The 127,500-nt window shown below is 43.4% G+C and overlaps 4 protein-coding genes and 1 pseudogene across 9 annotated transcripts in view; 2 read left to right on the plus strand and 3 right to left on the minus strand.

The window, feature by feature from the left end:
- Window positions 1–22,710, minus strand: part of LOC106573951 (roquin-1) — an 81,928-nt gene extending 59,218 nt beyond the window's left edge. Inside the window, exons 1-3 of one of the 3 annotated variants that reach the window (XM_045697315.2) lie at window positions 22,279–22,710; window positions 14,163–14,624; window positions 5,919–6,039 (exon numbers count right to left, since the gene is read on the minus strand). In XM_045697315.2, coding sequence (XP_045553271.1) covers window positions 5,919–6,039; window positions 14,163–14,393 — 352 coding nt within the window. In that variant the 5' untranslated portion in view covers window positions 14,394–14,624; window positions 22,279–22,710. The remainder of the gene's footprint in view (window positions 1–5,918; window positions 6,040–14,162; window positions 14,625–22,278) is intronic. The other 2 variants (XM_014149430.3, XM_014149432.3) reach the window with 2 other exon arrangements.
- Window positions 22,711–31,210: 8,500 nt separating this feature from the next.
- LOC106574078 (SCL-interrupting locus protein homolog) lies at window positions 31,211–42,432 on the minus strand (annotated as a pseudogene). Its single transcript, XR_014380804.1, has 17 exons — window positions 42,035–42,432; window positions 41,693–41,777; window positions 41,437–41,543; window positions 41,048–41,163; window positions 40,635–40,822; window positions 39,813–40,066; window positions 39,603–39,686; window positions 39,302–39,388; window positions 38,767–38,929; window positions 38,448–38,557; window positions 38,038–38,158; window positions 36,300–37,271; window positions 36,162–36,179; window positions 36,049–36,118; window positions 35,445–35,688; window positions 32,830–32,872; window positions 31,211–32,648 (listed from the first exon to the last, which is right to left on the minus strand). The product of XR_014380804.1 is annotated as an SCL-interrupting locus protein homolog (transcript).
- A 4,144-nt stretch (window positions 42,433–46,576) lies between these two features.
- On the plus strand, window positions 46,577–95,135 carry LOC106574073 (uncharacterized protein KIAA1614). The gene is made up of 10 exons (XM_045697316.2): window positions 46,577–46,985; window positions 53,964–54,860; window positions 57,914–57,983; window positions 59,226–59,366; window positions 64,170–65,491; window positions 71,999–72,149; window positions 77,033–77,285; window positions 77,600–77,721; window positions 84,439–84,614; window positions 92,249–95,135. Exons 2-10 carry the CDS (start codon window positions 53,996–53,998, stop codon window positions 92,455–92,457), a joined length of 3,309 nt encoding a protein of 1,102 aa, XP_045553272.2. The 5' UTR covers window positions 46,577–46,985; window positions 53,964–53,995; the 3' UTR covers window positions 92,458–95,135.
- A 2,120-nt stretch (window positions 95,136–97,255) lies between these two features.
- LOC106574072 (syntaxin-6) lies at window positions 97,256–106,540 on the minus strand. 3 transcript variants are annotated; one of them, XM_014149612.3, is made up of 8 exons: window positions 106,178–106,540; window positions 105,447–105,616; window positions 105,169–105,263; window positions 104,843–104,905; window positions 104,417–104,545; window positions 101,331–101,437; window positions 100,727–100,821; window positions 97,256–99,920 (listed from the first exon to the last, which is right to left on the minus strand). In XM_014149612.3, the coding sequence occupies exons 1-8, from the start codon at window positions 106,210–106,212 to the stop codon at window positions 99,844–99,846; spliced, it is 771 nt and encodes a 256-aa protein (XP_014005087.1). In that variant the 5' UTR covers window positions 106,213–106,540; the 3' UTR covers window positions 97,256–99,843. The 3 variants fall into 3 exon arrangements, with proteins under 3 accessions (XP_014005087.1, XP_014005088.1, XP_014005089.1); XM_014149613.3 differs by having other exon boundaries at window positions 97,256–100,500; XM_014149614.3 differs by having other exon boundaries at window positions 97,256–100,549; window positions 106,178–106,539.
- A 2,983-nt stretch (window positions 106,541–109,523) lies between these two features.
- LOC106574071 (immediate early response gene 5 protein) lies at window positions 109,524–111,295 on the plus strand. Its single transcript, XM_014149611.3, has one exon. It carries the CDS (start codon window positions 109,831–109,833, stop codon window positions 110,740–110,742), a length of 912 nt encoding a protein of 303 aa, XP_014005086.2. The 5' UTR covers window positions 109,524–109,830; the 3' UTR covers window positions 110,743–111,295.
- Window positions 111,296–127,500: the final 16,205 nt, after the last annotated feature.

Consider the following 127,500-nt stretch of genomic DNA (forward strand, 5'->3'; position numbering starts at 1 on the left):
AGAGAGAGAGAGAACCATTCAAGATATGAGAGAGAGAGAGAGAGAGAGAACCATTCAAGATATGAGAGAGAGAGAGAGAGAGAGAGAGAACCATTCAAGATATGAGAGAGAGAGAGAGAGAGAGAGAGATAACCATTCAAGATATGAGAGAGAGAGAGAGAGAGAACCATTCAAGATATGAGAGAGAGAGAGAGAGAACCATTCAAGATATGAGAGAGAGAGAGAGAGAGAGAACCATTCAAGATATGAGAGAGAGAGAGAGAGAGAACCATTCAAGATATGAGAGAGAACCATTCAAGATATGAGAGAGAGAGAGAGAGAGAGAACCATTCAAGATATGAGAGAGAGAGAGAGAGAGAACCATTCAAGATATGAGAGAGAGAGAGAGAGAGAACCATTCAAGATATGAGAGAGAGAGAGGAGAACCATTCAAGATATGAGAGAGAGAGAGAGAACCATTCAAGATATGAGAGAGAGAGAGAGAACCATTCAAGATATGAGAGAGAGAGAGAACCATTCAAGATATGAGAGAGAGAGAGAACCATTCAAGATATGAGAGAGAGAGAGAGAGAGAGAGAGAAGAACCATTCAAGATATGAGAGAGAGAGAGAGAGAACCATTCAAGATATGAGAGAGAGAGAGAGAGAGCCATTCAAGATATGAGAGAGAGAGAGAGAGAGAGAGAGAGAGAGAGCGCATTCAAGATATGAGAGAGAGAGAGAGAGCCATTCAAGATATGAGAGAGAGAGAGAGAGCCATTCAAGATATGAGAGAGAGAGAGCCGCTCTACTAGACCTGGCCCATCACAACACAGCTCTGATCACGACTTCAGTGTCGGACAGAACACTGTCCTTCAGAGAAGTACACCACATGATGCAGTCCACACCATGTATCATTCAGATCATCAGCCTACATATGCTGAGGTAACCTCTGGCAAAAGACACCTAGAACAATCAGAGATAGGAGAAGTGCGCCAACTACTGCAACTAATATGCAGACTACTGAGCTAGACAGACTTTAATTCTCACACACACACACACACACACCACACACACACACACACACAGGGTTGCAGATTGCATTGTACTTATTTTTCATGCAATCTTATTCCATTCTTATTCATTTGTTTACAACTATTCTTAATTGTATTGGCACCGGTATTATAGTAATGTATGTATGTATGTATGTATGTATGTATGTATGTATGTATGTATGTATGTATGTATGCATGTATATTATTATTATTTATTTTTTTCAATGTACTTTACTCAAACCAGTGAATATCACTTATTATAAATGAGATCATTAACTATCAGCTCTTGGAATATCCAGGGACTATACTCTTCACATTTTGGTTATAAAACAACAAATCCAGAATTGATTAAAAACATCAAGGGACAGGACATCATAATCCTACTGGAAACATGGTGTCGTGGAGACATAGATACTCAGTGTCCCTCAGGCTTTAGAGAAAGTTTACTACCATCAATCAAACATAAAAATGTTAAACGGGGCCGAGACTCAGGTGGAATCATCATTTGGCATAAGCAGGACTTAGCACTGAATGAAATGAAAAAAGGTACCAGTCACATTTGGCTAAAACTTAACAAAGGTACAATCTACTGTGACAATGATGTATACATATGTGCAGCTTATGCTCCTCCTTCAGATTCACCATATTATGATGATCAGTTTTTCCACAATCTCCACACAGAAATCATTACATTTCAGGCAGAGGGTAAAGTGCTTCTTTGTGGAGATTTCAATGCAAGAACAGGTTCTGAGCCTGACTACACTGATGAGGGAGGTAACCACCACATATGTGGACACCCCTCCTTGTACAGTAACCCTATTATACATAATATAAACAGTCCTGACCAAATACTGAACAAAAATGGGAAGGAGTTAGTGAATCTCTGTCGAGCCTTAGGCCTGTGCATGTTTAATGGTAGAATCAGATGGGACTCTTTAGGTCGGTTTACTTACTGCTCAGCTCTTTGGACACATGTAGTCAATTATGCCATCACTGACATTGACCCCTCCTCCATTAGTGCATTCACTGTCAGACCACAGACACCATTGTCAGATCACAGTCAGATCAACGTGTTTTTGAAGAAATTAACCAGCAATACTCATAAAAAATATTAACTCTACATGAACCAATCGTACAGATTTGCTCCAAACAGTGCAGAGAAGTTCATTGAAACATTGAAAATTAAATTATGAACTCTATACAGGTCTTTAATAACTCACAATACCAAAACAATAAAGAAGGTGTCAATTTGGCTACTCAAAACATCAACTGCATATTCCAAAAAGCAGCATCGAAAGCAAATTTGAGAAAACCAAAGAAATGCAACCTCAGAAACAAAAAACAAAATGTTTCTGATAAATGGTTTGATAATGAATGTAAAACAATTAGAAAACACCTAAGACAAATGTCAAATGAAAAACATAAGCAGCAAAACAACCCAGAGCTACGATATGAATATTTTGAAACTCTGAAACAGTATAAACAAACACTGAAACGCAAGAAATTGAATTATACCAACAAGACACTTGATGAAATTGAAAACGCAATTGACCAAAATCAGTTCTGGGACATGTGGGACAATTTAAGCACAACAAAGCCACAGGAATTAGCCATACAAGATGTAGGAATTTGGAAAACTTATTTTGATAATCTATACAAAAACATCCCACAAAAAGACTTACAACAGAACCAATTAGAAATTAAAGAAAAATTGAACATCCTTGAATCAGTCATTAAAAACAACCAAAATCCATTAGATTACCCAATAACCCAACAAGAACTAAATGAAAAGCTCAAATCGATTAAATCAAAGAAGGCTTGTGGTCTAGACAACATCAGAAATGAAATGCTGAAAAACAGCACACCTGAGTTGCAAAATGCTATGCTTAAATTGTTCAACATGGTTTTAACTTCTGGTTGCTTCCCTGATGTCTGGAACCAGGGGCTCATCTCCCCTATCCACAAAAGTGGAGACAAATCAGACCCCAATAATTACAGGGGAATTTGCGTAAACAGTAACTTGGGAAAGGTTTTCTGTAGCATTTTGAATTCAAGAATTCAAACCTTTCTTCAAGAAAAAAATGTAATAAGTAAATGTCAAATTGGCTTTCTCCCTAACCATCGCACTACTGACCATATATACACCTTACACACACTAATTAATAAACACGTCCACCAAAAAAGAGGGCAAAATCTTTGCTTGCTTTATTGACTTTAAAAAAGCATTTGATTCTATTTGGCATGAAGGGCTATTCTACAAAATTCTCCAAAGTGGGCTTGGTGGTAAGGTGTATGACTTAATAAAATGTATGTACACAGAAAATAAATGTGCAATAAAAATCAAAAACCAAAGAACAGAATTATTTTCACAATGTCGAGGTGTGAGACAAGGCTGCAGTTTGAGTCCAAACCTTTTCAACATTTAAATCAATGAATTAGCAGACATGTTGGACCATTCTCCAGCCCCAGGACTCACACTATTTGACACAGAGGTGAAATACCTGCTATATGCTGATGACTTGGTACTTCTATCACCAACCAAAGAAGGTCTTCAACAAAACATTAATATTCTAGAGCAATATTGCCATAATTGGGCCCTGGCAGTAAATTTCCAAAAAACGAAAATCATGATTTTCCAAAAGAAAACCAGATGTCAGAAACACAAATATAAATTCACCCTGAACAACACCATCATTGAAAACACTAAAAATTACACCTACCTTGGTCTGACCATATCTGCATCGGGAAACTTTAATATGGCAGTGAATGCACTCAAAGAAAAAGCCCGCAGAACATTGTATGCAATAAAAATGAAATTATTCAAAATCAACATCCCAATTAGAATTTGGACCAAAATATTTGACAGTGTAATCCTACCAATAGCTCTTTACGGAAGTGAGGTTTGGGGGCCACTCAATAAACTGGACTTTAAAATGTGGGACAAACATCCAATTGAAGCCCTACATGCAGAATTCTGTCGGAAAATCCTACAAGTCCAGAGAAATACACCAACTAATGCATGTAGGGCAGAATTGGGCCGCTTTCCAGTAATAATGAAAATACAGAAAAGATCATTAAAATTTTGGCTACATCTAAATTCAAGTCCAAATTCAAGTCTGCAATTTAAAGCACTCCAAACCCAAGATCTGAGCCCAGAAACGAGCCCTCTCAGTCAGCTGGTGTTGGACCTCACCAACCAAGCTGACACCAGCACTGCTTCAAAAGAAAGAATTCAAATAAACAAAATCATGAACCAATCAAAGGACTCATATTTACAACATTGGAAAAACGAAACAAAATCCCAAAGCCAACTAAATTGCTATCTGACCCTAAACAGAGAATATGAATTGGCTGATTATCTCTACTCTGTCAGAGATACGAAGCAGAGACAGATCCTTACCAAGTACAGGCTGAGTGACCACCGATTGGCAATAGAAACCGGCAGACATAAAAAGACATGGCTACCCAAAGAGGAGCGTGTATGTGGTCACTGCACGACAGGGGAGGTAGAGACAGAGATGCACTTTCTCCTTTACTGTGATAAATATTCCTCACAAAGAGATTCCTTATTCACAGAAATGACTACATTTATTCCAAATTTGAATTTATTAAACCCAGAGGAAAAACTGAAAATACTCATGGGCGAAGGAGCAATGGCTCCTCTTGCAGCCAAATATGCATTTGCCTGACATAGCCTGAGGGACACTGAATAATAACATCTGCATAGTAAACAGTAACTTACTTATTATTACTATTATTGTTATTACTGTTATTTCTATTATTATTGTTGTTTATCATTCCAAATAGTAGTTGTAGTACTGATGTAATGGTGAAGATGACCGTTATTTAGTTATAGATTCATTTTCCATATTTAGACTTTTATACTTATTGCATTCTACTATTTTATTGTTATTATTTTTAATTTTGTATTATTATTAACTGCCATTTTATATTATTATATACATTGTTGCTTTGGCAATATTAACACAATGTTTTTCATGCCAATAAAGCAGCGAGAGAGCGAGAGCGAGAGAGCGAGAGAGCGAGAGAGAGAGAACCATTCAAGATGAGAGAGAGAAAGCACCATTCAAGATGAGAGAGAGAAAGCACCATTCAAGATGAGAGAGAGAAAGCACCATTCAAGATGAGAGAGAGAGAGAGAGAAAGCACCATTCAAGATGAGGGAGAGAGAGAGAGAGAGAGAGAAAGCACCATTCAAGATGAGGGAGAGAGAGAGAAAGCACCATTCAAGATGAGGGAGAGAGAGAGAGAGAGAGAGAGAAAGCACCATTCAAGATGAGGGAGAGAGAGAGAGAGAGAGAGAGAGAAAGCACCATTCAAGATGAGGGAGAGAGAGAGAGAGAGAGAGAGAAAGCACCATTCAAGATGAGGGAGAGAGAGAGAGAGAGAGAGAGAGAGAGAGAAAGCACCATTCAAGATGAGGGAGAGAGAGAGAGAAAGCACCATTCAAGATGAGGGAGAGAGAGAGAGAAAGCACCATTCAAGATGAGGGAGAGAGAGAGAGAGAGAAAGCACCATTCAAGATGAGGGAGAGAGAGAGAGCGAGAAAGCACCATTCAAGATGAGGGAGAGAGCGAGAAAGCACCATTCAAGATGAGGGAGAGAGCGAGAGAGACAAAGCACCATTCAAGATGAGGGAGAGAGCGAGAAAGCACCATTCAAGATGATGCCTGTTAAAGCAAGATAAAGCAAGAAGAGAATGAGTGCACTAGACTAGAATGAGGATTGTGAATGGATAAAAAAGGGAGAGTGGTTGAAACTGTTGCTATTAAATATGATATGTTGAGAAATTAATAGAGGCTTGTCCCACAATTCATGAGCAATGGTTGTGACTGTCAGCAGGATGAGGTGGTGTCTGACTGACCTCTGCTGTTGCTCAGGGGTTTCAGGTACTGAGCCAGCTCCTCCACACACTCACTGGCTTCCTCATAGTGGGCTATGTCCTCTGCCCCCGTCACCAAGGTGGTAGGCTGCCGTTTGGGCACCTGGGGAGAGAAAAGAGACACCAAGGTCACAACACACGTTGAAATCCAGCTTACGTTTACAGTGTGTGTGTGTGTGTGCAAAAATAGAGAGACAAATACTTAAATCTATAGCTAGAGGACTCCTGATATCTCCAGGAGTGATATGTATAATTTTAGTCTTAATCTGTTGCTGTCTACTAGTCTTTTTGCTATCTAGGGCCATCTACTTTAAGTGCTGTATGTCTCCCCAGTTGCCTACTTGGTGTATGAACTGCTGACTGCTCATAATTTGCAGATGATTGTTGACATCAACCAGGATTAAGGGGCAGGGAAATTTGTGACTGTTGAGGTTTTGGTGATCAGTGTCAGCGGCGGTCTCGTTGTCAAAACGAAGACCGTTGCCGAAACAAAGAATGTTCTGCAGATTTATTGGAGGAAGGAAAGAGAGGAGGGCTCCACTCCACTCTCACTTGAGTATCTTACGTAGTTATTTTCAGATTCTCATTTTGTAGCTTTGGCAACTGTGAGCATGTGTGTTTTCTATCCCAGTTCGCTCCTCTCCCTGTAGGCATTAGACACTCCCCACCCCTTGGCTGCAACCCTTCTAATTTAATGTACCCTGCGAGCACAACCCATGTGGAATCCTGCACTCCGGCCGAGTCTCTCAGCCTATGCTGCCCTTCAGTCCATTGACTTTTTGGCCCTGACGGAGACATGGATCACCCCAGAGAATACTGCTTCCACAGCTGCGTGCTACACCACTGCTTATAAGTTAGGTATAATTATAAGAAATCTAAGATGTGTCAAATAAATGATATCCAGCTCAGAGCTCCAGCTATGCATTTGGTTTGCTAACTTGCTAGCTAAGTGGCTAGGCGTCAAAAATCTAGCCTCTTGGTTACAGCATTCAATCCTCTCCTGGATCAAGATCCTTGTTGCCTAAATAGTTTTGTGCTTCAATTATTATATTTTTTAAATTATGTGCACATCCGTTAATACTGTATATCCCGGTATGGAACAGAAACAGTACGAAAATGTGGATATCGCCCAACCCTATCGCCCACCAGGGACCCTTTTGAGAGTTCCTCAATGTGCTTGACACATTGATAATCTAACTTTCTAACGATGGCTCACTGCTCTTCATACTTGGCAACTTCCAACCTCCTGACATCTGCCTTTGATTAATTTCTCTCCAACTCTTTCTTTTCCCCTGGATCTCACCCTTTCCCAGTCCCCTCCCACTCACAAGGCAGGCAATACGCTTGACCTCATCTTTACTAGAGGCTGTTCGCTTACTAATCTCACGGCAACCCCCTCCCTCTCCTTCAACTCTAGCCCTCAACCCCTACCCAGATGGTCATGCACCATCTCCACTCTCTCTCCCACTACTCTCCTCTTCTATCCCATCATCTCTCCCATCTGCTACAGTGAGGGAAAAAAGTATTTGATCCCCTGCTGATTTTGTACGTTTGCCCACTGACAAAGAAATGATCCGTCTATAATTTTAATGGTAGGTTTATTTGAACAGTGAGAGACAGAATAACAACAAAGAAATCCAGAAAAACGCATCTCAAAAATGTTATAAATTGATTTGCATTTTAATGAGGGAAATAAGTATTTGACCCCCTCTCAATCAGAAAGATTTCTGGCTCCCAGGTGTCTTTCATACAGGTAACGAGCTGAGATTAGGAGCACACTCTTAAAGAGAGTGCTCCTAATCTCAGCTTGTTACCTGTATAAAAGACACCTGTCCACAGAAGCAATCAGATTCCAAACTCTCCATCATGGCCAAGACCAAAGAGCTCTCCAAGGATGTCAGGGACAAGATTATAGACCTACACAAGACCATCGCCAAGCAGCTTGGTGAGAAGGTGACAACAGTTGGTGCGATTATTCGCAAATGGAAGAAACACAAAAGAACTGCCAATATCCCTCGGCCTGGGGCTCCATGCAAGATCTCACCTCGTGGAGTTGCAATGATCATGAGAATGGTGAGGAATCAGCCCAGAACTACACGGGAGGATCTTGTCAATGATCTCAAGGCAGCTGGGACCATAGTCACCAAGAAAACAATTGGTAACACACTACGCCGAAATCCTGCAGTGCCCGCAAGGTCCCCCTGCTCAAGAAAGCACATATACATGCCCATCTGAAGTTTGCCAATGAACATCTGAATGATTCAGAGGACAATTGGGTGAAAGTGTTGTGGTCAGATGAGACCAAAATTGAGCTCTTTGGCATCAACTCAACTCGCCGTGTTTGGAGGAGGAGGAACGCTGCCTATGACCCCAAGAACACCATCTCCACCGTCAAACATGGAGGTGGAAACATTATGCTTTGGGGGTGTTTTTCTGCTAAGGGGACAGGACAACTTCACCTCATCAAAGGGACGATGGACGGGGCCATGTACTGTCAAATCTTGGGTGAGAACCTCCTTCCCTCAGCCAGGGCATTGAAAATGGGTCGTGGATGGGTATTCCAGCATGACAATGACCCAAAACACACGGCCAAGGCAACAAAGGAGTGGCTCAAGAAGAAGCACATTAAGGTCCTGGAGTGGCCTAGCCAGTCTCCAGACCGTAATCCCATAGAAAATCTGTGGAGGGAGCTGAAGGTTCGAGTTGCCAAACGTCAGCTTCGAAACCTTAATGACTCGGAGATGATCTGCAAAGAGGAGTGGGACAAAATCCCTCCTGAGATGTGTGCAAACCTGGTGGCCAACTACAAGAAACGTCTGACCTCTGTGATTGCCAACAAGGGTTTTGCCACCAAGTACTAAGTCATGTTTTGCAGAGGGGTCAAATACTTATTTCCCTCATTAAAATGCAAATCAATTGATAACATTTTTGACATGCGTTTTTCTGGATTTTTTTGTTATTCTGTCTCTCACTGTTCAAATAAACCTACCATTACAATTATAGACTGATCATTTTTGTCAGTGGGCAAACGTACAAAATCAGCAGGGGATCAAATACTTTTTCCCCCCCTCACTGTAAATCCTTCTCCCGCATGTCTCCTGATTCTGCCTCGTCAACCCTACCATCTTCCCTTTCCGCATCCTATGACTCGCAATCTCCCCTTTCCTCCTGGCCAGCTCGGCCCTCCCCTACTGCTCCATGGTGACTCACTGCAAGCTTACAGAACAGAGCTGCGGGTAGCTGAGCGAAAATGGAGGAAAATTAAACTTCCGGAGGACCCATCCTTTCACTCCCTCCTCCATACCTTATATTCCTCTGTATCCGCTACTGAAGACACTATCACAAAATGTCAAGCTTCTGCCTCTAACCCTAGGAAACCATTTTCCACCTTCTCCCCCAATCATCCACCCCCCTCCCGCTCCCTACGAACAACTGTCAACCGCTTTGAAAAATCCTGCGACTAGTGAGGTCTGGCCGCCCGACAACCTGCCCGCTCGACCCCATCAGCTCCTTCAGACCATCTCTGGAGACCTCCCATTCTTCACTTCCCTCATCACTGTCTGCATTCCTTCTCAAGAAACCAACACTCGACCCCTGACGTCAAAAACAGGCCGGTATCACTTCTTGCTTTTCTTTCCAGAACACTTGTGCGCACCGTCTGACCAGCTCTCTCGCCATCTCTCTCAGAACGATATTCTTGACCCTAACCAGTCAGGCTTCAAGACGGGTCACTCAACCGAGATCGCTCTTCAGTCACAGAGGCTCTCCACAGTGCCAAAACTGACTCTCTCTGTTCTCATCCTCCTAGATCTGCTGCCTTTGACACCGTGAACCATCAGAACCTCCTCTTTACCTCTCAGGGCTGGGCGTATCAAGCTCTACACACTCTTGGATTGCATCCTACCTGGCAGGCAGTTCCTACCAGGTGACGTAGAGAGGATCTGTGTCTGCACCACATACTCTCACTACTGGTGTCCCTCAGGGCTCGGTTCTAGACACTCTCCTTTTCACGCTATTACACACAGTCACTCGGTTGCATCATATCCTCACATGGTCTCTCCTATCATTGCTATGTGGATTGCCCTCAACTACTTTTATCCTTCCCTCTCCTTCTGACACCCAGGTGGCGACATGCATCCACTTGCCTGGCAGATATCTCAGCTTGGATGTCGGTTCACCACCTCAAGCTCAACGTCGACACGACGGAACTGCTCTTCCTTCCGGGGAAGGCCTGCCCGCTCCAAGACCTCTCAATCACAGTTGACACCTCCACGGTGTCCCCCTCCCAGAGTGCAAAGAACCTTGGTGAGACTCTGGACAACACCCTATCGTTCTCTGCAAACATCAAAGCAATGACTCGCTCCTGCAGGTTCATGCTCTACAACATCCGTAGAGTACAACCCTACCGCATACAGGAAGCGCCGCAGGTCCTAATCCAGGCACTTGTCCTCTCCCGTCTGGATTACTGCAACTCGCTGTTGGCTGGGCTCCCCGCTTGTGCCATCAAACCTCTGAAAATTATCCCAAACCGCTGCAGCCCGCCTGGTGTTCAATCTTCCCAAATTCCCTCCTCCGTAGACTCCACTGGCTTCCAGTCAAAGCTCGGATCCACTACAAGGCCATGGTACATGCCTACAGAGCAGCAAGAAGAACTGCCCCTCCCTACCTTAAGGTTCTGCTCTAACCCTACACTTCAACCCAAGTAGTCTGTTCAGCAACCTCTGGTCTCTTGGCCCCCACCCCTACGGGAGGTCAGCTCCCACTCAGCCCAAGCTCTTCTCTGTCCTGGCACCTCAATGGTGAAACCAGCTTCCCCCTGAAGCTAGGGCAGCACAGTCCCTGTCCATCTTCTGAACACATCTGAAATATCCCAAATGGGGAATATAGTGGGATGGTTCAGAACGCTCCTTAAACAATCCATAAAAAGAAGCACAATCCTGAAAATGGCCTCCACAAACATCTGACACATGATCGAATGAACCATCTATTGCAACCTGACAAACAAGTGTAAATGACCCCCCTCACAGATATGTGTGGGGATGGGATAGTATCTAGTAAAACTAGTGCATGCTCTTCAACCGATTGCTGCACTCACCCTCTTGCCCGACTAGCATCGCTACTCTGGACGGTTCTGACCTAGAATATGTGGACAACTACCTAGGTGTTTAAACTCTCCTTCCACGCTCACATTAAGCATCTCCAATCCAAAATTAAATCTAGAATCGGCTTCCTATTTAGCAACAAAGCCTCCTTCACTCATGCTGCCAAACATACCCTCGTAAAACTGACTATCCTACCGATCCTTGACTTCGGCGATGTCATTTACAAAATAGCCCCCAACCCTCTACTCAGCAAACTGGATGCAGTCTATCACAGTGCCATCCGTTTTGTCACCAAAGCCCCATATACTACCCATCACTGCAACTTGTATGCTCTCGTTGGCTGGCCCTCACTACATATTAGTCGCCAAACCCACTGGCTCCATGTCATCTATAAGTCTTTGCTAGGTAAAGCCCCACCTTATCTCAGCTCACTGGTCACCATAGCAACACCCACCCGTAGCACACGCTCCAGCAGGTATATTTCACTGGTCATCCCCAAAGCCAACACTTCCTTTGGATGCCTTTCCTTCCAGTTCGCTGCTGTCAATGACTGGAACGAATTGCAAAAATCACTGAAGCCTTATATCGCCCCCTCTAACTTTAAGCATAGGATGTCAGAGCAGCTTGCCGATCACTGTACCTGTACACAGCCAATCTGTAAATAGCACACCCAACTACCTCATCCCCATATTATTACTTACCCTCTTGCTCTTTTGCACCCCAGTATCTCTACCAGCACATCTATCACTCCAGTGTTAATGCTAAATTGTAATTATTTCACCACTATGGCCTATTTATTGCCTACCTCCCTACATTTGAACACACTATACATAGATTTCTTTTTTTTCCTTATAATTGTGTTATTGACTGTTTGTTTATGTGTAACTCCGTGTTGTTTTTGTTGCACTGCTTTGCTTTATCTTGGCCAGGTCACAGTTGTAAATGAGAACTTGTTCTCAACTGATCTACCTGGTTAAATAAAGGTGAAATAAAATAAATAACCAAAAAATAAGACTTTCTAAGACTTTGGTATCAACAGAAGATTTGTGCGCCAAAGGATTTAGATATTGCCCCAAGAGTCTATCCAGATTGGATATGAATGCCAGGCAATGGGGGTGCATTGTAGCCTGGTTCCAGATATGTGTGGGCGTGACCATAAGAGTTGGTCAGACAGCACAAACAGATCTAGGACTCAGTGTACTGTGCCATCATTTCCCAAAAGCCAGAGTAGAAAACAAGCCATACAAACCAGGAAGTAATTTAGATCCAGTATCTTTTGAACCACTTGATAGGGACAGATCTAGTTTCCCTTTTCCTCATATCAGAGAACTAAATGGCACTCTTGTATGTGTCGTGAGAACACACAAACGTGAAACGTGTGCGTACACACACTAAAAACAAATACACAGGCAGTCTCACACGGTCAGTGGTAAACTAGAACAAGTTGTAGTCTTCCCCTTTCATGTGCTTGTGGATGAAACTGCAATAGTTTGCAGAGAAATCAAATGCAGACCTTTGTGAGCTCCTTTTCAAAGGCTGTTTGTTTGGGATTATGGAGGCAAAAATAACACCAGCCAAATGCTGGTAGATTTTGGCATTGGCTGGGAAATGTCTAAGCTTACCAGCCATATTGGCAGATGGTCACACAGAGCATTTGGGACCTTTAAAAAAATAAAATAAAAAATTCCAAGCCCACATGCAAAAAAAAACATTTGTGTGTGTGTGGGTCAGCCCTGGAAGTGGTGAAAGCAGGGTGGGGTTCAGCATAGGTTCAATATTTGATTCAAACAATAGAGATGAAGACCACTGACACAGGTCTAGAACACACTGAAATCCACTTAGCCCAAAGGCCGCCAGATGGCAATATTGAGTCGTTTCCATCTTACCGACAAACGCATTGTATGCAGCTGGCAATACACTAGTATCCCCTGTGGACCGGATCGTACCTAAAACATTCTCCATTCAGGCTGCAAAGCCATTGACTTCCCCCTTAACTAGATTTAAAAAAATGGCAAGAAAGCACGGGGGGAATATACATACCTTCTTTATGAAATACAATTTTCCACAACCATGCTAAAGTGTATCAGGAAGTTGCATTACCCACTATCATGGCGGTGGAAAATGGTGCTTTTCACTGAGGAGTGACTTCCGTCTGGCCACTCCCCCATAAAGGCCTGACTGGTGGAGTGCTGCAGAGATGGGAGAACCTTCCAGAAGGACAACCATCTCCACAGAGGAACTCTGGAGCTGTCAGAGTAACCATCGGGTTTTTGGTCACCACCCTGACCAAGGCCATTCTCCCCCGATTGCTCAGTTTAGACAGGCGGCCAGCTCTAGGAAGAGTCTTGGTGGTTTCAAACTTCCATTGAAGAATGATGGAGGCCACTGTGTTCTTGGAGACCTTCAATGCTGCAGAAGTGTTTTGGTACCCTTCCCCAGATCTGTGCCTCGACACAATCCTGTCTCTGAGCTCTACGGACAACTCCTTCGACCTCATGGCTTGGTTTCTGCTCTGACATGCACTGTCAACTGTGGGACCTTATATAGACAGGTGTGTGCCTTTCCAAATCATGTCCAATCAATTGAATTTACAACAGGTGGACTCCAATCTAGTTGTAGAAACATCTCAAGGATGAGAAATGGAAACAGGATGCACCCGAGATGAATTTCAAGTCTCATAGCAAAGGGTCTGAATAATTATGTAAATAAAGTAGTTTTTTTATGTTTAATACATTTCCTAAAAGTTCTAAAAAACAGTTTTCACTTTGTCATTATGGGGTATTGTGTGTAGATTGAAGGAAAACATTCTAATAAATTTTAGAATAAGGCTGTAACGTAACAAAATGTGATGAAAGTCAAGGGGTCTGAATATTTTCCAAATGCACTGTATTATCTCAACTACCTCGTAACCCTGCACATTGACTCGGTACCCCTTGTGTATATAGCCTTGTTATTGTTATTTGTGTTACTATTTTTATTAGCAAATTTTCTTACTTTTTTTAAACTGCATTGTTGGGAAAGTGCTTGTAAGTATTTCACAGTAAAAGTATACACCCGTTGTATAGCCTTGCCTAGCGTCTCACCTGAGTAGTACCAACCTAGCTTAACCTAGCGTCTGTCTCACCTGTCCTCCCACCAGCTGCAGCAGGGCTGTGTTGACTGGCAGCAGCTCAATGTCGGTGGCGATAGCCGTCTGGTCGAAGGGGCAGGCCTTGCGATGCAGCTTGTTCAGGCACATCTTACAGACAGTGTGGCCACAGCCCAGGCTGATGGGCTTGCGGAGGCTCTCCTCGAACAGCTGGGTGCAGATGGGACACAGCAGGAATTCCGTCCATTGCGGCGCTTGCACAGGCATCGTCACCCACGGAGGTCTCTGGGGGAAGCACTGTAGCTTTGACGGACGCTTTCTTTTTCAAAGAAAGGTAGATCCTTCAGTGTGTTGTCGCGTGGGGTTTGTTTTCTTTTCGAAAAAAACTGAGTGATGCAAAAGATCTGACAGATTCCAATGTAATAAAATAAAACTATTCCGAACATCAACTTTCGTCTAAATGTTCAGACATTATGAACACTCAGTATGTGGTATGACCTGAAAGACAAAGTGAAACAGAACAATAAGCATTTCAACTGCATACACCAAACGGGAAACAGATTAAACATGTGGGAAGAAAAAACATCAACATTTGCTTAACTACCCAACTATGTTCTGAACTTGATTCACCTGGCTGCCCTTCCAGTAAAAGGACAAAACCAGCAGGATGTCAATAAACGGCCCGATTTGTCTTCACACTGGGGTCAGGGAGTGTTGGGGTGTTCCCTGCCCCAGTAGCAGTGTTCATTAAATGCCAGAAGGCTGATTATTTACTTGAACTGGCTATTTTAGGACCCTCCCTAGTCCAATAACAAGCACTCATCTGAAAACAGGAAGTTTGGGGTTTCAATGGGGAGTAACAGCATCTTGTTGCTGCATAAGAACAGGTTACTATAACTGAATGTCCACATTTCAGCTCCAGCAAGTGAACATCTAGGCTAGATGTTCAACCTGGCCTCAGGGCAATTCGGAAGATTTGGTACGTAAATCTGTTCGCCTTCATTTAGTATGACACATTACGAATGGAATAGCAGGTGTACAATATCATACGTCTTACCTGGTCGTACAAAAGCATACGGATTGGATGACATAACTTATCATACATCTTGGAGGATGTGTAGTATTATACACCGAGTGTACAATACATTACGAACACATCTTTCCATGAGACTGACCAGGTGAAACCAAGAGAAAGCGATGATCCCTTATTGATGTCACTTGTTACATCCACTTCAAAAATCAGTGTAGATGAAGGGGAGAAGACAGGTTTAAGAAGGATTTTTAAGCCTCGAGACAAATGAGACATGGATTGTTTATGTGCAAGACAAAATATTTAAGTGTCTTTGAACAGGGTATGGTAGTAGGTGCCAGGCGCACCGGTTTGAGTGTGTCAAGATCTGCAACTCTGCTGGGTTTTTCCACTGTAAACAGTTTCCCCATGTGTATCAAGAATGATCCAACACCCAAAGGACATCCAGCTAACGTGACACAACTGCGGGATTCATGGAGCCAACATGGGCCAGCATTCCTGTGGAATGCTTGACACCTTGTAGCAGGCCCTGATTAATTGAGGCTGTTCTGAGGGCAAAAGCAGGTGCAAATCAACATTAGGAAGGTGTTCCTAATGTTTTGTACACTCGGTACATCTTTCTCTGAAATCTGGTTGCGTTGTAACAAAGGAGAATAACAGGGAGAATTTACGTTGGTGGTTAGGAGAACTAAAACGACAAAGGTTAGGAGAATTTAGGTAAAAGGTTAGGAGAATTACGTTAAAGGACAATTCTGCAACTTTTCAACCTCCTATTCATTATGCTCTTGCATTCGTCTAAATATGTAAAAACAGTACGTTTCTACATTGCCTTCATAAAGTATTCACACACCTTGACTTTCTCCACATTGTGGTGTTAAACAGTAGGATTAAAATTGATTTAATTGTCAACTATCTACACAAAATACTCTAATGAAAGTGGCATAAAAATTAACATTTGTTAAAAAATTTAAATTAAATACTAATATATCTTGATTAGATGAGTATTCAACCCCCTGAGTCAATACATGTTAAAAATCACCTTTGGCTGTGATTACAGCTGTGAGTCTTTCTGGGTAAGCCTCCAAGAGCTTTCCACACCTGGATTGTGCAACATTTGCCCATTACTCTTTTCAAAATTCTTCAAGTTTTGTCAAACTGGTTGTTGATCATTGCTAGACAACCATTTTCAATGCTCGACTGAGGGACGTTACAGATAATTGGGTGGGGTACAGAAATGTCGTCATTAAAAGAAATCATGTTAAACACTATTAAACACTGCAATTTACACTTCTGGTCAAAAGTTGTAGAACACATACTCAGTCAAGTTTTTATTTTTTTAACTATTTTCTACATTGTAGAATAATAGTGAAGACAATGAAACTACGAAATAACACATGGAATCATGTAATAACACAAAACGTTAAACAAATCAAAATATATTTTATATTTGAGATTCCTCAAATAGCCACCCATTGCCTTGATGACAGCTTTGCACACTCTTGGCATTCTCTCAACTAGCTTCACCTGGAATGCTTTTCCAACAGTCTTGAAGGAGTTCCCACATATGCTGAGCACTTGTCTGCTTTTCCTTCACTCTGTGGTCCAACTCATCCCAACCATCTCAATTTGGTTGAGGTCGGTGGATTGTCGAGGCCAGGTCATCTGATGCAGCACTCCATCACTCTCCTTCTTGGTCAAATAGCCCTTACACAGCCTGTAGGTGTGTTGGGTCATTGTCCTGTTGAAAAACAAATGATCGTGGGACTAAGCGCAAACCAGATGGGATGGCGTATCGTTGCAGAATGCTGTGGAAGCCATGCTAGTAAAGTGTGCCTTGAATTCTAAATAAATCCCGACACTGTCACCAGCAAAGCACCCCCACACCATCACACCGTCTCCTCCATGCTTTATGGTAGGAAATACACATGTGGAGATCTTCCGTTCACCCACACCACATCTCACAAAGACACAGCGGTTGGAAAAACAAATCTCCAATTTGGACTACAGACCAAAGGACAAATTTCCACCGGTCTAATGTCCATTGCTCGGGTTTCTTGGCCCAAGCAAGTCTCTTCTTGTTATTGGTGTCCTTTAGTAGTGGTTTCTTTGCTGCAAATCGACCATGAAGGCCTGATTCACACAGCCTCCTCTGAACAGTTGATGTTGAGATGTGTCTGTTACTTGAACTCTGAAGCATTTATTTGGGCTGCAATTTCTGAGGCTGGTAACTCTAATGAACTTATCCTCTGCAGCAGAGGTAACTCTGGGTCTTCCATTCCTGTGGCGGTCCTCATGAGAGCCAGTTTCATCATAGCGCTTGGTTTTTGCGACTGCACTTGAAGAAACGTCTAAATTTCTTGAAAGTTTCCGTATTGACTGACCTTCATGTCTTAAAGTAATGATGGACTGTCATTTTCTTTGCTTATTTGAGCTGTTTTAGCCATAATATGGACTTGGTCTTTTACCAAATAGGGCTTCTTCTGTATACCAACCCTACCTTGTCACAACACAACTGATTGGCTCAAACACATTAACAAGGAAAGAAATTGCACAAATTAACTTTTAAGAAGGCACACCTGTTAATTGAAATGCATTCCAGGTGACTACCTCATGAAGCTGGTTGAGAGAATGCCAAGCATGTGCAAAGCTGTCATCAAGACAAAAAGGTGGCTATTTGAAGACTCTCAAATATAAAATATATTTTCATTTGTTGAACACCTTTTTTGGTTACTACATGATTCCATATGTGTTATTTCATAGTTTTGATGTCTTCACTATTATTCTACAATGTAGAAAATAGTAAAAAGAAATGAAAAACACTTGAATGAGTAGGTGTTCTAAAACTTTTGACCAGTAGTGTATGTAACTAGTTAAGCACATTTTTTTATCCTGAACTTATTTAGGCTTCACATAAGGGGTTGAATACTTAACTCAAGAACTTCCAGCTTTTCATTTTTTTATTAAACTTGTAAAATGTCTAAAAACATGATTCCACTTTGACATTATGGGGTACTGTGTGTAGGCCAGTGCCTTTGAAAGTTGACATTTCAACTTTCAAATGGTACCACAAAGATAGGAGATCCACACATCAGATAATCTTGAGTTGAATTGGAATATTTGTTGTTTTAAATTATACTGACAATCCTCCATAGGAAACCTATTGAAGTCATAGAAATATAGAATAGACATTACCAATTTGTCATTTGACAGTGGGTGGACCGATGATCGTCATTGTGGTAATAATAAGAAATAAAAATGTCAATTCTATTTAAAATTTCAATGGTGTACCAGCAAAATTACAAATGGTCGGAAGGGATAAAAAAGAAAAATCTGAGTTTATGCGTTTTTAGATAATTGACGTTAAAAGGTTAAACATTTCAGAACCTTGATTTAAAAACTTTTCACAAGAAATGATCAAATAGTTTGACAACCCTGTTTGTAAGCTTTTAAATAATATCAAACTCAACCATTTATCTTTTCCAGTGGCATTCAGGTCCAAAAAGTCACTTTCTGACCACCACTTCTGTGGCCAAACATGTATGGAAAGTTCTGTTTACATCAAAAAGGGATACTTTCAAAAGTGAATGCAAATCTATTTAAATTCAAGCACTACATATCAAAGCATGGCGTTTCACATGACTAATATACACAAACCTAATATAGTGTGACTATCATGAAATAACCAAACGAGTCCTCCAATAAATCATTGTGTAATCACACGCCAACTATGAAGCATGTCTGAGCCTGTAGTAGACAAAAACAAACATATGCTGCTACATGCTGTCACCTACTAGTCCATGTCAACTCCCTTTTCCTCTAGAAATTAATAGCAAGAACATCTAAGGATGCCAATACAAAAGTCTGTTGTGTAGGCCTACCTTACAAAAGTAGTGCTCTCAATCGTGACAAAGCAGTCGGTAATGAACCTTGTTCATGACAATGAACAACACTCACAGCAAAAACAAATGAACAATATGAAGGAAATGCATCTGGTACGGCATGCGTAAACAGACAGATCACACTAGTACGGTGCTGGTACTGGTTAGCTAGTATGCAGAGCCAGAAACATTATGCTTCCAGTATTGCTACTTTCTCTCCTGCCATGCCACTGGCTTTTTTTTGCCTGCACTTATCCTTGTATCTGGTTCAAGATGGACATGTGTAATATTCAAATGACATCTTTGTTTGTGCGCCACCACTACCTCTGCCTTCCCTGTCACCGCTGCATAATTTGCTTGTGGCCAGCATAAAAAAAGCCACACCTGATGTCAACAGCAGGTGTCGACGACCTGGGTGGGGATTCCACAGGCTGAAAATAGCCCGGGAGGGGTGGACTAACTGAGTTACCAATCTGAGTAGGGAAGTAGAATAGCTAACAAGCTAACTGTTTACTTATGAGAGGAGAAGGAAACACCCCCACATTGGTGCTGAGATGAGTGGGCCAGGCAGCGGGAGTGTGTTTCCCATAAAGCATGGGAGAGCCTAAGTGCTAGGAATTGGCTGTAATACATGTGATGGAGCAACAGGGGCCTTTCCTCAGTCAGTGATTGAGTCTGACAGACTATAATAATCTACACAGAGATGACGATAAATATCCCTGTGTGTTTCTGGGAAGGTTGACAGATAATGAGGTCATTGTGCCTGGAACTGCTCTGGTACATGGAAATAATAATTCATTCTTATTTCTATGGTAGCCAAAGACTGTAATTTCCTCCAATGCTTCTGGACCAAACAAAAAATGTACCATGTCCACTGCATGTGATCTAACAAAGGGCTTAATAGATGAGTGAATGTACTGCAGCCTTGTCTATAAAATTACAATATTTTAACTTAAAATAGGGCAAATAAGGCCAACTTCCATACAAACATTCCAGTGACGTTAATGTAAGATCAGGTACAAAAGTTTGAATTGTGTGGACCTTTGAGGACTTTATTTTCATCTGATAAGTGTCTGCTAAATTACAAAAATGTAAATGAATGTAATAAGACCGAGGCCCCGTCTCTTAACCAGAGTGACTAACAGTTAGTGCATTCATCTTAAAATAGCTTGGTAGGACAACTACACCAAAGTCATAGTAAGTACATTTTTCCTCAATAAAGTAGCTATCAGCAAAGTCACAGCAAGTAAGAAAAAAATTAAAAATAAATAAAAGTGTTAGTTCAGGAAAGGCATTCTTAATAAAAAAAATATTGAATACATTAACACCTGACTTCCCCTGACAGTCTGGCTGTGATTGACTTGCCTCGTTATTTTATTGTTACTTTTTACTTTAGTCTATTTAGTAAATCTTTTCTTAACTCTATTTCTTGAACTGCATTGTTGGTTAAGGGCTTGTAAGTAAGCATTTCACGGGTAAGGTCTAAACCTGTTATATTCCGCACATGTGACAAATATCATTTGATTTGATAGCCTGGCCTACATACTGTGTGGTTACATTTTACACCCTCTCCCCATATTCAAAATGCCATGCAAATAATGCTGCTGTGACACTGACAGAGTAATGTTGACTAGCTGTCCATATACTTGTCCTTATATAGCCATTTCACCAAGACAGAAGACTAACTGTTGAACTTTGTGATTTGCTATCCGATTGACTGTTTAATATCCAATGACTCCATGACCGTATCAGTCTCAAATAAAGTTTAGTAAGGCCTAAATCCTAAAGAGAACTGTAGCCACAGCAGACATACACTCATGATAAGGATGCAGATGAAAACACTCACAGCTAACATGAGTAAACAATTGTGGTCACCCCACTTGTTTTGGTAAAAAGCTGAGGGATAGGCCTGAAGAAATGTAACCACTCTCAAATTCATAAAACAGATCCCTGACCATCCAAGATATCAACATTATGTTTTAAACATGTTGAGGCTATACAGTGTTTGTGTACATTTACAATGTTTACAAACATTGGAGTAAAACACACTTATATTCTGGGCTCTGATGAAGTTTGACAGTTGAACTAAGCTCATGAGGCATTTATAAAAAGTTTTCTTCAAGAATCAAGGGGTATAAATCATTAAAGTATAAGTCAAAAATGGATGTAACAACTGCAGATTTCCTCTTTAATGATGACTCATAACACTAGAAGGAACTGTACCATCCTTACACAACCACTAGTCACAGGCCTAATGATTTCCCTACACTAATCAATCAATTCAATGTAGAATATATGTGATGTATTTTACCATTGTATCATCAAAACCACTTACTAGGTTTGCATAACATGTAATGAGCAGTAAAGCATTAGCTATAAGTAACATATGCAGTTGCGTTTTTGTTTAGTTTCAATGTTCCCTTGTCATGCTGTTGGGTACATGAATCCAACGTCAACCTGCAAACCAAGTTTGATTGAATATCATGGGGCGCATCCACAAGCTATGTTTTCCACTTTCACAGCAGAATTATTAAATATTGTAGTTGTTATTAGGCCTCTGAAACTTATAAGCATCCATAAACATAAGAAAAAAACGTATCACTACGAAGTGCAACGTAAGCAATGCTAGAGAGCTAGATGCAAAATGTAGTTAGTAGTAGCTAACCTGCTAGCTGCTAGGCTAATACTTCAAAGTAGGCTTGCCAGCTAACATGAGTTTGCTTCGTCCGTCTCGTTGCGGGACGAAGCAAACGTTACCCAAACTAAAATCCAAAAGCATCATTTGTCAAATGCCCTGAACCTAGCTAGCTAGTTATACCGGTTTGTCTAACTAACGTTAGCTACTGGTAATGTGTTCTTTAGCATAACTATTAGTTACAGTGCTAATTTAGCTAGTCAATACAAATTAAGTGGACATTGTTAACATTAGCTAGAATAGCTAGCCAACGTAAGCAAGCTATCATAAATTGACACAGCTAACGAAATATAGACCAGTTAGGTAGCTAACGTTAGCTAGTTATCAGAAACAAAAACAATTAGTTAGCTAGCTACATTATTTTTATTTTATAAAGCTAGCTAGCCAGCTACACTTGACGGCTAGCATGGTTAGCTACCTAACATAACAGCTAGCTAGAAAACGTTAGCTGTACATTTGTCGCAAAAATAAAACCTGTCGAACACAATCCGACCTTATCTAGATAGCTAGCCGTTTATAACTTTTGTAGAACCACCAGCATATACTTACAATTTCCAAATAAATGCCATCAACCTTGAGCTGTTTTTATGATAGCTAATATTGTTGTATTTCGTCGGTCGCCATGTCGACCACGTAGCTGGAGCCTGGCAGTGGCAGTAATGAGCTAACTAGGTGGCTAGCTTTTAGCTAGGCTGTGTATGTCACAGCAGCACACTATGCAAAGCTGCAAGCAAGACATACAAAAATAGCAACACATCGGCAGGTAACTATAATACAATTTCTCAGAAGAAAAGGCTTGGTGGTTTACTTTACTTTACATAATTTTTTTAATAGCACATGCATATCACTTTTATTGTACATAATATGCGGTACGCTGATTGGTTTTTAGCAGAGCCATGTATAGTCAGTCCATCCTACTCCCAGTCTCCAGAGACATAACACCATTGAAATAATTTGAATCATGTTGCTTTTGTTGTTTTTGCCATGTCCTCCCCACTTTTTTCCACGAATTGGTATTTTGACCAATCACATTAGATCTTTTCACATCTGCTCTTTTTTAGAGCTGAACTGATTGGTCAAACAAAATATCAGAATTTGGCTGCCTGTCTAAACGCAGCAGCAGTTACTTATTATACACATCAGCATACATTATTAGAATACCACCGAGTTACATAATCGTGGGGTTTTTATATGGCTATATGGTTACTATTTGTAGCCATTAAAAAGGTCTCAGCAGTTGGAGGTGGGAGACACTTTGAAATGTGCATCAAGTAGTCAGTGGAGCTTGATGGTATTTCTTTGCTTGGTACCAATATGTGTAAACATCTGACACTACTATTGATCATGGTCAGCATTAGTCACTCTGGCATATCTGATGAAGTATACTTCTATTGAACTTGTTTGCTACTGTTGTCACACTTAGTTTTATATATACTGAGTGTACAAAACACTTTCCTAATGTTGAGTTGCAAAGATCCGTTACTGTACTCTCCTGTCATTGAAACACACACACACACCACACACACACACACACACACACACACACACACACACACACACACACACACACACACACACACACAAAACTAGAGGCCTACTGTTTGAAAAGTTATTTTTGTTTTGAGGGTTAGTGTATTGAACACAGAGAGACCCATACCTTTACCATTTTCATTCTGATACCACACAGTTTTACACTATTAATTTTGGTTGGTGCTGTCATCGTCTTACAGCTTGTTTCTGGGTAGTGGTTGTGACTAGCTTGTGTTTCAAGTTTCAAGTTTTAATGTCACATAAACAAGTACAATGAAATGCCTTTCTTGCAAACTCAAAACCCAACAATGCAATAATCATTAACAATGTATTACTACAAAAATAGTCAATAAAGTAAGTAAGGTAAAGTAAGCATACTATATACAGGAAATATTTCTAAAGTCAGATCCAATACTATATTAACATGTGCAGGGATCCTGGGGTGATGGGGTAGATATGTATAGGGGGAAGGGGACTAGGATATAAAAACAGAGTAGCAGCAGCTTGTATGTGAGTGGGTGTGCAGGAGTGTTGAGTCAGTCTAAATGTATGTGCATATTATGTGTGAGTGAGCAAATGATGGAGTGAGTGTTTATGTGTGTGTTGGAGTGACAGTGTGTGTGAGTGTATAGGGCCCTGTGAGCGTGCATAGAGACAGTGCAAAAGGCTGGTCATGGCTCACATCAACACAATTATCCCAGAAACCCTAGACCCACTCCAATTTGCATACCGCCCCAAAAGATCCACAGATGATGCAATCTCTATTAAACTCAACACTCCAGAATACTATTAATTGACTACAGCTCAGCATTCAACACCATAGTGCCCTCAAAGCTCATCAATAAGCTAAGGACCCTGGGACTAAACACCTCCCTCTGCAACTGTATCCTGGACTTCCTGACGGGCCGCCCTCAGGTGGTAAGGGTAGGTAACAACACATCCGCCACGCTGATCCTCAACACAGGGGCCCCTCAGGGCTGCGTGCTCAGTCCCCTCCTGTACTCCCTGTTCACTCATGACTGCATGGCCAGGCACGACTTCAACATCATCATTAAGTTTCCAGATGACACAACAGTGGTAGGCCTGATCACCGACAACGACAAGAAACCTATAGGGAGGAGGTCAGAGACCTGGCCGTGTGGTGCCAGGACAACAACCCCTCCCTCAATGTGATCGAGACAAAGGAGATGATTGTGGACTATAGGAAAAAGAGGACCGAGCGCGCTCCCATTCTCATCGACGGGGCTGCAGTGGAGTAGGTTGAGAGCTTCAAGTTCCTTGGTGTTCACATCACCAACAAACTATCATGGTCCAAGCACACCAAGACATTCGTGAAGAGGGCACGACAACACCTATTCCCCCTCAGGAGACTGAAAAGATTTGGCATGGGTCCTCAGATCCTCAAAAGGTTCTACAGCTGCACCATCGAGAGCATCCTGACTGGTTGCACCACTGCCTGGTATGGTAACTGCTCGACCTCCGACCGCAAAGCACTACAGAGGGTAGTGCAAGCGGCCCAGTACATCACTGGGGCCAAGCTTCCTGCCATCCAGGATCTCTATACCAGGCGGTGTCAGAGGAAGGCCCTAAAAATTGTCAAAGACTCCAGCCACCCAAGTCATAGACTGTTCTCTCTGCTACCGCACAGCAAGCAGTACCGGAGCGCCAAGTCTAGGTCCAAAAGACTTCTAAACAGCTTCTATCCAACCCATAAGACTCCTGAACACCTAATCAAATGGCTACCCAGACTATTTGCATTGCCCCCTCCCCTCCCCCTCTTTTACACCGCTGCTACTCTCTGTTGTTATCATCTATGCATAATCACTTTAATAACTATACCTACATGTACATATTACCTCAACTAACCGGTGCCCCCGCACATTGACTCTGTACAGGTACCCCCCTGTATATAGTCTCGCTATTGTTATTTTACTGATGCTCTTTAATTACTTGTTACTTTTATTTATTTTTCTTATCTGTATTTCTTTAAACTGCATTGTTGGTTAGGGGCTCGTAAGTAAGCATTTCACTGTAAGGTCTACACTTGTTGTATTTGGCACGTGACTAATACAATTTGATTTGATACTCTCAAGAGCAGTGTGCGGGTTCCTTCTTTTTTCTCATCTTACTCAACTGTTACCATGCACCTGCAAAAAAGATAGCTCAGATGTGCGAGTGCCTTTTGAATTTTGAAATTAAGTATGTACTAAGGGCTCATGCATGTTTTTAAATTTGTTTTTATTTAACCTTTATTTACAGTTTTTCTCCATTGGTTTGGCTCATTTCTTGAAACAGAAATTACATTCTCAAAAATACATGGACAAACCTCCAAACCACTGGGCAATTGTTCACAACAGAATTGAATTTCTCATTCATTTCATCAAATTGCAAATGTCTAAGTACATGTCTCAATGTCTCAGTACATCTTTGCAAATGATTAAGTACATGTAGCCTACATTTAGCACAATTTCCAAGTGAATAGATCTTATCGATCTAAACTGATTGTTGATTCTCTGTCTAATGGTTGTTCGCTCCAAAACGTGTCAGCGTCATTTCATTGTATGTCATCACATGCACAATAGTCTGTTCAATTGTCAAAATTAGTCAAGAACATAATACCATGAATACCATATATGAATCCCTTGGAACATTTGATAAATGTATTACAGCAATTGACAGTCAGGTGAAACTAGAACTTGACTAACGAAGGAGGAGTTTCACACATCTCAGATGACCAATCAAACAGTATGTTTAGTTACCTGACAGGTGCTGTCCATGACTGTGAATGCTGCCAAACATGTATGTAAAGAGCTTGATAATGCAGGACCCAGTCAATTTCTGAACATGGAGGCACCTGGCCAAGTAAATGAACAAGGGCAACTGCCTGCTCGAGGAAGAGGAAGAAGAAGAAGAAGAGGAGGAGGAGGAGGAGTAAGGGTGCGTGGTGGTGGAATAGGGGGAAGAGGCCGAGGAGCACGAAGACACCATGCTGTCCCGGATGAAATTTGGGCCACAATTATAGACCATGTCATCAACCATGGCCTCACAATGGCGGAGGCCCGAGTGCAGCCTACTGTGCCTCGCTCAACAGTCTCCTCCATCATCCAAACCTTTCGCAGGGAAAACAGGTATGTAGTCAGTCAATGATGGAATTATATGTTGTATAGGACAGGACACTGTGCATAGAGCAAGAAATATATTTATTTACCCATTTACCTATTCATTTAGTGTGTGTGTGTGTGTGTGTGTGTGTGTGTGTGTGTGTGTGTGTGTGTGTGTGTGTGTGTGTGTGTGTGTGTGTGTGTGTGTGTGTGTGATAGGCCTACAGTAATATCTTACCTCAATGGGATGTTATGATACTAAAAATGACAAGAAAAACATTGGAGAAAATAAACCATGGAATAGTTTATTTTCTACAGTATTGATGATACAGTTTACAGTAGTATTCCAGTCACTGTGCAGTGATGCATTAGAATTGTGGTAAAGTTACTGTAAGTAAAACAACTACAATTACATAGGTAACTCATTCTGTAAGGAATACATAAGGTATACATTATGAATGGAGTGTTGTCCTTTGACTTCTATATCTAGGATTGGACGACAACCTTGCACGGGTGGCAGAGGAAAACTTCTCAATGAACAACAAGAACAAGAGATCTGTAACATGCTGATGGCAAATAATGCCATCACATTGAGACAGATCCGCGCTGCAATCCTACAAGACAATGCCATATTCCAAAATATCAACTCTATAAGCAACTCCACAATAGACCGGATATTGAAGAAGCATCAGATGACAATGAAGCAAATTTACAGGGTACCATTTGAGAGGAACTCTGATAGAGTGAAAGAGCTGCGGTACCAGTATGTACATGTAAATCAGTTACTGGTTGTCCATCATTATAACCTTTTTTACAATTAAGCAGTGGTTCCCGAACTGTTTTGGCTTCAGTACCCACTTTACCTGATTTGTGTATCCAGGTAATCCAGGTATGGAAGTATTTGATTTATCTGACTTCAACATTTCGCCTAAAAACTGCAGCTTACTGTATGATGCAATTATCATTATAATCCTTATTTTGAAGAATATAACATACAATAAGAAAAGGGGTCAAAGAGCTGCAATTAGTGCCTCCCATGTAAATCTATCTAATACTGTGGGTTTTACTGTAACATTTCAGTAAGTCTAGTCATTGATGATTTCCCCCCTCCCCTCTCTGTCAAATACCCCCTGTAGTACCTCTGCATAGGGGTACATGTACCCCAGGTTTGGAACCACTGGAGTAGTGGCCAGTAGTATATTGAACTTGTGGAGAACATAGAACATTCCTATGTAATTGTCTGTAACTGTAGTGTATGACTCTTCTGTATGACTGATTTGATGTTTTCTTTTTTTACGCTATTGTAGAGAATAATGACATTGGAAGGAAACGAGACCCATCACATCCTCGTGTTTGTGGTGAAGCTGGCTTCAACCTGGCCAAGGGCCGAAGACGTGGCCGTAATATTATTGGCCACCGGGCCACGGCGGATGTCCCAGGCCAGCGAGGGGGCAATATAACTATGTGTGCTGCCATATCTGAGAATGGTGTGGCCACTCACATCCCCAGTCTTGGCCCATACAATACACAGAAGCTCCTCATCTTCTTGGACCGCCTTCATTTTGATTTGATCCCTGAAAATGAGAGAGGTCTCGTAGGGCCTCACCTACCACAATATGTCATTGTATGGGACAATGTGAATTTCCACCGTGGCCCGCTCATCAGGGCCTGGTTCACTACTCATCCAAGGATGGTCATGGTGTTCCTACCACCTTACTCTCCTTTCCTCAATCCTATTGAGGAGTATTTCTCCTCTTGGAGGTGGAGAGTGTATGAGCATCGGGCTCAAGATCAGAGGTCTCTGCTCCATGCAATGGACGCTGCGTGTGAGGATATTACAGGAGATCAGTGTAGGGGATGGTTGTGACATGCACGCCGTTTCTTCCCTCGTTGCATCGCAAGGGAGAATATACGCTGTGATGTGGAGGAGAATCTGTGGCCAGACAGACAGCAGCGTGTGGATGGCCAGGAGGGTGAGGATGGTGGCCAGGAGAGGGAGGGTGAGGACAGCGACCAGTGAAGAACTGTTAGTTGTGAAACTCCAGCTTTATTTACAGCACTGTAGGCTGCATATAATTTTCATTGTTTTTTGTTTGTGTGTTTATATTACAGTATATTATGCTGTATACATTTTCTTTTTACTCTGATGTATGGAAGTTACTTTATGTGTGTGAATGATAATGGTTACAATTTCCTTGGCAGTATGAGTGCAACCTTGGAGGCTACTCTTACCCTAAAATCCTATTTCTTTTTTTCAGTTTTATACACAATTGTATTCTGTTAGCTGGACAAAAAACAGTACAGTAACCATTGTCAATGAAGGACTGGGCTAAGACTGAAAGGTGGACATGAGGGATATTTCAATGGTCCTCTGCCATAGTGACAAAACATCTAAACATTTTGACTTGCAGTGCTTACACAATGCCAAAGGGACGAAGCATTTTGGGGGCACTGACTGTTTAAATGAGAAGGAAATGTAGTTTTGGTTAAAGCACCAAGAGTGTTGAGAACGTCCGGTCTGTTTCAAGAAATGAGCCAAAGCAATTGAGAAGGATCTTTGCCATTTTCGTGGCACTGACTCTTTATATGGGAAAGGAATTTAGTTTTGAAGCATGAGTGAACAGTTTTAGGAGAGATATGAGCTTTTGCAAGTGAGCTACAGTGTTGTGCTGAACTGTAAGACTGTTTTGCCAAATGATCTTAGAGTTTTGAGAATGTAATTTCTGTTTCAAGAAATGAGCCAAACCAATGGAGAAAAACTGTAATTAATGCATGTGTGCGTATCTATCTATATGTGAGCAGTAGGGGGCATGATTGCACCCCCAAAAAAATCCTACCTGCAACTAGGTGTCCATCCGCTGAGATTGCCGAAAGTCAATATTTATATATACACTAGATGTCTGACAGGGGGCGCTGTTTTGAAGCCACCGTGGCTATATGTCATCGTGGCACTCCCCCACCATTGTAAAAAAATATTTTGGAAGCTATAGAAAGGAATTTACTGACGTCTACATTTGATATTGCCACGTTTATTATATTACAGACACCTTAATGCATACTTTGAAATTATATTATGGGAGCTAAACATAAAATGTACCCAAAAAATATATATATATATATAAAATCATTTTCCTGAAAATATCATTTTTGGAAAGCACCGTTTCTGTCCACACTACAACAACAAAAATACTTAACTACATATAATTTATTCCTTGAAACATTTAAATTAAATACTATAGAATTCCATTCATTCTTATGGAGGACTACTTTTCTGAGGCGTGTCAATATGGCCGACCGGTGGCTTCAAAGCCTCTCCATGGCCAAAATATTGCTTCAGCTATCCAGGGTTATATATACACATCATTGAGTGGCAAGGAGTGGAATGTTAGCTAAAGAGACTGGTACTCAGACTAGGGGGACTTGCATTGAATATATTATTAAATTCCAATGATTTAAAGGTGGGGTGACCTAGCAATTTTGATTATGTCATGTCTATTATACCACCACATCAGATGTGGGGTATCACCTTTGGGGTCAATTCAGGGGAATAATATGCAATCAAAACAGAGATTAATTATTTGATTAACTTTGATGTCACCATAGAAATAAATTATATTACAAAGGTCACCTGACTTGGAATGTTTACTGTTACCACACAAACCTTGTTTGTTCCAATTATAACATTTTGGACAGAAAATCTCCTGATCCTTTTTGAGAATTAAGAAAGCAGGTAAGAGGTTGTTGGTCTGGAAGTTATGAAGAACCTGACAAGCCTGAGGCAGCAGTATACAACGCCAGCCTTAGCCAACCACCAGCCAATCACCTCAGCCCCGCCCTGTACCAGTACCTGGACTCCACCCCCACACCGATGACCTGTGACTGAGGCACTGTTTATGGAGTTGTGGGACCTCTGGGAGGGCGCAGGGGACCAGCTCTACAAGGCCAAGTGGGAAATAACCAGGGAGCACAGCACTGCATGAGGCCACCTGGCTCCAAAATGACAACTGGTGAAACCACACAAGACACTACGCTGTTAGGCGAACAAATATCTTCACCTCACGATTCAAAAGTGTGTGTGTAAAAATAAAGATATTTAATTCCTTCATTAAGATGTATTCCTGCATTCCTTTTATTTAATCCCTCTAATGTTGTATCCAGTACTAGAATACTACTGTACAGCACCTGTTTTACTGAAAGGAAGTGGCTATTTGACAGAGTTAACATACAAAATGTACAGAACAGAAAATAGATAAGAAACAGGAAGTGAGCGTTCTGAAGCGGAGGTGATGGAGAAAGGAAATCAGTGACGTGGGGGTTTAGGGTGAATACATCTGTCATTCACCAGATTGTACACAGAGCTTGGGATAGTCCATTTCCATGGTTTGTGCTGTCCTGTCATTTACATTCCACTTCCCTCAAGCAACAAATTTGAGATCGTATTGGCTCTGAAAGAGCACTTCTCATTTTATTTATTTATCTAGGCAAGTCCGTTAAGAACAATTTTTTTATTTACAATAACACGGGTCTGTAGTTAGGCACTGCAGTGCTAGACGCGTAAGACCTCTGCGGCACTCATTTACACATCTGTAGTAACTGAATTCAATTAAAAATTACTAGTACTCTGTTTATTCTAGACAGGCCAGTTTCATGTGATATGGCAGCCTTTTCACAGAGCAGTGAGGCGAGGTTGACAGTGGGTAGTCTCAGTCAGAGGGGGTGGGTCTTTACTGCAGGGAAGGAACACTGGGTTTGGGTGGGCCTCAGGGGAAATGTAGTGAGCTAACTAAATAGAACAAAAAATATTAATTAAAGACAAACTACCATTAACACAAAAGTAAAGGAAAAAAACATGAATACAGTACATATTTATTAAGGCAATTTTAAATAGGAAGTTCAAGTACAGAAATTAAAAATAATGCTGGAGCAAGCATTTCATGTAAACACAAGAAAAACAAGGCAACATGAAAGAAAATTAAAATATTCACAACATTAAACTGAAAAGTACACCAAAATACGCATGAACGTAGTCCGTTTCACCATGTAATCAGACTTAAAAATCCCAACATCTGTTGGATTAAAATTTACAACAGTTCAGACAATTGGCATCCATGGCATGTTGAAAATCAAAAAGCACTTTAAATTAAAAGTGATAAAAACAATTCAATGACCTAGCTGCCACCATTGAAAAGAGCTAGATACATCATGACGCCACACCCTCTTCCACATAGTTGTAGTAGAAAGGCAACAAGTACATTTTGCGCACAAAGAGCACAGTGGTGAAGAGATTTGGTAAGAGCCACTGTTTCAGTGGTCCTACACAAAATGTATACATTACAAACAATGAGCAACCATGAAGATTCCAATAAAGAGGCATTCAAAACAATCTGTAAACAGATGTATGGAAGCATTTAAGAATATCTTACTAAGAATACAGCCACACTGACAAATCCCAATGGATTCGACAATACATTTCATTTGTCATTTTGAGTTTCCTTTGCATTAGTTCCCGTGGTCCTTTAGAAGAGTTTCGCGAGCTGTCTAAGTCTACTCAGGTTCAAGACATTTCCCATCAACCCCTCTGGTTGAGGACACTCCCTTCGTATTTCACCTAAAGATGGCAGCCGTTTTGCACCAATCTCCTTGTCCGAATGTTGTTTGGCGCCGCGTGCCAAAAGCTGCATTTTAGGACGCAAGTGCCTGAGTAGCTGGCTTTGAGAGTCTGCGTGTGGCCCCTGCGTGTGGCCCCTGCGTGTGGACAGGTTTGGAATGTGGCAACTCATTGGTGATGTTTTTCAGAACCAAAACTTTGCGCTCCCTCTCTCCCTGCCCTTCTTGCTCCTGTTGAACATGGAACTGTACGGTATATCCCATGTCCAAATGCTGCCCCTCGACCCTGTCGTCCTCCTCCTCATTCCTGCTCCCCTCTATAAGCCTGTACCTTCTCATGTACTTGCTGGTGGTGAAGGATATGTTGTTGGGAGACAGGATACAACTGAGTCCCACAGTGCTCTTCTCCGCTCCAGGCTTCTCTGAGAGCGGTGTGCAGGGGCAGAACCTAGGGGGCTGTTGCCCTCCCCCCACAGAAAGTCTAGAAAGCTGCTGGTCGCTGAGGTACCGGAGGGCGATGGCATTGGCCTCCAGGCTGAGGTCCACGCTGCCACTGGAGCCCCGCATGCTGGTTCCCGTGGACTCCAGGAGGGTCAGTCTGCTGATGACTGCCTCTGGGTTGATGCCGGCCAGAGTACAGGGGAAAGTTAACAGGAACACCTTCTGCATAAGTAATGTAAGCTATATAATTACTCTTTAAGATGTGCTGTAGTGCATGCCAATTGAAGCATTTATTTTTCAAGTACTTTTTGGATTTACATGAAAATGAGAGAATAAGACTATTAGCAACAGTAATAGCATCTATGATCTACATACTGTAGGCAAAGAAGCTGAAGTAAACATGACAATTCGATGCTCATACCTGGCACTCTCCATTGAGCTGCGTGTGATTTGGCATCATGGTGCTTTGAGAGACAAGTCAAGGATCATATCACCTCCACCTTACCTGTCACCCTAGACCCACTCCAATTTGCCTACCGCCCCAATAGGTCCACAGACAATACAATCACCATCACACTGCCCTAACCCATCTGGACAAGAGGAATACCTATGTAAAAATGCTGTTCATTGACTACAGCTCATCATTCAACACCATAGTACCCTCCAAACTCATCATTAAGCTTGAGACCCTGGGTCTTGACCGCGCCCTGTGCAACTGGATCCTGGACTTCCTGACGGGCCACCCCCAGGTGGTGAAGGTAGGAAACAACATATCCACTCTGCTGATCCTCACACTGGGGCCCCACAAGGGTGCCTGTTCAGCCCCCTCCTGTACTCCCTGTTCACCCACGACTGCGTGGCCATGCACGCCTCTAACTCAATCATCAAATTTGCAGATGACAACAGGAGTGGGCTTGATTACCAACAACGACGAGATACCTCCTCCCTGTAGGCTGAGGGCACTCAGTGTGGTGTCAGGAAAACAACCTCTCACTCAACGTCAGCAAAACAAGAGATGATCGTGGACTTCAGGAAACAGCAGAGGGAGCACCACCCCTATCCACAGGACAGCAGTGGAGAAGGTGGAAAGTTTTAAGTTCCTCGGTGTACGTATCACCGACAAACTGAAATGGTCCACGCACACAGACAGTGTGGTGAAGGCGCAACAGCGGAGGTTGAAAATAATGTGGCTCGTCACCGAAAACAATTGAGAGCATCCTGTCGGGCTGTATCACCGTCTGTACGGCAACTGCACCACCCAAAACCGCAAGGCTTTCCAGAGGGTGGTGCGGTCTGCACAACGCATCCATAGGGGCAAACTACCTGCCCTCCAGGACACCAACAACACCATGTCACAGGAAGGACAAAAAAATCATCAAGGACAATAACCACCCAAGCCACTGCCTGTTCACCCTGCTTCCATCCAGAAGGCAAGGTCAGTACAGGTGCATCAACAGCTTCTATCTCAAGGCCATCAGATTGTTAAAAGAGCCATCACTAGCACACTGGTACACATACGAGTAGGCGGCTGCCTACCTACAGAACAATCTCGAAAAAAGAAACGCACACCTATAAAGGCGAGGTGCTGGCTAGCGGAGTAGAACACTAGAAAATAAGGGAAAGCCGCACACTAAGAGCTCAGATGCAATAATTTAATAACCAACGTTGACAGCCAAGCTGTCTTCATCAGGGTATCATCACAAACACTGCGAGATGAGTCATTTATATAGTGTCAAGAAACACACAGGTGTTTGTAATCATGGCCAAGTGTGGCCTAATATCATTGGTTAACTCAAATATTTAAAAAAATGGCATAAAAAGAACATACAAAAAGACAAACAAATGGATAGCATACGATCATAGCATTTGTAGTCTAAAATGTATCTAACAAACAATTACAATGGCAAAATCACAATAATCACAAGGATGGCTTCAGATCAAAGTCTATGTTGAGACCGAAGGGAGCAAGGGTCTTTAAATTAAAGATCCAGGCAGCCTCTCGTTTTAACAATAAATTATCAAGGTCACCCCCTCTCACTGCTGCAGGCATTCCATGCTTTTCTTAACTCCTGTTCTGAACATTTGAGATTTACTATGCAATCTGATACACGTCAAATCAGTTTTCTTGATCTTCTGATCTTGTGTGAAAATAATGTTCTATACACTGATCTTTACAGGAAACCTACTGATCGTAACAGTTTGTTGAGGGCTGATAGTTGTCACCCACTTCCCTTGAAAAATAGTTTGCCCTACAGCCACTTCTGTCGAATCAAAAGAATTTGTATAAAACAAATCAGATTTTGACAGAAATATGGCTGAGACGCAGGATAAGTTCAAGGAGAGGGGGTACAACAAGGATCAGATTAGACTAGACTTGGCCATGATTACAAACACCTGTGTGTTTCTTGACACTATATAAATGACTCATCTCTCAGTGTTTGTGATGATACCCTGATGAAGACAGCTTGGCTGTCGAAACGTTGGTTATTACATTTTTGCATCTGAGCTCTTAGTGTGCGGCTTTACCTTATTTTCTGGCTGCCTACCTACAGACCTGATATCATTGGCCACTTTAATAAATGTAACACTAGTCACTTTAATAATGCGACTTTATGAATGTTTACATATCTTGCATTCATCTCATTACGTATAATGTATACTGTATACTTCACCATCTATTGCATCTTAGCCGCTCTGTCACTGCCCACCCATATATTTTATACTTATATATTCTTATCCCATTCCTTTACTAGATTGCGTGTATGGGGTTGTTGTGGAATTTGTTAGATATTACCTGTTAGATACTGCTGCACTGTCAGATCTAAAAGCATAAGCATTTCACTACACACACAATAACATTGTTATTGTTTTAACAGCAGATTGCCCCTTTAACCTTTCAGAGTTCTAGGTGGCCAACTACGACATTCATTTCTTGCATGCACCCTTCCAGTCAATTCAAAATGAGGGTGGATCAGCCAGGGCCGATGGCAGGAAACAAGCATTCCGTTTGGAATGCAGCCAACCGTTCTCTCTTACCTCTTGTGCATTGACTGGTTGAAGGGTGTGCCTTTCACACGTCCCTCACTGCCCCCACTCTTTTCTTCTGTGCCATTCATGTGCCTGCTGTGGGTGAGGCTGGCACTGCCAGAACTCCGACCAGAGGAGGACCTGCTGCCATCAGGGGCGCCAGGCCCCCTGTCCGTGTGCCACTCTGGCTGTTGGCGCTCATCCTCATCACAAGCGGGGGCATCGATGGGGTTTCCCCAGAACAAACTGGCACCTACACATAAAGGAGAGATACATTAAGAGTTGAGTAGCTAAATGTCTAGTCAGTTAGCAGCCATTCTAATCAAGAGTGTCTTCCAGTTAGCAGCCATTCTAATCAAGAGTGTCTTCCAGTTAGCAGCCATTCTAATCAAGAGTGTCTTCCAGTTAGCAGCCATTCTAATCAAGAGTGTCTTCCAGTTAGCAGCCATTCTAATCAAGAGTGACTTCCAGTTAGCAGCCATTCTAATTAAGAGTGACTTGCAGAGAGGTGCAGTTTATAGTTCTATGCAGCAAACCTTTCCCCATGTAGTCAGGGAAATTCTCTCAAATGAACCACGCGTGAGATCGCTGAAACCAGTGATGAGTCCAGTACCTGTTCCTACAGCGATGCTGACATTCCTCCTGGTGTGTTGTCCTAGGGAGATCTGTGTCTGCATGGCTGCCTGCTCAGTGGATGGAGGAGTTGATCCCCCCTTTCCCCTGAGCCGCCAGTAGCTTCTGGATCTGAAATAATTGGAACATCAGGATTGGAAAGTCCAAGGGTAAGAAAGGTTGAAAAGTCATTCTCTAAAGCTGCAAGACTGGTACAGTGTCAACCACAAACGACACCGTAGAGAGCCTGACCTGTGCCTGCAGTAAGTTGAGCTGCCGGTCTTGGTCCACCAGGATTCTGTAGGCGTCAGAGGGCAGGAGGCCCATGGGCCCATCCAGGGGGGAGAGAGACTTTGCCGACTGGGCCTGGCAACACTGGTTCTGACAGACGGGGGCCGCCCGCTCCAAGCAGGGCCCCTGGATGGTGAAATGGTGTAAGTGTGGGCCCCTGGGGTGACAATGGGCTGTGGTGAGGGTGTGTTTGGTGGGAAGGGGAAATGTGAGAGGTGGGGGGGTTACCATCGGAGTTGGAACAGAAGTGCCTATCTGGGCTGTTGTGGGTGCCTGAAGCTCCCTGCCAGTAGTTGGGGTGGTACAGGGGGGGTAACATGGTCATGTGGGTTGAAGGAGCAGCACCCACAAGGCTGGTTCATGTTGAGGATGCTGTGGAAGTGTGAGATGGACAGCGGGCTGTTGGTGAGAGGGTATGGGGGCTGAGGGGTCACCGGGGCTGTGGTGTGGAGAGGCTCCGACGGGGGAGGCCCACTTGTGAGAGAGGGGACCTGGTGCTTGGTGGAACTGCCTGGCCTGTTGGAGTGATCCATTAGGAGAGGCGCCTGTCTTTGGAGAAGAGGAGGAAGATGAGGAGGAGGAAGAGGCGGACGTCTTCCCGAACTGTGGAGGGGCTGATTTCCTGCCAGAGGAAGGGGGCCGGAGTGGTGGAGGCTGCTGCCCAGGGGTGAATAGGAATCCTCTGCTGCCCTTACTCTGAGTGTCCATGGCAGGGGTCAGGGGCCTTCTGATGGGTGGGGGGCCACTGAGTGTGGTGGGCCCCTGGCCTGGAGGTCTGGTTGCCCCAGGGTGGAGCTGGTGGGAGGAGGGGCAACTGCCTCTGGGCTGCAGAGCTGAGGGGGGAGGATGAGGGGGGCCCATGGTCTTTCCATCAAGGAAGCTGCCGTCCATCACCAGGGAGAGCTCCGGCACAGAATGGTGGACCCGCTTGGTCTGAACCAATATGGAGCATGTGTTTTAGAACAGAGTTCATATCAACAAATAGGTGATACGAGTCAAATGAGAGAGACAGAAATGACCTGCTGGGTGACAGGGTGGGGGTTTGGGGAGGGCCTGGGGGAGAGGTCCTCATCCTCTACTCCAAACGAGAGAGACAGAACTGACCTGCTGGGTGAGAGGGTGGGGGTTTGGGGAGGGCCTGGGGGAGAGGTCCTCATCCTCTACTCCAAACGAGAGAGACAGAACTGACCTGCTGGGTGAGAGGGTGGGGGTTTGGGGAGGGCCTGGGGGAGAGGTCCTCATCCTCTACTCCAAACGAGAGAGACAGAACTGACCTGCTGGGTGAGAGGGTGGGGGTTTGGGGAGGGCCTGGGGGAGAGGTCCTCATCCTCTACTCCAAACGAGAGAGACAGAACTGACCTGCTGGGTGAGAGGGTGGGGGTTTGGGGAGGGCCTGGGGGAGAGGTCCTCATCCTCTACTCCAAACGAGAGAGACAGAACTGACCTGCTGGGTGAGAGGGTGGGGGTTTGGGGAGGGCCTGGGGGAGAGGTCCTCATCCTCTACTCCAAACGAGACAGACAGAACTGACCTGCTGGGTGAGAGGGTGGGGGTTTGGGGAGGGCCTGGGGGAGAGGTCCTCATCCTCTACTCCAAACGAGAGAGACAGAACTGACCTGCTGGGTGACAGGGTGGGGGTTTGGGGAGGGCCTGGGGGAGAGGTCCTCATCCTCTACTCCAAACGAGAGAGACAGAACTGACCTGCTGGGTGAGAGGGTGGGGGTTTGGGGAGGGCCTGGGGGAGAGGTCCTCATCCTCTACTCCAGAGTCATGGTCGTTGATACACAGTCTGTTCTGAGGAGATGCTGGCACTACCGCAGGGCTGACTGAGAAAAGACAGACAGGCAATGTCGAGCACACTGTCTTGATAAAGCCTTCTGTAATCAGTCTACCTCACTGAACTCATAAAATTATGTAAGAGTATTTTTCTCATGAGTTCAGTTAGTATTCAAAAACATTTATGACTAATGATTTTCTTGTGATCCAAACAGCCAAAAAGCCACCACTCAGAGTGAGATGGCCCTATTCACCTTGACCACCTATCCACTGCACTAGACTAAGTAAAACCATGTTAATACAGAAGTTTGAGAGAAAAGCTTGTATATGTATACCTTGTGAAGGAGGCACGGGACACCAGTTCCCTGAAGAACTCAGCCTCGGTGTTCTGGCTCTCAGCACTGAGCTCAAACTGCAGAGTATGGCCCTCAGACACTTCCACGTTCTGTACAGACATGATCAAAAGATAAATCCATGTGAATATATGACACTTAACACCATATCGGTTGTAATAGTGGGTAAAGGACACTAGAGGGATTTTCATACTACTGAGCCAAGCCAAACTGTACTGAGATGGTTAACACATCCACCATAGATAGTTTCTGGAGGGGACAACCTGAAAGGGAAATGTCCAAGCCAGCACGGTTCAGGAACACCTGTGCCTATCTTGTAGAGGGTGAGTGACTCGGTGCTAGTGAGCAGTTGGAAGGTCATGTCCTGCTGCTGACCACTGCAGGGCTGGACCTGGTAGAACTCTGGCTCCCTGTGGGTCAGCGAGTACAGCACCACCAGGAACGCACCGCCCTCCGACGTCACCCTGCAACACAGCAATGACAAACCAGGGGTATGTTCAGTATCAGGCAAACGTTGTGGAACACTGAACGATACAAAAAGTCAGACACGGAGCTGCCTAAACACAAAGCCAGACTACCCGAACAGCGAACACACCGCATCTCCTGTTACAATTATTTTGGTGCTTTTCCCAAACATCAACCCACCACCTTTATAAGACGCATAGAATATGTAGTTTCTATACTAACAAATGTTATTTCCTTACTGATCTGTCCTTATCGTATGTTTATAAAAAAGTGTTTTTGAACATGTGACAATATCAACAACACATACAGCACTGGAGCAAGGCCAACTGGGACATGACAGTCAGTGTGAACAGATGGGCATCCCCACTCACTTGTCCTGGAGGGAGGAGCTGAACAGGTACCTCAAACACCATGCCCACACCTGGGGGTTGGAGATGTGGTTGACACCACTCAGCCATCTGCCACAGATACGGTAACCACATCAATCAAACTGTACACTCCTGCGTTGGCTCACACACACACAAACAGCTTGACTAAATGAACACAATAAGGACAAATCCTTTGTGGTTCAGATTATCTCTAATGAATGGAGGGGGATTTACACACATCCAAAATAATAACAAGCTGGACGAAAAATATAATGTCAATAAAGTAGATGGTGGGCCTACTCACAGTCCCACCAGTGGTAGAGTGTAGGCCTTCGGGTCAGACTCCAGTATTAGGTGCAGTTTCCTGCTTTGATCCGTGGTCAGAAAGCTGAACAGAGTAGAGAAGTGAAACGGGGGCATCCATTTTCTGATAATACTGCGATAAGCTCTTAAAGTCTGCTCAAAGTCAAGTATTCTAACCTTACTGCACCCCATTATTGGCCTATGTCCTTACCCTCGTTTGTGGCTAGTGCTGCTGTGTAGCGGCTGGGTGAGGCTAGTCGGCCCGCTCAGGTTCCTGGCCAAGGCCGTGGAGATGATGAGCACGGGCCGAATGGGCACAGCGTCCAGTGTGTTACCGGGGGTGACGGCGGCCCAGCGCAGGCAGAAGCCCAGGCTGTCTGTTTGCTGGGAGCAGCCAAGGTGTGCTCGCAGGACCAGCAGCTTGGACAGGTCCAGGGACTCCCAGGTGCAGCAGTGCTGGAGCATCTGAACAGGTAGGGAGGGAGGGGTGAGAAGTTGTGCAAACATGACATTTGCAGTGAAAATGTAAAAATAAAAAATAAAAATTAATTTAAAAAGAATTCTGCTTTACTTCAGTAAATGAAACAAAGTGTTTCATTTACGAGGGGATGGGGGGGTGCTTATTTTCTGCCCAAACAACTCAGGAAATTAGACAGGGTAAAAAGCCCCGTTTAGAATTAGCAAGCCATAAAAAAAAATGCTTTGACAATAAGCAGTTCAGTGATTAGCAACACCTGTTGCTGACAGGTTGCAGTAACTGCCAAGCCCAGGATAGAGGGAGTATGCTCCTTCTGTTACCCGGGCAACAGAAAAGGTGGGTTACTTCGATAGGCAGTTAGAGGGTGGGTTGAGTCTGACAAGGTGCAGTTCAGATTAATGTAAATTCCAGTCGGAATAACAGCATTGTGTAAGAATATGTTGTATAGTTATTGCCAGTAAGCATAAAGCCTACAGAACTTAACAAGCATTAATTTTATTCAAATATAACAAAGGACATTTACTTTCAGTGCAGACGTTTACACATTAATGTTACCTTGAAAGAGATGTGGAAGTCTTCTGCAGAGTGAACCATGGAGTCTGTGGCAGCGACCCCCTGGGTTCCAAACACGCACAGCACCAGGATGTCCCCGGGCATCAGGGCAGTGGGGACCTTTTCAGAGGAGCCAGGTTGCTCCCGGCCCAGGTCGAACCGGTCCAAAGTCAAAGTCACACCCTCTTCATCTTGAAAGAAGAGTGGAGAGAGAGAAGGGAGTTCACATTAATCAAGGGAAGGGACAGGGGGAATTTTCAAAATAAAAGCGCTTAAGCTAAGAGTTGTCCTTTGAAAGCAAGCTGTAACATATGTACTCAATCCATCATTATCATAATTATTTTCCATCTAAAAATAGAGTGACAAGTTCTCTTAAACTATGAATATTTATGTGATAATGCCTATGGTAATCTCACCAGAATCCACAGCAATAGTCCCCAACAAGTAACAGCTGAACTGGGGCTTGTTATTCTCTCGGGAATACCGGTGGGCCAAACAAAGAACTTTCTCCACCAGAAGTAGTCTGGGATTTCTGTTCAATAGAAAACAGGTTTTTAAGCACAAGGCAGCACATGATCTAATTACAATCACAGGGTGCATTTCAAAATAATGTGGCATCCTTGTCTCCCTTTGTTCAACTGAACTGATTTGAGAGAATTAAGCAGCTACAAGTAAGCCGGCATATTGCTTACACTGGCCAAGTATTTCAAATCAGTACAGACCAAGGGAAGGAGATGAGAAGGCCACCATGGACTACTGAGATGCATCCTAAGTAGTCACAGGCAAAAAGAAAACAGTAGACTACCTGTAATAGGATAGGTGGAGGCTAATCACATCCCCACTAGGTGTGGGGTCCCATGGGCCAATTTGGATTTGGGGAAGGTGATGGCAGCAAGAGCGTTCTCTGATGACCTGTGGTATGGTTAACATCATCAAATACTAGTGTCAGACAAACTTCCCGTGGGAACTGTTAGTTATAGTTATTGTATTACAATTATTTAAAAAACAAATTACACATGTACCAGTGTTGATATATATAAAGGAAGAAAGCAAGTACATACCTTGTCATTTTCAGATTCTCTGGTTTGTAAACATTGGCCAGGACGTGAGAAGACTGCCCTTTCAAATTCACTTGAACACTCATTTCTGTGGTGTGGACGGGAAAAGTGAAGTGGTTCTGTCAACAACTAGCTAACTTTTACATCTTATTAGTCAAAATGTGTGTGTGCATGCCACAAGATGCAGATGTGCAAGTAATTCACTTACACTAAAAGACAAACTAGATGGCAAAGGTGATGTTAGATACTTAACGTAAACTAGTTAAGACGTTGGCCATCTGGAAAGCTTAGAAAATGGCATAACTAGCGAACCTATATAACGTTATCTCACACACCCATTCTTACCTATTAGTCAGCCTTAGTTATGACCACATAGCACAGACAGTCATCTTCACCAAACGTAGCTAGTTAGTTAAATACCAAGCCAAGCAGCTAACGCGTTAGCTATCATTTCGGTTTGCGTGCCACGGAGTCGTGTTGGCTGGCTGAAATGTTGTGAGAACTGTGGTTTTCAAGACTTCCTCCGCAATATCAGAGCGGCCATATTCGCGGTAAATCCACAATGTATCAATCTATTTTCGCTAATATTTAACTTCAATTGATAGCAACAACAAAAAACAACTAACGTCGTATTTAATGAATCACTTTCCACGTTGCTAAACACAAACAGTCCTTGTGATAAATCGAATGTAAATTGATTGTGGCGCTGTTTCCATGTTCCAATGGCGGGCCAAAACATCCAGCCAATAGAAGGCTCCGTTTCATGGCTGCTGACCTATCAGAGGAGCTGAAAATATTACTCGCTCAATCAAAGATGATTTCAACCCATATTTGCAAACATTTTTGCAATTTACAACATTGTAGATATGAGTCAGGTTGTGGTTGCAAACAATATGAAATGGCTATGACGCTACGCTAGTATGTTACGTATTGCAAAGGGAAACTGCGTTTTGATACTGATAACCATTTGAATTAAATCACAAATTGCACAAGGGGGCGCTATTTTACCAGATATACAGTAATAAATACTCGCATTTTCCATAATTACGTAGTTTATAATCTGTATTGACAGAAGCAAGCACATCAAGCAAACATAAGTACGCCACAAGTCTACATCAATAAAAATGTCAAACCTAATCTTTCACAGGTTACTTTTAATTTGTAGATATTACAAGTCATAGAAGGGCTTTTCCAACATGATGATATGCCATTTCAGAAAAGAGCAACATAATATTTAGCCTACCACTGTATTGATAGTAAGTAATCCGCTCCCCTGTGCACCCAAACATCAACTGGGATCAGCAATGGGCTGTGATGTGACATCACCACACATTTGACTGAGTATACCTCGATCAGGGGTGAAATGTGCTTATTTCCTGTATACCCAGGTCTTATTCACTCATGTTTGCTGAGGGTACTGTGTCCCAGACTGCAATGATTACAACAGCCTATAGCTCACCATCATGGATTTATTTTTCCCAAATCCATTTAATATCAGAGGACATTACCAAACCAGTTGTTCATATGCAGAGAGAGACTGTGTGACAGAGAGAGTGGGTCAGGAAGGAGTTTGTGAGAAATGCTACATATTTTTTATAATCTTTATTTAACTAGGCAAGTCAGTTAAGAACAAATTCTTATTTACATTGACAGCCTAGGAATAGAGGGTTAACTGCCTTGTTCAGAACAATAGATTTTTACCTTGTCAGCTCAGGGATTCAATCTAGCAACCTTTTGGTTACTGGCCCAACACTCTAACCACTAGGCTACCTGCCGCCACAAGATGATTGACGTGCCCTATTCTGTTTGGTGGGACCCGATTCATTTAGACAGTTATGGACCCTGCAGATTTGAACCTGGATCTTATCTGGGAAATCAGTCCACTGAAGAAATGCATAGAGGTGACTGTGTTCACTTTCTCACATGATTAACTGGTTTACTGTACATTGACACATACTTTTTTTTTATAACATTCATTTGATGTTGCACTTCAATATGCATTTGATAACTACACTACATGACCAAAAGTATGTAGACACCTGCTCGTCAAACATCTCATGAAAAAATCATGGGCATTAATATGAAGTTGGCCCCCCCTTTGCCGCTATAACAGCCTCCAATCTTTTGGGAAGGCTTCCACTAGATATTGGAACATTGCTGCGGGGACTTGCTTCCATTCAGCCACGAGAGCATTAATGAGGTTGCGCACTGATGTTGGGTGATTAGGCCTGGCTAGCAGTCCGCGTTTGAATTCATCCCAAAGGTGTTCAATGGGGTTGAGGTCAGGGCTTTGTGCAGGCCAGTCAAATTCTTCCACACCGATCTCGACAAACCAATCAATCAAATTTATTTATAAAGACCTTTTTACATCAGCCGATGTCACAAGGTGATATAGAGAAACCTAGCCTAAAACCTTGCTTTGTGCACAGGGACATTGTCATGCTGAAACAGGAAAGGGACATTCCCCAAACTGTTGCAACAAAGTTGGAAGCATAGAATCGTCTAGAATGCCATTGTATGCTGTAGCGTTAAGATTTCCCTTCACTGGAACTAAGGGGCCTAGCCCGAACCATGAAATACCGCCCCAGACCATTATTCCTCCTCCACCAAACTTTACAGTTGGCACAATGCATTTGGACAGGCAGTGTTTTCCTGGCATCTGCCAAACCCAGATACGTCTGTCGGACTGACAGATGGTGAAGCGTGATTCATCAATCCAGAAAACGCGTTTCCACACTCCAGAGTCCAATGGCGGCAAGCTTTACACCGCTCCAGCCAACACTTGGCATTACGCTAGGTGATCTTAGGCTTGTGTGCGTGCGGCTGCTCGGCCATGGAAACCCATTTCATGAAGTTCCCAACGAACAGCTGACGTTGCTTCCAGAGGCAGTTTGGAACTTGGTAGTGAGTGTTGCAACCAAGGACAGAGGGAGGACAGACACACTCTGCCGACCCGTTCTGTGAGATTGTGTGGCCTACCACTTCACAGCTGAGCCTTCGTTACTCCTAGACTTTCAATTTCACAATAACAGCACTTACAATGAGAGGAGCAGCTCTAGCAGGGCAGACACTTGACAAACTGACTTGTTGGAAAGGTGGCATCCTATGATGGTACCACGTTGAAAGTCACTGAGCTCTTCAGTGAGGCCATTCTACTGCCAATGTCTGTTTGTGGGGATTGCATGGCTGTGTGCTCGATTTTATACACCTGTCAGCAACGAGTGTGGCTGAAATAGCCGAATCCGCTAATTTGAAGGGGTGTCCACATACACTATCAACACAAAAGTATATGATGGTATGTACAGTGTTTCCCCTATATTAATTTAGCAGAGGTGTCTCACCGCTGCTAAATTATTGCCACCGCAGCAAGAAATATGATGTAATTTCTGCCAAAACTTTATTTTCAATTGGCTCAATGACTGAAAGTCTATTGGAATAGATAGCATGTCATTACACTAACGCTAGTAGCAATGTACCCCACCAAGCTACCTTTGCCACCTCTACTGCAAAAAATCCCAGGGGAAACACTGGATGTATATGCCCAGCGTTTGGTCTAGGTTGCTCAATGAGTCTTGTATATGATGATTGGGATCCAGAACATCAGACTGTATGATGGAAGAGTCACTGACTTGAGGTCAGATTTGCATTTATCCCTCAATAGCAGTGGTTAGGATTGCGACAATGTAAACTGTTCCTAAATCTGTGTTCAAGGGAAAGCACAACTTCAAGCTTGGTGAACAGTGGAGATTTCACCGCATTCTCAACTGTCTTCTCCCATAGTCCTTCTAAGGCTGTCAGATACATACAGCAAGGCTTTTTAATCTTCTCATGAAGGCACTGGAATTCAGATTTTTTTGAAAACCCCACAATCTGAAAAGTACTGTTTCAACGTTAAAGCTTAATATGCTGTCGACTACTTTCTCTCCTGCTACACATACTATTGGACTATTGCTTCAGCAGCCCACTGGCAGAAATTAGGTCATAGTCCTGCGTTACTCAGAGAACCCTGTCTACTGAGGAAACACTGGCATAAACTGTTGCTTTTCAAAAATAATTAGAGTCACCATTACACTACCAGTCTGGTACTCAGACTGACAGAATGTGAACAAACACCAGACACAGATGTTGGCTTTATCCCAAGGTGGAGATGGGCATTGATCTGATGCTAATGTGACATAGTCCTGGTCTAGAATCCTGGTGGCCATATGTTACAAATAGGAGTTAGAGTACAATAGAGGTCTTGTTCGAAGGAGGAAAGGATGAATTGAGCAACTCACATTTCAGCTCGGAAAATAGGGGCAGAATTGATTTGGGGTAAGGAGAGAAATGTTTTCATAAGGCTGTGAGTTTGTGATAGATTCCTCAGTTTCCCAAGCTTGACTTTTAACTCAGGTCTGTGTACTTGGGTCTGGCAGTGCATAAAGTTCAATATTTTACCCAATATTCCCTATTACTTTGACCCTGTCTCAAAACAGGCCTTGGAGACTTTGGGGATCCAAAATTTCTCCCTGAAAAAAGAAATAAACACGAGAACGCAGTTTGTAACTAGTGCAACTTTTTGCACATTTAAAGATTAATTCAAATGTAAAGGGTTATTATTGTTATCTGACAATCATTAATATATGAAGTGATAAATGAGCCAAGTCTAAATTGAGAATCAACAAAGGAAATTCGGAGGCAGCAGGAACCGGAATATGAGCCTGGAGACTTGTGCACTTCCTCTGCTCTCTGCATTTAAGATTCCTTTGCTACTTTTTTTTCTCCACCTCTCTCTCTCTCAAATTCAATGGTGAAGTTACGAGACTCCACCCACAGTGGGCAGTGTTTCAGCCCCTTCACCAATAGAGCTGTCCTTGGCGTTCCAGTAAGAACTTCTGTGGCCAATCCTCTACCAGCTGCTCAAGACTGTCTTCCCAAGCAACCCTGAGGTTTCCACACATGTTGATCACCTTTAACAGTTTGTTGCTGCCCACTGCCTGCTGTAGATGGTTTCACAGAGGAAGGAGGGGAGAGGAGCTAGATAGTTGGCAGCGGGGGCTGTTGAGGGGAGGAGAAGGTTGGTGAAAATTCCAGAGTGCTCAGTGGAGGTGAGCACCACACTTGAACTGCCCCAACACAGCTGGAGGGAGAGAGAGCGAGGGAGGGAAAGGGGAAGGTTGTTTCAAAATAGAAGGCGCCGCTTAAATAACAGTGAAAATGCATTGGCTGAGATTTCACAGAATTTACGATGGGATTTGAGAGAGGAGACCAGAGGAAGAGCTACCTCAGTCTCCAAACCCCAATGGAAGTGGGAGAGGTAAGACCTCATAACTTTTCCCTCTTTATTCTGTCACTGAGACTATAAGCTCAAACTATTACTTAAATAAGGCAGACATCAACTATATGTCATTATTTGTAATACAATTGGAACTAGCATTCAATGTAGCTGTGATCACAGCATCTGTGGTGTCATTTCTGGTCTGAGTTCAAATACAGACAGGAGAGGCCAAAATATCTCACAGCCTTTGTGGACACCGTATTTGCATGTGTACTAGAAACCTGGCAATTCAGTAGAGATGGGACCATGAGAGGAAAATATGATAAATGATGGTAAAATAAGACAGTTTCCTATAGTAGAAACCCAGTCTTGCAGAAGCAATTGTTTTCCTTCTCTCGCTTGGTCTCATAAGTAGACCTTGACGTCCCGTGTGGCTCAGCTGGTAGTGCATGGCACTTGCAACGCCAGGGTTGTGGGTTTGATTCCCATGGAGCAGGGGACTAGTATGAGAAAATCTACTGTAAATTGTTCTGGATAAGAGTGTCTGCTAAATGACAAGTGCAGTGGAAGTGTAGCCTATAACCTCTAACATGCTCTCTGTGTCACATAGTTGCTCCCTGGAATTTGGAGATAGCATCTGCATTCCTGACTAAATCTATGATGATTAAAAAACCCTATGGTGCCACTACATAAAGTGTCTCTGAGTAGGAATGCTGATCTAGCAGTAGGTTCCACCCTGTAATATTATGATCTAAAGGGGAAAACTGATCCTAGAACAGCACTCTGAGACACTTTATGAATATGGGCCCTGGTCTGACTTGAGGCAGACATATTAACACATTCCCATCAAAGCTGTGTCTGTGACTTTTGATGGTAGGTAATGTTCAAGTGACACAGCTAATACAATGTTTCATCTTTGCCTGGTGGCATTGTACTGTACGCTACAGTATAGCTTTGTGTGGTGAAGTAGAGGGTACGAGTGTACTTGACAGCTCACAGTTGAGGCCTGTGGGTTGTGTTAACTTGTCAGGGAGCCCCTCATATTAAGCACACACAGTAATTACATCAAATTAGAACCCAGGTGAAAGCAATGATCCCTTATTGATGCCACTTGTTAAATGCATAGGGTGAATGGGCCTTTGAATGGGGTATGGAAGTGCCTTTGAACAGTGGTGTAAAGTACTTAAGCAAAAATACTACTTTATTTTTTTTTTATATCTGTACTTTATATTTTGGACTACTGTTACTTTACTACATTCTGAAAGAAAATGTACTTTTTACTCTTTACATTTTCCCTGACACCCAAAAGTACTCATTACATTTTCAATGCTTATCAGGACAGGAAAACGGTCCAATTCACTCACTTATCAAGAGAACATCCCTGGTCATACTGCCTCTGATCTGGAGGACTCACTAAACACAAATGCTTCGTTTGTAAATGATGGCTGCGTGTTGTAGTGTGCCCCTGGCTATCCGAAAAAAAATTGTGCTGTCCGATTTGCTTATTATAAGCAATATAAAATTATTTATACTTTTACATTTGATACGCAAGTATATTTTTGCAATTACATTTACTTTGATACTTACAGTTGAAGTCGGAAGTTGACATAAACCTTAGCCAAATACATTTAAACTCAGTTTTTCAAAACTTCTGACATTTAATCCCAATTCCATTTAAATTCCCTGTCTTAGGTCAGTTAGGATCACCACTTTATTTTAAGAATGTGAAATGTCAGAATAATAGTAGAGAGAATTATTTATTTCAGCTTTTATTTCATTACATTCCCAGTGGGTCAGAAGTTAACATACACTTCATTCGTATTTGGTAGCATTGCCTTTAAATTGTTTAACTTGGGTCAAACGTTTGGGTAGCCTTCCACAAGCTTCCCAAAATAAGTTGGATGAATTTTGGGCCATTCCTCCTGACAGAGCTGGTGTAACTGAGTCAGGTTTGTAGGCCTCCTTGCTCGCACACTCTTTTTCAGTTCTGCCCACAAATGTTCTATGGGATTGAGGTCAGGGCTTTGTGATGGTCACTCCAATACCTTGACTTTGTTGTCCTTAAGCCATTTTTCCACAACTTTGGAAGTATGCTTGGGGTCATTGTTCATTTGGAAAACCCATTTGCGACCAAGCTTTAACTTCCTGACTGATGTCTTGAGATGTTGCTTCACTATATCCACATCAATTTTCTCCCTCATGATGCCATCTATTTTGTGAAGTGCACCAGTCCCTCCTGCAGCAAAGCATGCCGACAACATGATGCTGACGCCCCCGTGCTTCACGGTTGGGATTGTGTTCTTCGGCTTGCAAGCCTCCCCCTTTTCCTCCAAACATAATGATGGTCATTATAGCCAAACAGTTCTATTTTTGTTTCATCAGACCGAAGGACATTTCTCCATGTGCAGTTTCAAACTGTAGTCTGGCTTTTTTATGGTGGTTTTGGAGCAGTAGCTTCTTCCTTGCTGAGCGGCCTTTCAGGTTATGTCGATATAGGACTCGTTTTACTGTGGATATAGATACTTTTGTACCTGTTTCGTCCAGCATCTTCACAAGGTCCTTTGCTGTTGTTCTGGGATGATTTGCACTTTTTGCACCAAAGTACATTCATCTCTAGGAGACAGAACGTGTCTCCTTCCTGAGCGGTATGACGGCTGCGTGGTCCCATGGTGTTTATACTTGCGTACTATTGTTTGTACAGATGAACGTGGTACCTTCAGGCATTTGGAAATTGCTCCCAAGGATGAACCAGACTTGTGGAGGTCTACAATGTTTTTCTGAGGTCTTGGCTGATTTCTTTTGATTTTCTCATGATGTCAAGCAGTTTGAAGGTAGGCCTTGAAATACATCCACAGGTACACATCCAATTGACTCAAATTATGTCAATTAGCCTATCAGAAGCTTCTAAAGCCATGACATAATTTTCTGGAATTTTCAAAGCTGTTTAAAGGCCCAGTCAACTTAGTGTATGTAAACTTCTGACCTACTGGAATTGTGATACAGTGAATTATAAGTGAAATAGTCTGCCTGTAAACAATTGTTGGAAAAATTATTTGTGTCATGCACAAAGTAGATGTCTTAACTGACTTGCCAAAACTATAGTTTGTTAACAAGAAATTTGTGGAGTGGTTGAAAAATGAGTTTTAATGACTTCAACGTAAGTGTTCACTTGAGTCATTTTCTGTAAAGGTATCTTTACTTTTACTCAAGTATGACAATTGGGTACTTTTTCCACCACTGCCTTTGAATGGGGTATAGCAGTAGGTGCCAGGCACACCGGTTTGACTGTGTCAAGAATTGCAACACTGAAGGGTTTTTCATGCTCAACAGTTTCCTGTGTGTGGTCCAGAACTCAATGGACACCCAGCCAATTTAACACATCTGTGGTAAGCATTGGAGTTAACATGGGCCAGCATCCCTGTGGAACGCTTTCAACACCTTGTAGAGTCCATACCCTGACGAATTTAGGCTTTTTCTGAGGTGCAACTCAATATTAGGAAGGTGTTCCTTATGTTTTGTACACTCGTTTATCTTGTCAGGGAACAAGACTGTGTTTTTCTCTCATGTGAACATGCACTCTACTGAGCTGTAAATGTTTGCAGGGTATGTGTCTTCAGAAGTATAGAACTGTGTTGGGGTTTGTTTGGTGACGATGGAATGTATTTCACACAGGCGGCTGGTGGCACCTTAATTTGGGAGGACAGGCTCCTAGTAATGGCAGGAATGGAATCAATGGAATGGTATCAAGCACATTAAACACATGGTTCCATGTATTTGATACCATTCCATTCACTCCATTCCAGACATTATTATCAGCCGTCCTCCCCTCACCAGCCCCCTGTGGTATTTCATGAATTCCGCTCGCTAACATTAAGAAACAGTCATGTGCACAGTAGGCCTATGTTCATAGAGATGGGTAGTTGAATATGGGTGTGATGAGTAGCAAGTCAATTACGGTCAGAGTAAAAATCTGAGTTGTTATTGAAAGGTAACATAGCAACAAACACTATATTAATCAGAACACATGAGGATGACTCTGGCAACCATTCTGCTCTTTTCTTCATACTGTTTGCGAAAGCCTGCCTAGTGTTTAATAAAATATTCTCAAAATTTACTGCAGAAAATTATTCAAATGTAGTGGTTGCAACCCTGTTAACCTCTAACCAGTGATAATAGGATTTATATTTTAGGTTTGTTGATGTATATCTAATGCCATTTGGACTATTTAGCCAGCAGAGTTAGAGGTCTCCTGTGGATTTGTGGCTGCATAGTGATTGAGAAAAGCAAGCTGCGAATGCCAATAGATCTGAATACTCCTCGAGATAAGAGGAATATGTAGAAATATGTTTTGGAAAGGGGTGACGTACAAATGTTTTTCCATAGTTTTCTATAGCTTTGAGTGCTACACAATTAATTTCAATGCGATATAATAGGATACAGTGGTCTATTAGATTCCTCTTAACCTTAAACCTGTTTCCACAGTATCTGGAATGGTCACAATTCATACTGTTAATGTATCAAATCAAATCAAATCTAATTTATTTATATAGCCCTTTGTACATCAGCTGATATCTCAAAGTGCTGTACAGAAACCCAGCCTAAAACCCCAAACAGCAAGCAATGCATGTGAAAGAAGCACGGTGGCTAGGAAAAACTCCCTAGGAAAAACTCACTAGAAAGGCCAAAAACCTAGGAAGAAACCTAGAGAGGAACCAGGCTATGACGGGTGGCCAGTCCTCTTCTGGGTGTGCAGGGTGGATATTATAACAGAACATGGTCAAGATGTTAAAATGTTCATAAATGACCAGCATGGTCAAATAATAATAATCATAGTAGTTGTCGAGGGTGCAACAAGCACATCCGGTGAACAGGTCAGGGTTCCATAGCCGCAGGCAGAACAGTTGAAACTGGAGCAGCAGCACGGCCAGGTGGACTGGGGACAGCAAGGAGTCATCATGCCAGGTAGTCCTGAGGCATGGTCCTAGGGCTCAGGTCCCCCGAGAGAAAGACAGAAAGAGAGAAAGAGAGAATTAGAGAGAGCATATTTAAATTCACACAGGACACCGGATAAGACAAGAGAAATACTCCAGATGTAACAGACTGACCCTAGCCCCCCGACACATAAACTACTGCAGCATAAATACTGGAGGCTGAGACAGGAGGGATCAGAAGACACTGTGGCCCCATCCGATGATACCCCCGGACAGGGCCAAACAGGCAGGATATAACCCCACCCACTTTGCCAAAGCACAGCCCCCACACCACTAGAGGGATGTCTCCAACCACCAACTTACCGTCCTAAGACAAGGCCGAGTATAGCCCACAACGATCTCCGCCATGGCACAACCCAAGGGGGGGCGCCAACCCAGACAGGAAGACCACGTCAGTGACTCAACCCACTCAAGTGACGCACCCCTCCCATGGACGGCATGGAAGAACACCAGTAAGCCAGTGACTCAGCCCCTGTAATGGGGTTAGAGGCAGAGAATCCCAGTGGAAAGAGGGGAACCGGCAAGGCAGAGACAGCAAGGGCGGTTCGTTGCTCCAGCCTTTCCGTTCACCTTCACACTCCTGGGCCAGACTATACTTAATCATAGGACCTACTGAAGAGATAAGTCTTCAGTAAAGACTTAAAGGTTGAGACTGAGTCTGCATCTCTCACATTGGTAGGCAGACCATTCCATAAAAATGGAGCTCTATAGGAGAAAGCCCTACCTCCAGCCGTTTGCTTAGAAATTCTAGGGACAATTAGGAGGCCTGCGTCTTGTGACCGTAGCGTACGTGTAGGTATGTACGGCAGGACCAAATCGGAAAGATAGGTAGGAGCAAGCCCATGTAATGCTTTGTAGGTTAGCAGTAAAACCTTGAAATCAGCCCTTGCCTTAACAGGAAGCCAGTGTAGGGAGGCTAGCACTGGAGTAATATGATCAAATTTTAGTAGTGTTCTTAAGACTGTTCTGCTAGTTATCTTTCGAGCTGGTCTGTTTGTGACATCATTTATCGCCACCGTCATGTTACCCTTGGCGACGAGTGGTGTCCTCAAAGTGGAGTGAATATCAGAGAGGGTTGCCATAGTAATTAGCTGCCAGGCAATGTTGTACTTCTGCCCACCATGTTCCTTAACAGAAAGGCTAGGTCTCTCTTAAAGGTCCAATGCAGCAGTTTTAATCTCAAGATAAAATCATTTCTAGTACCTTAATGAGATTACTTTCAATTAAAATGGTCAAAAGAAACCGAAATGGCTTCTTAGGGAAGAGTTATTTCTCAAGCAAGAATTTTGCTAGGACTGTCTGGGAGTGGTCTGAGTGGGGAGCAGAGAGCAGAAAACTGAAAACTATCTGGCAGAGAAGTTTGAAACTCTTTCTTATTGGTCTATTAACTAATTGACCACCTGGTGATGTTACTAGGCAGGCCAAAACCACTAAAACAGACTTTTCAAACAGCTCTTACATTAAAAAGGCATTATCAAAATTTGTCTGGAAATGTATATAAAACACAGCAAAATCACGTTTTTGACTGCACTTGGCCTTTTACAAACTTCATACAAAGACAGGGGAAAGAGACTTCCTTTGTGTTTATCTCTCTTCTATTGAAGGACAAATAGGTTTCTCAGGTTGAAGCCCTTTGTGGATTGTAGTTTGATTTAACAGTTATTTGTCATATCAAAGTACAGATTTGAAAGGCTGTAGTTCCAAAAACGGTGACCTTAAAATTAAAAACATTGTTCCCTCTTTTGAATCAACCAACATCTCACATAAAAAAAGTTTAATTGTCACATACACCGGATAGGTAAAGTGAAATGTGTTGTTTTGCACGGTCAGGCATAGTACTATGGCACCCCTGGAGCTAATTAGGATTAAGTGCCTTGCTCAAGGGCACATCGACAGATTTTTCATCTTGTCGGCTCGGGTATTAGAACGTGCAATCTTTCGGTTACTGGCCCAACGCTCCAACCGCTAGGCTACCTGCCATCCCCCCCTAAAAAAATATTGTCTTTCTCTTCTCTTTCCTCCATAGCACTAATGCTCCCCTGACTGTGTGATGTGGACATGGAGAAAGTGGCCTCGGCAGACTCCTTTCTCCCCATGCCTCGTGTGCCACAGAGGGCCGAGCCCCAGACCCTCCACCCTGGTACAGAAGACGACCAACCCTCCTACAGCCCCAGACCCACCTCGTCCTCCCCATGCCCCCTCAGCCAGCTCCTGCTCCAGCAGCAACCCGGGCCCCCGGGATCAGCCGTGTCGCCTGTGAAATTCAAGGTCAAGGCCCTGTCTGAGCGCAACAAGACAGCCTTCAAAGCTGACATGGATAAGAAGGCCTCCCCTGTGCCCTCCTCCCTATTCAGTCCCTCGCTTGTGAGCTGGGGCTCCAGCAGTAGCGATGACGATGCAGAGTCCCAGGGTTACACGTTCTCGCCAGTTGTGCCTGACAGCCTGATAGAGGGGGCAGGGATGGCTGGGTTGGACTTCAGCCTGCTAGCACTCCCACGCGGCCTGGGCAAGGGCAGGGAGCTCAAGGGCTCCAGCCGAGAGAACCTCTCTGTCATTAGTGCCAACGCTAGTCCCCTGGAGGATAACGTTAGTGCCGCTAACGTGACTAAACCCTGGGGCCAGCTGAGGAAGGCCAAGGGGCACAGCAGGGTGGGCAGGGAGCTGCTACGCAGGGACAGCCTGGAGGGTCTGAGGCGGTGTATGGGCGAGCTGGGGTCCCAGGGGGAAACGTTTGGCCTGTGGAGGGCCAACAGCCTGGAGAGTGTGTGCAGCAACCGGAGCTTCACATCTCTGGCAGAGAGGGTGGAGATGAACCGGGGCCTCCTCAAGCAGATACTGAACAAGAGCCAGGGACCGGAGCCAGGGTCCACAAAAAACCTGGAGAGAGAGCAGAAGGCAGAGGTGACCCCATGCAACGGAAGAGGTACAGTAAAGAGCTAAAGATGCTGAGCCTGTATTCTCCACCATATTCCACCCACTAATAAACAAAAAAAGATATATATATTGTTGAATGAGTTTCTCCCCAAAAAAACAGTAGCACACTCTACTGCTATTTTCAAGTTCAGCACACTACCTTTTCAGACTAACATTATCTTAACCTTGGATTATATTATCGAATGATAGCAAATGTGTTGTGTCGTGTGGCTCAGTTGGCAGAGCATGGTGTTTGCAACACCAGGGTTGTGGGTTCGATTCCCACGGGGGACCAGTACGGAGAAAAAATGTATGAAATGTATGCATTCACTACTGTAAGTCGCTCTGGATAAGAGCGTCTGCTAAATGACAAAAAAAAATGTTTTACATTAAAATGTGTTAGCCTTGTTTAGCGTACCTTCAGATAACAGTAGTGAGATTACAGTGAGTAGAGACAGAGTCTAGACAATAAGGATTTTTTTTACCCACGTGCTGAGAGAGAGAGAGCATTGGGGGGAGCGAGAGAGGAAGGTTGTGGGGAGATATAGGAATCAGGGTAGATTCCTCTACTTCCAATATCAGGGTAGATTCCCCCCCAACAGTTAAGCACCTTTTAATTATTTAAGTGGATGTTTGGTCACCTGAGAGATGTGGTGATGTCATCATATTACAAGAGTTGATCTATTTGCAGTCAGGTGGAGTGTATATTTCCACCACGGTGATATTCTTGCAACAGACACCGCCATTTTGATGAGGCTGGAATAAAACATGATTTCCCACACTATGAGGTTGGAATAATACTGTGAAGTTGTGAAAATGATGATAATAGCCCTGTAATGTAAGAGCTGTTTGAAAAGACCGCCTGAAAATTCAGCCTTTTTGGTGGGATGGAGTTTTGGCCTGCCTAGTAACGTCACTAGGCAGTAAATTAATTAATAGACCAAATATCTCTGCTAATAACTGCTAGTTTTCAGTTTTCCCTCCCCACTCAGACCACTCCCAGACAGTCCAAGCTAAATTCTTGCTTGAGAAATTGCTCTTTGCTAAGAAGCTATTTTTGTTTATTTTTGACAATTTTAATAAAGAAGAATCACAGTAAGGTACTTAATTGTTAACCAGAAATGTTTTGATATTGAGATGAAATAGCTGCCTTGGACCTTTATAAACAATCAATGTAATGTGATAAAGGTAATAAATTACAACAGAATGTAGAGATTAAAAAAATAGCAAGGAGAAGGTGGGAGGGAGGCCGATAGTCTATTTCTGACTGTTGACCAGATGTTTAATGATCGTAATGCCCCTCTAATTGTGACCGTCTCACAAACAGAAGTTTTCTTCCGCCTGTGAGTTGCTCTTTTATGGCCTCAAATATTGTCATGCAAAATTAATCATGCTTTTTATAGACAAAGTGATAAGTAAACAAATGGGAAAAACTTAATACGTTTCTTCCATACAGTGCATTCGGAAAGTATTCATCCTGTTTCATTGATCATACTTGAGATGTTAGATGTTTCTACAACTTGACTTTACCTGTGGTAAATTCAATTGATTGGACATGATTTGGAAAGGCACACACCTGTCTATATAAGGTCCCACAGTTGACAGTGCATGTCAGAGCAGAAACCAAGCCATGAGTTGAAGGAATTGTCCGTAGAGCTCCGAGACAGGATTGTGTCGAGGCACAGATCTGGGGAAGGGTATCAAAACATTTCTGCCAAGACTGTGCAAAGCTGTCAAAGCAAAGGGTGGCTGCTTTGAATAATCTAAAATATATTTGGACTTCTTTAACATTATTTTGGTTACTACATGATTCCATATGTGTTATTTTATATTTTTGAAAATACTAAAAATGTAGAAAATAGTAAAAAATAAAGGAAAACCCTTGAATGAGTATGTGTCCAAACTTTCGACTGGTACTGTGTGTGTGTGTATGTGTGTATGTGTATATACATACATACATACATACATACATACATACATACATACATACATACATACATACATACATACATACATACATACATACATACATACATACATACATACAAGTTTGGGGTCACTTAGCAATGTCCTTGTTTTTGAAAGAAAAGCAAATTTTTGGTCCATTAAAATAACAAATTGATCAGAAATACAGTGTAGACATGGTTAATGTTGTAAATGACTATTGTAGCTGCTAACGACTCTTTTTCTAAAAATGGAATATCTACATAGGCGTAGAGGCCCATTATCAGCAACCATCACTCCTGTGTTCCAATGGCACGTTGTGTTAGCTAATTCAAGTTTATCATTTTAAAATGCTAATTGATCATTAGAAAACTCTTTTGCAATTATGTTAGCACAGCTGAAAATTGTTGTTCTGATTAAGGAAGAAATAAAACTGGCCTTCTTTAGACTAGTTGAGTATCTGGAGCATCAGCATTTGTGGGTTCGATTACAGGCTCAAAATGGCCAGAAACAAAGAACTTTCTTCTGAAACTCGTCAAATTCGTCTATTCTTGTTCTGAGAAATTAAGGCTATTCCATGAGAAAAACTGCCATGAAACTGAAGATCTCGTACAACACTGTGTACTACTCCCTTCACAGAACAGCACAAACTGGCTCTAACCAGAATAGAAAGAGGAGTGGGAGGTCCCGGTGCACAACTGAGCAAGAGGACAAGTACATTAGAGTGTCTTGTTTGAGAAACAGACGCCTCACAAGTCCTCAACTGGCAGCAAATAGTACCCGCAAAACACCAGTCTCAACGTCAACAGTGAAGAGGTGACTCCGGGATGCTGGGCTCCTAGGCGGAGTTCCTCTGTCCAGTGTCTGTTCTTTTGCCCATCTTAATCTTTTATTTTCATTGGCCAGTCTGAGATATGGCTTTTTCTTTGCAACTCTGCACAAGTATTTCGCTACACCCGTAATAACATCGGCTAAACATGTGTATGCGACCGAAAAAATCGGATTTGATTTGTGCTTTTTGTGTTGTAATTTCTAGAGAAACAGCGACAGACGCATTTCAATATTGGAGAAAAATTCTACTTCAACCTGCTTAGCTACAGTTTTCATCTCTCTCCACAGATTTCATTACCCTGCATGACAGTGACTGGGACTCAGGCATCTCCCTCCAAGACAGCGAGCACAGCCGAAGGTACAATAGAACCTCCTATATTGCTTCCAGGAATGCAGGCTTTTGCTCTAGCCCTGCTCTAAAACACATGATTTGTGTTCGAGTAGGACTGGAGCAAAACCTGAGCACCCAGGAGCTCTCCAGGGTCCAGGGCAGGGTTGACCACAGACGGATGTATCATAAATGTATTTCCAGTTTGAGTCAACTGGGTCTTCTGTTGCTCTAAGAGATGAACTGTCAGTACTGGCCATCAACACAGTCAGTGCTCCATCTTCCTCTTTCCCTACATTCTTTTATTCATGTTTAATGATGTAAAGTGTGTACTTGTGATCCATGTGAAATTACTTCACTTAAAATAGTATTAACATTTCCTGACTGTAAAACATACATAATCTGATCTTTACCAACTAAAGGATGTTTGTTGAGTCGTCTTTTTGCTTATTTTTTGGTTAAGATGTTACGCAAAATCCCAACCTAAGTATTTACCTCCTGATACATCTACATAGCTTTAATGACACTACCAACACCTATAAGTCTACTGCTTTGCTCTTGTACCTCTCCCTGTTAGAGCCCCAAGCTGCAAAGAGTGACAGGGACACAGTATTTACAACAGCTGTTACTAAAAGCCCCGCTGTCATCAACAGAGAGGATTACGGTTATATCGCTCACTTCTCTGTCTAGGTCATTCACTCGTCTGAGTCACAGTCTCAACATAAGAGGAGGGAATCTCAGTACAACAGCTTGTTGTAGAAAGTAGAAACACACTCATTGATTTGTTCCCCCATTGAGTGCCTGTTAAGCAGGTCTCATTGTGGAACTGAATGGGCAGCTATGTGTGGTTAGTCGTTAAAGCCCTGAGCACTGTGGGTAACTGTGTTTTTTGGTGTTTGTAAAATGTTCACGTCTGTAATGCCCATTCACAGAGACGTATACAAGCAAAGGGACTTCTACAGTCACATACTGTATACTCATTCACAAATACACACACACAAACACAAAGCACAGGCAAACAGGATAAAAGCTTATGAAAACACGCGCGCGCACACACACTCACACACACACAGTAAAAGCTAATTGAAACACACACACTCCAAATCTCATTCGCACACACAGACCTTGTCAGCCTAATTAGTAGTGGGCCTGCTCGGCCTAATCCCCTACTCTGAGTGCCTCTCCCGCACAGGCACTGACGTGTGCCTCTACCATCTCTCCCCCTCCCCCCTCCCGCCTGTGTGTGTGTGAGACGGTCTGTGCGGCAAACAGGGCCTTTGTGTCCAGCGAGGACCTGCCGCTGAGTCAGCGCCATGAGCAGGCCAAGCAGCTCCTGGAGAGAGCCCGCATGAAGGACCGGTCCTTCCCACTCAAGGCCGACCACACTATCCTACCCATACAGAGGGACAACCCGTAAGTACTGCTCCGCAACAGTGCATGTTTGTTTGTGTGTGTGTGTGGGGGGGGGGGGGGGGGTTGGAGAGTCGTCAGTGTGTGTGTGTTTACCTACCGACCTTAGCTGTAGCAGACACCTGTAGCACCATAACCAACCAAACAAGACCAAACAAGAAACTATTTTTCTCTCCTCTTATCTCTCCCTTTTCTGTCCTTTTTCCTGATTCTAGAGGCGTTTGTGCTAGACAGACCGGAAGGGCTGTATTGCGTTAGGCTGGTTAAAGTGTGCTGCAGCTCTCTCTTTTCTGTTTACTGACAGTGTCCAGCGTAGATAGCTGCAACAGGCAGTGCTCTCTTGTCGTGCTTGTTTCACTGTAATGCTAAGATATGTATGTATGTATGTATGTATGTATGTATGTATGTATGTATGTATGTATGTATGTATGTATGTGTATATATATATATATATATATATATATATATATATATATATATATATACACACATACATACATACACACACACACACACACACACACACACACAGTTGAAGTCGGAAGTTTACATACACCTTAGCCAAATACATTTAAACTCAGATTTTCACAATTCCTGACATTTAATCCTTGTAAAAATTCCCTGTCTTAGGTCAGTTAGGATCACCACTGTATTTTAATGTGAAATGTCAGAATAATAGTAGAGAGAATGTTTTCTTTCTTTCATCACATTCCCAGTGGGTCAGAAGTTTACATACACTCAATTATGATTTGGTAGCATTGCCTTTAAATTGTTTAACTTGGGTCAAACGTTTTGGGTAGACTTCCACAAGCTTCCCACAATAAGTTGGGTGAATTTTGGCCCATTCCTCCTGACAGAGCTGGTGTAACTGAGTCAGGTTTGTAGGCCTCCTTGCTCGCACACGCTTTTCAGTTCTGCCCACAAATGTTCTATAGGATTGAGGTCAGGGCTTTGTGATGGCCACTCCAATACCTTGACTTTGTTGTCCTTAAGCCATTTTGCCACAACTTTGGAAGTATGCTTGGAGTCATTGTCCATTTGGAAGACCCATTTGCAACCAAGCTTTAACTTCCTGACTGATGTCTTGAGATGTTGCTTCACTATATCCACATCATTTTCCTCCCTCATGAAGCCATCTATTTTGTGAAGTGCACCAGTCCCTCCTGCAGCAAAGCACCACCACAACATGATGCTGCCACCCCCGTGCTTCACGGTTGGGATGGTGTTCTTCGGCTTACAAGCCTCCCCCTTTTTCCTCCAAACATAATGATGGTCATTATGGCCAAACAGTTCTATTTTTGTTTCATCAGACCAGAGGACATTTCTCCAAAAAGTACAATCTTTGTCCCAATGTGCAGTTGCAAACCGTAGTCTGGCTTTTTTATGATGGTTTTGGAGCAGTGGTTTCTTCCTTGCTGAGCGGCCTTTCAGGTTATGTTGATATAGGACTCGTTTTACTGTGGATATAGATACTATTGTACCTGTTTCCTCCAGCATCTTCACAGGGTCCTTTGCTGTTGTTCTTGGATGATTTGATCTTTTCGCACCAAAGTACATTCATCTTTAGGAGACAGAACATGTCTCCTTCCTGAGCGGTATGACGGCTGCGTGGTCCCATGGTGTTTATACTTGCTTACTATTGTTTGTACAGATGAACGTGGTACCTTCAGGCGTTTGGAAATTGCTCCCAAGTATGAACCAGACTTGTGGAGGTCTACAATTATTTTTCTAAGGTCTTGGCTGATTTCTTTTGATTTTCCCATGATGTCAAGCAGTTTGAAGGTAGGCCTTGAAATACATCCACAGGTACACCTCCAATTGACTCAAATTATGTCAATTAGTCTACCAAAAGCTTCTAAAGCCATGACATCATTTTCTGGAATTTTCCAAGTTGTTTAAAGGCCCAGTCAACTTAGTGTATGTAAACTTCTGACCTACTGGAATTGTGATACAGTGAATTATAAGTGAAATAATCTGTCTGTAAACAATTGTTGAAAAAATTACGTGTCATTCAAAAAGTAGATGTCCTAACCGACTTGCCAAAACTATAGTTTGTTAACAAGAAATTTGTGGAGTTGTTGAAAAATGAGTTTTAATGACTCCAACCTAAGTGTATGTAAACTTCTGACTTCAACAGCGTTAGGAATTGACTCAGTGCAAAAAGACAACTAAAGCTTACTGCTAATTTTTTATTTTTTGTTACAAGCCGTGTTTCGTTAAAGCCTATTTATTTTTGTTACAAACCGTGTTTCGTTAAAGCCTGTGTAAAGTTAATTTGTTTCAATGTACTGGTAGGCACCTGTGGCTTATAGACATGTGCGGCTTTTTTATGTTCAAAATAAAAAAACAAAAGAAATTCTGTGGGTGCGGCTTATATTCAGGTGCGCTCAATAGTCCGGAAATTACGGTAATAATGTGACATGCTGATATTTACATTTAACTAACTAGTAACTACACTAACTAGACAATATGTCGCTAATGTATCTTATCTGCAGTGACCATGTACAGCTGAGTACATAGTTGTAAACTCAGCAACAACAAAAAAAACGTCCCTTTTTCAGGACCCTGTCTTTCAAAGATAATTAATAAAAATCAAAATAACTTCACAGATCTTCATTGTAAAGGGTTTAAACACTGTTTCCCATGCTTGTTAAATGAACCATAAACAATTAATGAACATGCACCTGTGGAACGTTCGTTAAGACATTAACAGCTTACAGACGGTAGGCAATAAAGGTCACAGTTATGAAAACTTAGGACACTAAAGAGGCCTTTCTACTGACTCTGAAAAACACCAAAAGAAAGATGCCCAGGGTGCCTGCTCATCTGTGTGAATGTGCCTTAAGCATGCTGCAAGGAGACATGAGGACTGCAGATGTGGACAGGGCAATAAATTGCAATGTCCGTACTGTGAGACGCCTAAGACAGTGCTACAGGGAGACAGAACGGACAGCTGATCGTCCTCACAGTGGCAGACCATGTGTAACAACACCTGCACAGGATCGGTATATCCGAACATCACACCTGTGGGACAGGTACAGGATGGCAACAACAACTGCCCAAGTTACACCAGGAATGCACAATCCCTCCATCAGTGCTCAGACTGTCCGCAATAGGCTGAGAGAAGCTGGACTGAGGGCTTGTAGGCCTGTTGTAAGGCAGGTCTTCACCAGACATCACCGGCAACAACATCACCTATGGGCCACACCCACCGTCGCTGGAACAGACAGGACTGGCAAAAAGGGCTCTTCACTGATGAGTCACGGTTTTGTCTCACCAGGGGTGATGGTCGGATTCGCGTTTATCGTCGAAGGAATGAGCGTTACACCGAGGCCTGTACTCTGGAGCGGGATCGATTTGGAGGTGGAGGGTCCGTCATGGTCTGGGGCGGTGTGTCACAGCATCATCGGACTGAGCTTGTTGTCATTGCAGGCAATCTCAACGCTGTGCGTTACAGGGAAGACATCCTCCTCCCTCATGTGGCACCCTTCCTGCAGGCTCATCCTGACATGACCCTCCAGCATGACAATGCCACCAGCCATACTGCTCATTCTGCGCGTGATTTCCTGCGGGTCAGGAATGTCAGTGTTCTGCCATGGCCAGCTAAGAGCCCGGATCTCAATCTCATTGAGCACGTCTGGAACCTGTTGGATTGGAGGGTGAGGGCTAGGGCCATTCCCCCCCAGAAATGTCCGGGAACTTGCAGGTGTCTTGGTGGAAGAGTGGGGTAACATCTCACAGCAAGAACTGGCAAATCTGGTGCAGTCCATGAGGAGGAGATGCACTGCAGTACTTAATGCAGCTGGTGACCACACCAGATACTGACTGTTACTTTTGATTTTGCCCCCCCCCTTTGTTCAGGGACACATTGTTCCATGTCTGTTAGTCACATGTCTTTGGAACTTGTTCAGTTTATGTCTCAGTTGTTGAATCTTATTATGTTCATACAAATATTTACACATGTTAAGTTAGCTGAAAATAAACACAGTTGACAGTGAGAGGACGTTTATTTCTTTGCTGAGTTTAGTATTAGGTAACTTAATGTAAAGCATTGGCCTATACATGATGCCCCATTGGGCTACCTTGGTTGCCATGTCAGGCTCTCTCTCTCGCTCTCTCTCTCTCCTATTTCCAACATTACACAATCCAGCTGTAATTATACAACACCTCCCCGATCTTAATCCTAATATCATCTGTGGTCCTGGAGCAGATTACTGATTACCTCAGCATATTCATTCTGATCAAGGTGGGATGTTCCCACACATACAGCTGTCAATTACCAGACAGTGTCAACATCCACACCAGATTAGACTGATTGGATGGGAAGTTTTGGATACCGACCAACCACTAGGTGATGTGATATAAAATTGTAATAATGTCCCCTGCAATGACAGCCAACTATTATCAAAATCCTTCTAAATGAAATCCATTTGGATTGATGTGATTGTTTTTATGCATTGGATTGTCTGATGTAACAAGAATTTACTGTATTTACTGTGTTGGGTCTGATTTATTTTGGAAATATATCTGGGTTTGGAGGGAGCTTCCTGGTTGTGATTTGACGCTTGATAAGACTGATTCTTCGTACTGCTTCACTGCACCTGTCAGACAGAGAGGACGGCTGTACTGGGGATGACCTTCCCCTTAGCAAGAGCTGAGCATGTTAGGAATGTAGAGGCTGGGATACACACGTGCCAGAACATGGAGAAGAATCCCACAGCCATGTAACCAATCTGTGTTAGGAGGGAAAATGCTGGATGTTTCTTTATGGGGTTTCTGTCTTTCTGTGTGTGTGTCCATCTACAGGGAGCAGCTGTCCACGGCTGGAGCTCCCGTTCACCGGGCTCCTCTGGTGGGGAAGGGAGGTGTGTCATCGGCGATAGTTGCCGCGGTTACCTCGTTGTCAGGAAATCTCAGTGACTCCTCCAGTGGCGACTCGGCCTGCGGCCCCCGCCGGTGCCCCGGCCAATCGCCGACACGGGTCCACTTCGAGGACGAATCAGAGAAAGATGCGGAGGTGCGCTACTTGGAGAGGCTCCATCAGCAGAGGAGGGCCCAAGGTCTGCTCATATCCAAGCCCAACCTCTCTTCCTATGTCAACGGGCGGATGGACACTGATCCAGGAACTGGAATAGTGATCGAGCGAGGACGCTACCTTGAGGGCAGCTTCTTATGGCACAAGAAGGCTCGCAGGACACAGGAGGGCTACGTAAACAGGGGCAGCAGGGGCCATTTTAAAGCTGCGGTAGCACAGGAGGCGCTCAACAGGCAGTGCAACTCGTGCGGGACGTTCCTGGAAGGCGGGGACCCGAATCTGAAACTCCATCTGAACCCATCACCCCCGAAAGGGCAGAACGGCCCGGTGAACGGAGAGGGGAAGGGGAAGGTGCTCATGTCTTGCTGGGTGGCTCCCAGTGAGCCCAGCCAGGCAGTTCTTACCGAGCTGATCAAGGAGACGTACATTGGGAAGGTTACCGTCCGCGATGTGGCGGATAGCACCGGGACAGGGCGTGGCTGGGCGAGAGAGACGGACAGCAGCAGTGGGAGTGTTCGGGTGTCGACGATGAAGGTGAAGAGGAGGAGTAGGAGAGGGGAGATTCTGGGCACCAATGGGCATGGAGCACCCATCACGGTGCCACCAACACCACCAAGGTCCAATCACAGTTTGGCGGTGGTGCCGCCCAATCCTTACACCATTGAGAAACCCGTATCAATGGTGGTGGGTTTGCACACTCACTCCCCCGCTCCCCCAGAAGAACCCACAAACTGTCCCCCGTGCCTCAAGAGCAACCCCTTTCCCCCTTCCTCAGTGCCCATCAAATCAGCTCTGAAAACAGTACCTAAGACTCTGCCCAATGGCCAGCTATCAGTCAAACTCATGCCTTCACCACAGTACCGCCTTTTGCCCCAGGACTCCCTGGAAGACCAGGAGAGAGGGGCTGCACCCAACCCCCAGAACGAGCACTCTGTTGGGGGGAACTTCAAGGAGGTTGGTCTGTCTTTGGGGCTGACTTCCAGCACTGGCACAATAATGCCCTGTATCAGGCCTGCCTCCCTGCTGAAGACCTCCCCATCACCAGCAAAGACAGCAGGAGAGAAGTTGGTGCACCCTGTGCCACAGGCACCAGGTCAGCTTCAAATACACACACACACACACACACACACACACACACACACACACACACACACCACACACACACACACACACACACACACACACACTAATTTGTGTGCTGTGGGACAGTGGATTGGTAAGAAAAAGACATGTTGCTGCTCTTCACAGCTCATCTGCAACTTTTTAGGGAAGTTAGGAACCAATATACACAGGCAGTTAGGAAAGCTAAGGCTAGCTTTTTCAAGCAGAATTTTAATCCTGTAGCACAAACTCAAAAAAGTTCTGGGACACTGTAAAGAGCACATCCTCCCAGCTGCCCACTGCACTGAGGCTAGGAAACACTGTCACCACCAATAAATCCACTATAATTGAGAATTTCAATAAGCATTTTTCTACGGCTGGCCATGCTTTCCACCTGGCTACCCCTACCCCGATCAACAGCCCTGCACCCCCCTCAGATTACCGACCATTTCGAATCTCACTGTACCTTCTCCGCTATGCAATCTGGTTTCGGGTGCACCTCAGGCACGCTCAAGGTCCTAAACCGCCATCGATAAAAGACATTACTATGCAGCCGTATTTATCAACCTGGCCAAGGCTTTCGACTCTGTCAATCACCACAGTCTTTTTTCTTTTTTTTTCTCTCCAATTGGTAGTAATTACAGTCTTGTCTCATCGCTGCAACTCCCGTACGGACTCGGGAGAGGTGAAGGTCGAGAGCCATGCATCCTCCGAAACACAACCCAACCTAGCCGCACTGCGTCTTGACCCAATGCACATCCAACCCGGAAGCCAACCGCACCAATGTGCCAGAGGAAACACTGTACACCTGGCGACCTGGTCAGCATGCATTGCGCCCGGCCTGACACAGGAGTCGCTAGTGCGCGATGAGACAAGGATATCCCTGCCAGCCAGTGCATTCGGAAGGAATTCAGACCCATTGCCTTTTCCCACATTTTTTTAGGTTACAGACTTATTGTAAAATTGATGTTTTTTTTCTTTTTCTCATCAATCTACACACAATACCCCATAATGACAAAGCAAAAACAGGTTTTTATAAATTTTGGCACATTTATTAGAAATAACAAACGTAGGACATTTACATAAGTATTCAGACCCTTTACTCAGTACTTTGTTGAAGCACCATTGGCAGCGATTACAGCCTCGAGTCTTCTTGGGTATGATGCTACAAGCTTGGCACACCTGTATTTGGGGAGTTTCTCCCATTATTCTCTGCAGATCCTCTCAAGCTCTGTAAGGTTGGATGGGGAGCGGCGTTGCACAGCTATTTTCAGGTCTCTCCAGAGATGTTAGATCGGGTTCAAGTCCGGGCTCTGGCATTTTGTTCACCTGACTTAGAATTCCTCACTATCAAATGCCGACTGCATTATCTACCAAGAGAATTCTCTTCGATTATAATCACAGTCGTGTATATCCCCCCCAAGCAGACACAAGGACGGCCCTGAAAGAACTTCATTGGACTCTATGTAAACTGGAAACCACATATCCTGAGGCTGCATTTATTGTAGACGGGGATTTTAACAAGACTAATCTGAAAACAAGGCTCCCCAAATTCTATCAACATATCGGTTGTGCTACCAGGGTGGGCAAAACCCTAGACCACTGTTATTCTAACTTCCGCAACGCATATAAGGCCCTCCACCACCCTCCCTTTGGAAAAGCTGACCACGACTCCATTTTGTTGCTCCCAGCCTATAGACAGAAGCTAAAACGGGAAGCTCCCGCCCTCAGGTCTGTTCAACACTGGTCCGACCAATCGGATTCCACGCTTAAAGATTGCTTCGATCACGTGGACTGGGATATGTTCCGCATTGCTGCGAACAACAACATTGACGAATACGTTGACTCGGTGTGCGAGTTCATTAACAAGTGCATCAGTGATGTCGTACCAACAGCGTCTATTAAAACATTCCCAACCAGAAACCGTGGATTGATGGCAGCATTCGCGCAAAACTGAACGTGCGAACCACTGCTTTTAATCAGGGCAAAGTGACCGGAAACATGACCGAATACAAACAGTGTAGCTATTCCCTCCACAAGGCAATCAAACAAGCTAAGCGTCAGTACAGAGACAAAGTGGAGTCGCACTTCAACGGCTCAGACATGAGAGGTATGTGGCAGGGTCTACAGTCAATCACGGACTACAAAAGAAAAATCAGCCCCATCGCGGATCACGATGCCTTGCTCCCAGACAGACTAAACAACTTTTTTGCTCGCTTTGGACAATACAGTGCCACTAACACGGCCCGCTACCAAAACCTGCGGGCTCTCCTTCACTGCAGCCAAGGTGAGTAAAACATTTAAACGTGTTAACCCTCGCAAGGCTGCAGGCCCAGACGGCATCCCCGGCCGCATCCTCAGAGCATGCGCAGACCAGCTGGCTGGTGTTTACAGACATATTCAATCAATCCTTATCCCAGTCTTCTGTCCCCACATGCTTCAAGAGGGCCACCATTGTTCCTGTTCCCAAGAAAGCTAAGGTAACTGAGCTAAATGACTACCACCCTGTAGCACTCACTTCTGTCATCATGAAGTGCTTTGAGAGACTAGTCAAGGACCATATCACCTCCACCCTACCTGACACCCTAGACCCACTCCAATTTGCTTACCGACCCAATAGGTCCACAGACGACGCAATCGCCATCACACTGCACACTGCCCTAACCCATCTGGACAAGAGGAATACCTATGTAAGAATGCTGTTCATCGATTACAGCTCAGCATTTAACACCATAGTACCCTCCAAACTCGTCATTAAGCTCGAGACCCTGGGTCTCGACTCCGCCCTGTGCCACTGGGTCCTGGACTTCCTGACGGACCGCTCCCAGGTGGTGAGGGTAGGTAACATCTCCACCCCGCTGATCCTCAACACTGGGTCCCCAAAAGGGTGCGTTCTCAGCCCTCTTCTGTACTCCCTGTTCACCCACGACTGCGTGGCCATGCACGCATCCAACTCAATCATGAAGTTTGCAGACGACACTACAGTGGTAGGCTTGATTACCAGGGAGGAGGTGAGGGCCCTCGGAGTGTGGTGTCAGGAAAATATCCTCACACTCAACGTCAACAAAACAAAAGCGATGACGGTGGACTTCAGGAAACAGCAGAGGGAGCAGCCCCCTATCTACATTGACGGGACAGTAGTGGAGAGGGTGGAGAGTTTTAAGTTCCTCGGCGTACACATCACGGACAAACTGAAATGGTCCACCCACACAGACAGCGTGGTGAAGAAGGCGCAGCAGCGCCTCTTCAACCCCAGGAGGCTGAAGAAATTTGGCTTGTCACCAAAAACACTCAAACTTTTACAGATGCACAATCGAGAGCATCCTGTCAGGCTGTATCACCGCCTGGTATGGCAGCTGCTCCGCCCATAACCGGAAGGCTCTCCAGAGGGTAGTGAGGTCTGCACAACGCATCACCGGGTGCAAACTACCTGCCTTCCAGGACACCTACACCACCCAATGTCACAGGAAGGCCAAAAAGATCATCAAGGACAGCAACCACCCGAGCCACTGCCTGTTCACCCCGCTATCATCCAGAAGGCGAGGTCAGTACAGGTGCATCAAAGCTGGGACCAAGAGACTGAAAAACAGCTTCTATCTCAAGGCCATCAGACTGTTAAACAGCCATCACTAACATCGAGTGGCTGCTGCCAACATATTGACTCAACTCAAGCCACTTTAATAATGGGAAAATTAATGTAATCAATTTATCACTTGCCACTTTATATTATTTACATTAGATAATGTTTACATAACCTACATTATTCATCTCATATGTATATACTGTACGCCATACCATCTACTGCATCTTGCCATCTTGATGTAATTAGATGTATCACTAGCCACTTTATATAATGTTTTCATAACCTACATTACTCATCTCATATGTATATACTGTACTCTATACCATCTACTGCATCTTGCCATCCTGATGTAATGTATCACTAGCCACCTCAAACAATGCTGCTTTATGTTTTCATACCCTACAATACTCATCTAATATACTGTATACTGTATACTGTACTCCATACCATCTATTACATCTTGCCTATGCCATTTTGCCACCACTCATTGATATATTTTTATGTACATATTCGTATTAATTGCTTTACACTTGTGTGTACGAGGTAGTTGTTGTGGAATTGGTAGATTACTTGTTAGATATTACTGCATGGTCGGAACTAGAAGCACAAGCATTTCGCTACACTTGCATTAACACCTGCTAACCATGTGTATGTGACAAATAAATTTGATTTGATTTTGATTTGATTTGGCTGGGCCACTCAAGGACATTCAGAGACTTGTCCCAAAGCCACTCCTGCGTTGTCTTGGCTGTGTGCTTAGGGTCGTTGTCCTGTTGGAAGGTGAACCTTTGCCCCAGTCTGAGGTCCTGAGTGCTCTGAAGCAGGTTTTCATCAAAGATCTCTCTGTACTTTGCTCCGTTCATCTTTGCCTCGATCCTGAATAGTCTCCTAGTCCCTGCCGCTGAAAAACATCCCCACAGCATGATGCTTCCACCATGCTTCACCGTAGGGATGGTGCCAGGTTTCCTCCGGACGTGACACTTGGCATCCAGGCCAAAGACTTCTTTCTTGGATTCATCAGACCAGAGAATCGTGTTTCTCATGGCCTGAGAGTCCTTTAGGTGCCTTTTGCAAACTCCAAGCGGGCTGTCATGTGCCTTTTATTGAGGAGTGGCTTCCGTCTGGCCACTCTACCATAAAGGCCTGATTGGTGGAGTGCTGCAGAGATGGTTGTCCTTCTGAAAGGTTCTCCCATCTCCACAGAGGATCTCTGGAGGTCCGTCAGAGTGACCATCAAGTTCTTGGTCACCTCCCTGACCAAGGCCCTTTTTAAAAATGTTTTTTTATTTATTTTATCTTTATTTAACTAGGCAAGTCAGTTAAGAACAAATTCTTATTTTCAATGACAGCCTAAGAACAGTGGGTTAACTGCCTTGTTCAGGGGCAGAACGACAGATTTTTACCTTTTTACCTTACCTTGCAACCTTCTGGTTACTAGTCCAACGCTCTAACCACTAGGCTACCTGCCGCCCCTTCTCCCCTGACTGCTCAGTTTGGCCGGGCGGCCAGCTCTAGGAAGAGTCTTGGTGGTATCAAACTTCTTCCATTTAAGAATGGAGGCCACTGTGTTCTTGGGGACCTTCAATGCGGCAGACATTTTTTGGTGCCTTTCCCCAGATCTGTGTCTCGACAAAATCCTGTCTCGGAGCTCTGCGGACAATTCCTTTGACTTCATGGCTTGGTTTTTGCTCTGACATGCACTGCCAACTGTGTGTGTGCCTTTCCAAATCATGTCCAATCAACTGAATTTACCACAGGTGGACTCCTGCTCCACTACAGCCCTGTCGAAGAGCTCGGCCCTCCTTTTCATGTAGTCCAAGATCCCTACTACCATCAGACAACCTTTAAGTATAATTGTTAAAGGTGATGTGTTAAAGATAACGATTAGAGGTTATGTTACAAACAGGGTGAGGTGGATTACTTCAAAGTGCAATCTGAACTGTAACTGAATTCTAACAATGGAGTCTCATTAGTCAAAATATATACTTTAAAGGACACAATTAAATGTGTTTTCAGTCCCCTAGTAGCCATTGGTAAATGCACTGCCTCATGGGTGGTCAAGTCCATGCTGCTGATGTCAGTGAGGTGTCAGCTCAGTGACTGTGAAGGAGTGTGTGTGTGCATCTGTGTGTGTGTGTGTGTGCGTGTGCATGCATCTGTGCGTGTGTGCGTGTGTTTGCTCGTGCATATGTGCGTGTGACTGCATGCATGCGCATGTGTGGGGTGTGTTTGTGTGTGCTACACCCAGGTCCCAGCAGGGATTTTGTAGTCAGCACATCCACCACCCCCAGCCTTGTAGTCCTACCAAGGCCTGTTCCACCCGATTCCACAGCCTGGTTGATTAGATATGTGAAGCATCTGATTGTTCCCACTGTGTGCTCTCGCTCTCTCTCTCTCTATTTGGTGCAGTATTTCTCAATTAAAAAATGTACATGAAAACGAGTCGTCTCTCGTTGAATGAAGAATCCCCATTGTTGACGAAGGGGCGTAGACTTCAGCTTTCCTCTAGAAAAATGCTTATTTACCCGAACAGCCGGAAAACCCCTTAGTGAAGACCAAAACTAACGAAATGTCATCATAATATATGCACAAACTCTTCCGAACTAGTTCTGCTGGGAAGCATGCGGACGCCTTCTCTCTCTCTCGCCATCTATTTATCTCTGTCTCTCTCCCCTCTGACTCTCTTTATGTCTCTCGCTGTGTCTATGCATGATAAATAGTCAACAATCCCCGCCAAAAAATATGTAGCAAATATGTAGCAAGAAATTCACATCTCATAAACAATATTCTACAAAAATGTATCATACCACATGCAAATGTCAGTCTAACAAGGCTCTTACTCATTCCTGCTTTTCATTAAAAAAATCTGAAAGTTACAGATTGTTCACATAGTAAACATCCCTCCCTCCCCTCTAGAAGTGGAGATGCAACATCCATGGATGGGAGAGCTCTCTCTGGGAGGAGTCAACATCATAACCCCTCCCCCATACCACTCTGGGTGTGATGGACTGGTCATGGGGCCAATGAGAGCAGAGCATCAGAGGGAGGAAAGCACTAGTCCAGCTCAGTGAGTACTGGTAACTCCCTCCCTACACCACACTCTTATGCTTAATTCTAAACTGACCTGAAGCTTTATGTTGATTGTAAAGGATTTTCTTCCTTGCCCTCTGATAGGCTTGTTGGGATTTAGCTATCTTTTTACGTATTTAGTTATTTCAGGTCAAGGTTAAATTGAGGGTTAGGAGCGGAGCTAGAGCAAGTCTCATCTCTGAGTCTCTAATATCACTGTTTGTATATGGCAGAATTTGGCATGAAAGAGCTCCAGGCCTGCTCATCACAGTACCTTGATTAGGTGAATTACGGTAGGTGTGGCTGGAACAAAGCACAATTTGCAGAGTTGCCCACACAGGGCTCTAAATGAAAAAAAAAAATGGTAGCACTGGTGAACCCAATTTAAAAAGTTAGGAGCTCCACATGAAATTTAGGAGCACCAGAAAATACGATAAAAAAAAAAGAATTATGAAGTCTAGCTGCTTTAGAAGCATGTTGTGCACTAGAAACGAATATGTAACACTGTAAATACATTAGTTTATTATAAAAGCTAACATGTTGATACTAATACCTGTCATTGAAATTACAATGTCATTTGTGGATTATTAGGTTTCTACATTGTGTATAAAGCACTTTTTTCCTATTGGAGATACATTATGTTGACATTTGTACACTGTCTCTTTAAAAACATCAGGTTTGTGATGACATGCAAGAGATTTGTCATTCATTCATTCATTCATTGCTATGATCATAGATCTCCTGAAGAAGCTATCCCTTTTCCTTTCTTTCTGTGCCCCCAAATATTTGGATAAAATGGCAAAGTTACCAGTTAGCTAACTAGCCAATGAGGTAACATGACTGAACAAAGTGGAAACAAATGGTTAACTACGCGTACAGTGCCTTCAGAAAGTATTCAAACTCCTTGACTTTTTCCACATTTTGTTATGTTACAGTTATTCTAAAATTGATTAAATTAGTAAAAATCTCAACAATCTACACACAATACCCCATAATGACAAAGCCAAAACAGGTTTAGATTTTTTTGCTAGTTTATTGCAAATAAAAAACAGAAATACCTTATTTACATAAGTATTCAGAACCTTTGCTATGAGACTCGAAATTGAGCTCAGGTGCATCCTGTTTCCATTGATGATCCTTGAGATGTTTCCCCAACTTGATTGGAGTCCACCTGTAGTAAACGACATTGATTGGACATGATTTGGAAAGGCACACACCTGTCTATATAAGGTCCCACAGTTGACAGTGCCTGTCAGAGCAAAAACCAAGCCATGAGGTCAAAGGAATTGTCCGTAGAGCTCCGAGACAGGATTTTGTCGAGGCACATGTTCTGATGAATCCAAGATTGAACTCTTTGGCCTGAATGCCAAGTGTCACGTCTGGAGGAAACCAGGCACCGCTCATCACCTGGCTAATACCATCCCTACTTTGAAGCATGGTGGTGGCAGCATCATGTTGTGGGGATGTTTTTCAGCAGCATTGACTAGGAGACTAGTCAGGGTCGAGGCAAAGATGAACGAAGCAAAGTACAGAGAGATCCTTGATGAAAACCTACCCCAGAACGCTCAGGACCTCAGACTGGGGCAAAGGTTCACCTTCTAACAGGACAACAACCCTAAGCACACAGCCAAGACAAAGCAGGAGTTACTTCGGGAAAAGTCTGAATGTCCTTGAATGGCCCAGCCAGTGCCCGTGTTTTTCTTGCAAGCGGAGCGTTCACACAGTATAGAACAGAATGGTAATGTTGGACAAACTAAATAACTGACTTAAGATAAACTGAGGTCCAATAAATCATCAGACAAGTAATTTTCAATGAGGAAACACCTTCCAAGTAATCATTCCAATTCGTAGATCAAAGAATGTAATTTCTCCATTTGAAAATCATTGGACTCCACTAAACATGTAAAGTACGTGTACATGTAAGACCCTATGTGGCGTTACTGTACAGAGCAACAATTGTTATATTAACACACACATACATGTATACATGCAACAACAAAAAAGTACAAAACATTACTTGAGGCTGTAATTGCTGCCAAAGTTGCTTCAACAAAGTACTGAGTAAAGGGTCTGAATATTTATGTAAATGTGATATTTCATTTTTTATATAAATTAGCAAACATTTATAAAAACCTGTTTTGCTTTGTCATTATGAGGTATTGTGTGCAGATTAATGAGGATAAAAAAATGATTCAATCAATTTTAGAATAAGTCTGTAACCTAACAAAATGTCGAAAAAGTGAAGGGGTCTGAATATTTTTCGAAGGCACTGTAAGTTGTATTCGAACGTCCCACGACATCTATTATGAATGTAAAATGCGTTCCCGGCAACCTGGTTGGGCGCCTACAAGCAAGCCATTTCCGGTCTGATAATTGTGCAACCATGACTCTATCGAATCGGCACTGGCTTTTTTCTCTAGGGCACTCAGAAACAACGGTACAGCGAAGACTTATCATTACACGTATTACATTTATTATGTAATTATCAACATGTTTCAAGCAGATCCCCATAGAACGCCAAGGTAGCCTGTCTAAATGACTTTCGCCCCGTAGCACTCACATCTGTAGCCATGTAATGCTTTGAAAGGCTGGTCATGGCTCACATTAACACCATCATCCCAGACAGCCTGGACCCACTCCAATTCGCATACCACCCCAACAGATCCACAGAAGATGCAATCTATATTGCACTCAACACTACTCTTTCACACTTGGACAAAAGAAACACCTACGTGAGAATGCTGTTAATTTCCTACAGCTCAGTATTCAATACCATACTGCCCTCGAAGCTAATCACTAAACTAAGGTCCCTGGGACTGAACACCTTCCTTTGCAACCGGATTCTGGACTTCCTGATGGGCCGCCCCCAGGTGGTGAGGCTAGGTAATAACACATCTGATACACAGACCCTCAACACAGGGGCCCCTCGGGTGAGTCCTTAGTCCCTTCCTGTAATCCCTGTTCACCCACAACTGCATGGCTGCACACGACTCCAACACCATTGTTAAGTTTGCCGTCGACACGACGGTGGTAGGCCTGATCAACGATGAGACAGCCTATGGTGAGGTGGTCAGAGAACTGGCAGTGTGGTGCCAGGACAACAACCTCTCAATGTCAGTAAATCAAAGGAGCTGATTGTGGATTACAGGAAACGGAGGGCCGAGCATTCCCCCATTCACATCAACGGGGCTGTAGTGGAACGGGTCGAGAGCTTCAAGTTCCTCGATGTCCACATCACTAAGGATCTATCATTGTTCAAACACACCAAGACAGTTGTGAAGAGGGCACAAAAACACCCCTTCCACCTCAAGAGGCTGAAAAGATTTGGCATGGGCCCTCAGATTCTCCCAAAGTTCTATAGCTGCACCATCGAGAGCATCTTGACTGGCTGCATCACCGCTTGGTATGGCAACTGCTTGGCATCCGACTGGAAGGCGCTACAGAGAGTAATGTGTACGGCCCAGTACATCACTGGTGCCGAGCTCCCTGCCATCCAGGACCTCTATACCAGGCGGTGACAGAGGAAGGCCCAAAAAGACTCCAGCCACCCAAGCCACAGGCTGTTCTCTCTGCTACCGCGTGGCAAGCGGTACCAATGCACCAAGTCTGGAACCAACAGGAGCCTGAACAGCTTCTACCCCCAAGCCATAAGACTTTAAAAAAAAAGACTGCTAAATAGCTAATCAAATGGCTACCCGGACTACCTGCATTTACCCTTTTTTGCACTAACTCTCTTGCTCTGACTCTATGCACACACACTGGACTCTACCCACAAATACTTACATTGGCAACACAACACCCACACACACATACATGAATACTGACGCCACACACACACACACACACACACACACACACACACACACACACACACACACACACACACACACACACACACACACACACTTTTACACTCATTACATATACTGCTGCTACTGTCTTATCTATGCTGTTTCCTAGTCACTTTACCTCAATTACCTCGTACTCCTGGACATCAACTCGGTACTGGTCCTCCCTGTATATAGATAGCCATGATATTTTCTACTCATTATTTTTATTTATTATTAACTGTGCATTTCAGTGTCACTAGTTCTATTTTTTATTAAATGTTCCAACTTATCTTTAACTCTGCATTGTTGGGAAAGGACCCGTAAGTAATAATTTTGCTGTTAGTTTACACCTATAGTCTACAAAACATTTGACAAGTAAAATTAGATTTGATTTTTGATCCCAACAATTATTATCTGGAAGATTATTTCCCAAATCGGAGTGTGCTCCCAAAATAAAACTCCTGGTCGCACAGCAAAATATTTTTTTGCATATATTACCAAATATTTTAGAGGTTTGACCCAAAATTAACATCTGTCCTCCTCCCTTTCAGAGAGAGATGTTGAAGGAAGCTATTTTTAGATTCCCACAAAGTTCTATTTTACTAAACTATCATCTAATTTGGAGCTCTGCCTGACAGCCAGCCTTAGCCTATAGCCATTAGTGGTATTCCACAGACTGTTAACATTTTTATACAAACTAGGTCAAACCAGGTGGTTTTAGAGTTGTGGTGCAGACAAACAGAGCACTGCCTCAGTCTAATACTTTTTAAATCAACACTGACCTCTTCTAACCAAATAGTAATAAGTGAATTAATGCAAGCATCTGAGGTGAAATTATTATTTCAATTTCCTGGATGAATTCTATCTATTTCAAAAGGTTTTCCCGATCAAATTAAGAACTAGAATTTATAATGGAGTTGAGTCCAACTGAGATGTTACTCATCATGTCTGTACTTGTTTATATGTTGTTATCCATCTCTCAATGTCTTTCTGTTGATCTGTCTCTCCCTCTTTCCTTCCTTCACACCTCTCCCCCCTCTTTCCCTCACAGTATGGTAGGGACAGAGACAGAGCAGCAGGAGGCCAGGTCCAAGCTTTCTCTGCGTCGTTTATTCTCCGCCATCGGCCTGAATGGAGTGGGGAAGCTGGGTAAAGGGCGCTCCAGTAGCATGGAGCAGCTTAGCTTCCAGCCCCGGGGTGTCCCCCCGGCCTTTCCTGGCCCCAGCTCCAGCTCTAACCCCAGTCCTGCACGCCCAGAACCCAGCCAACTGAGGAAAGCCCCGTCGCTCCAGTCCCTACGCATGGTGAGAGGGGATTTATCTTTTGAATTATAGGGAAATATATCGATTCTAACCTTGATTGTAGTCTGAGAGGTTCTGCTTTATGTTTGTCAAACTGTTTAATCCATAAGGATACTGAGATCTCAGTTAGTTTGAACATTGTTGTGACCGTGTACTAGAAATTTTAATATTTTTCCTCATAACTATACTGTAAAGTGCATATTTGGTCAAGGTATTTGCTGACACCTTGAAAAAAGTAACACCATCTTAAAATGAATCCAAATGCATATTGTGGAAGGTCGCATAGGGCTGCTGTCATGTTCATTTCTCATCTCCAGGGGTCACCCTTTAAGCAGCTGAGGAAATCGTCATCAGTCCAGAATGTACAGTCCTGCAAAAAGAAGGGAGATGGCTCCAGTGCATACACACCTGGAGACAAGCCCAGCAGCCCTGCTCTCAGGTATAACCAGTACGCTGCATCAGTAACATCACTGAGGAAGCCAAGCCAGTAAAAAAGCCATATTATAAACTGGGTGGTTCGAGCCCTGAAATCTGATTGGCTGACAGCCGTGGTATACCACGGGTATGACAAAGCATTTATTTTTACTGTTACAATTACATTGGTAACCAGTTTATAATAGCAATAAGGCACCTCAGGGGTTTGTGGTATATGGCCCGTATACCACACCTCCTCGGGCCTTATTGCTTAATTACAACCTATGTTGTGATAATTGCGTTGTTTACTCTATAACCCATTTGTTCAAACTCCACTGTGATGTACAATAAGGCTGTGACAACAAAAAGACAACAGTCACACAGTGGTGGAATAAATTCAACTGCACATACGTTTGTTTCATCACAAAACCGCAAAGAAACATCTGTCCAGTGAAGTCCACAAAGCAAATATTGCAGACAAACATATCACATGCAGCATGGTCAAGCAAGTTAATGCTTTTGACAGTTTACTAAACAACTACTGATTTAGAACCACAGAGTTATCGCAAGTCAGCACGAAGACAACAGGAGCACTGCCTCCACTATTCCAGCACCATTTACACTTAGACATTTAAACATCAAATCAACAAGGCTATATATGCTTAGTTTAAAACACTGAAAGCAAACTTAAAGGTATTGTACCAAAAACAATTCAGTCCAATCAGTGTTGCTAAATATCATGTGGCTATCAATGGTGTGTGTGTGTGTGTGTGTGTGTGTGTGTGTGTGTGTGTGGTGTGTGTGGTGTGTGGGTGTGTGTGTGTGTGTGTGTGTGTGTGTGTGTGTGTGTGTGTGTGTGTGTGTGTGTGTGTGTGTGTGTGTGTGTGTGTGTGTGTAAAACAAAAAATGTTGACTCAACCTACTTGTAGACTAGTTGAACGCCAATGCCATCCTCCTCTCTTTCATGTTGGCAAAACAGTCTATGGCCCTGTCATACAGTACACTTTAAGTTTTGTTCTCATAGGCTACGTAGCTAAAATGCATGCTAGCCTGCCTTCCTTGCATGGGCAACAATGAACCAGCTATGTTAGCTAGACTACACATTGAAATTCAGTCGTATCTGGCCAGTGGCACAAACTATTAATTTATGGTTAGATCAGAATCGGCGTCATAATCATTGGCTTGTACAGAGAATTCTACTGAACAAAATATAAATGCAAAATTGTAAAGTGTTGGTCCCATGTTTCATGAGCAGAAATAAAAGATCCCAGAAATGTTCCATATGCACAAAAAGCTTATTTAGCTCAAATTTTGTGCACAAATTTTAGTGAGCATTTCTCCTTTGCCAAAATTGAGGAGTATTTCTTTCTGTAATGAAGCCCTTTTGTGGGGAAAAACTCATTCTGATTGGCTGGGCCTTGCTTCCCAGTGGGTGGGCCTATGCCCTCCCAGGCCCACCCATGGCTGCACCCCATCCCAGTCATGTGAAATCCATAGATTAGGGCCTAATTTATTTATTTCAATTGACTTATATGAACTGTAACTCAGTAAAATTGTTGAAATTGTTGCATGTTGCGTTTTAGATTTTTGTTCAGTATAAGTCAAAACCGCAAGTCCAAATCCACATCTCCATCCATGGCTTCGGAAAGGGCCAATTTAGCATGCTAGCTACTGCAGGATATCAACACAAGCAGACAAACGGACACGTTTTTCTGAATATTACATTTTGCAAAGGAAGTGATTTGATTTGTCTGAAGCCAAATCCAAACTGGCCTCCCTTGGTGAGTGTTTTGCTACACCTGGACAACCCACAGTTGAGCTCAGCTAATTATTTTACCCAAAAATGATCAAGGGAGGCCAAATGCTTGCTGGCATCAATCAATCAAATGCTACGGCAGCAACATGTTATGCTCTTTTGGTCCAGACAGCATCAGATACATGGGCTACAAGTACTGAGACAGAGGGGCGCTGGTTCCTCGCTCGGATGATTTCTCCGGAGAGAATCAGCCACTTGCGAATTGATGGAAAATTATGAAAACACAGAGAGACGAAAGATAAATTATTTTATAATGTTTATTGGTCAAATTTTGGGGGAAGCCTGGCTTCCCTTGAGGTCCATGAATACATGTCACTGGGTATAACATAAACACACACACACACTAGAACTATGACATCAGCAACATACAAATAGGCAACTGTTGCAGAAATAACAGTTAATCTAAAATCCAATCTGTCACAATGCAAAGCTTGCACATTGATCTTCTCTAAAGTGGCACCTCATGTCAAAACATTATGAATGAAGTCAACATGGATCCTTCCTGACAGGATGTTACACGGATGGCATGTGCTCAAGGCTCCCTGGAATCTCTGGTATGCATGGATGGCTGCCGTGTGTGTCGTCCATTCGAATAGTTTCCATTCACTGGGTCTGACGGGGTGTTCGGAGTGGACAGATAAAAATAGATTGAGTGCAGTGGTGCTGCCAAAGAAAGACATGGAATTCAGAAGACTATTGCAACATCTTATGATGGATTTGGGAAGGTGGCTTGGAACAGTGATGAAATTGAACATCAACTGTTTGGGTGATGTTGTTGACACTGCCTGTGTTAGTGACAGTGTGTTTGTTTATTAGTGTGTGTGTGTTTAAAATTTGAAAGTCACATGCACAACTACAGTGAAATGCCTTTCTTGCAAATTCAAAACCCAAAAATGCAATGTGTGTGTGTGTGTGTACATGTACGTGAATGGGTGTGTGTGTGTCTCTACGTGTACGTGAATGGGTGTGTGTGTGTGTGTGTGTGTGTGTGTGTGTGTGTGTGTGTGTGTGTGTGTGTGTGTGTGTCCCAGCAGCTGACACACTAGAGACCAGAGAGGAGGACATTTCAGAGTTGCACTTAACTCACCTTCATGGAGAGGCAGAAACCTGATAGGCTAGGAGTATGACACAGCCGTGCTATATATGGGCCGCGCTACATGGCTTTCTATGGGGAGTTCTGCCATAGAGACCTTAATATAGGAAGCAGACCATCTCCATTCAATGACTTCATTATTTACATTATAAAACTGGAAATGGCACAAGGCAGCAGACCATCATTTGTCTCTCCATTCACCTACATGGCTTATTACTGAAATCAAATGGCATGTTTGCTATGGTATGAAAGGGAGACACCTAATCAGTTATACAACTGAATGCATTCAACTGAAATGTGTCTAATGGCAACCCAGCCCCTCTGAATCAGAGAGGTGGGAGGGGCTGCCTTAATCGACATCAGCGTCATGTAGACATGGGTCAAAATATCCCCACTGGGCAACGATGTCAATTCAACGTCTACTCCACGTTGGTTCAACGTAATTTCATTGAAATGACATGGAAACAACGTTGATTCCACAAGGGTGTGCCCAGTATATATTGATTGAAACCCTATTGGCCATACTGAATATGATACTCTATACAACAGGATTACCTACGCTCATCCACAAGTATCGTACAGGTGATCTTAGGTCAAAGGTCAAAGAGTTCCAGTAAAAAGAACCAGCAAAAAGTAATGGGACTTGATGAAGACCTGGGAGTCAAAACGTGTTCAGGAAATCAAATCAAAATCAAATCAAATTTATTTATATAGCCCTTCGTACATCAGCTGATATCTCAAAGTGCTGTACAGAAACCCAGCCTAAAACCCCAAACAGCAAGCAAAGCATGTGAAAGAAGCACGGTGGCTAGGAAAAACTCCCTAGGATAAACTCCCTAGAAAGGCCAAAAACCTAGGAAGAAACCTAGAGAGGAACCAGGCTATGAGGGGTGGCCAGTCCTCTTCTGGCTGTGCCGGGTGGATATTATAACAGAACATGGTCAAGATGTTAAAATGTTCATAAATGACCAGCATGGTCAAATAATAATAATCATAGTAGTTGTCGAGGGTGCAACAAGCACGTCCGGTGAACAGGTCAGGGTTCAATAGCTGCAGGCAGAACAGTTGAAGCTGGAGCAGCAGCACGGCCAGGTGGACTGGGGACAGCAAGGAGTCATCATGCCAGGTAGTCCTGAGGCATGGTCCTAGGGCTCAGGTCCTCCGAGAGAAAGAAAGAAAGAGAGAAAGAGAGAATTAGAGAGAGCATATTTAAATTCACACAGGACACCGGATAAGACAAGAGAAATACTCCAGATGTAACAGACTGACCCTAGCCCCCCGACACATAAACTACTGCAGCATAAATACTGGAGGCTGAGACAGGAGGGATCAGAAGACACTGTGGCCCCATCCGATGATACCCCCGGACAGGGCCAAACAGGCAGGATATAACCCCACCCACTTTGCCAAAGCACAGCCCCCACACCACTAGAGGGATGTCTCCAACCACCAACTTACCGTCCTAAGACAAGGCCGAGTATAGCCCACAACGATCTCCGCCATGGACAACCCAAGGGGGGGGCGCCAACCCAGACAGGAAGACCACGTCAGTGACTCAACCCACTCAAGTGACGCACCCCTCCCATGGACGGCATGGAAGAAGACCAGTAAGCCAGTGACTCAGCCCCTGTAAAAGGGTTAGAGTCAGAGAATCCCAGTGGAAAGAGGGGAACCGGCAAGGCAGAGACAGCAAGGGCGGTTCGTTGCTCCAGCCTTTCCGTTCACCTTCACACTCCTGGGCCAGACTATACTTAATCATAGGACCTACTGAAGAGATAAGTCTTCAGTAAAGACTTAAAGGTTGAGACTGAGTCTGCGTCTCTCACATTGGTAGGCAGACCATTCCATAAAAATGGAGCTCTATAGGAGAAAGCCCTACCTCCAGCCGTTTGCTTAGAAATTCTAGGGACAATTAGGAGGCCTGCGTCTTGTGACCATAGCGTACGTGTAGGTATGTACGGCAGGACAAAATCGGAAAGATAGGTAGGAGCAAGCCCATGTAATGCTTTGTAGGTTAGCAGTAAAACCTTGAAATCAGCCCTTGCTGATCACCTGGGAGTATAGATTGCAGTGTGTATACTGTAAACTCTATATGGATGTATCTGAGCCTGTGTCAATGATTGCAATGTTTGCCTTATGTGGCACGGAATTCATATATATATATATATATATATATATATATACTGCTCAAAAAAATTAAGGGAACACTTAAACAACACATCCTAGATCTGAATGAAAGAAATAATCTTATTAAATACTTTTTTCTTTACATAGTTGAATGTGCTGACAACAAAATCACACAAAAATAATCAATGGAAATCCAATTTATCAACCCATGGAGGTCTGGATTTGGAGTCACACTCAAAATTAAAGTGGAAAACGACACTACAGGCTGATCCAACTTTGATGTAATGTCCTTAAAACAAGTCAAAATGAGGCTCAGTAGTGTGTGTGGCCTCCACGTGCCTGTATGACCTCCCTACAACGCCTGGGCATGCTCCTGATGAGGTGGCAGATGGTCTCCTGAGGGATCTCCTCCCAGACCTGGACTAAAGCATCCGCCAACTCCTAGACAGTCTGTGGTGCAACGTGGCGTTGGTGGATGGAGCGAGACATGATGTCCTAGATGTGCTCAATTGGATTCAGGTCTGGGGAACGGGCGGCCCAGTCCATAGCATCAATGCCTTCCTCTTGCAGGAACTGCTGACACTCCAGCCACATGAGGTCTAGCATTGTCTTGCATTAGGAGGAACCCAGGGCCAACCGCACCAGCATATGGTCTCACAAGAGGTCTGAGGATCTCATCTCGGTACCTAATGGCAGTCAGGCTAACTCTGGCGAGCACATGGAGGGCTGTGCGGCCCCCCAAAGAAATGTCACCCCACACCATAACTGCCCCACCGCCAAACCGGTCATGCTGGAGGATGTTGCAGGCAGCAGAACGTTCTCCACGGCCTCTCCAGACTCTGTCACGTCTGTCATGTGCTCAGTGTGAACCTGCTTTCATCTGTGAAGAGCACAGGGCGCCAGTGGCGAATTTGCCAATCTTGGTGTTCTCTGGCAAATGCCACACGTCCTGCACGGTGTTGGGCTGTAATCACAACCCCCACCTGTGGACGTCGGGCCCTCATACCACCCTCATGGAGTCTGTTTCTGACCGTTTGAGCAGACACATGCACATTTGTGGCCTGCTGGAGGTCATTTTGCAGGGCTCTGGCAGTGCTTCTCCTGCTCCTCCTTGCACAAAGGCGGCGGTAGCGGTCCTGCTGCTGGGTTGTTGCCCTCCTACGGCCTCCTTCCCGTCTCCTGATGTACTGGCCTGTCTCCTGGTAGCGTCTCCATGCTCTGGACACTACGCTGACAGACACAGCAAACCTTCTTGCCTCAGCTCGCATTGATATGCCATCCTGGATGAGCTGCACTACCTGAGCCACTTGTGTGGGTTGTAGACTCCGTCTCATGCTACCACTAGAGTGAAAGCACCGCCAGCATTCAAAAGTGACCAAAACATCAGCCAGGAAGCATAGGAACTGAGAAGTGGTCTGTGGTCCCCACCTGCAGAACCACTCCTTTATTGGGGGTGTCTTGCTAAATGCCTTTAATTTCCACCTGTTGTCTATTCCATTTGCACAACAGCATGTGAAATTTATTGTCAATCAGTGTTGCTTCCTAAGTGGACAGTTTGATTTCACAGAAGTGTGATTGACTTGGAGTTACATTGTGTTGTTTAAGTGTTCCCTTTATTTTTTTGAGCAGTGTATATATTTTTTAATATAGCATGCTACAGGGCCCCATATATGTCACCTCAAAGCTGCTGTTCTGTCTCTCTCCAGTAAGGGCCTCCAGAGGGTTCTGAGTGTGGAGGATGTGGGCAGCCCCAGTGGGGTGAGCTCGGTGGGCAGGGTGGCCCAGGCCTTCCCTGACGGGACCCTCCTGCTGGAGCTCAGCAGACCTCCCATAGGACCCTTCGGCTTCCTCCTCTCCCGGGGCAAAGGACGACTCGACTCAGGTACACAAAATGAGCCTTTACACTGCAGCCATTTACACCGGTACTTGGCCTAAAGTCTAGTGTTTCCATGACTTAGACTGGGGCCAAAAGCCTAGGGTTGGCCCTAGATGACCTACCCTGCTCTAACCCAGGGCCGTCTGGGGCCAGATTGGGGACTTGTTGTTTTGGTTGTCTTTCTATTCTAGTGTTGTATAATGATGTCCTGTTCATTAGAATGTTCCCCTTCTGTGTGCTCAAGGTGTATTTTATCGTTAACTTACTTCACTCGTGTCCTGCAGTTGGATGTGTGTTTAGTGTTGTATTTTGCGTGTGTTTAGTAATACGTGTGTGTGTGTGTGTGTGTGTGTGTGTGTGTGTGTGTGTGTGTGTGTGTGTGTGTGTGTGTGTGTGTGTGTGTGTGTGTGTGTGTGTGTGTGTGTGTTAGGTAATAATACTCCCCTACAGTCTGTCCTGTAGGTGTTAGTGTGTAATTATCAGGTGTAATAATACTCCCTTACAGTCTGTCCTGTAGGTGTTAGTGTGTAATTATCAGATGTAATAATACTCCCCTCCCCTATAGTCTGTCCTGTAGGTGTTAGTGTGTAATTATCAGGTGTAATAATACTCCCTTACAGTCTGTCCTGTAGGTGTTGGTGTGTAATTATCAGGTGTAATAATACTCCCCTCCCTTACAGTCTGTCCTGTAGGTGTTAGTGTGTAATTATCAGGTGTAATAATACTCCCCTCCCCTACAGTCTGTCCTGTAGGTGTTAGTGTGTAATTATCAGGTGTAATAATATACAGTCTGTCCTGTAGGTGTTGGTGTGTAATTATCAGGTGTAATAATACTCCCCTCCCTTACAGTCTGTCCTGTAGGTGTTAGTGTGTAATTATCAGGTGTAATAATACTCCCCTCCCCTACAGTCTGTCCTGTAGGTGTTAGTGTGTAATTATCAGGTGTAATAATACTCCCCTACAGTCTGTCCTGTAGGTGTTGGTGTGTAATTATCAGGTGTAATAATACTCCCCTCCCTTACAGTCTGTCCTGTAGGTGTTAGTGTGTAATTATCAGGTGTAATAATACTCCCCTCCCCTACAGTCTGTCCTGTAGGTGTTAGTGTGTAATTATCAGGTGTAATAATACTCCCCTACAGTCTGTCCTGTAGGTGTTAGTGTGTAATTATCAGGTGTAATAATACTCCCTTACAGTCTGTCCTGTAGGTGTTAGTGTGTAATTATCAGGTGTAATAATACTCCCCTACAGTCTGTCCTGTAGGTGTTGGTGTGTAATTATCAGATGTAATAATACTCCCTTACAGTCTGTCCTGTAGGTGTTGGTGTGTAACTATCAGGTGTAATAATACTCCCCTCCCTTACAGTCTGTCCTGTAGGTGTTAGTGTGTCATTATCAGGTGTAATAATACTCCCCTCCCTTACAGTCTGTCCTGTAGGTGTTAGTGTGTAGTTATCAGATGTAATAATACTCCCTTACAGTCTGTCCTGTAGGTGTTGGTGTGTAATTATCAGGTGTAATAATACTCCCCTCCCTTACAGTTTGTCCTGTAGGTGTTAGTGTGTCATTATCAGGTGTAATAATACTCCCCTCCCTTACAGTCTGTCCTGTAGGTGTTAGTGTGTAATTATCAGGTGTAATAATACTCCCCTCCCTTACAGTCTGTCCTGTAGGTGTTGGTGTGTAATTATCAAGTGTAATAATACTCCCCTACAGTCTGTCCTGTAGGTGTTAGTGTGTCATTATCAGGTGTAATAATACTCCCCTCCCTTACAGTCTGTCCTGTAGGTGTTAGTGTGTCATTATCAGGTGTAATAATACTCCCCTCCCTTACAGTCTGTCCTGTAGGTGTTGGTGTGTAATTATCAGGTGTAATAATACTCCCCTCCCTTACAGTCTGTCCTGTAGGTGTTGGTGTGTAATTATCAGGTGTAATAATACTCCCCTCCCCTACAGTCTGTCCTGTAGGTGTTAGTGTGTAATTATCAGGTGTAATAATACTCCCCTCCCTTACAGTCTGTCCTGTAGGTGTTAGTGTGTAGTTATCAGATGTAATAATACTCCCTTACAGTCTGTCCTGTAGGTGTTGGTGTGTAATTATCAGGTGTAATAATACTCCCCTCCCTTACAGTTTGTCCTGTAGGTGTTAGTGTGTAATTATCAGGTGTAATAATACTCCCCTACAGTCTGTCCTGTAGGTGTTAGTGTGTAATTATCAGGTGTAATAATACTCCCTTACAGTCTGTCCTGTAGGTGTTAGTGTGTAATTATCAGGTGTAATAATACTCCCCTCCCCTACAGTCTGTCCTGTAGGTGTTAGTGTGTAATTATCAGGTGTAATAATACTCCCCTACAGTCTGTCCTGTAGGTGTTGGTGTGTAATTATCAGGTGTAATAATACTCCCCTCCCTTACAGTCTGTCCTGTAGGTGTTAGTGTGTAATTATCAGGTGTAATAATACTCCCCTCCCCTACAGTCTGTCCTGTAGGTGTTAGTGTGTAATTATCAGGTGTAATAATACTCCCCTACAGTCTGTCCTGTAGGTGTTAGTGTGTAATTATCAGGTGTAATAATACTCCCCTCCCTTACAGTCTGTCCTGTAGGTGTTGGTGTGTAATTATCAGGTGTAATAATACTCCCCTCCCTTACAGTCTGTCCTGTAGGTGTTAGTGTGTCATTATCAGGTGGAATAATACTCCCCTCCCCTACAGTCTGTCCTGTAGGTGTTAGTGTGTAATTATCAGGTGTAATAATACTCCCCTACAGTCTGTCCTGTAGGTGTTAGTGTGTAATTATCAGGTGTAATAATACTCCCTTACAGTCTGTCCTGTAGGTGTTAGTGTGTAATTATCAGATGTAATAATACTCCCTTACAGTCTGTCCTGTAGGTGTTGGTGTGTAATTATCAGGTGTAATAATACTCCCCTCCCTTACAGTCTGTCCTGTAGGTGTTAGTGTGTCATTATCAGGTGTAATAATACTCCCCTCCCTTACAGTCTGTCCTGTAGGTGTTGGTGTGTAATTATCAGGTGTAATAATACTCCCCTCCCTTACAGTCTGTCCTGTAGGTGTTAGTGTGTCATTATCAGGTGTAATAATACTCCCCTCCCTTACAGTCTGTCCTGTAGGTGTTAGTGTGTAATTATCAGGTGTAATAATACTCCCTTACAGTCTGTCCTGTAGGTGTTAGTGTGTAATTATCAGGTGTAATAATACTCCCCTCCCTTACAGTCTGTCCTGTAGGTGTTGGTGTGTAATTATCAGGTGTAATAATACTCCCCTACAGTCTGTCCTGTAGGTGTTAGTGTGTCATTATCAGGTGTAATAATACTCCCCTCCCTTACAGTCTGTCCTGTAGGTGTTAGTGTGTAATTATCAGGTGTAATAATACTCCCCTACAGTCTGTCCTGTAGGTGTTGGTGTGTAATTATCAGGTGTAATAATACTCCCCTCCCTTACAGTCTGTCCTGTAGGTGTTGGTGTGTAATTATCAGGTGTAATAATACTCCCCTCCCCTACAGTCTGTCCTGTAGGTGTTAGTGTGTAATTATCAGGTGTAATAATACTCCCCTCCCTTACAGTCTGTCCTGTAGGTGTTAGTGTGTAGTTATCAGATGTAATAATACTCCCTTACAGTCTGTCCTGTAGGTGTTGGTGTGTAATTATCAGGTGTAATAATACTCCCCTCCCTTACAGTTTGTCCTGTAGGTGTTAGTGTGTAATTATCAGGTGTAATAATACTCCCGTACAGTCTGTCCTGTAGGTGTTAGTGTGTAATTATCAGGTGTAATAATACTCCCTTACAGTCTGTCCTGTAGGTGTTAGTGTGTAATTATCAGATGTAATAATACTCCCCTCCCCTATAGTCTGTCCTGTAGGTGTTAGTGTGTAATTATCAGGTGTAATAATACTCCCTTACAGTCTGTCCTGTAGGTGTTGGTGTGTAATTATCAGGTGTAATAATACTCCCCTCCCTTACAGTCTGTCCTGTAGGTGTTAGTGTGTAATTATCAGGTGTAATAATACTCCCCTCCCCTACAGTCTGTCCTGTAGGTGTTAGTGTGTAATTATCAGGTGTAATAATACTCCCCTACAGTCTGTCCTGTAGGTGTTGGTGTGTAATTATCAGGTGTAATAATACTCCCCTCCCTTACAGTCTGTCCTGTAGGTGTTAGTGTGTAATTATCAGGTGTAATAATACTCCCCTCCCCTACAGTCTGTCCTGTAGGTGTTAGTGTGTAATTATCAGGTGTAATAATACTCCCCTACAGTCTGTCCTGTAGGTGTTAGTGTGTAATTATCAGGTGTAATAATACTCCCCTCCCTTACAGTCTGTCCTGTAGGTGTTGGTGTGTAATTATCAGGTGTAATAATACTCCCCTCCCTTACAGTCTGTCCTGTAGGTGTTAGTGTGTCATTATCAGGTGTAATAATACTCCCCTCCCTTACAGTCTGTCCTGTAGGTGTTAGTGTGTAGTTATCAGATGTAATAATACTCCCTTACAGTCTGTCCTGTAGGTGTTGGTGTGTAATTATCAGGTGTAATAATACTCCCCTCCCTTACAGTTTGTCCTGTAGGTGTTAGTGTGTCATTATCAGGTGTAATAATACTCCCCTCCCTTACAGTCTGTCCTGTAGGTGTTAGTGTGTAATTATCAGGTGTAATAATACTCCCCTCCCTTACAGTCTGTCCTGTAGGTGTTGGTGTGTAATTATCAGGTGTAATAATACTCCCCTACAGTCTGTCCTGTAGGTGTTAGTGTGTCATTATCAGGTGTAATAATACTCCCCTCCCTTACAGTCTGTCCTGTAGGTGTTAGTGTGTAATTATCAGGTGTAATAATACTCCCCTACAGTCTGTCCTGTAGGTGTTGGTGTGTAATTATCAGGTGTAATAATACTCCCCTCCCTTACAGTCTGTCCTGTAGGTGTTGGTGTGTAATTATCAGGTGTAATAATACTCCCCTCCCCTACAGTCTGTCCTGTAGGTGTTAGTGTGTAATTATCAGGTGTAATAATACTCCCCTCCCTTACAGTCTGTCCTGTAGGTGTTAGTGTGTAATTATCAGGTGTAATAATACTCCCCTCCCCTACAGTCTGTCCAGTAGGTGTTGGTGTGTAATTATCAGGTGTAATAATACTCCCATACAGTCTGTCCTGTAGGTGTTAGTGTGCAATTATCAGGTGTAATAATACTCCCCTACAGTCTGTCCTGTAGGTGTTGGTGTGTAATTATCAGGTGTAATAATACTCCCCTCCCCTACAGTCTGTCCTGTAGGTGTTGGTGTGTAATTATCAGGTGTAATAATACTCCCCTCCCTTACAGTCTGTCCTGTAGGTGTTAGTGTGTAATTATCAGGTGTAATAATACTCCCCTCCCTTACAGTCTGTCCTGTAGGTGTTAGTGTGTAATTATCAGGTGTAATAATACTCCCCTACAGTCTGCCCTGTAGGTGTTGGTGTGTAATTATCAGATGTAATAATACTCCCCTCCCCTACAGTCTGTCCTGTAGGTGTTAGTGTGTAATTATCAGGTGTAATAATACTCCCCTACAGTCTGTCCTGTAGGTGTTAGTGTGTAATTATCAGGTGTAATAATACTCCCCTCCCCTACAGTCTGTCCTGTAGGTGTTGGTGTGTAATTCAGGTGTAATAATACTCCCCTCCCTTACAGTCTGTCCTGTAGGTGTTAGTGTGTAATAATACTCCCCTCCCCTACAGTCTGTCCTGTAGGTGTTGGTGTGTAATTATCAGGTGTAATAATACTCCCCTCCCCTACAGTCTGTCCTGTAGGTGTTAGTGTGTAATTATCAGGTGTAATAATACTCCCTTACAGTCTGTCCTGTTGGTGTGTAATTATCAGGTGTAATAATACTCCCCTACAGTCTGTCCTGTAGGTGTTAGTGTGTAATTATCAGGTGTAATAATACTCCCCTACAGTCTGTCCTGTAGGTGTTAGTGTGTAATTATCAGGTGTAATAATACTCCCCTCCAGTCTGTCCTGTAGGTGTTGGTGTGTAATTATCAGATGTAATAATTCCCTCCTCCCCTACAGTCTGTCCTGTAGGTGAAGGGGGTAATTATCAGGTGTAATAATACTCCCCTACAGTCTGTCCTGTAGGTGTTGGTGTGTAATTATCAGGTGTAATAATACTCCCCTCCCCTACAGTCTGTCCTGTAGGTGTTGGTGTGTAATTATCAGGTGTAATAATACTCCTCGTATGTACCTGGTGCTATCAGTAGCATGCTCCTATACTTTTGCCTGTAGATGTGTGTTATAAAATAAGTTTATGTGTGACCCTACCTGTAACATGCTCCTGTACGTTATCCTGTCTGTTTTGTAGGTGTGTATGTTGAGGTGTAATAATACTCCCCTCCCTTACAGTCTGTCCTGTTGGTGTTAGTGTGTAATTATCAGGTGTAATAATATTCCCCTACAGTATGTCCTGTAGGTGTTAGTGTGTAATTATCAGATGTAATAATACTCCACTCCCTTACAGTCTGTCCTGTAGGTGTTGGTGTGTAATTATCAGGTGTAATAATACTCCCCTACAGTCTGTCCTGTAGGTGTTAGTGTGTAATTATCAGGTGTAATAATACTCCCCTACAGTCTGTCCTGTAGGTGTTAGTGTGTAATTATCAGGTGTAATAATACTCCCCTCCCTTACAGTCTGTCCTGTAGGTGTTAGTGTGTAATTATCAGGTGTAATAATACTCCCCTCCCTTACAGTCTGTCCTGTAGGTGTTGGTGTGTAATTATCAGGTGTAATAATACTCCCCTCCCTTACAGTCTGTCCTGTAGGTGTTAGTGTGTAATTATCAGGTGTAATAATACTCCCCTCCCTTACAGTCTGTCCTGTAGGTGTTGGTGTGTAATTATCAGGTGTAATAATACTCCCCTCCCTTACAGTCTGTCCTGTAGGTGTTAGTGTGTAATTATCAAGTGTAATAATACTCCCCTCCCTTACAGTCTGTCCTGTTGGTGTGTAATTATCAGGTGTAATAATACTCCCCTACAGTCTGTCCTGTAGGTGTTGGTGTGTAATTATCAGGTGTAATAATACTCCCCTACAGTCTGTCCTGTAGGTGTTAGTGTGTAATTATCAAGTGTAATAATACTCCCCTCCCTTACAGTCTGTCCTGTTGGTGTGTAATTATCAGGTGTAATAATACTCCCCTACAGTCTGTCCTGTAGGTGTTGGTGTGTAATTATCAGATGTAATAATACTCCCCTACAGTCTGTCCTGTAGGTGTTGGTGTGTAATTATCAGGTGTAATAATACTCCCCTCCAGTCTGTCCTGTAGGTGTTGGTGTGTAATTATCAGATGTAATAATTCCCTCCTCCCCTACAGTCTGTCCTGTAGGTGAAGGGGGTAATTATCAGGTGTAATAATACTCCCCTACAGTCTATCCTGTAGGTGTTGGTGTGTAATTATCAGGTGTAATAATACTCCCCTCCCCTACAGTCTGTCCTGTAGGTGTTGGTGTGTAATTATCAGGTGTAATAATACTCCTCGTATGTACCTGGTGCTATCAGTAGCATGCTCCTATACTTTTGCCTGTAGATGTGTGTTATAAAATAAGTTTATGTGTGACCCTACCTGTAACATGCTCCTGTACGTTATCCTGTCTGTTTTGTAGGTGTGTATGTTGAAGAGATGGGCGACAGCAGCACAGTGAAGATGTACGGGGGGCTGCTAGGGGTGGGAGACGAGCTGCTGGAGGTGAACGGTGAGAAGGTGGCCGGCCTCAGTCTGGACCTGGTGACCCGCCTCATGACCCAGGAGAACATAGCTTCTGTCCGCGTGCTCCGACACAGGATGCTCCCCCCTCCTCGCTACACAACCTGAGGACCGCCGGTCACCGTGGTGACACCATGGGCAATGCCTTGGAAACCCGCAATGTAATGGCAACCAGACACCACAGCAACCACAAACACAATGGAAACTTGGGGTGTTTGGGGTATGACAGATGGACAGTGTGTGTGACCGGCTCATTGACTGTGAATATGTCTATGGCCGCTCGCTTGCGTAGCGTCTTCTCTCAGAAATGTTGCGTTATTCTTCTGAAGACACATCAAGATGTTTTACACGATTGGGTCATTTTTCTAGATGGTTCAGATGGAGATGCTATTAGAGCAGAAGCTGTCTCACATTTCCTCATGTCCTGTTGTATATTTTTCCTTGAGTTCTTCGGCCTTAGGTGCTCCTTACTTTCGCTGTTGAAAACATAACCAGCAGTGCCAAAATACACCTTATCATTACAGGTAATGCACAAAGCTTTCAGCTGCTCACACAGCAACAATCCAGTCTGGTAGGAGATTCTCTGTTAAATACCTCACACGAATCTCCTCCATTCTATGCATCTTGACTGAGGTCATCTTTATGCAATTAAATCCTATTTTTATTGTGGTAATTGGTTTAGTCAGAAACCAGACCTGGAATTGAGATAATAAATGTATGGGTTTGAAACAGAGAAGACATGAAGCATCTCAAAAGTGATACGATTGAAGCAAACTTAACAGTTGTTAGAGAAGACACTGGGCAGTCTCTTCGAGTCCAAGATGCTAATTTTGCTCAGCCAGCCTCATGGAGTGAATGAAACTATAGGAGAGCATCATAACCGAAAAATAAGAGTTTGACTTGGACTAGTCATAAAAATAGTATTGGATATGAACTGAAGCACTTAGGGGATAAAGAAGTACACCATATACTGTATACAAGAGTATGTGGATACCCCTTAAAATGAGTGGATTTGGCTATTTCAGCCACATCCATCCCTGATAGGTGTATAAAAATCGACCACACAGCTGATCAATCTCCATAGACAAACATTGGCAGTAGAATGGCCTTATTGAAGAGCTCAGTGACTTTCAACGTGGCACCGTCATAGGATGCCACTTTTCCAAGTCAGTTCATCAAATTTCTGCCCAGCTAGAGCTGCCCCGTTCGACTGTAAATGCTGTGTGAAGTGGAAACATCTAGGATCAACAACGGCTCAGCCGCAAAGTGGTAGTCCACACAAGCTCAGAACGGGAGCAATGTCAGCACAAGAAGTGTTCGTCGGGACCTTCATGTAATGGGTTTCCATGGCCGAGCAGCCGCACGCATGCCTAAGATCACCATGCACAATGCCAAGCGTCAGCTGGAGTGGTGTAAAGTTCGCCGCCATTGGACTCTGGAGCAGTGGAAACACGTTCTCTGGAGTGATGAATCACGCTTCACCATCTGGCAGTCAGACGGACGATTCTGGGTTTGGCGGATAGCAGGAGAACGCTACCTGCCCGAATGCATAGTGTCAACTGTAAAGTTTGGTGGAGGAGGAATAATGGTCTGGGGCTGTTTTTCATGGTTTGGGCTAGGCCCCTTAGTTCCAGTGAAGGGAAATGTTAACGCTATAGCATACAATTACATTCTAGACAATTCTGTGCTTCCAACTTTGCAGCCGTTTGGGGAAGGCCCTTTCCTGTTTCAGCATGACAATACCCCTGTGCACAAAGCAAGGTCCATACAGAAATGGTCTGTCGGATCTAAGGCACGAGGCGTCACTACAGACCCAGGTTCGACTACATTTTGTCAATTGCAATAGTAATATAAAACTTGTAAATGACAATATTTCATTGTGTTACTAATTCTTTGAACTCGTGTGTGTTCTATCCTAGACTGTTCTTATCTAAGATCACTATAAAACCCACACCCATAGCCTTGAACTCTTCCATTTTGTTTGACGTTCTTCCTCGGTACACGTGGATCAACAACACTCTATATCCATGCCAACTTGATTGTACTGAAGGATCCTCCACTTTCTTCTTTGCTCGTCTATTTGCCAAACAAAGAAGAATCATTATTTGTTGACATTTTGCCATATAAATGTGCTGTACCCAAATAGGATTAAGTTCCTCTATTGATCAGAAAGGTACTCAGTGACTGAACCCCTCTTATTTTAGCCTGGTCCCAGATCTGTTTATGCTGTCTTGCCAACTCCTATGGTCATTGTCACATCTGATGTGAGACCAGGCTATCTAATCATCTCTCATTTATTAGGTTATTCCTGGTTGGTAGATGTTGTCAGTCTTGGTTCTGAATTCTGGGTTAATCTGTCAATGTACAAAGTCCTTTCCAATGCTGCTGATTTGTTAATGTCATTACAATAATGCACTGTACACAAAGCAATAACTGCCTAAGTGTCTGGTTGATTGCCTGAAGAAAGGCATTTGAAAACCATAATGTCAAACCATTGGGTTGTAGAGACAATGATGAGAAATGAGATCAGAGAAGTTGATGTCAGACAGACCCATTGGGAAAATGCATAGTCAATTATTTAGACATTTCAACAGTAAATACACGGTACTAGAGGTCATTACATGGGTGACTGACGATAGGAAAGCACTGAAAGTATCGACATGTGAGGAGTCATGACATATTCACCAGTATTAAAGCGTACAAAGAACAGACTTTTCACTGTCACGCAATATGTATTTTGTATCTATGGTCCAAATAAAACATTGTGTACTACTCGTTCTTTCATACCTTGCATTGGAATTGCTTCTCATTCAATATTGTCCTCTCCATTATTCAAATTATACACACTGATTGTGTCCTCCTCAATGCAAATTATGTCAGCTTCACTTCAATAACAAGAAGCATCTACACAGTATCTACCGATGTCAACCAGCTGTATGGGGTCATCTTTCACCACTTGAGTCAATGGCTTCTTTGACTTTCAGCAATAGAGGTAAAAGAGGGATGAATTTGGGAAGAGGAAACCGTTGTGTAGAGTTGACTAGCCAGGGCCTCAGGTGGTCTGGAGGAGGGGAGACCGACAGGGGAGTGTGATCAATATCCTTCCCCCCCATATCCCCCTGGTAACATGGTTTGTATATCACCACCAACACACCCCTCTTTAACTATAGAGGTGTCTCAGGCAGATGATTTGGTGGAGAACAATCCAAGTAGATCAAATAGATGAATGGATACACTTTTGTGACTCGTTGTCCATTTAGAATTCAGCAAAGGAATCACTTCCACTGTTCTTCTCTTGTCTACTAATACTCACAATGTCTGAGCCCTAAACACTTCACCCCCACCATGCATTGCAAAGCTACTGACACCAGCTGTCTAGAGGGGCTGGGTGAACCCCCTCCTTCCTCTCCTCTCTATGGGGGCGTGTGCTTAGCTGGCCCCTCTATTCATCTTTTGTGGAACAAGAGGGGAGCTGGGAACCTGGCACATGCACCTGCGCCCCACCAAGTACACCACCAACCCCCTAGCTGGGTGCTCCTGCACACACACAAACACATGTACACACAGCCAGGCACCACAAGAGGCTACAGAAGACTCAAAATAATGGCTAGAACGGAGCAAATGGCATCAAACACCTGGAACCATGTGTTTGATACCATTTCACTTACTCGGCTCCAGCCATTACCACCAGTCCATCCTCCCCAATTAAGGTTCCACAACCTGGACCAGGCACATATGAACGCACACAGCAATTTCTCTCTTCTTTTATATGGACATTTGCACATTATATCAGTGCCTTCCCCTCATAGCAGTCTCCATCTCTTCCTGGATCCTAGGAAGCTCTTTGCCCTTAGTGGTACAAGCTGCAATCTAGTGGTAAAAATAACACTCATTGCTATCAGACAATGTCAGGAGGACAAACTCACAGTGTCAGCGTTATGTTATACTTCTCTGGCTTCCTGTAAACCATTGTCTTTCCACAGATACTGAGTGCTGTATTCAGGGGTGAGCGCTGTGTGTGTGTGGGGTACCCAGGTGTGGATGACTAATAATTTCCTCTCCGGACAAAGGAAAAACGTGGGGGAGGAGGGGGCCACCTGTCAAGTGGCAGGGTTCAACCACTGCTCAGTGATGTTCAATAAGAAGCGCTCTGCTCCCTTCTGGATCGATAGATGACGTCTGAAACGGCCACCATCGGCCCAGCTGACATTAACCCGGTCTCCCCTTTTCCTCTTGGAACCTTCCCAACATCCAATGAGTGTACAAAACATTAGGAATACCTTCCTAAAAATGAGTCACACCCCCTGTTAAGCGTGAAAAACCCAGCAACGTTGCAGGTCGACACACTCAAACCGGTGCACCTGGCACCTACTACAACATCCTGTTCAAAATGCACTCGTTTGTAATGTCCATTCACCCTCTGAATGGCACAAATACACAATCCATGTTTCAGGGCTTAAAAATATATTTCTCCTCCCCTTCATCTACAATGATATGGATATAACAGGTGACACCAATAATGGATCACTGCTTTCACCTGGTCAGTCTATGTCATGGAAAGAGCAGGTGCAATGTTTTGTACACTCATTGTACATCCTAGGACAATTCCATGGAGCCAAATGGACAAGGCTCGAGATCAGTACAACGTAGAACATCTAGAAATGAGGACTTGACTAATCAGGAAGAATAACAACCCTGAGTAGGAAAATGGTCCCCATAACCAATAATACAGGGTCAGATAACTGATCATCCCTCTACATGGTTAGGAACAGAGAAGGGTATTCTGATCGTAGATCTGTGGCTAGTATCGGTTTCCATCAAGAGCTGTAGACCCTTCTAAAAACACAAGAGAATCAGGCAAATTGAGCACATCATTCATATGTAATTGAAATGAGCTGAAACATAGTGAATCTTCGCAGCATCCTGCTTGCTGTTTTATTTTCAGGACAGACGCACAGCCATGATACGATGACATGTCAAAGTTCAAGGGTAAAAAGCATTTTCATACACTCCAGACGCATGACTACACTAACAAGTAAGAGGAACACCAGAGATCTGTATATGATGACGAGATCATGCTTATGTCTCTGCCCTAAAAATGGCAGTCGTTGTCCCAAAGGCGGGCGACAAGCTTAAATCAGATTTTGGCGAGTGAAACCTCTCGCTTCGCCTCCTCCTCTCTGGGAACTCAGTTGTTTGACCCAATCAAACACTCATCATGACTTCCAATGTCATGGACTGTACCCATTCTCCACAAACAGTACTATTTATTATCACATATACCAAATAGGTCTCATCCAGCTATCACCAGTGACTTTGTTGTGCATTAAGTACAGTATTTAATATTAAGGGTACTTTGTATCGTAATACAGCATCACAATCACTTGCAACTTCAACAAATGTGACTGACAAGTGATTTTGAGATGGTACATCATTGCCTGGATCATTGTCATGCTTTCAAAATATCCATAATCTGAAATAAATGCCAATATTTTCAACCAAGTCACACCCTTTCGACCAGATATAACTCTGCTGAAAATGTGTGGACGCTTAAAAAAAGAGACCATTTGAAAAAGAAAACATGTTAGTAAATGTTTTCTACGTAATGATGTCATATACACTATAAATGCAATACTGTATTCCTATTACAGTAAACTTGTGTTAACTAACCATCATGAAATAATAAATAAACAACAAATAAAAACAATTGACATACAATATTTCTTTCTAACTTCATAAAACCTTTGAAAGAAGATAGTGGAGTGTTTTCAGAAGTCAGATTTGATCACTAGTGTCCATTATATTTCATATAGTAGTACCATCACATGACCCTTATCATTCTGGTGTATTGCATTACTTGACTGTCTTGATTTACTGTCACTTGCGGATTGAGGTGGTACAACCTAAAATAGTCAATTAATGTATTACGTTCATATCAAGTCCTCAAATGAGTTGAGGCCTATTCAAATCAAACTGTTACCAGGTTTCTGCGAGCACTGAGAGCAGATTCATTCAACCCTCAATTTACGACTTATCCTGGAACCCCAGGTAGGGGCGAGGTACAGGGAAGCAAGACCAAAATGACGTTTCCAGCCCTAGCATAACATACAGCATCAGCCTACTACAGTATCAGCAGACAGCACTGGTTATGCAGATCTCTGTTCTCAGTCTGTCTTATCGCAACTACCAGGGCTGTATTCATTAAGCACCAAACAGAAGAAAGCTGACTGCTGACTGAAATAAAACATTACTTTTCTGTTGCAAATTGTTTTGACCCTGGCATGACAGTCAGCCGATTTCCCCCATGAATCATTATTACAACAGGGTTCCTGTAACACTGATAAACCACAACACAGGTCAGGCTTCTCAATTAGCGCTTTTTTTAACACAAGCCTTTGGTATAAGGGCCTTCTAAAAACCACATAACCACATTCCAAAACAAATGCATGACCCTTAGTCGCTGAGATTAACAACCTTAGGTCTGTTGACATGCTAGCTTCAAGTACACCTGGGGGTGTCACACACAGTTCATAAGCAAGTATTGAAGTCTTTAGAATGGCCCTCATGGTGAAATGTTGTCGGACTGAAAGATACCAAACATATAGACATGTGGGCGAAGGACTTCTAGATCATGCCACTTTACGTACAAGACTGCTCACGTTAGACACATAAATTCAGGATTGAGCCCTGTTCCAGATGTCTATGGATTTGCTCCAATACATTCAGTATTGCAGGCAGCGACTTGATCTTCCAGGCGAGTGTTAAACACCTGTTGATCGTGTATAAGCCAACACCCCAAAATACATATAGTACAAAAGGAAAGAACATAGACTAAGAAAATATATATAATAACACATTAAGTTGAACCATTTTAGTGTGGTTAGTGATATGTATACCCGCTTAGCAATATATATTATTTTCCTTGTTAGGGAACTCCAGTGTTTTGTTTCAATTACGATTATATATACACAGTTTAATATATCCATATAAACGTTTTATGCCGTCAGTGCATCAGGTAGACGTAGGGGTTTTTCCCAGCGAGAAACGATAGACAAGCCCCTTTCAATAAAAACACTAACGATTAGATAAGCGGAGTGGAGTCTTCTTCATACATTATTCTCTGAATATTAACACTAAAATGTCACAAGGAGTATGCACCGACCCTGGTTACACCCTGGTTTACCTCAAATGGGTTTCCGGAAAATATTTTGAGGCCTAGTATTCACATAGGGCCAAATCCTACATAGAGATGCCAAGGAAGGTTTAAGTTTAGTGCTAAAATGACGACTGAGAATGTTGCTTGAGAGGAAACTTGCACCAGCTACAGAAGAATCGCTGTATATTCAGCAGTATGTAGTAAAAAGAGGGTTGGGGTAGATAGCCATTTCCCTATGTCAATGGAAACCTTGATGTTTTCCCAAGCCCCATGTAAAGTCCATCCCTATGGTCAAACGGAGACTGGGGTGGGAGTGTTGTTGTGGTGGTGGACGGTCATCATAGGATGAAGAGCAGCATAACGACCACAAACAGAATGGCCAGTAGAATGCCGATAGCACACCACTGTCGGCGGTCTGCAAGAGAAGGGAAGAGAGAAAGAGGAGGAGGGTGAACTGTATCAAACAACGGGAGGAGCAATTGATCGGCAGTTTTTTTTAATGTAAATAAAAATGTAAAATACAACAAAATTATTTCAGACATATTAAGGCATGAAAGGTCCAAATACATACAATTGTGAGGATTTTATGTTCTATGAAGGCTATCATGTCTTCCAACCTGAAACAATCATATTTTAAAGTTGCAACTGGAGTGGCATGTTGCAAAGGAAGAAAAAAAAATAGCGGGGAAATAATACAATATAAAACCCTAAGAACATTGTCTAGGGGCCGGGGGGAAAGTACCGGCAGGCACATTGTCTAGGGGCTGGGGGGAAAGTACCGGCAGGATATCCTGACCAAAAAAAGGGCCAGATTTCATTTGACTCCCTGTCTCCCAAGTTCTTCCTGTTGAAAGCTTCCTGAGGGTGTTTCCTTATAAGGAGGTGCCACCATTTGTTGGGGTGTGGGGAGGTACTTTTCCTTCCTCTCCAGCCGTGACACTTTATGACTCCAGGTCATCTGGCACAGACGTTCCCTTCAGCAGGAAGCCTCCACTCTCAAGTAAAGCATATATCATCTTTAATGACCATCCATACATCAGTGACCTGGACATATTAAAGATCATCAAAAGACATCGACAATAATACCATACTGCCACCTCGGTAACCTCTGTAAGTTGCAGACTTTGATAATTTGCAGTAGCGGAGATGGCTCCTGAACTTTGAAGTGTATTCTTCCTCAAGGTAGAAAGTGGTGACTAAAGAAACTGTTGTATTACTCACCGGTGTTCATGTTGGAGACCTTGGCCAGCTTCTTCATGACATTGTCTAGTCTGGAGTGGGTACCTTCCATCTCATTGGAGAAGTCATCCAGCATCCTGCAAGAGAGAAGAGATGCTGCATTGTAGATACCAGGAAAGATATATACCTGTATTGACAAAATGTCTCAGAGTAGGAGTGCTGATCTAGGATCATGTCCCCCCCGTCTGCATATAACATTATTCATGATAATCTAAAAGTCAAAACTGATCTTAAAGATGGACTCCTTAATAGTGAAACTACCACGTCCATTTGCGATATTACAACAAATAAAGTTATTGCAAACAATAAAACAGTGCATTCCCTCAGACATCACTGCACCACGATAGAACAGCAGAAAATGGACTGACATTTTTTACCATGTGGCGCAATGCTCCTCACCCATGCTTCGTCAATAAAACAAAATCAAAACAACGGCGGTGGGGCACAGTGACGCCATTTCCCTACTGTGAACTCCATCTTTAAATCAGCACTCCATGTCAGAAACGCTTGATACATACAGCACCTGATTATCTTTGCAGATCTGAAACCCTGTTATTGATTATTGTTGCTGTGGCTGTGTACGTACACGGTCTGTTCATCCAGCTCCATACCAATCCTCTCAGACATGTTCTTCAGCACCCCGATGGTCCCAGACACCAGCTCCAGCTGGTCATCCTGCTGCTCTGCCATGAGCTGACACACACACACACACACACACACACACACACACACACACACACACACACACACACACACACACACACACACACACACACACACACACACACACACACACACACACACACACACACACACGTCAATGCCGATGTCTTAAGTCACCATCATTAAGTTTGCTGGCGACAACAGTGGTAGGCTTGATCACCGACAAAGATGAGTCTATAGGGAGGAGGTCAGAGATGCCAGGACAACAACCTCTCCCTCAATGTGAGCAAGACAAAGGAGCTGATCGTGGACAACAGGTGAAGGAGGGCCGAAACAGGCCCCCATTAACATTGAGGGGGCTGTAGTGGAGCGGGTTGAGAGTTTCAAGTTCCTTGGTGTCAACATCACCAACAAACTATTATGGTCCAAACACACCAAGACAGTCGTGAAGAGAGCACGACAACACCTTTTCCCCCTCGGGAGACTGAAAAGATTTGGCATGAGTCCCCAGATCCTCAAAGTTCTACAGTTGCACCTTAGAGAGCATCCTGACCGGTTGCATCACTGCCTGGTATGGCAACTACTCGGCGTCTGACCCTAAGGCGCTACAAAGGGTAGTGCAGCTTCCTGCCATCCAGGACCTATATAAATAGGCGGTGGCAGAGGAAGGCCCAAAAAATTGTTTCTAAGACTCCAGTCTAGAGGTCGACCGATTATGATTTTTCAACGCCAATGCCGATTATTGGAGGACCAAAAAAGCCGATACCGATTAATCGGCCGATTTTTAACAACTTTTTATTTGTAATAATGACAATTACAACAACACTGAATGAACACTTATTTTAACTTAATATAATACATAAATACTATCAATTTAGCCTCAAATAAATAATGAAACATGTTCAATTTGGTTTAAATAATGCAAAAACAAAGTGTTGGAGAAGAAAGTAAAAGTACAATATGTGCCATGTAAAAAAGCTAACGTTTAAGTTCCTTGCTCAGAACATGAGAACATATGAAAGCTGGTGGTTCCTTTTAACATGAGTCTTCAATATTCCCAGGTAAGAAGATTTAGGTTGTAGTTATTATAGGAATTATAGGACTATTTCTCTCTATACGATTTGTATTTCATATACCTTTGACTATTGGATGTTCTTATAGGCACTTTAGTATTGCCAGTGTAACAGAATAGCTTCCGTCCCTCTCCTCGCTCCTACCTAGGCTCGAACCAGGAACACATCGACAACAGCCACCCTCGAAGCAGCGTTACCCATGGAGAGCAAGGGGAACAACCACTCCCAAGTCTCAGAGCAAGTGACATTTGAAACGCTATTAGCGCGCACCCAGCTAACTAGCTAACCATTTCACATCGGTTACACCAGCATAATCTTGGGAGTTGATAGGCTTGAAGTCATAAACAGCGCAATGAAGGTGCTGTTTGAATGAATGCTTACGAGCCTGCTGCTGCCTACCATCGCTCAGTCAGACTGCTCTATGAAATATCAAATCATAGACTTAATTATAATATAATAACACACAGAAATATGAGCCTTTGGTCATTAATATGCTCGAATCTGGAAACTATCATTATTTGAAACCAAAATAACATTTGTTGTTGAAGTAGAAGTCCTGGGAGTGCATTCTGACGAAGAACAGCAAAGGTAATACAATTTTTCTAATAGTAATTCTGAGTTTAGTGACCCCAAACCAGGTGGGTGTCAAATTAGCTAGCCTGTGATGGCCGAGCTATGTACTCAGAATATTGCAAAATGTGCTTTCGCCGAAAAGCTATTTTAAAATCTGACATAGCGTTTGCATAAAGGAGTTCTGTATCTATAATTCTTAAAATAATTGTTATGTATTTTGTCAACGTTTATCATGAGTAATTTAGTAAATTCACCGGAAGTTTTCGGTGGGTATGCTAGTTCTGAACATCACATGCTAATGTAAAAATCTGGTTTTTGATATAAATATGAACTTGATTGAACAAAACATGCATGTATTGTATAACATAATGTCCTAGGAGTGTCATCTGATGAAGATCATCAAAGGTTAGTGCTGCATTTAGCTGTGGTTTTGGTTTTTGTGACATATATGCTTGCTTTGAAAATGGCTGTGTTATTATTTTTGGCAGGGTACTCTCCTGACATAATCTAATGTTTTGCTTTCGCTGTAAAGCTTTTTTGAAATCGGACAATGTGGTTAGATTAACGAGAGTCTTGTCTTTAAAATGGTGTAAAATAGTCATATGTTTGAGAAATTGAAGTTATAGCATTTTTTAGGTATTTGTATTTCGCGCCACGTGATTCCACTGGCTGTTGACTAGGGTGGGACGCAAACGTCCCACCTAGCCCATAGAAGTTAAATTGGCCATTCCGATTAATCGGTCGACCTCTACTCCAGTCACCCAAGTCATAGACTGTTCTCTCTGCTACCGCACGGCAAGCGGTACCGGAGCGCTAAGTCTAGGTCCAAAAGGCTCCCTAACAGCTTCTACCCCCCAGCCATAAGACTGCTGAACAATTAATCAAATGGCCACCCCGACTATTAACATTGACCCCCCCCCCCCCCCCCTTTGTTTTTACACTGCTGCTACTCGCTGTTTATTAACTATGCAGTCACTTCACCCTTACCTAGATGTACAAATTACCTCGACTAACCTGTACCCCCGCACATTGACTCGGTACCAGTACCCCCTGTATATAGCCTCATTATTGTTATTTTATTGTGCAACTTTTTACTTTAGTTTATTTAGTAAATATTTTCTTAACTCGATTTTTTGAACTGCATTGTTGGTTAAAGGCTTGTAAGTAAGCATGTCACAGTAAGGTCTACATTTGAAGTATTCGGTGCCTGTGCCAATTTTTTTCATTTGATGTCACACAAAGGAGGAAAAATTATTAATTTGCCAAAACAATGTAAAATCCAGCACATAGTAATAAGTACAGCAATCAGCAATAGTCGATATCAAACTCATAAGAATGAGTGAAAGATTTCTATTAACTATACCTGCTGCTGGGTCTGCTGCTCATCAATGAACATGGAGTTGGCCGTACGTAGCTCTTGGTCCAGACGGGTGTATTTGTCAGGACCTGGTTGCCAGATTGGGCCTTGAGAGCCACTGTTCCCTAACAGAGCCTGGTGGAGAAGTAGAGTAGAAATTATTACATATGAGATCTGCTGAAGTATGGTCGCTCAACTACAATGGTGAGGAAGAGTCTTCTGTGCAAGGATCCAGCCAATACAAATGGCACTTATTCTCTGACCTATGTTAATGGAGGATGTTTGCAGTGTTAACAATCCGACAAAGCCGTACGCAACCTGCTGCTTTAAAATGTGCTACATGTTTGACAAGTGCATTCCATCATACTGCACCATTACACGCAAATAGTTCAGTAAGATCTTAGTCCAATAGTTATACAGAGCTACACACACCTGTCTATTTTTCTTGTCTGACATGGCTAAGGCCGTTGGACTGGACATGTGGTCTTTCATTTCCTGAAATAGAAAACAGCAAAGAAATGAATACAAATGTAATAACAAAGGCATACACCATGCATCAGCCATCATATCATTAATGGCTATTACAAAACACAACAGCTCTAATTAGGGGTCCTTTTTAAATTTGACCTTTAGGACAGAAGGTGCAGGAACCCTATTATTGTAAGTGTTACTGCTGCTTGCGGTCATATTTTTGTGTGATGGATACTTCAAGTTCAACCGGATTCCTTCCAAGCCCGTGTGCCTCAGGCCTGACTCACCTTAACAGTTTGTCTAGTGCTTGTGATGAAGCCTTTCCGTTTGGTCAGCTCCACTGCGTCCAGATTGAACTTCTTAGGGTTTGATTCAACAATACTTGCATTCACTGTTAAGGAATAGCCTATTCAACACTAACATGCACCAAAGACATGACAATCCATTATATGTTATTCTCTATGAAGACTGAACTCTACTACAATTGGAGGAAGTACTGTATTTGTTTTGATAAACCAATACATGTGCAAGTTAAACTAATTTACATTTTATGTTGGAAGGATATTGATGGTCTCATCGAGATCCTCCAGGTCCCATTCGATGGACCGCAGACTGTTTCTCAACTCATTGGTGGTCCAGTCCACCTCCTCCTTGGAAGTACCACTGGGATCCTGTAGCAACTCGCTCCATCTCTGGTACAACCCTTGGGCAGTGTTCACCGCCTTCTGGACCTCACTGGAGATTAGGAGAGTCAATAATAAAGTGCATGTATCTATATTATATATATCTAGTTAAATCACATAGAAATGCAATACTGTGTATATCAAAGGTAGCTGGCAAGACATAACATTACAGTGGCATATTAATTAACATAACCACACATACAACATCATTAATACAGCTACTGATATAGATAGTTACAAACTGTAAATAACAATTTGCCATAGCTTTCTGTCTTTAACAAATCATACATTGTACAGTAGCTAACAAGCTAAACGTTGTTTACTGCGACAGCGAGTTACCCGTTAGCTAAACATGCTAGCTATAACTATAATGCTAGCTGTATATCCAACCCGTTTAGACAAACGCCACAAAATGCTATCATATGCCTCTCATCATTGTGACAATGGCTGTCAAATACGAATGCAATTTCCTAGACGAATAGCTTCAACAAATCCCATTTGTTACAAGCTAGTTAGCTAGCGTTAGCCATCCTTGCTAAAGCCAGGCTTGATGGAATACAATATAACGTTAGCTAGCTAACGTTACACGGTTGAAGCTGGTTTAGCTACTTACCATTTGACGACGAAAAACGGATCTTCCATAGACATTTTTGCTCAATAATTTACTGCAATACTAATGTTTCAAATTCGTACCCCCTTGAGAGGCATGCATGACCTGTTGATTGTCTTACACCAACAAAACAAGAGGTTTTGTTTACATGCGGGCATCCGACAGAAAACGTCCAAAAGCTTCCATGACCCCACGAAATTTCTTCCGGTTCGAAGATCAGTGTATTATTTGGTGACTGGTTTCTGAACTATTTAGATATGTAATGTGAACAACCAGAAGTATTTATATTTAAAGCTATCTAATCATCACTCGTTACACGTAGGCTTAGATAATAAACAACCTTCAGCAGGTAGCGGGCCATCAACCGGAGGGTCACTGGTTCATATCACAGGTAATGGGATAATCTGGTGGGGCACTGGTAACTAAAGGGTGCTATACTAAACAAAAATATAAACGCAACATGTAAAGTGTTGGTCCCATGTTTCATGGGCTGAAATAAAATATCCCAGAAATGTTCCAAACACACAAAAAGCTTATTTCTCTCAAATTTTTCACAAATTTGTTTACATCCCTGTTAGTGAGCATTTCTCCTGGTTTACAATAAAAGGCCACTCCAAAATGTGCAGTTTTGTCACACAACACAATATCAAGATGTCTCAAGTTTTGAGGGATTGTGCAATTGGCATGCTGACTGCAGGAATGTCCAAAAGAGCTGTTGCCAGCCTAAGACCACGCCAGCCTAGGACCTCCACATCTGGCTTCTTCAATTGTGGGATTGTCTGAGGGAGTGCTGAGGAGTATTTCTGTCTGTGATAAAACCCTTTTGTGGGGAAAATTTCAATCTGATTGGCTGGGCCTGGCTCCCCAGTGGGTGGGCCTATGCCCTCCCAGGCCCACCCATGGCTGCACCCTTGCCCATTCATGTGAAATCTGTAGATTATGGCCTAATTTATTTATTTCAATTGACGGATTTCCTTATATGAACTGTAACTCAGTAAAATCTTTGAAATTGTTGCATGTTGCGTTTATTTGTGTTCAGTATATCTCCAGACGTGCACTTGAGCAAGGCACTGAACCCATATAACTTCTCCAGCTACAACTGCTTCACCTGCACATAAAGAGGCTGTACGGACATTTAGATGATTGTTTCAATCAAAAATGTTGGCTTGGGTTTTGCCTTGATGGTCACATTATGATATAACATCAATCTGTTTCTTAACTCATGAAACTATACAATCCATAGTTGCGGGAAGTAGTTTGGGCTGGGAGGGCTGCGTTTTATTCGCAGATGGGGGTGTGGTGGGGGACAATGGCGTCAGTTCAGCTAAACCTAGGGTATGGCAAAGTGGGTTTGGTAGAAATACACCCACTAGTTTACTGTACTTCTACACAACTAAAAAACTCTAAAATGTCAATTGGAGAACAGCAAAAACAAACAAAAGTCCTCTTGTCCGAGAGAGATTTACATGTTTATTAAAACACCATGGTAAGCCTACACGAAACACAGACATTATTTTAAGTGTTTCTAAAATCATCTATGGGAAAAATTAATGGTGAAAAAACTATTGGAACCATTTTGACTGCTAGGTTTTATGGGTATTATGACACCTCCACTGTGGGGCTCTATAAGAACCCAGGTTTTTAGTCATCATCTAGGGAATGGGAAAGCCAAAAAGATCATCAAGGAAAACAACCACCTGAGCCACTGCCTGTTCACCCCGCTATCATCCAAAAGGCGAGGTCAGTACAGGTGCATCAAAGCTAGGACAGAGAGACTGAAAAACAGCTTATATCTGAAGGCTATCAGACTGTTAAATATCCATCACTAGCACAGAGAGGCTGCTGCCTACATACAGACTTGAAATCATTGGCTACTTTTATAAATGAAACACTATTCACTTTAATAATGTCACTTTAATAATGTTTACATATTTTGCATTACTCCTCTCATATGTATATACATATGTATTTACTATTCTATACTATCTATTGCATCTTAGTCTATGCCGCTCTGAAATTGCTCATCCATATATTTATATGTTCTTATTCCATTCCTTTACTTAGATTTGCGTGTATTAGGTAGTTGTTGTGGAATTGTTAGATATTACTTGTTAGATATTGCTGCACTGTCGGAACTAGAAGCACAAGCATTTTGCAACACTCGCAATAACATCTGCTGAACACGTGTATGTGACCTAAATCACAAAATAGAGAGGTGAGGAGTGATATATGCCAATTGGGAATCAGTGGGATGATTAGGTGGCCATGCTTGAAAAGGGCCAGGTTGGGAATTTGGCTCATTATCATTTGAGGATCAGTCAGTTTACTGACTGCAGTAGTCGATCTCAAACTCGAGCACAGTCTGAAAGGGGCCTTTGTGTTCAATATTTGTGATTAAAAAGCATTAATACAAATAAACAATCCTTAATCAATTAGATAATTATTCAACATGCCAAAATGGGGAAATCCTTCTTTAAAGTAGCCCAGGGGCATGCTTTTTTTTAAAAACACAAACATCATGCAAATTATGACCCACACAATGACTTGACAAATCATCACATTCTTACTGAGCTATAGGCTCAAGAAGGGCTCCCGAGGGGAGAAGTGGTCAAAGGCACTGCATCTCAGTGCCTGAGGCGTTACTACGCCCCTCATCCCACATACCAAACAGTCTCCTGAAACAAAACACCACTACCCCTCCCCACCTTCTAATGGTTCCATTCTATAGCGTTAAGCCATTGCCAAGACGCAGCACAAAAGCATCATGTGACCTGGCTGAAAAAAAGTCCAAGCATTACATCAGCCCAGGAAGTCAGCCATCAAAATAAAATATACATACTCTGAAAGGGGACACGGGCATTAGACCAGAAAACAACTGTGTGGATTAGTGTTTTTGTTCTAGCTAAAAGACTCGACTAAAATTTTGGTTGGAGAGAATACAGAATACATTTCTCTAAACTTATTTCTGGTGTTAATGGTATGATAACTGGAAACATTTAGGACAAGGGTAAAATAGCCTATATTAATTGATAGAATTAAAAAAAAAATGTAATTATACAATACACGCATTCTTATTGTGAAATATACATGAGTAGCCTACACTATAATAAACTATAGTTTATCTGCACTTTTTTTTTAGATAGCAATTCCCACCAGTGTTTTAAACGTGTGCTTACGTCTTTAAATCACTCTCCCACGTGTGTATTCAAATTATATTTCTCCTTTTAGAGCACGCCCATTGGTCCATATGAATTTGGCGGGGCGGAATTCGTAGGAATGGTGAAGACGACATGTGTTTTCATTGGATGGCGTAGTTATTACGTTAGGGTATAAAGTAGTGTTAAAACTAGAAACAGTTCCATTCTTCTCAATGCTCAGCTGTTGATTAGGGCGACCCTTTAATTTCTTAGACCCATACACCCATTGAAACGATGAAGCACATCTTGCGTTTATCAAATGTCTGTTTCTAAAACAAACAAGCAGTTACGTCACTGTTGAGAATTCAGTACCAGTTGGAAGCAATTAGTCGCTACGTTATAGGACAAACAACTCCGTCGGGGATTTGAGGATTAGGCTACTTTTAACCATTTGTGTTTCCACAAGAACTGAAACACGGGAGACTTAGTGCTTTTGCTTTACAACCTCGGTGTTTAATCATGGAGTATAAAGTTGAGGCGCATCGGATTATGAGTATTTCACTGGGGAAGATTTACAACTCCAGAGTTCAACGTGGTGGGATCAAACTACACAAAAATCTACTGGTCTCCCTGGTTCTACGGAGTGCCCGGCAAGTATACCTTCGTGACTACTACGGCGGGATATGCCTGAGTGCTCAGCAAGCAAGAGCGTGGTGTGAGGGAGAGTATATGGACTCAGAACAAGACAAATTGGTCCCCGGTTCGACAGAGAGCCTGCCTGAATCAGACGGGGAAGGTGAAGTGGCCGTGGACAAGCAGGAGCCCAGCAATGTGGTCGAATCCCACGCGGCACAGGTCTTTGAATCTGAAGCGAGTGGTGATCAAGATCACGCCGAAAATGGAGTTTTGGATTCAGGATGCAGCGAACTGAAAACACCGGAAGAGAACCCAGAGGCTAGTCCTACATGTGAGGTCTCCAATGTTGTTACTACTATCTCATCCAACTGTGTTAGTGGTCCCCCTCCGAGTAATCCAAAACAGGCCACAGAGACGCCGAAGGACTGCCAGACGGACGACAGTGAATCAGTGGAGGAAAATTCGCACGAGCCCATAGTGCCCCATAGCTGCACTAACAGGAAACGGAGTGCCTACGAGTCTGAACTCACAGACTCCCTGCCGAAAAGAACGAAAGTCATGTCCCCGACTCACATTTCTAAAAACGACGAAAAGAAAGCGGAAACCGAAGAAATGGACACCACCAATGTCTCGAGTTTGATAACAATATTCGGTTCCAGTTTTTCTGGACTCTTGAGTAGTGAAGACGGATCGCAGCCCGATTCCGAGGCAGAGGACAGTGACCCAGGACAAATCTGTTGTGATCAAATGTTAAAAAATCTCAACCCTTGGAGTACCGCAATTGTCGCTTTTTAAACATTGAAACTGTGGTTTTGACCTCTTGGGGATATTAATAAAGCTGGAACATGAAGCAAAGTTCCATCGACGACCCCCACAAACACGTGGTGGACTGAGTACCTCGTAAAATTGGAGTTCCCCAAACATCATAGTGAGAGCCTACGGCCTACTGTACTATTTACATGGAACATCTCTTGAAAGAATGTTCGAGAGGTGCTTTAAGAAGTGATACAAATGTTAACGACGGGCTCTTGATAGTCAACACTTTGAAACGTGCTTCTACACAAGTCGTCTACATTGTACCAAAAGCGCCAAGTATCAATTGGTAAAATGTAACGTTATCCTTTTTAACGTGGATAATATTATGGGACTGAATGTGACTCAATGCTAACGCAATCTGTTGTGAATTTGCTGGTCACTACAGTGTCTTTGTTTTATAAAGACTTGTACATTTGTAATAGTGTGCCTGTAAATACTGTTTTCCCATGTCCTAATCAATCTATGTATTTTGGTATCTGCCATGGATTATGATAATTGCGTGATGCTCACGTATTAAAACATTGTCTAACAATTCACTTTTCTGTGCTCTTTTCATGGGTGTTGGTTTGTACATAATGCAGCAAGTGTTGCTACACGGACAGTGGCCAAATGTGAGCAGTAGGATACCATTTGTACTGTAGACAACTTCACAGTATTTATGATACATTATCATATGCAGGTGTATTGTGACCCTTCAAGTAATATAAAATTAATCAAACAATTCCAGTCATTTAACCATACATTGCCATTAAATAGATTTGATGTATTTCTCAAAGCCAGTCCAACATGGTTAAATAAGCCCAACTAGTGATCATCAGTCAATTTAGGTTTACAGCTTTTAGATGCTCTGGCTCCATTGTGCCCATTCTTACAGTGGTGTTGCTAGAGAAATTAATGTTTTGATCTTGATAGAGCAGCTGTTGCTAAGCATCATGTGGATGTGTACAGAAGACCCTATGTCGGTGACATAACCAGCACTGGTCTGATCATTTTGCAACATCTCAACATACATCACTTTTATAGCTCAGCAGGGAGGGCCAAACTATTTGTCAAGATACGGAAAAGTATTCCTGAATGTCGGTGTCAAACACGTTTTTACTCTACGCTGTAATCCATTTGCATTGTGTCTACAGGCATGTCTGCTATGCAGTGTCAAGTTTCTACTCTAGCCTCATGTTAAAGCTTATCCTGGCTTGTGCTGTTCAACGTGTAGGTAAACTAATAGCTGTGCTTTTAACCTAAATTATATGTGGCCAGGAATCAATTGTAGTGTTACCTAAACTATTCTCTTACCAACTTGAACCATCTAAACCACACCACTGCTTGTTCAACTTGAACACTTAATTTTACACTTCAATGTCAATGAGGTAATATTTGGTGGGACCGAGTGGCACAGTGCTCTAAGGCACTGCATTGCAGTGCTGGAGATGTCACTACAGATCCGTGGTTCGATCCCGGACTGTATCACAACCGGCCGTGTTCGAGAGCCCCATAGGGCGGTGCACAATTGGCCCAGCGTCGTTAGGGGAGGGTTTGGCCAGTGTAGGCTGTCATTGTAAATAAGAATTTGTTCTTAACTGACTTGCCCAGTTAAATAAAATTAAAGTGACTAGCTCAAATTCTTTCCACACAGAAGGCCAGATGTCAACTCAACAAACCTACAGGAGAACTGTTTTCATAAACTCACTACAGTACTGTACACTTGTGGGCATGACCATAGACTCAGTCTAAAATGAATGTGCAACATGGTGGGTATTAAAGGATAAAACCCTTATATCCCTGCAACATCTCAATGTATACAACATGGTACTATTAAGGAACAGGGTGCAGGTGTGTTATGGATACTACATGGATATCCAAACATATTTCAAATAAAAATCTATTCGTCACACACAATTTCCAGCAGGTATAAAAGGTGCAGCGAAGTGCCTATATGCTAGCTCCCTCAACAATCCAATACATTTATCAATAATAATATTATTGTTATATTTCCAACACCAAATTGATCCAATGCAGCGTGGGCTTAAGTGAGATTTAACCTCCTGTGTCCACATTCTTTCACACGGACACTGGGTATTAATAGCCGGCGCTCCCTGGAGATCCAGCAGAAGGATCTCGGCTAGGCAGGCTAACAGAGCGGTCCCAGGACAAGGGCTCTTACCAGTCAGCTGGCCATGCATGCAGCAGAACACAAACAGAGAGAGAAAGGGAGGCGGAGAGCAGTGTACTGGGATGTGCAGGGGTTTTGATCCAGCCCATTGCTACTGTACCACACCGGACTCAACAAATCATCAAGCCCTTGATCAGTTGAATCAGGTGTCTTATTAGTGCTGGGCTGGAACAAAAGCTTGCACACCCTGTGGATCCACAGGGCAAGACTTGAAGAACACCAGAATGAAGATTATTTCATAAATGTGTAGTTTATTTGCCACGGGCATAGATTGGCTTGATTACATTGGCTTAATAAGATGGTAGAAATTTGAAAAGGGTTAGGTACAGTATTATAATTTGCATCACCTTTTTCTCAGGAAAAGTAGTGCAAGTGTTTGCATGCGTGAAAGAGAGACGGAGCGATCGAGTAGGCATGAAGGATCTCTACAGGTGTGGGAATGATTTTCTTTTCTGTTTATGTTTCATGACTAATCTGCATGTGATGTGATTACTAAGCACTCATCCTCTCTCCATTCCCTGTATTGGGACAGAGAGAGGAATGGCTGCATACATGTGAGTACATGCCTGGCTCCTTCCAAGCTAAACGCATGCAGCTGTCCGACCCATCACACTCTTAAACTCATTGGCCCCACTTCCAGAATTCCAGATTCCTGGAAAAAGACAGAGGGAGTGAAAGGGAGAGAGGAGAGAAGTGAGTTGTGAAACACTTTTCTGCTGAGCAAGTGTGTGTGTGTGAGAGAGAGAGAGAGAGAGAGAGATTGTAATGTACAGGCTAAACTTGAGGAATTTAAGGGAAATGTTGGTTTGATTAAAAGCATTTATTGAGATACTGAGCTAATGCCACAGTAGGCCCAGTGCCAACGAGCAGGATCTGCAACCAAGCTTTTAGTGTGAGAGAGGGCTGGTGAAAAAGAACGCCACAAACTTTACCCTGGTCCTTCTACATTCTTACAATGAGAATAGCCTAAATATGATTTAGGAACATACCTCCAAAGGCTTTGTAACAGAAATACACACATATAAAATCAAAGCTTACTGGTCGTAAAGACAGATTTGTAGGCATTATAGCAGGTGCAGTGAAATGCTCATGTTACTAGCTATACAATACAAACACACAAATAATAAAACATTTTAACTTGACTGCAAAGTAACCAAATATCTGCAGGCTACAACATACAGTAGAGAAGGAATAGCATGTGAAGATCGATGGGCTTTGACCCCTGACATGTTGGGTTAGAGGTCACAGTCCCTCTGTCTTTTCTCTAGTTCATTTGAAACCTCTCCAGAGCAGCATCCACACAGCCAATCACCTGCCCTGAAACATGTCCAGGCAAGTTCTGCTACAATAAACCCTTTATCATCAGGAAATGAGGAAAGCCAACAAACTCTAGAGTCTAGATTCTCTCAGCAAGATGAATATCTCTTCTTAACAAAGCCAAAATACAAAGGCCAAGAATCCATTTATCAAACTGCCTGCATGTCTATTGCAACCTTAATGGTTATTTGCAAATAACTATATTTCCTTGTTTACTAAGTTCGATGCTTTCACTGTGTTTGACAAATTAAAAGCTCACCTGATACTCAAATCAAATCAAATTTTATTTGTCACATGCGCCGAATACAACAGGTATAGTAGACCTTACAGTGAAATGCTTTCTTACAAGCCCCTAACCAAAATGCTTTAAGAAGTTTTAAGAAAAATAAGTGTTAAGTAAAAAATAGAAAATAACAAATAAAGTAACAAATAATTAAACAGCAGCAGTAAAATATCAATAGCGAGGCAATATAAAGGGGATACCGGTACAGAGTCAATGTGCGGGGGCACCGGTTAGTTGAGGTAATTGAGGTAATATGTACATGTAGGTAGAGTTAAAGTGACTATGCATAGATAATAAACGGAGAGTAGCAGCAGCGTAAAAGAGGGGTCTGGGTAGCTCTTTGATTAGCTGTTCAGGAGTCTTATGGCTTGGGGGTAGAAGCTGTTAAGAAGCCTGTTGGCTTAGACTTGGCGCTCTGGTACCGCTTGTCATGCAGTAGCAGAGAGAACAGTCTATGACTAGTGTGGCTGGAGTCTTTGACAATTTTTAGGGCCTTTCTCTGACACCGCCTGGCAAAGAGGTCCTGTATGGCAGGAAACTTGGCCTCAGGGATGTACTGGGCCATACGCACTACCCTCTGTAGTGCCTTACGGTCGGAGGCCGAGCAGTTGCCATACCAGGCGGTGATGCAACTGGTCAGGATGCTCTCGATGGTGCAGCTGTAAAATCTTTTGAGAATCTGAGGACCCATGCTGAATCTTTTCAGTCTCCTGAGGGGGAATAGGTTTTGTCGTGCCCTCTTCACGACTGTCTTAGTGTGTTTGGACCATGATAGTTTGTTGGTGATGTAGACACCAAGGAACTTGAAGCTCTCAACCTGCTCCACTACAGCCCTGGCGATGAGAATGGGGGCGTGCTCGGTCATCCTTTTCCTGTAGTCCACAATCATCTCCTTTGTTTTGATCACGTTGAGGGAGAGGTTGTTGTCCTGGCACCACATGGCCAGGTCTCTGACCTCCTCCCTGTAGGCTGTCTCATCGTTATTGGTGATCAGGCCTACCACTTTTGTGTCATCGGCGAACTTGATGATAGTGTTGGAGTCGTGCCTGGCCATGCAGTCATGGGTGAACAGGGAGTACAGGAGGGACTGAGCACACACCCCTGAGGGGCCCCCGTGTTGAGGATCAGCGTGGCGGATGTGTCGTTACCTTCCCTTACCACCTGGGGGCGGCCCGTCAGGAAATCCAGGATCTAGTTGCAGAGGGAGGTGTTTAGTCCCAGGGTCCTTAGCTTAGTGATGAGCTTTGAGGGCACTATGGTGTTGAACACTGAGCTGTAGTCAATGAATAGCATTCTCACATAGGTGTTCCTTTTGTCTAGGTGGGAAAGGGCAGTGTTGAGTGCAATAGAGATTGCATCATCTGTGGATCTGTTGGGGCGGTATGCAAATTGGAGTGGGCCTAGGGTTTCTGGGATAATGATGTTGATGCGAGCCATGACCAGCCTTTCAAAGCACTTCATGGCTACAAAGGTGGTCATTTAGGCAGGTTACCTTAGTGTTCTGCTGGTGGTCTTAGTGTTCTATGGTGGTCTGCTTGAAATATGTTGGTATTACAGACTCAGTCAGGGACAGGTTGAAAATGTCAGTGAAGACACTTGCCAGTTGGTCAGCGCGTCCTCGGAGCACACGTCCTGGTAATCCGTCTGGCCCTGCGGCCTTGTGGATGTTGACCTGTGTAAAGGTTTTACTCACATCGGCTACGGAGAGAGTGATCACACAGTCGTCCGGAAGAGCTGATGCTCTCATGCATGTTTTAGTGTTACTTGCCTCGAAGCGAGCATAGAAGTAATTTAGCTAGTCTGGTAGGCTCGTGTCACTGGGCAGCTCGTGGCTGTGCTTCCCTTTGTAGTCTGTAATAGTTTGCAAGCCCTGCAACATCCGACGAGCGTCGGAGCCGGTGTAGTAAGATTCAATCTTAGTCCTGTATTGACGCTTTGCCTGCTTGATGGTTCTTCGATATTGCCTGTAATCCATGGCTTCTGGTTGGGGTATGTACCTACGGTCACTGTGGGGTCAACGTCATCGAATCACTTATTGATGAAGCCAGTGACCGATGTGGTGTACTCCTCAATGCCATCGGAAGAATCCCGGAACATGTTCCACTCTGTGATAGCAAAACTGTCCTGTAGCTGCGCATCTGCTTCATCTGACCTCTTTCTTATTGATCGAGTCACTGGTGCTTCCTGCTTTAGTTTTTGCTTGTAAGCAGGAATCAGGAGGATAGAATTATGGTCAGATTTGCCAAATGGAGGGCGAGGGAGAGCTTTGTACGCGTCTCTGTGTGTGGAGTAAAGTTGGTCTACAGTTTCTTTTCCCTTTGGTTGCACATTTAACATGCTGATAGAAATGAGGTAAAACGGATTTCAATTTCCCTGCATTAAACTCCCCGGCCACTAGGAGCGCCGCCTCTGGATGAGCGTTTTCCTGTTTGCTCGTTGAGTATGGTCTTAGTACCAGCATCGGTTTGTGGTGGTAAATAGACAGCTACGAAGAATATAGATGAAAACTCTCTTGGTAAATAGTGTGGTCTACAGCTTATCATGAGATAACAAAACCTTGAGACTTCCTTAGATTTTGTGCACCAGCTGTTGTTTACAAATATACATAGACCAACACCCCTTGTCTTACCAGAGGCCGCTGTTCTATCCTGCCAAAAAAGCGTAAAACCCTCTAGCTGTATGTTATTCATGTCGTTGTTCAGCCAGGACTCGGTGAAACATAAGATATTACAGTTTTTAATGTCCCATTGATAGGATATACGTGATCGTTGTTTGTCTATTTTATTTTCAATTGATTGTACGTTGGCTAATAGGACCAATAGTAAAGGGAGATTACTCTCTCGGTGTCTAATCCTTTCAAGGCACCCCGATCTTCATCCCCGATATCTCTGTCTCTTTCTCGTGCGAATGATGGGGATGAGGGCCTTGTCAGGCGTCTGAAGTAAATCCTTCCCATCCGACTCGTTGAAGAAAAAGTATTCCTCCAGTACGGGGTGAGTAATCACTGTCCTGATATCCATAAACTCTTTTCGGTCATAACACACGGTGGCAGAAACATTATGTACAAAATAAGTTACAAATAACGCGAAAAAACACACACAATAGCACAATTGGTTAGGAGATCGTAAAACGGCAGCCATCTCCTCTGGCGCCATTATCTTCATGCATCTTGTTCCAACACACACCCTTGAGATTGACACACACACACACACACATAGAAGAAGAAATTCCTCTTCTTTTCAAAGCTCAATGGTGTCATTGTCCAATTGAAACAATGCTGTGTGTGCTGGAATGGGCAAAACCCTATCAAAGCTTTCCAAAACACAACCAACACAGCATTTTGAGAATACTCTCCCACAAGCTGCAGAGTTCTAGAAATACCAGCAATAAACCAGCAGTTACTCCAAATACAACCACAATCTTATCTCTGTTTACAGTTGATCTGTATTGTATCAGCCTATAGTATGTTAATGATCTCACATTTAGTACCAACAATCTCTGAGATTTTTACTAGGTATTAAAAGTCAAATAGTAAAAGTCAGACTAAAGCTGGCAGGTATACAATACAGCCATGCATCCACCCCCCTTTGGGCCGTCACAAAGACAACTCTGCCGTTCCTCCTTTTGTTATAAAAGAAGAGAAAGAGCCTCCTCAATTTGGCCCCTCCATTCACGGCTATGTGACCCCCATTAGAGGCCAGACAAACTGAGGTCTTTGTTTATCTTGGGAACTGGTGGAGGAGAGGGTATGGGAGGGGGGTGTCAGGGTGGGGTAAAAAATGGGATCGGTGACGGGGGAGGGGTATCCTGGGAAAAATGCCAGTGTGGGATCAGTGTCAGGGTTGGGCTTCCTGAATCGGCGGCAGTCAGAGGGAGAGGGGAAAGAAGAGAGGGGTGGTGAGAGGGGGTGTTGGTTGGCTGGCAGGCTGCAGGATGTCCTCATGTATAGATACAACCAAATATATGTGTGTGTTGTTGATATATAAATACATACATATGGTGTGAAGAAAGCCAAGGCGAAGAGTTCCTTTTGAACCCCCATGAAAAGCCCATGAAACGCACTCATTCATGGCCAGCCCTAAGTACAGTGTGTTGGCTGCATGTTCTGTTCTCTGTCTACAGCGGTCTCAGGGGAGGAGGTTAGCATCTCAGGTTTCCTGTTAAAGAGGAACTCCTCAAGTCCGTGTCTGGCCCCGCTTTCTCCACAAGCAGCGACATGTTCAGAGACAGACAAAAAAAAAGAGAAAAAGAGAAGAGGGAGAGAGCATGGTGAAGGACATTACAGATGGAGACAAATGAGAGACCCTACATTTTATTTTTTGGGGGGTGGGAGTGTGGATATGTGGGTTGTCAGGATAAGCAGATCTGTCCTCATGGAGGTGTAGAAACAACTGGCAGGTCAGACAGACTCGGCCCTCGGCATTCTCAGACTGGGTTCACAGAGTTTGCCCCTCAAATAGAAACAACAACTGTTTGTCTTTGTTTGGACACACATTTGCTCCCTAACTGACTTAACATACACAAACATACATTTAGCTAATGAAAGTGCAGCATCACTTAAAGTTTATGAACCGTGATAAGATACAGTATACATCAGCAACATAAACACTCAAACAGACAGCCAGATATCACAAGTTTGCAATATTTGGGTGGTTGAAAGGTTAGTAAAAAAAAAACGTTAAGTTTTATTGTCACATACATAGGATACGCTCTAACCGCTAAGCTACCTGCTGCCACAGTAGTAGAACGTTTGCCTTGTGGCCATTTTGGACCCGGCTTTGGACCCGGCATTGGATGCCAGATGCTAGTGCTGAAAGTGGAGGACCATCTAGTGGAGGACCGTCTAAGACCACAGAACTGGAGTGATATTCTGTTTCTATGACTGGGACAATCCCTCTCCGTGAATCTCCACCTTTCTGGATCGATTTATACTCATTATTTACTTATTCATTTACTTAATATTTATTTTTGGTCCGTGGATAGTTATTACTTATTCGAGTCATTATTTTTTGGGTAAATAAAATATTCCCAAACATAAAAGAACACATTAGAGATGACTAAAAGCCTTATCAGTTTCGCATTGGAAGAACAGTGATTGTTGATATAAGAACATATATGAGTATTTATGTATTGCTTATGAACTTATTTTTGTTCTGCTTGTGTACTGCTTATGTACTGTTTATGTACTCCTTATGAAGATGTATTATCCAAACTATCCATTATCATAACAAGCCTTATCATTTCTAGTTATAGCATCAGTCTTGTACTGGATTGCTTCACATTGTTGGTGTACATTCTCTGTGACTCAACACAGATCCCCTGTCGAGATGACATAGTTGACCTTTGGAGCGAGAGGCAGAGGTCAGAGAGGGTGTGTCATTCCCATGCGCTATTCCCGCATCTAAAGTCCAAGCTACCTATAGGGGTCAAAGGTTACATAAGGTTTTACTATCTGTCTCGTGTCTTGCTATCATAATGAGGAACAATAGCAACCGGTTTCCTGCGAGAGGATCCAAGTCGCTGTGTTAAAACAGAGGGGGATCATTCAAGGTTGGCCCGGCTGTTTGTAGCGTGGTGAATGAAGTGTTTTAGAGCTGTAGTGTTGCTAAGGAGACATAACAAGCCGCGAGCGGGAGGGAGGGAGAACAGAGTGGCCTAGTAACGAATGGCAGCAGCTGTCCTGTCAACAAACAGAGGTGGTCACTTTTCAAATGCTGTACATACCTCTCTACCGCTCACACATTCAGAAGTGTTTTTCCGTTTGCAAAAATTATTTGTGTCATTTATTATATGAGAGGAGTTTGACGCATGCATGCACACTCGTGCATATGCAAGCGCGCACACACACATCATTTGTGTCATTTATATAAGAGGAGTATGACACACATTGTCAATGCAGTAAAAATAATGTGTCTTACTAAATAATGCTAAAATATACACATTGACTCTATATCAAACATTCCGTCTTCAGTCATTGTCCAGCCTGCTCTAGAAGCCCACATTGTTCTTCGGTTTAGCTCCTCTCTCTTTGCCAAAACACAAAAACAAAGCAGTGAGATGGCACTTAGCAACAGTGATGTAATGCTAGCCCTGCCCTGAATCTGGTCCTGTGCCTACATGCCATATGGAGATTGGTGAATATTACTGGAATACGACTGGGCTGGCCTCGTTTAAATCATTAAACAACAACACCTTCTAAGATACAGTACAGCTCTGTCTGTACCTCCAAATCCCTACCAACTCACTCTGGTGAACTACGGCTGTTGTCCCTATTCATGGCGGTATTTGTCAAAACAGATTACATTAGAGAGCGAGTGTGTGTGTGTGTGTGTGTGTGTGTGTGTGTGTGTGTGTGTGTGTGTGTGTGTGTGTGTGTGTGTGTGTGTGTGTGTGTGTGTGTGTGTGTGGTGTGTGTGTGTGTGTGTGAGAGAGAGAGAGAGAGTGGTAGATAACCATGACATTCAGTATGATGTATGTTTTTTTGATTGGGAGTCATGCTGAGACCAATGTCTCTTTCACAGATGAGTCCTGCATTAACACATCAAATAACAACACTACACACACACTATATATACAAAAGTATGTGGATGCCCCTTCAAATTGGTGGGATCGTCTATTTCAGCCACACCCGTTGCTGACAGGTGTGTAAAATTGAGCACATAGCTATGCAATCAACATAGACAAACATTGGCAGTAGAATGGCCTTATTGAAGAGCTTAGTGACTTTCAACGTGGCACCGTCATAGGATGCCATCATTCCAACAAGTCAGTTCGTCAAATTTCTGCCCTGCTAGAGCTGCCGTGGTCAACTGTAAGTGGTGTTATTATGAAGTAGAAACATCTAGGAGCAACAACGGCTCAGCCGGGATGTGGTAGGCCACACAAACTCACAGAACGGGACTACCAGAACGGGACTACCAAACAGTTTAGTTTCCGTCCCTCTCCACGCCGCAACCTAATCAAATCAGATCAAATTTATTTCTCACATACACATGGTTAGCAGGTGTTAATGCAAGTGAAGCGAAATGCTTGTGCTTCTAGTTCTGACCATGCAGTAATATCTAACAAGTAATCTACCAATTTCACAACAACTACCTTGTACACACAAGTGTAAAGGAATGAATACAAATATGTACATAAAAATATATAAATGAGTGATGGCCGAACGGCATAGGCAAGATGTAATAGATGGTATGGAGTACAGTATATACATATGAGACGAGTATTGTAGGGTATGAAAACATATAAAGCAGCATTGTTTAAGGTGGCTAGTGATACATTACATCAGGATGACAAGATGCAGTAGATGGTATAGAGTACAGTATATACATATGAGATGAATAATGTAGGTTATGTAAACATTATCTAATATAAATAATATAAAGTGGCAAGTGATAAATTGATTACATCAATTTCCCATTATTAAAGTGGCTTGAGTTGAGTCAGTATGTTGGCAGCAGCCACTCGATGTTAGTGATGGCTGTTTAACAGTCTGATGGCCTTGAGATAGAAGATGTTTTTCAGTCTCTCGGTTCCAGCTTTGATGCACCTGTACTGACCTCGCCTTCTGGATGATAGTGGGGTGAACAGGCAGTGGCTCGGGTGGTTGCTGTCCTTGATGATCTTTTTGGCTTTCCTGTGACATCGGGTGGTGGAGGTGTCCTGGAAGGCAGGTAGTTTGCACCCGGTGATGCGTTGTGCAGACCTCACTACCCTCTGGAGAGCCTTACGGTTATGGGCGGAGCAGCTTCCGTACCAGGCGGTGATACAGCCTGACAGGATGCTCTCGATTGTGCATCTGTAAAAGTTTGTGAGTGTTTTTGGTGACAAGCCGAATTTCTTCAGCCTCCTGAGGTTGAAGAGGCGCTGCTGCGCCTTCTTCACCACGCTGTCTGTGTGGGTGGACCATTTCAGTTTGTCCGTGATGTGTACGCCGAGGAACTTAAAACTCTTCACCCTCTCCACTACTGTCCCGTCAATGTAGATAGTGGGCTGCTCCCTCTGCTGTTTCCTGAAGTCTACGATCATCTTTTGTTTTGTTGACATTGAGTGCGAGGTTATTTTCCTGACACCACACTCCGAGGGCCCTCACCTCCTCCCTGTAGGCCGTCTCGTCGTTGTTGGTAATCAAGCCTACCACTGTAGTGTCATCTGCAAACTTGATGATTGAGTTGGATGCGTGCATGGCCACGCAGTCGTGGATGAACAGGGAGTACAGAAGAGGGCTGAGAATGCACCCTTGTGGGGACCCAGTGTTGAGGATCAGCGGGGTGGAGATGTTGTTACCTACCCTCACCACCTGGGGGCGGCCCGTCAGGAAGTCCAGGACCCAGTTGTACAGGGCGGGGTCGAGACCCAGGGTCTCGAGCTTAATGACGAGTTTGGAGGGTACTATGGTGTTAAATGCTGAGCTGTAATCGATGAACAGCATTCTTACATAGGTATTCCTCTTGTCCAGATGGGTTAGGGCAGTGTGCAGTGTGATGGCGATTGCGTCGTCTGTGGACCTATTGGGTCGGTAAGCAAATTGGAGTGGGTCTAGGGTGTCAGGTAGGGTGGAGGTGATATGGTCCTTGACTAGTCTCTCAAAGCACTTCATGATGACGGAAGTAAGTGCTACGGGGTGGTAGTCATTTAGCTCAGTTACCTTAGCTTTCTTAGGAACGGGAACAATGGTGGCCCTCTTGAAGCATGTGGGGACAGCAGACTGGGATAAGGATTGATTGAATATGTCTGTAAACACACCAGCCAGCTGGTCTGCGCATGCTCTGAGGATGCGGCCGGGGATGCCGTTGGCTGCAGTGAAGGAGAGCCCGCAGGTTTTGGTAGCGGGCCATGTTAGTGGCACTGTATTGTCCTCAAAGCGAGCAAAAAAGTAGTTTAGTCTGTCGTTGCAAGGCATCGTTTTCTTTTGTAGTCCGTGATTGACTGTCGACCCTGCCACATACCTCTCGTGTCTGAGCCGTTGAATTGCGACTCCACTTTGTCTCTGTACTGATGCTTAGCTTGTTTGATTGCCTTGCGGAGGGAATAGCTACACTGTTTGTATTCGGTCATGTTTCCGGTCACTTTGCCCTGATTAAAAGCAGTGGTTCGCGCGTTCAGTTTTGCGCGAATGCTGCCATCAATCCACGGTTTCTGGTTGGGGAATGTTTTAATAGACGCTGTTGGTACGACATCACCGATGCACTTGTTAATGAACTCGCACACCGAGTCAGCGTATTCGTCAATGTTTTTGTTCGCAGCAATGCGGAACATATCCCAGTCCACGTGATCGAGACAATCTTGAAGCGTGGAATCCGATTGGTCGGACCAGCGTTGAACAGACCTGAGGGCGGGAGCTTCCTGTTTTAGGCTGGGAGCAACAAAATGGAGTCGTGGTCAGCTTTTCCAAAGGGAGGCCGGGGGAGGGCCTTATATGCGTCGCGGAAGTTAGAATAACAATGATCCAGGGTTTTACCTGCCCTGGTAGCACAACCGATATGCTAATAGAATTTGGGGAGCCTTGTTTTCAGATTAGCCTTGTTAAAATCCCCATTTACAATAAATGCAGCCTCAGGATATGTGGTTTCCAGTTTACATAGTGTCCAATGAAGTTCTTTCAGGGCCATCAATGTGTCTGCTTGGGGGGTGATATAGACGGCTGTGATTATATTCGAAGAGAATTCTCTTGGTAGATAATGCGGTCGGCATTTGATAGTGAGGAATTCTAAGTCAGGTGAACAAAATGACTTGAGTTCCTGTATTTTGTTATGCTCACACCACGTCTCGTTAATCATAAGGCATACACCCCCACCCTTCTTCTTACCAGAGAGATGCTTGTTTCTGTCGGTGTGATGCGTGAAGAAACCAGGTGGCTGTACCGACTCAGATAGCGTGTCTCGAGTGAGCCATGTTTCCGTGAAACAAAGAACGTTACAGTCTCGGATATCTCTCTGGAAAGCTACCCTTGCTCGGATTTCGTCTACGTTGTTGTCAAGAGACTGGACATTGACGAGTAGTATGCTCGGGAGCGGTGCGCGATGTGCCCGTCTACGGAGCCTGACCAGAAGACCGCTCCGTCTGCCCCTTCTGCGGCGCCGTTGTTTTGGCTCGCCGGCTGGGATCCGATCCATTGTCCTGGGTGGTAGGCCAAACAGAGGATCCGCTTCGGGAAAGTCGTATTCCTGGTCGTAATGTTGGTGAGTTGACGTTGCTCTTATATCCAATAGTTCCTCCCGACTGTATGTAGTAAAACCTAAGATTACCTGGGGTAACAATGTAAGAAATAACACATAAAAAAGCAAAATACTGCATAGTTTCTTAGGAACGCGAAGCGAGGCGGCCATCTTTGTTGGCGCCGGAATGCTTGGGCTTGAACCAGGGACCCTCTGCACACATCAACAACTGACACCCCACGAAGCATTGTTACCCATCGCGCCACAAAAGCCACTACCCTTGCAGAGCAAGGGGAAAAACTACTTCAGGTCTCAGAGCGAGTGACGTCACCTGATTGAAACGCTATTAGCGCGCACCACCGCTAACTAACTAACTAGCTAGCTAGCCATTTCACAATGGTTACACTCACCCCCCTTTTGACCTCCTCCTTTTTCCGCAGCAACCAGTGATCCGGGTCAACAGCATCAATGTAACGGTTTAGCTTCCGTCCCTCTCCTCGCCCCTACCTGGGCTCGAACCAGGGACCCTCTGCACACATCAACAACTGACACCCCACGAAGCATTGTTACCCATCGCGCCACAAAAGCCACTGCCCTTGCAGAGCAAGGGGAACAACTACTTCAGGTCTCAGAGCGAGTGACGTCACCAATTGAAACGCTATTAGCGCGAACCACCGCTAACTAACTAGCCATTTCACATCGGTTACATCAAGTGCTGAAGCGCGTAGTGCGTAAAAATCGTCTGTCCTCGGTTGCAACATTCACTACCGAAATCCAAACTACCCCTGGAAGCAACGTCAGCACAAGAATTGTCCATCTGGAGCTTCATGAAATGGGTTTCCATGGTCGAGCAGCCACACAAAAGCCTAAGATCACCATATGCAATGCCAAGCGTTGGCTGGAGTTGTGTGAAGCTCGCCGTCATACGACTCTGGAACAGTGGAAATGCGTTTTCTGGAGTAATGAATCATGCTTCACCATCTGGCAGTTCGACGGACAAATCTGGGTTTGGCGGATGCCAGGGGAACGCTAACTGCCCCAATGCATAGTGCAAACTGTAAAGTTTGGTGGAGGAAGTATAATGGTCTGGGGCTGTTTTTCGGGGTTCGGGCTAGGCCCCTTAGTTCCAGTGAAGGAAAATCTTAACTCTACAACATACAATGACATTCTAGAGGATTCTGTGCTTCCAACTTTGTAGCAACAGTTTGGGGAAGGCTCTTTCCTGTTTCAGCATGACAATGCCCCCATGCACAAGCGAGGTCCATACAGAAATGGTTTGTGGAGAGCGGTGTGGCAGAACTTGGCTGGCTTGCACAGAGCCCTGACCTGATCTCCATCAAACACCTTTGTGATGAATTGGAACGTTGACTGCGAGCCAGGCCTAACCGCCCAACATCAGTGCCTGACCTCACTAATGTTCTTGTGGCTGAATGGAAGCAAGTCCCCTCAGCAATGTTCCAATATCTAGTGGAAGCCTTCCCAGAGGAGTGGAGGTTGTTGTAGCAGCAAAGGGGGGACCAACTCCATATTAATGGAATGAGATGGAATGAGATGTTCGATGAGCAGGTGTCCACATACTTTTTGCAGTGTAGCTATATACACATCAATTACACAATTATACACAATGTTGATAATCTATTGTGAAGGTTACAGCAACTATGGAGCAACTTTTCCACTCCTAGCTGGCTTCTACGCACACACACACACACACACACACACACACACACACACACACACACACACACACACACACACACACACACACACACACACACACACACACACACACACACACACACACACACACACACACACACACACACACACACACACACACATACGTATCTCAGGGGGAACCACCCTTTTAACTGTCTCGTCCAAACTGTCAATAAACACCAAACTTTCCATGATATAGAGTAACCTGTTGAATTCAGGGGAAAGCTATCATCCCTTATTGATGAAGGGGAGAAGACAGCCAACTTGACACAACCGTGGGAAGCATTGGAGTCAAAATGGGACAGCATCCCTGTGGAACGCTTTCAACACCTTGTAGAGTCCAGGCCCAGATGAATTGAGGCTGCTCTGAGGGCAAAAGGGGGCGAAACTCAATATAAGGAAGGTGTTCCTAATGTTTTGTGCACTCAGTGCCTTCAGAAAGTATTCACACCCTTACACTTTTTCCACATTTTCTTATGTTACATCCTGAATTTAAAATGGATTAAATATAGATTGTGTGTCACTGTTCAATACACAATACCCCATAATGTCATAGTGGAATTATGTTAGTAGGCATTTTTACAAATAAATGAAAAATGAAAAGCTGAAATGTTTTGAGACAGTAAGTACTCAACCCCTTTGCTTTGGCAAGCCTAAATAACTTCCTTAACACGTCAGATAATAAGTTGCATGGACTCACTCTGTATGCAATAATGGTGTTTAATAATACTATCCCTTCTCTGTACCTCACACATACAATTATCTGTAAGGTCCCTCTGTCGAGTAGTGAATTTCAAGCACAGATTCAACGACAAAGACCAGGGAGGTTTTCCAATGTCTCACAAAGAAGGGCACCTATTGGTAGATGAGTAAAATAAAAATAAGAAAAGCAGACATTGAATGGGGAAGACAATCGAGCATGGAGAAGTTATTAATTCCACTTTGGATGCTGTAACCATACACCCAGTCACTACAAAGATACAGGGATTTCACCATGAGGCCAATGGGGATTTTAAACCAGTTACAGAGTTAAACGGCTGTGATAGGAGAAAACTGAGGATGGATCAACAACATTGTAGTTACTCCACAATACA

Source organism: Salmo salar, chromosome 16 (genome assembly GCF_965601325.2).
Source record: "Salmo salar chromosome 16, fSalSal1, whole genome shotgun sequence".
Taxonomy (NCBI): Eukaryota; Metazoa; Chordata; class Actinopteri; order Salmoniformes; family Salmonidae; genus Salmo; species Salmo salar.

What these genes read in the sequence shown, in the direction of transcription:
- LOC106574072 (XM_014149612.3), bottom strand. Translation starts at nt 106,212, where the DNA reads ATGTCTATGGAAGATCCGTTTTTCGTCGTCAAATG. An exon ending in CCGTTTTTCGTCGTCAAATG is followed by an intron (nt 105,617 to 106,177) that starts GTAAGTAGCTAA and finishes CCTAATCTCCAG; the next exon opens with TGAGGTCCAGAAGGCGGTGA. An exon ending in AGCAGCAGACCCAGCAGCAG is followed by an intron (nt 101,438 to 104,416) that starts GTATAGTTAATA and finishes TGTGTGTGTCAG; the next exon opens with CTCATGGCAGAGCAGCAGGA.
- LOC106574071 (XM_014149611.3), top strand. Translation starts at nt 109,831, where the DNA reads ATGGAGTATAAAGTTGAGGCGCATCGGATTATGAGTATTTCACTGGGG.
- LOC106574073 (XM_045697316.2), top strand. Translation starts at nt 53,996, where the DNA reads ATGGAGAAAGTGGCCTCGGCAGACTCCTTTCTCCCCATGCCTCGTGTG. An exon ending in GACAGCGAGCACAGCCGAAG is followed by an intron (nt 57,984 to 59,225) that starts GTACAATAGAAC and finishes TGCGGCAAACAG; the next exon opens with GGCCTTTGTGTCCAGCGAGG. An exon ending in CCCATACAGAGGGACAACCC is followed by an intron (nt 59,367 to 64,169) that starts GTAAGTACTGCT and finishes GTCCATCTACAG; the next exon opens with GGAGCAGCTGTCCACGGCTG.